Raw genomic sequence first — 119743 nt, 5'->3', positions numbered from 1 at the left:
CTTAATCACATTTTTTTTTTTTTTTTTTTGAGACAGAGTCTCACCATGTCACCCTTGGTAGAGTACTATAGCTTCACAGCTCACAGCAACCTCAAACTCTTGAGCTTAAGCAATTGTCTTGCCTCAGCCTTTCAAGTAGCTGGGACTACAACACCCACCACAAGGCCTGGCTATTTTTTTGTTGCAGTTGTCATTGTTGTTTTAGCTGGCCCTGGGCTGGGTTCAAACCTGTCAGCCTCAGTGTATGTGGCTGGTGCGCTGCCCACTGAGCTACGGGTGCCACCCTTAATCACAAATTTTAATTGAAAATACAACAAATGAAAAAATAGTCCATATTCAAATTTAGAAAGTCTCAAAGTGGTCAGTTCTAAAGTTATTTTTATAAATGTAATATAATACCAATGAAAATTCCTATGAACTTTCTCAAGCTAGATAGATGATCCTAAATTTCTCATGAAAAGTAAACACATCAGATTAACTAGGAAAACACTGAGCAAGAAGGGCTTTGAGGAAGGATTTGCTCTATTAATTAGTAAAAGTACTGCAATGATTGTGTATATGAAAGAAGAAGGAACAGGAAAGGAGAGAAGGAGATAGAAGACAAACTTAGAACTAGATCCTACATCATATAGAAATTTAACATATGATAAAGTCAGTATTCAAAATTACTGGAGCAAAGGTAATCTTACAAATATATGGAGTTAGAACAACTGGATAATTAGTTGCCAAAACTAGAATCAGTTTCTTTCTTCATGCCCCTCACAAGAAAAAAAAAATTGTTCCAAGATCTAAATGTAAAATTGAAATGATACAAATACTCATCCTATAAGAAAAATATGGAATTTGTTTTATAATCTAGGAGTGGGGAATGACCTTTTAACCAAGACTTAAAATCTATATGCAATAGAAAAATAATTTAATACAATTGATGACATAAAGTAAAAAATAAACAACAAAGAGCAGGTACAGTGGTTCATGCCTTTAACCCTACCTACCATTTTGGAGGCAAAGGGGGGAATTGCTAAAGGCCAGGAGTTCAAGACCAACTTGGGCAGCCTAGAAAGACCCCAGTTTATACAAAGTGTTTTTAAAAAAATTAGCCATGTGTGGTAGTGTGTTACCTTTAGTTCTAGCTACCTGTGAAGTTTAGGCAGGAGCATCGCCTTGATTCCAGGAGTTTGAGGTTTCTGTGAGCTATGATGATACCACCGTACTCTAGCCTGAGAACAGAGTGTCTGAAGAAATGTCAAAAGGCAATTAACCAAAGAAAATATTTGCAACATATATTATAGATAAAAGGCTCACAATGAAAGGCTCAAATGATCCTGTGGAAAATGGGAAAACAATTTTGCAGTAATTCATAGGGTGATGAAAATAGTTATTAGGCATATTTTTAATGCTGTACCTCAGAAAAACAAAATAAATACAAATTATTAGGTCATTAAATATAAAACATCTGATTTCGAACCGGAAGTTTAGTTTATTGTATATCAAATAAGAAGCAGTACATTAATCAAAATTTGCACCTCACTATCAACACAGTTTTGCCATTTTATTTGTTTTTTATTTTTTACTTTCTTGAGACAGAGTCTCACTATGTCACCCTCAGTAGAGTGCTGTACCGTCACAGCTCACAGCTACCTCAAACTCTGGGGTTTAAGTGATTGTCTTGCCTCAGTCCCTCCCAAGTAGCTGGGACTACAGGCACCTTCCATAATACCAGCTATTACTTTCTCACTCCCTTAAAACATAGTTTTTTGTTCTGTACTACCTCAATTCACTTTTGAAACCAAGAATTTTGAGACCAGGAGAGGTTTAACAAAATACAAACAGATTAAGTGGAAGATGTAACTGCTATCTAGCCCCTCAAGCATTTCTTCTGTGAGAAGCAGCCCACTTTGTACAAGTATGAATATAAGCAGGACAAATAGAATATATTTGCAGCCTGCCCGATTCCCAGTTTTCTGCTTCTAACCCATAGCCATAGAAGAAGGAACACAGGGAGGGAAATGAACCTTTGAAAAGTAAATGATTTTGCTTCATAATGGATGCAGTCCTTTAGAAGAAAATCCACCTTAATATACAAAATGTTAAAAATTGACTAACAAATGATCCTGTGGAAAATCAGATAGCTACTCCAGTTACTTTTTCCTATAGTTATCTTCCCCTCAGACCAGTGAGTATTCTGTCCTAGCTGCCTTGCCAATAGTCAGCATCCATTAGTACTGTTTCTTGATGTGTATAATGTGTTTTCACATTTCACAATATGCATCCATGTTTTTTCCCAAACATTTGGGGAAAAACATTCTTTAATTTTTTGAATTCAAATTTTTAATTGTTCATAGTTAGGTATTTGTTTTTTGTATTATCATGGAATTTTAGCATTTATGTTTTAACATATTATGGTATAAAAAATTTTATGTAGGCTTGGCACCTGTAGCTCAAGCCGCATACACCACAGCTGGCAGATTTGAATCCAGCCTGGGCCTGCCAACACAACAATGATAACTATAATCAAAAAATAGCTGGGTGTTGTGGTGGGCACCTGTAGTCCCAGCTCCTTGAGAGGCTGAGGCAAGAAAACCACTTAAGCCCAGGAGTTGGAGGTTGCTGTGAGCTGTGATGTCATAGCACTCTACCCAGGGCGACATCTTGAGGCTCTGTCTCAAAAAACAAAGAAAGAAAGAAATTTTATGTAACAAATAATTACAAAACTCAGGAACACATACAAGGTAATTTTATGGCACATATAAAGTGTGCACATGGTACATTTTACTGGTACATATAAACTTTATGTACCAGCAACAAATTTATGATATTTACGCATCATAGAAAGCTAAGAGCTCTTCATCTCTGTCAATATCAGAATTATCATCTTCTTCAATTTCTACATTACCAGTGTCTTCTGAAGATTCCCTTTCCTCATCCCAGTAAATTTCATCATCCTTGGTTTCATCCATAGCATTGTTGATGCCACATTTTTGTAAATAATTTTACAACCACTTCCTTGTTGACAGCCTTCCATGATATTAGGATTCAATCACAACACTAGGCAGTGGATTTTTTTGATACTGCTTGTAGGTGTTAAATCATTACCAGCTGACTGCATCCACAATGTCCACTTTTTCCTCATTAGGGCCTTAAAGAGCTTATTTATTGACACATAAAGAGGTTGAAGTTGGTGGTTAGCTCACCAGGTATCACAGCAAATTGGGTTTTAAAATCCATTGTGATTGCTTTTACACTTTGTGTAATATGGGCTTTCATTGCAAATTTTTTGTAATTTCAACAAAACCAATTACCATATTCCAAGCTATTATTTTGCATGTAGATACCATTATTGTTTTATAGAGTTACACTTTTTATATATAAGGATAAATAAAAGAATTTAAAATATTTATATGCATATAGAATTAGTACTATCCATGTATAATGCACATCCTTATCTTTCCCTCAAAATTTTGGGCAATCACTTGAATAGTGTAAAAGGAAAAAAAAACAACTTTGGGAAGAGAAGTGTTATACGTGGCAAAATGTAGTATTTTCTTTTTCTAAGGCCAATTCATTGTTATATAAGGAACTTCTATTGTTTTGTTTAAATTTTCCTACAGTCCCATTTATCTAATTTATTTATTTATTTATTTATTTTTATTTATTTATTTTTTGGGGGGAGACAGAGTCTCACTATGTTGCCCTCAGTAGAGTGCTATGGCATCACAGCTCACAGCAACCTCAAACTCTTGGGCTCAAGCAATTCTCTTGCCTCAGCCTCACAAGTAGCTGGGACTACAGGTGTCCCCACAATGCCTGGCTATTTTTTTGTTATAATTGTCACTGTTGTCTTTAGCTGGCCCAGGCTGGGTTCAAACCTGCCAGCCCCAGTGTATGTGGCTGGCACTGTAGCCACTGAGCTATGGACACCGAGCCTATCTAATTTATTTTACATATAATTATACATACTTCAGGGTTCATATGATATTTCACTATAAGCATATAATCTGTAATTGTTCAATCATGGTATTTTGGATAAACATTACCTCAGGCATTTATCATTTCTTTGCATTGGAAACATTACAAATCTTTTCGTCTAGCTAGTTTAGAATATACAAAAAATTTTTTTTTAACTGCCATTGCCTACTATGCTATCCATAGTTTATGGAGTTATTTTAATGAACCAGCAAGCCATTTACTGTTATAAGCAATTAACAACACTAAAACTTATTCCTTCTAGCTGTGTGTTTGTACCCATTAAGCAATTCCTCTTCATCCCTCTCTGGTAAACACTATTCCTCCACTACCTTTCCCAGCCTCTGGTAAACATCATTTTACTCACTACCACTATGAGATCAATCATTGTAGCTCAAACAGATGAATGAGAACATGTGATATTTGCCTTTCTGTGCAAAGTTTATTCATTTAACACAATGTTCTGTAGTTCCATCTGGTTGCTGCAAATGGTAGCATGCCATTTTAATATACTTTTCATCACATGCTTTTTGAATTCACTATCTTTGTGAAAGAAAGGTGGCACATTGAAATCACCAACTTCTAATTCCATATATATCTATCTTATAGTATATTATCAAAAACTCTTATGTTGGAATAACTGCATACTCTTATTTCAGTTATGTTTGTATTCATGTCACTTTTGCATGTTTCTCATACCTCATGTTTCACAATTATAGTTCCCAAAATTTTTCACTTTGGCATTTAAAAAAAACTTATACAAAAAATAATTTAGAGTTTATTTGTGAAGGTACTGTTCTCACTGTATATATACACCTAATTTTATAAAACAAAGTCAAGAGAAAACCTAATCAATGCACATTTTGTTTTTGCTTACAAAAATCCATTTTGCTTAGACAAAAGTTCTCATTTCTATCATATAAAAATGTAAAGTAAATATACTCAGTTTTTCTTTTTTTCCTTTTATTAAGTCATATACACATAGATAATGAATACATTTATGCATTTGTGGGGTACAGTGTGTTGATTTTTTATACAATTTGAAGTGCTTACATCAAACTTATAAACATAGCTTTCACTTCTATACTCAGTTTTTCATCTTGTTTGTGTTTTGGTTTTCATTTTTCTCTCTTTCTGTCTGTATCAAAAAGGATTTGCCCTGTTCCTCCATATTCTTAGTTGGACCCTCTATATATATATGGAGATCACTAACAAGACATCTAGTATGTTGAAGGGGATTTATTTTCTCTTCCATTTCTTTAACAGAATTTCTTCCACTTCCTTGTTACAGAGTGAATAGATGAAAGGGTTTAGAACTGGAGTCACCACAGTGTTCAGGACGTGGACAGCTTTGGTCAGATCCAAGGCATCTTTGATGGAGGTACAGGCATGAAGGAAAATTGTGGACCTACAAGATGAGCACCACAATGAGATGAGAGGATCATGTAGAGAAGGCTTTGCTTTGGCCACTGGCAGATGGGATCCTGAGAATGGTGCTGATGACATGATGTAGGAGACCAGGCTGATGAGGCATGAACTCAGGATGACCACAAAAGCTATCACAAAGGCCACGAGCTTTATTGCCTGTATGCTGGTGCAGGCCAGGGTGATCCAGGGTGCAATGACACAGAAGAAGTGGTTGATGGCATGGGGGCCACAGAAGGATAGGCCACTGATGAGGGCTGTTGGCAACGCAATGGCCAGGAAATCACAGACCCAGGAGCCTAAGGCAAGCTGCACTGTGACCAGGCTGCTCCTGATGGTTGCATAGTGTAGAGGATAGCAGAAGGCAAAATAGTGGTCATGAGCCATGGCTGCCAGGAGGAAGTACTCTGTGCAGCCTAATGAGAAAACACGGTACATCTGCAAAAGACACTTATAAATTATATGGTCTGATTTCGCCCCAACAGGATGGCCAGGGCTTTGGGGACTGAAGCTGTGGTATACCAATCTCCAGGAGAGAGAGGTTGCTCAGAAAGAAGTACATGGGGGTATGTAACTGGTGACAGGTACTCACCACCATCAAAAATAGCCATGTTACCACCAACTGTGAGGATGTACATTACCAGAAAAAGCATGAAACAAGAGAGCTAAAGGGCCTGGGACCCAGAAAAGCCCAGCAGGATAAAGTCCTGGGGCAGAATTTTATTGTCTGTGTCCATTGCAGACTGCAGCTAGGAAGCAGAGGTCCCACACTGAGCCCTTGACTCAGTCACACAAACCTATAATGATTAAAAAGACATGGAGTCATAAAAAAAACATCAACAACTGAATGCATATGTTCAGAAATGGCCTAACATTTATTGAGTGGCTATTCTGCGCTTGAAGCTAGGCATAGTTTATGGAGTTATTTTATTTTATTTTTTTTTGTAGAGACAGAGTCTCACCTTATTGCCCTCAGTAGAGTGCCGTGGCATCACACGTCTCACAGCAACCTCCAAATCCTTGGGCTTAGGCGATTCTCTTGACTCAGCCTCCCAAGTAGCTGGGACTACAGGCACCCGCCACAATGCCCGGCTATTTTTTTGTTGCAGTTTGGCCAGGGCTGGGTTGGAACCCGCCACCCTCGGCATATGGTGCCTGCGCCCTACCCGCTGAGCCACAGGCGCCGCCCTTATGGAGTTATTTTAATGAAACAAGACATTTATTATTATTATTATTATTTATATATATATTTTTAGAGATAGAGTCTCACTTTATTGCCCTTGGTAGAGTGCCGTGGCGTCACAGCTCACAGCAACCTCCAACTCCTGGGCTTAGGCAAGTCTCTTGCCTCAGTCTCCTGAGTAGCTGGAACTATAGGAGCCCGCCACAAGGCCCAGCTACAAGACATTTATTATAACCAATCAACAGTTTAGGAAACTAATGTGCAAAGAATTTTTAGTGGTTTTGCAAAGATTCCACTGTTACCCTTAAGCTCCAGAATTCAAATGCAGCCTGTCTGCCTTCATCATCTCATTCTGATCCATGCCCCAGATCAGTCATAGATTACATCTAAACTCACAAAGGATTGACCATTTCATGTTGACTCAATTCACTGTGTCTTAAGTAGACCCTGTGTGGCTCTTGAATGATAGTATGTGATTCTGTCTGTGTTTAGGAATTGGCCTCTCAAACCTAGATTCTAGTCACATTCATGTCTGATGATTACAGCTTCTAAATTGATCTTTTAATTTATAAGATTTTTCTTCAAAAATAATATTCAAAGAGACTTTTAAAAAGATAGTTTCAAAATGATTTTTGTCTTGATCATTTCATATTTACACTTATTAATATGATAATTTCTCTTCACCCAAAATATGCATTTTCTTTTTTTTTTCTTCTTGCAGCTCAGAAGTTTATTAATGAAGGGGGTTGGGTCAGTTGGTGTTTACATGCTTGACCCCTGCAGCCCTGTATCCCAGCTGTAGTGAGGAAGATGGCTGGCTTCTCTGCTGGCCACAGGTGATATCATCCCAGGAACATGCTGAGCCCTCTCTCCTGGGTCCCTGTTGCCATGGCTGGAGTCCAGCACTATGAGATAGTTCCACTTTTGTTTCCTGTGCTTGAGCTAGAGTATCGACATTTTTTAGGATCTTAGCATAGTGTGGGCCAAATATCTGCTGATTATGATGCATCAGCTTGACAAACTTCCGGCCTAGTACTGTCAACTCTCCTTCTATGTGATTAAGGCCTTCAGGGAAGTGTAGCAGAGACTCCTGCATGCCACGAACCAAACAGCATTTGAGAAACAAAAGGAGGCACTGATCAGTGATACTACAAACATGGTTTTCTTTCTTGGTGATGTTCTGGAGTCATCCTATAAGACATACTGTGTTTTCACTGCTTAGGGCAGTAAAGCCCAGGTCCTTGAGGCCACAGTGAATTTCCTGAGACACCTGGTCACTCACATTCAACATAGCTTCTTCAGGCTTGGAGTTAAATTCCTCAGTCACAGCCTTGGTTATGCATTTCAGTTTATACACAAATCCAGGTGAGTTGAATAAAATTGAACCAGAGAAACTTCTAGCCACTAGTAAGACTGAGGCCAATATAGTCAAGTGGCACAAATGGGATCCCATTTCCTGGACCCGGATTCTGTCCATCAGCAGAGTCTCAAGGAATTCTTCATTTTCAGGATCCCAGAGGAGGAGATTCAGGTAGCCCTGGTATAGCACCATTATGCAATTGGGAGGATCTGAATTCTTCGCTGCCCTGTTTGGAGATGAACAGGCCATGCTGGAGAAGCTGGGCATGTCAGGAGAATTCAGACATGGTATAATGAGGTCTGTGGCTGCTTTGGTTAGCCATTTCTTGGTGTAATCAAGGAGATTGGGTCATTTGTCAAGGAGTTCCTGGAATTTAGCTCTTTCATACTGGATGGAATATTCCTGCAAATAGGGTCAAATGTTCTGGATGGTATAGTTTGCCATGTCCATTTTCATTAGGCCCAGAACATGGAAGATGTCCTTCAGTAACTGTACTGGATCTGTTATGCTCTGTAGTTTCTTTACTGCTTCATCTTGAACTGGTGCACATAGCAGGGTCAACCAACTAAGAATGTAGTTAGAGAGACGAGAGACATCTAGGGCTCCATGTTCTGCTTCTTGTTTGAGGAGATCCATGTTCAGAACTTCTTTAATCTCATTTTTTATGCCGATGTGGCATGGTAATAGCAGTGATAGCAAAACCTCCTTAACTTCTGTCGTAAGTTCAAGAGCACAAGTAAATTTGAGAGAATTACTCAAGAATTGTTCTCTTAGATCGTCCCAAAAAACATTGTACAATGTCTCCATGAACCTGTCTTCCAGACTGTTTGGAGATAAAACATTCTCTTCTATGTAGAAATCTTGGTTTACTATGATTTCATGAGCAATGCACATCCTGGAAACTTCATTAATTGTTTCTATTAGACAAGGAGAGTAGTTATTTAAACAGAAGTCTTCCTCTTCCTGGTTCTTCCCTGATGTTTCAGAATTATAGGCTCCACACTTTGCTTCATTGGGATAATTTTGGAGTACAGTTTCCTCACTCTTGGGCATCTTGATGTTATCTCTTTCTCTGTTCTGGACTGGCTGCCCTGCGGCTTAGTCTCCAAAAATATTCATTTTCATACTGAACAATGAACATTAAGGCAATGGCTTCCAGCATCTAGGAAATCCTAATGTTTGTTTGAGAGTACACCGAAAGAAGGCTAACAACAGAAAATCACTTTGAAATTTTTTTTTAATTCTCATATTTTATTTCTAAACACTATTTTTGAGGGCATAGCATATGAATTAGAAGATCAATTGGGAAGCAATTACTGTCAGACATGCAAGTGACTAGAACATTCATTTGGGATATAGATATTTGAACAAAGACATTGAGGCCTTTAGTGGCTTCACTCTAGAAATTTTCTTATGGAAATTCCCTCTCCATCTCACATATCACACTCTTAGACTCTCCAACACCAAGTATCAATTCCCCCGTAAACTTAATATTACTTGCATCAAGTGACAACAAGCACTTGGGTTTACAAAGTAAATGGGTACTTATATTTGGTGTCATTATTTGTGGCAAAGGGAGTTTCTAAGAAGTGCTTCTCAAGCTCTAAAGGGCACATGAATCACCTGAGAGTACTTTCAAAATGCAGATTCTGATTTATTCTCCCAGGGTGAGGTCTGTGATTCTGCATTCTGAGAGCGAAGATCTAGCACCTTTAAATTTTTTAAAATAGAGAATATGAAGGTAAGGAAGATGACATGACTTTCTAATGATTTGCTTGGTTGGATATTTAGGGGTTCAGAGTATACCACCCCAAAATATGCTCCTCTGGCAGAAAGATTATTTTGAACTGAAGGCAACTGGGGAAGAAAATGTAGACACAGAAAAACTCTCTGACCCTACCTCTCTACCAGGAAAGACGGAATGATTCTTAATCAGCCCAGAGAAGGTACCAAAAGAATCTACGTAACAAACTTTGCTAAAGTAACTTTTATCTTCCATTAGTTTACCTACATACAGATATTTGTCTTCCCACAATCTGCCACTCCTGTGAGCTCAAAATCAATTTTTCTTTTTTTTTTTTTTGGTCAAAATATTGCATAAGCCCAAGTTCCAACCATCCCTTGAGTTACTTATCCTTAAGTTTTCCCATGTATATGTGTGATGCCCTTGCTAATAAACTTCTGTTTGTTTTTCTCTTGTTAATCTGTCTTATTATTTTTATTAAGTCATTTGTACATAGATCATGAATACATTTATGCCATTATGGGATTCAATGTGTTGATTATTTGTACAAATTGGAGTGCTTACATCCTACTAATCAAAATAGCCTTCACCTCATTTACCCAATTACAGCATTAAGGCATTTGTGTTCTATACCTGATAGATCCAACTTATACTTGCAATATGCTCCATAGATGTGGTCTCCCTACTAACTCTCCTTCTATTGACCCACCCCCTTCTTTCCTCTCTCTCTTCCCTTCCCTCCTTCATCCTAGGCTATAGTTGTGTTTCATTTTTCATATGCAAGTGTGAGTGATTATAAATTGGTTTCACAGTAGCACTGAGTACATTGGATATTTTTTTTCCATTCCTGAGTTAGTCTGTCTTAGAAGAAAGAGGTTTCTTCCCCCCTCCTCTATGGTAGTAAAGATAACTACATTATGAATTAATTATCCTAGTGAAGAAAAAATTATCTCACTGATAGGTGAAGCAGAACAATAAGAAATACAAAAAGATGCACCTTGGCAATTAATGCTAAATAACGATTTTACAAATTTCTTAAAGTGAATATGTTCTAACATCTGTATCATTCATGGCCAACCAATGGGCATGTCTATACAGAGGAATGGACATGTGAAGAGGCAGCAAGAGCATGGCCATCTGCAGGTCAAGAAGAGGACACAGGAGATTAACCCTGATGACATTTTGATTTCATATCCGTAGTGTCCAGATTGTGAGAAAATAAGTTTCTGTTATTTATGCTGTTCAGTCTGTAGTATTTTGTTATTGCAGGATGAAGAACCTAATACAGAAATGGAGCAAAAATATTAAATGTTTAGTGATGAATTTAGCAAAATATACCCAAGGCTTATATACTGAAACTATAAATATTTGCAAAGGGAATGTTTGAAAGGCTTAACATGGAGAAATATGCCATCTTCATAGCTTAAAATATTCAATATTGTAATGATAACGTTCCATATATTGACCTAGATCCAATTCCAGTCAACATCCCTGCAAGTATTTTTTGAAATCGATGAGCTAACTCAAAAATTTATATGATGATGGTCTGTCAGGCTGAATGTCACATGCCTCTCACAAAAATACCTGAAGCATTTCTTTTCCCCATAAAATGATAAGAGTGAAGATATACTTTAAACATCAACTCCATGATGAACATCAGTGGGAGGTTGCTAATTGATAGAAAGAAGATACAGGCAACATGGGGGGGTGTTGTTCAGGATACACAAAGAGGCAAAACCATGGAGCAAAAGAGTAGAAATTTATGTCTGTCCTAGGATATAAAGAAAATAATACGAGATCAGACTCTGCAAATAAACCTCACCTTATTCCAACTCTTATTCCCTGCTGAATTTCGTTATGATACCACTTCCAAGAGAAGCCTTCACTCTTAACGTGCTCATGAGGGTATCTGAGACTTGAGAGTGTGGCAGGTGTTGGAAATTAAATATATGGGGGAAGAAATTTTCTACTCAGACACCTCTGAGCACTGGTGAGAATCTGAAGGGACATTGTCTTCACTGGAGGTTGGCTTAAATCCAGAGAGAATAAAAGAAAGTATGATGGCTCAAGGACTTAAACAAAATTCATATTCAGACCCCAAAGTCAGAGGACTGTGTATCTTACTTAGTGTCTCTCTCACCTGAAGCTGAAGCGAGAGTGTTAGCTTCAATTTAAAGATTATGTGGATGCAGACTTGAATTTAAGTTGCTACGTGCTTTAGAAGCAAAGAAATACTTAGGATAGTCACATACATACAGTAAATAATTAATGGGTTGATGGAGAATGTATTCTAATGAGATCCAGTGAGATCTCCTCTTTTGTCTCACTGGAGGAAAGGTCAGTGACATCAGGTCACAGATCTGAGATGGGACTTAAGGGTGGAGTCTCCTAGGCTTTAGACTCTAAGAGATAAATTTTGGTACCACTAAAAGTGCAACCTGGGAAAAAACCATGTAGTCTATGAAGATCCATTTGTAACTTCTTGAAAACATTCACCCCCTTCTTGAAGAAAGAATTACTTCAGACATAGGACATCAGTCACACCTCTTGTTTTCTCTAGAAGTTGAAAACTACCAAAAGAAACAAATACTGATGCCTAGAGGACAGAGGTGCTCAAAGGTGCTCAATCAAAATCATCATAAGTTTTAATGGGGGGTGGGGTGGGGCTTGAGAAAGGAACCAGTGAGCATATAGGAAAACACCTGCAGGGTTCACTAGCTCACCTCATGACTTGAAAACAATAGCTTGCTTTCTTAACAAAAGCTGTGAAAAGAAATATGTACCGAATCACTTAGACATTTCGTTTTTACTTTCTTGAAATCCAGATCTCTTTATGAAAACATTCTCATCAATCTTTTTCTATAAATGTTCTTATTGACTCTGCTTGATAAAGGTATTTCAGGAGCTGTAGACTCCAGATGAGCAACAGTCCTCTCCTTTCCCCTCTCCTCTCCTCCTCCTTTTTCTCTTCCTCTGTCCTCTAATCTCTCCTTCTCCCCCTCTTGCCACCCTGACCTTCTCATTCCTACCCACAGTGACAGAATTTGTTTTTAATATACTATAGAAATAATAGAAAAATATATAAACCTGACCCTACCCAACTATCACAGTCTCCTTAGACATCCCTTGATTTTAGGGCTGTTTCATGCATTATAAATATTTCACCAGGCTTAGAAGTCTATTGTGACATACCTTGCATATTTTTATTTAATGTGTAGAACAGCTCTGGACCCAAAAATATATCATATAATGGGACATAACTTTATTGTTATCAATGTTATCTATAAAGCAAAGTACACTGAGTTCTTACCATGCTTTTATTTCATATGTAATTATACAAAATAAAATTAAATACAAGTTAAAAATAAACTTGCAGGGATAGAATTCCAGTATTAAAGTCAAACATTGTTGTGGGAGGAACTAAAGAGGACACTTACTCACTGTCTGATCTATCCTAATCATCCTTAAAGCACACAGGTTGATGAACAGGATCCATGATAGGTGGTTTGCTGGTTTGGAATTAGCTCTCCAGGTATGTAGACACTGCTTCAAGTTTTATTCTCCCCAACAGGTGAAACAGAGGAGCTCTTAAGTCTGAGGTATGTGATCTGTTGCTCATGTTGAGTTATGAGTCAGGCTCCCCATTGTTGCTCTAAAGCTAAAGCTGGTGCTGTCTTTTCTCCAACAAACACACCTGAACACAGCATGAAATTTTCATTCACTTATGACTTTTCAGTTTTAATCACTTGCTAATTTACTCCTCAGAAAATCACCTGTACAGAAGTGGTTGGGTTCTTTGATATTTAAAGACTGGAAAAACTTGTCCATTCTTGTTTATCTTCTTGGTAGGGGTGTGTATGTATAGGGAGAGAAAGAGACAGAGACAGAGAAAGAGAGACAGAGAGTGGCAGAGAGAGAATATTGAAATGAACAGCTATAATCTGTACCAGATGAAAAATTGCTCTTTTTTCCTATCAAATCTACTATCCTTGACAAGGTACCTTGTTCCCACTTTCTTCATTCTCCCAAAATAATATGCTGCTCTACATCTGTCTTCATTCTCCTCTTTCTCTCTTTTCTGTCTTTCCCCCAACTCACCTCTTTCTTCTTTCTCTTAACACTTCATTTCTACCTGTATGTTTTAGTTTATTAAATGGTATCTTTCATGCTTAATATATATAATTGTATGCTCCACTGCTCAGAATAAATATCTCCATATTTACCCAAGGCTTTGCTTGTAAGCATAGGGAAAAATATATTAATATATTTAATTGTCTCTAAATCACATTTGGTCCAGTTTTTTATCCTGCTACTCTATTCAGTTTTCTCCCCTATAATTCAGGAATGCTATTATACCAAAGAGTTAAGATCATTTACTTAGTCACTTTAGGATAATCCTGATGTTTCTCATCTCCTTTTATGTGAACTCTCTCTCTCAGCCTCTGCAAGCACATCTTTTGATTATCTTCTGTCTTATGATTCCTTTGGTATCTTTTTAAAAATCTTACCCTCACTTTTCTTCTCTCATCTAGTACGTGACTAGAGCTCTGTGTATCAGAGAATGGTTTTTGTTGAGCTTCTCCAGGTCAGCCATATGTCATAAAAGTTACACGTGTCTTCACTGCTATGCTGTTGGAAATAGAAGTTATTCTTAGAAAATAACTATGTTATACAAAAATTATGCAAACATCTATCACTACACAGGGAATAATGAGGACCATTTTTTATTCTGGACCTAGTGACTATGACACTCTAGACAAATACACAAAGCACACCTTCTGCAGAGTAGTTTGGAGAGTGTGTGTGTGTATGTGTGCCTGTGCATGTGTAGATTGAGAGGAGCCCTACATGTCCCTGTTGATTCTTTATCATCAGTTTCTCAATTTTTAACCTTCTAAAAGTACATTATATTTTCAGTTGACATTTTCATTCCCAATGGTCCTCTTTTTTAAATGTTATTCCCCTCTGCTTTTAATTAAAAATGAAATAAATTTAGTGCCCATTTCATTAGTTGCTCTTTCCTCTGAATCTGTTCAATTTTATGCTATTAATTCCTCACCCTTATAAACAAATATGGAGTCAGAGTGTTAAAACTTTTAGGGCCTTATTTTTTTAAGTGGTCTTGATAGAGATCTTGTCTAAAGTCTATGGAAATGAAAGCAACTTTCATGTTCCCTGTTAAATATTCTAAATTATTTGATTTTATGTACACATTTTTAACAATAAAATATGACTGTATTCCTGTAAACACACTAATTATTTAGAATTAGGTGGCTTCAAACCATTTTTTCCTATTAGATGAAGATAGAAAGTATTAGCATTTTTTGTTTTGTTGACATGGTCTACTTAAAATAGAAACATAACATTGAATATCGAAAGATTTTAATAAAAATGTTAATGTTTGTTTGCCTATTAAAGCAGTAGGGATGGCATTTGGATTTTTTTGTTTGTTTGTTTTGTTTTTTCTTTTTTGTTGCAGTTTGGCTGGGGCTGGGTTAGAACCCACCACCCTCAGTATATGGGGCCAGTGCCCTACTCGCTGAGCCACAGGTGCCACCCTGGCATTTGGATGTTAATACAAATATTAGTTTTGGTAATAAAAATTATGCCTAGATTGTGAGCAGGAAACTGCACTTGTCAGATCATACACATATATCTCAGTTTCTACCTCTTTGAATTACCATTTAGTAAAAGATAAACTGGAACTTGTCAAAAGTTGAAAAACCACTGTGTTGAAGGGTGCAGAAACCACATAAAGAAATGATGTAAAGACAGCCTATTTTTTCAGGTGGAGAGTAGGAACATCAAAGTAGGGACAGAAGACCCTTTAAAATCTGACTTCCTACCACATGGAGAATGAATAAACACTACTCTTGTTTCAGTTGTACAAACACTGTTGGATCTGGAGTATTCAGATTGTTAAGATGCTAAGCTTAAACTGAATGAGAAACTGTTCACAGGTAGATGAATATAACTAGAATGGTGATCTTGAATTCCCACTGCCTTTTGTTTTCAAAAGAAACTCTGGCATAGTGGGATGGTGTGGAAACACCATGAATGGGAAAATCACCACTGACATAGCAGCGATGGGCTAATGGTGAGGGAATTCTCAGAAATATGAGAACAATGAAAGGTCAGTTGAGAAAGCTTCCAGAGGCAGAAAAAAAATCCTCATAATATTTGTAGGTAGTTCATGACTACATCTCTGTGTATCAGAGAATGGCTTTCACATATGAAAGCTAAGGTTTTTGATATTAGGGTGTTTGCAGAAAAAGTGTCTAACCTTGGGGAAGAAAAGAGCCTCATGGAAAAGTGAAAAAATATCACTGAAGTGGTGCTAAAGTAAAAACAATAGAAGCATCTAAAGACAAGAATGATCTAAGGAGGAAAAATATGGACAAAGATCTCCTCACTCTGGGAAAATTAAGTGATCTCAGATGATAAGCCCCAGGTGTCTTTGACATAAGGGGCCACATTAGTGAGATGCATAGATATCTCTAATGTTAATTACATTATTCCTAAAATAGTGCCTTGGTCATCTGGCTTAGTCTCAAGCTTAGCTCTTCATGACAGATGACACTATGTATTTGAAAATCAATTTGCCAAATTAACTTGAGTAGCCTTCTAACTTTTTGTGCTAGGCTACGTATCGTCACTAAAGGAATAAAAAATAATACTGTCATTTTTGCCAAAGAATTGAAATTTTTATGAATAAATGGGCAAGTAATGTTAATGCCCTTCAATGGGAATGGGATAATCAATTACAGTATCACCTCATAATAATGACTGTTTTAAATACTATAGTATGCAGCAAGCAGAAATTTCATCTATGACTTCTAATTAACACAAAAGTTATATCATCTAGGATAATATTTATATGTAAATATGAATTTATAATTATAATTACATAGATAGTCCTGTGATTCCCAATTAAAATAAAGCTGTTAAAAAATAATTTCAGGTAATTAGGGAGAGATGTAGAGTTCTCTTATTCTTTAACAATAACTGTAAGTCCAGTCATAATGGGATGTTATACCCAGAGCTGTTTTACAGTCCACATAGAAAATAAATATATTGGCATTTTTAAACTTTCTGTCTAGCCCATTATGTTAAACTACATGTCTCAAAAAATGAAGAAACAAATGATAATTTGTAAGTTATCCTAATATAATATTTATTTTTCTTTACTCATAGGTGGCTTATGATTATAAAATATGATGAATCAGACACTAATAATGGGATTCTTGCTAATGAGATTTGCTGAGAATTGGATGCTGTCCAGGATGCATGCTGTTCTCTTCTCTCTCATCTACATAGTGGCCATGTCAGAGAATTTAATCATCATCATCCTCATAATTTTTGACCAACACCTCCATACCCCAATGTACTTTTTCCTCAAGCATTTGTCCTTCTTAGATATGTGTCTCATTTCTGCCACAGTCCCCAAATCCATTCTCAACTCCATCTCCATCACTGATTCCATCTCTTTCCTGGGGTGTGTGTTTCAGCTCTTTGTGGTGGTACTCTTGGCTGGGTCAGAGATTGGCATCCTTACTGCAATGTCCTATGACCGCTATGTTGCTATCTGTTGTCCTCTGCACTATGAAGCTGTCATGAGCAGAGGGTCCTGTGTCCAGTTGATGGCTATGTCCTGGTTCAACGGAGGGGTCTTGGGAATATTGTACTCAGTTGGTACATTCTCTCTGAATTTTTGTGGCTCCAATAATATACATCAGTTCTTCTGTGATGTTCCTGCCCTACTAAAGCTCACTTGTTCTAAAGAGCATGCCACCATTAGTGTCAGTGTGGCCATTGGGGTCTGTTATGCATTTTCTTGTCTAATATGCATTGTAGTCTCCTATGTCTATATTTTCTTCACTGTGTTAAAGATCCCATCTGGTCAGGGCCGATCCAAAGCCTTTTCCACCTGCCTGCCTCACCTCATTGTTGTGAGCATGTTTCTTGTTACAGGTGCCGTTGCTTATTTAAAGCCAGACTCTGATGTGAGCTCTATTCTAGACTTGCTCATATCTGTGTTCTATTCTGTTGTACCCTCAGCCTTGAATCCTATTATCTACTGTCTGAGGAATAAGGACATTAAATCAGCCGTAGGTAAAGTCTTTGTGGGATGTTAGAAGAAGTGGAATGGCAAAAAAATGACTAATGCTGAAGCTGGGGATTAACATCTTCTTTTTTGTTCTGCCACTAACTAGCTGTTTGAAATTATTTTTTTTAAGAAATCAATATATCATATAGTCTTCTAAGTGAAACTCAGATAGTTAGTTTTAATAGAAAGTAAGTCTTTCCCTACATTACTTTGCTTTATGTCTCTCCCTGGTGTAGAAATTATGAACATTTTTGCTATCATGACTTTGATGATTTTTACTTTTTTTCTGAAGCTCCATATACATGAGATTTGTCTGAGATTCTCATTCCTCTAAAAGCTTCCATCTTTTTTGGCATTTTCTTTATTTGTTTAATGCTTTTTTGTCCTGGATTTTGCATGGTATTTCTAAAGTTTTGTTGATTCAGTTTTATTTACAGCTTGATTTTCACCATATGCAGAAATTTGTAATTTTAACTTAATTTGTAGTTTTAAAAAGTGTACTTAATTTTACCACTTTTCACTTATTTAACTAATAAATGCTTATAGCCCATAGATAATAGGAGCACATTTTCTTTGAATAAGCAGATAAGTGACTACTGATATTTGATTTAATTAGCCACTGGTGGGGTCTTTTAAATAAACATTTTAACATGTCAGATTTGATTCTAAAGTGTTCACTTCATGGTAAGGTATGTATGCGTGTGTAATCAATACATATATTCAACATTGAAGCAAAAAATGGGCAGATTGTACATTACATGGTTAAAGGCACTATTTGAGATGGATTGGTTTTTACTGCAGATTTCAGCTCATCACAATCCATCTTAATCTCAAGTCACCCATGTGGTTTATTTGCAAGAGTAAAATCACCAGAATAGAACTTCTCAAACCATTGATGTAATGTATGTTCATTAGCCACATCCTTCCCAAACACTTGTTGATATTTCAAGCTCTCTGTGCTGTATTGATTCTATGATGGAAGTCATATTAAAAAAAAAAACAAAAAAAAAAACAAAGCACAAGTCCGGGATTGGTGACTCATGCCTGTAATCTTAGCACTTTGGGAAGCCAAGGAGGGTATATTACTCAAGGTCAGGAATTCAAGACCAGCCTGAGCAAGAGCGAGACCTGTCCGTACTGAAAAAAACTATCCAGGCATGGTGGCTCATGCCTATAGTGCCAGACATTTGAGAGGCTAAAGCAGGAGAATTCCTTGAACTCAGGAATTTGAGGTTGCTGTGAGCTATGATGCCATAGCACTCTACCGAGGGCGACAGAGTGAAACTATGTCTCAAAATAATAATAATAATAATAATAATAAATAAAAATTAATTAATTAATTAATTAAAAAAAGTACAAAGTTTTGTCTTGTCCATGGTTCACAAAAATTGCTTTAAATATTTGTAATGGTAATCACAAGCCAAAATATGTGTTTGAAAGAATGAGGATGTACTTTCACAAGAAAATTAAAAAAAATAAATGTCTAAGTGAAATATCAGAGATATTGTCAAACTTAGTACTTAAGGAAATAAGGCATATCTTACTTAATAAGCTAATAATTTTTTTTGCCTTCTTTTGACTCTATTATATCTCTGAGAGTCTGTTTGTAGCATTGGTTTCATTTTTGTTGTTTTGTTTTTCTTTTCTTTTATTGTTTTTATTACTGATAAGCCTTTCACTGTAACAATTTTTGTGTTCTTTATTTCTCATATGCCTTCCATTATATGAATATTTCATTGTAACAATTTTTGTGTTCTTTACTTCTCATATGCCTTTCATTGTATGAATGTAACACTGTTTATCTGCTCTCATATTGATGGACACATTTTTGTCTCATATGCAAAGCTGCTGTGGATACTTAGGCTCAAGGCTTTTGTGGAGTTATGCTTTCATTTCATTTCATAAATACATAGAAATACACATGCAGCAATGTTTGAATGTCTTGTTATTCTACATACGTTCCAGAATTGGCTGCTTTGGTGCATGTACTTACCCTAAATAATAGCATATTTATAATGACATCATCATCAGGGTTTCTTTTTCTTTGTTTGTTTGTTTCTTTTCTTTTTTTTTTTTTTTGAGACAGAGTTTCACTATGTCGCCCTCAGTAGAGTGCTATGGTGTCACAGATCACAGCAACCTCAAACTTTTGGGCTTAAGTGATTCTCTTGCCTCAGCCTCCCAAGTAGCTGGGACTATGGGCATGAGCCACCACACGTGGCTATTTTTTTGGTTATAGTTGTTATTGTTTGGCAGGCTCAGGCTGGATTCGAACCAGCCAGCTCCAGTGTATGTGGTTGGCGCCCTAGCCGCTGAGCTACAGGCACTGAGCCCATCAGGGTTTCTCATGATGTGGTCATGGTACATATACAGAGTAGTGTATTAAGTGCAATTCAGTAGTCCAGGTTGAATGACACTGAAGGATTGGTTTGAAGTAATACACAGGAAATATAGCAATTTTATGTGACCACACTCTTCCCATATTTAAATAATTTTGCACTGCTGGCAAACAAAAATTGGTATCCATGGAAAATAGAAGGTATCAAATATTTAATAGATGATATTTTTCTACTTAGTGTTAACAATAGAGCATTTTTAAAGCGGGCTTCTGCTTTAATGTGTTTTAATATTGGTCCCATTCTGCACCATTTCTATATAGTGCTTACATAATCTGATACTCAACATTTAAATTTCATCTTTTCATGTTGGCTTAAAACTCCTGTATTTCAGGGTCTTTCTTTTGTTTGCTTGTTTGTTTCACTGTAATATGGAAAAACATCTCTAATATGCTCTATTCACTGTCTGGTGAAGAGAATCCTGCTTGTCAATCTTGAAATATTTTGTAATTCATTCACTGAGATAGAATATTATTTTGTTTGGTAGAATTTTGAGGGACATTCCCTTTTTCCACATGGCAGATATTATGAGGTGAGAGAGTGAGGGCGGGGGAGTGGGCATGATGTCAAAAAGATCACATTTGTCACAACTCAGCACTCACATGTTGGAGCGAGAAGTACTTTTACTGTTTTATGTATCAAAGCCATATCTATCCTAAAGTTGTTTGCATTTAAGAGGTTGCTTACACATTTAATTGCTTTAAGAGTGGCATATTTTAAAAATACGTTTTATATTCCATGGAATTATCAAATGAGTTTCACTGGAGGATGAAATATTATCTTGTTCTTTTCTTCCAATATATTCTTGGGTTTCTTTATAGTTGTGGTTTTTCTGTCTTTAAGATTAATTGGTTTCTACATGTATCATAAATTATGCATCTTCCTCTATTTTTGTGTTGGTATAATTTTTTTTAAACTTTAGGTAACTTGCATTACACAATAGTTTGGCTTTTGAAAATTTCTAGACATCTAGAAATTAGTATGCAAATAATATCATTATTTTATGAAAAATAATTGAATTTTCTTATTTCTTTGGCAAGTACTATACCAATAATATTGCTATCTAAAGTCATTGTTTATTGTTTTTGCTACTTCTTATTACTATTATTGTTGTTGAGTTTTCTACTGTTACCCTTGGTCCCGGTTAGTGGTTCATTGCATCATGGTACATTGGTCATAATGCAACCAATATAATATCTGATTTGGGAAACTTGTAAAGGGTCTATTTGTGTCCTGATACTCTGACAAGTAGAGTGAAATGTTGATACATTACTAAGAATGTCATCTACCCTGTCAGAGTACATTAAATATTTAACCTGTTTTACTTTTATAAAACAAATGTATTTTATTATATTTTATAAATTATAAAAACATTATTTCATTAATGAAAATAATAATTTAGATAATTAGTAATTATCTTCCATATTAGTAAAATACTGTCATAGTAGAAGTGTTTGTCTTAAACTTGTTTTTTATTATTTTTGAAGAGTTTTTCAAGTGTTGTTTATAAGTTCTCAGTACTTAATGCTTATTTTTGCATAATCACATTTTGAAATTAGAATTGAAGTGGATTTTATTTTTGGACATCATATGAGAAATTTTTATTAAGTAAGAAGTTTAATGTATTAATTATACTTTAAAAATGACTCTTTACCTTGCATGGGTATAGTGCACACTTCATGAATGAAAGACAGTACTATACCTTCAGATTTCCTTTTCTTTTGTTCTTTCTTTCTTTTTTTTGAGACAGAGTCTCATTTCTTGCCCCCCGTAGAGTGCTATGGTATTAGAGCTTACAGCAACCTCAAATTCTTGGACTCAAGTGATTCTCTTGCCTCAGACTCCCAAGTAGCTGGGACTACAGGTGCCTGCCACAACACCTGGCTATTTTTTTAAGAGATGAGGTCTCTCTCTTGCTCAGGCTGGTCTTGAACTTGTGAGTTCAAATGATCTACCTGCCTCAACCAGAGTGCTAGGATTATAGGTGTGAGCCAGTGCACCTGGCCTTACAACTCAGATTTTAACTTCCCAAAACCAAACTGTAATGTGATCACATATAACCCTGTATTAATCTGAATAAAATATGATTACACAAGAGGAAACTGAAAGAGTTTACAACTGTATTCCACACACACAGAGCTGAACTCCTATTTAACAAAAACTCAAGTTTAGAGTAATAAGGCAGATAAGGCAGCAACTGTGTACAAGGTAAAGTTCATGAGAACACAAAGATGAACAAGAAACAGAAAAGAATAATGTAATGGTAACCAATATACCAGGCATATCCAATATTGTTTTTAAAGATAGCACAGTACTTTGAAATTTATTCATCTACTGCATAATTTTATATCAACGAATAAAAGTCTTATGATCAGTTACTTAGACATTGCAAAGATGGCTGATGAGTTTAACATGTCTTGCTGACCACTCTCCTCTGCACACACATACAGATATATCTTTTTTTCCTTTTCTTTTTATTGTTAAATCATAGCTGTGTACATTAGTGCAATCACCTATACCCATTCTAAGATACACCATAGATGTGGCCCCACCCATTACCCTCCCTCCACCAAAACCTCCCCCCTCCCTTCCCCTTCCTTGGCCCTTTCCCCATAGTCTTGTGCTATAGTTGGGTTATATATAGTCTTCATGTGAAAGCTATAATTTAGATTCATAGTAGGGCTGAGTACATTGAATAATTTTCTTCCATTCCTGAGATACTTTGCTAAGAAGAATATGTTCCAGCTCTATCCATGTAAACATAAAAGAGGTAAAGTCTCCATCTTTCTTTAAAGCTGCATAGTATTCCATGGTATACATGTACCACAATTTGCTAGTCCATTCGTGGGTCGATGGTCACTTGGGCTTCTTCCATGACTTAGCAATTATGGATTGGGCCACAATAAATATTCTGGTACAGATGTCTTTGTTATATTGTGACTTTTCGTCTTCTGGGTATAAACCTAGTAAAGAAATTATAGGATGGAATGGCAGGTCTATTTTTAGAGGAGTATTCTAAGTATTCTCCAAACATCCTTCCAGAAGGAACATATTAGTGGGCATTCCCACCAGCAGTGTAGAAGTGTGCCCTTTTCTCTACATCCACGCCAACATTTCTCGTTTTAGGATTATGTTATGTGGGCTACTCTTACTGGGATTAGGTTATATCTCAGAGTAGTTTTGCTTTGCATGTCTCTGATGATTAAGGATGATGAGCTTTTTTTCATGTATTTGTAGATCTTTTGTCGGTCTTCTTTAGAGAAGTTTCTCTTCAAGTCCCTTGCCCACCCTGAGATGGGGTCACGTGTTCTTTTCTTGTTAATATGTTTGAGTTCTCTGTGGATTCTGGTTATTAGACCTTTATCAGAGGTATAACCTGCAAATATTTTCTCCCATTCTGAGGGCTGTCTGCTTGCTTTACTCACTATGTTCTTGGCTGTGCAGAAGCTTTTTAGTTTGATCAGGTCCCAGTAGTGTATTTTTGATACTGCTTCAATTGTCTGGGGAGTCCTCCTCATAAAATATTCACCCAGGCTGATTCCTTCAAGAGTTTTCCCTGCACTTTCTTCAAGTATTTTTATAGTTTCATGGCTTAAGTTTAAATCTTTTATCCAGTGAGAGTCTATCTTAGCTAATGGTGAAAGGTGTGGGTCCAGTTTATATCTTCTACAGGTTGCCAGCCAGTTCACCCAGCACCATTTGTTAAATAGGGAATCTTTTCCCCACTGAATGTTTTTAACTGGCTAATCAAAGATCAACTAATGGTAAATAGCTGGATCCATCTCTTGGTTCTCTATTCTGTTCCAGACATCTTCTTATCTCCTTTTGTGCCAGTACCATGCTGTTTTGATCACTATGGATTTATAGTACAGTCTCAGGTCTGGTAGCGTGATTCCTCCTGCTTTGTTTTTATTGCTCAGTAATGCTTTGGCTATTCGAGGTTTTTTTCTGATTCCATATGAAACAAAGTATTATTATTTCAAGATCTTTAAAGTATGACAATGGACCTTTAATAGGAATTGCATTAAAATTATATATTGAAGGAAGGCGGAGCAAGATGGCAGCCGAGTAACAGCTTCCTTGCATCTGGGCACCGTGAGTCTGGGGATATAGGACTCCAGGAATCTCTGGCTGGTGGGATATGCCTATCATCACCCCTGAGAGGATACAGGGAGTCAGCGAGAGACTTCTGGACCCCAAGAGGAGGACTAAAACTGTGGAAAACTGGCAAGTGGTCGCGTGTGTTCAATCCGTCTAAACCCACCCGCAACTGTAAGTTCAGTAGCAGCGAGACTGCAAACCAGAAAGGCCTTACCTGTGAAATGTTTTGGTGTCTTTGGACTTGGCACTCAGCTGAACTGCCTTGGGGAGAGCCTGAGCGGGAGTGCGGAGAATTTTGGCCTTTGTCTAGGGTCCCAGTCTGAGCCGCTGAGCCAGACGGAGCTAATAGTGTTTGGCTCTGGGTCACAGGCAGCCATTGTGAGCTATCTGCCCTGACAAGCTCTGCCCTCAGGGTCACAGAGCTAGAATTGGGTGGGAGCTGGTAACCCAGTGACCAAGTAGCCTAAGGGCGGGGTCTGAGCCGCCTTGCAGCCCTAACCCTCGGGGGCAGAGGAAGACCAGTTTTGGCACACAGGGTAAGTGGATAGCCACTTCAGCAGTGATTCCAGCGACAAGCACTTCCCTGAGAAAGCTTCTGCTCAGTAAGTGAACAAGTTCAAAGTGCCTTTTAAGTGGGCTGAAGAGAGATTTAGGGTGTCTACCTGCTGGGGTTTGAGAAACTAGCAGCCTCCAGTCGTATCAGAACTGTGATTAACATATCATACCCCAGAAGACCACGTGTTGCCCAGACAATATTCAATAACATATACATACTGCTTTCTTTTTGGTTGTGTTTTTATTTTATTTTATTTTATTTTGGTTTGGTTGTTTTTTTTGTTTATTTTGATGTTGTGGATTGTTGTTTTGTTTTTTAAGTTCAACCTTTTCCATACAGATACTTTTTCTTTCTCAATTTTTCTAGTTTAATTATAATTTCCCATTGCTGCCTATTTCAATAATTAGAACTTCTTTTTTGTTAGCGTTTCTACCGCTATTATTTGGTTTTACAGCCAATTTTATCCCGTAAAGTTTTCTGTTTGCTTGTTTTGGTTTGATTTATAGCATTTTTGTCTTTCCTCTCTACTTTGTGGAGGTGGGGGTACTGTGTGTGATCAGGTTAGCAAAGAGCTGCTGACCTCAAGGGAACCACCCAACTGGGCACCCTCAGAAGGTGTTTTTTTTTTTTAAGGTTGTATCAAAGTTCCCTACTGTACACCTATATTGCTCTGTCTCCCTCTTTCTGTGCCTCTCTTCTTTTTGTCAATATTCCTTTTACCCACCCCCTCTCCTTTCTCTAGTTACTTTTTTTTTTCCTATCACTCGATCCTCCTTTCTTTCACCCCTTTATTGCTCTTCAACCTTCTCACCCTTCTGGTCCTGTAACCCTTAGTCCACAGGCATGAGAACTTAAAGAGCAAGAGGAAGTGAAAGGAAAATTAGGGCAAGGAAACAGATAAAAGAAATCACCCATGAGGAAGAATCAGCAGAAAACTCCAGGCAACATGAAGAACCAGTCCAGAACAACCCCACCAAGGGACCATGAGGTAGCTACTGCAGAGGATTCCACCTATACAGAAATGTTAGGAATGACAGAAAGGGAATTTAGAATACACATGTTGAAAACAATGAAAGAAATGATGGAAACAATGAAGGAAACTGCTAATAAAGTGGAAAATAACCAAAAGGAAATTAAAAAACAGAATCAAATCAGAGATGAACGATATGAAGAATATAAAAAGGATATAGCAGAGCTGAAGGAAATGAAACAGTCAATCAGGGAACTTAAAGATGCAATGGAAAGTATCAGCAACAGGTTAGACCATGCAGAAGAAAGAATTTCAGAGGTAGATGACAAAGTTTTTGAGATAACTCAGATAGTAAAAGAGGCAGAAAAGAAGAGAGAGAAAGCAGAACGTTCACTGTCAGAATTATGGGACTTTATGAAGCGTTCCAACATACGAGTTATAGGAATTCCAGAAGGGGAAGAAGAATGCCCCAGAGGAATGGAAGCCATACTAGAGAATATTATAAAAGAAAATTTCCCAAATATCACCAAAGATTCTGACACACTGCTTTCAGAGGGCTATCGGACTCCAGGTCGCCTCAACTCTAACCGAGCTTCTCCAAGACACATTGTGATGAACCTGTCCAAAGTCAAGAAAAAAGAAAGATTCTGCAAGCTGCCAGGAGTAAGCGCCAGTTGACCTACAGGGGCAAATCCATCAGAGTGACCGCAGATTTCTCTAATGAAACTTTCCAAGCAAGAAGACAATGGTCATCTACCTTTAATCTACTCAAACAGAACAATTTTCAGCCCAGAATTCTGTACCCTGCTAAGCTAAGCTTCAAAATTGACGGAGAAATCAAATCATTTATGGATATAAAAACCTGGAGGAAATTCGCCACAACAAGACCAGCTCTACAGGAAATACTTCAACCTGTTCTGCACACTGACCACCACAATGGATCAGCAGCAAAGTAAGAACTCAGAAATTAAAGGACAGAACCAAACCTCCACACTGATGTAAAAGATAAAACTAAGGAATGGACTCTCACCAAATAAGACGAATAGAATACTACCACACTTATCAATTATCTCAATAAATGTTAATGGCTTCAATTCCCCACTGAAGAGACATAGATTGGTTGACTGGATTAAAAAACACAAGCCATCCATTTGCTGTCTGCAAGAAACACACCTGGCTTCAAAAGACAAATTAAAGCTCCAAGTCCAGGGTTGGAAGACAATTTTTCAGGCAAATGGAATTCAGAAGAAAAGAGGAGTTGCAATCTTATTTTCAGATACATGTGGATTTAAAGCAACTAAAGTCAAAAAAGACAAAGATTGTCACTTTATATTGGTCAAGGGAAAACTACAACAAGAAGACATTTCAATTCTAAATATCTATGCACCCAATTTAAATGCTCCCAGATTCTTGAAACAGACCTTGCACAGTCTGAGCAATATGATATCTGATAATACCATAATAAAAGGGGACCTTAACACTCCTCTTACAGAGCTGGACAGATCCTCTAAACAGAAATTAAACAAGGATATAAGAGATTTAAATGAGACCCTAGAACAACTGTGCTTGATAGACGCATGTAGAACACTCCATCCCAAAGATAACAAATATACATTCTTCTCATCACCCCACAGAACATTCTCCAAAATTGATCATATCCTGGGACACAAAACAAATATCAACAGAATCAAAAGAATTGAGATTTTACCTTGTATATTCTCAGACCATAAGGCACTAAAGGTGGAACTCAACTCTAAGAAAAATGCTAGACCCCACACAGCGTCATGGAAATTAAACAATCTTCTGTTGAATAACAGATGGGTGCAGGAAGAAATAAAACAGGAAATCATTAACTTCCTTGAGCATAACAACAATGAAAACACAAGCTACCAAAACCTGTGGGATACTGCAAAAGCAGTTTTGAGAGGAAAATTCATCGCTTTAGATGCCTACATTCGAAAAACAGAAAGAGAGCGCATGAACAATCTCACAAGAGATCTTATGGAATTGAAAAAGAAGAACAATCTAAGCCTAAACTCAGTAGAATAAAAGAAATATCCAAAATCAAATCAGAGATCAATGAAATTGAAAACAAAAGAATCATTCAGAGAATTAATGAAACAAGGAGTTGGTTTTTTGAAAAAATAAATAAAATAGATAAACCATTGGCCAGACTAACGAGGAATAGAAAAGTAACATCTCTAGTAACCTCTCAGAAATGACAAAGGGAAAATAACAACTGATCCCACACCGATACAGGAGATCATCTCTGAATACTACCAGAAACTCTATGCCCAGAAATTTGACAATGTGAATGAAATGGATCAATATTTGGAATCACACCCTCTCCCTAGACGTACCCAGGAAGAAATAGAGGTCCTGGGCAGATCAATTTCCTGCACTGAGATCAAAGAAACAATAAAAAATCTTCCAACCAAAAAAATGCCCTGGTCCAGATGGCTTCACACCAGAATTCTGTCAAACCTTCAAGGAACAGCTTACACCTGTACTGCGGAAACTATTCCAAAAAATTGAGGAAGAAGGAATCCTCCCCAACACATTCTATGAAGCAAACATTACTCTGATACCAAAACCAGGAAAAGACCCAAAGAAAAAAGAGAATTTCAGACCAATTTCACTCATGAATATAGATGCAAATATTCTCAACAAAATCCTAGCCAGTAGATTACAGCGTATCATCAAAAAAGTCATTCGTCATGATCAAGTAGGCTTCATCCCAGGGATGCAAGGCTGGTTTAACATACTCAAATCCATAAACATTATCCACCATATTAATAGAGGCAAAAATAAAGATCACATGATCCTCTCAATAGATGCAGAAAAAGCAGTTGATAAAAATCCAGCATCCTTTTCTAATTAGAACACTGAAGAGTATAGGTATAGGTGGCACATTTCCAAAGCTGATTGAAGCCATCTATGACAAACCCACAGCTAGTATTCTACTGAATGGAGTAAAACTGAAAGCTTTTCCTCTTAGAACTGGAACTAGACAAGGTTGTCCTCTGTCACCTTTACTATTCAATATAGTGGTGGAAATTCTTGCCAATACAATTGTGTAAGACAAGTAAATAAAGGGAATCCAAATGGGAGCAGAGGAGGTCAAACTCTCCCTCTTTGCTGATGACATGATCTTATACTTAGAGAACCCCAAAGACTCAACCACAAGACTCCTAGAAGTCATCAAAAAATACAGTAATGTTTCAGGATATAAAATCAATGTCCACAAGTCAGTAGCCTTTGTATACACCAATAACAGTCAAGATGAGAAGCTAATTAAGGACACAACTCCCTTCACCATAGTTTCAAAGAAAATGAAATACCTAGGAATATACCTAACAAAGGAGGTGAAAGACTTCTATAAAGAAAATTATGAAATCCTCAGAAAGGAAATAGCAGAGGATGTTAACAAATGGAAGAACATACCATGCTCATGGATGGGAAGAATCAACATTGTTAAAATGTCTATACTTCCCAAAGCAATCTACCTATTCAATGCCATTCCTATAAAAATACCAACATTGTACTTTCAAGATTTGGAAAAAATGATTCTGTGTTTTGTATGGAACTGGAAAAAACCCTGTATATCTAAGGCAGTTCTTAGTAATAAAAATAAAGCTGGGGGCATCAGCATACCAGATTTTAGTCTGTACTACAAAGCCATAGTGCTCAAGACAGCATGGTACTGGCACAAAAACAGAGACATAGACACTTGGAATCAAATTGAAAACCAAAAAATGAAACTCACATCTTACAACCACCTAATCTTCAATAAAGCAAACAAGAATATACCTTGGGGGAAAGATTTCCTATTCAATAAATGGTGTTGTGAGAACTGGATGTCTACATGTAAAAGACTGAAACTGGACCCACACCTTTCCCCACTCACAAAAATTGATTCAAAATGGATAAAGAACTTAAATTTAAGGCATGAAACAATCAAAATCCTCCAAGAAAGCATAGGAAAAACACTGGAAGATATTGGCCTGGGGAAAGACTTCCTGAAGAAGACTGCCATGGCAATTGCAACAACAACAAAAATAAACAAATGGGACTTCATTAAACTGAAAAGCTTCTGTACAGCTAAGGAGACAATCACCAAAGCAAAGAGACAACCTCCACAATGGGAAAGGATATTTGCATATTTTCAATCAGACAAAAGCTTGATTACTAGGATCTATAGAGAACTCAAATTAATCCACATGAAAAAAGCCAACAATCCCATATATCAATGGGCAAGAGACATGAATAGAACCTTCTCTAAATATGACAGACGAATGGCTAACAAACACATGAAAAAATGTTCATCGTCTCTATATATTAGAGAAATGCAAATCAAAACAACCCTGAGATATCATCTAACCCCAGTGAGAATGGCCCAAATCACAAAATCTCAAAACTGCAGATGCTGGCGTGGATGTGGAGAGAAGGGAACACTTTTACACTGCTGGTGGGACTGCAAACTAGTACAACCTTTCTGGAAGGAAGTATGGAGAAACCTCAAAGCACTCAAGCTAGACCTCCCATTTGATCCTGCAATCCCATTACTGGGCATCTACCCAGAAGGAAAAAAGCTTTTTATCCTAAGGACACTTGTACTAGACTGTTTATTGCAACTCAATTTACAATCGCCAAAATGTGGAAACAGCCTAAATGCCCACCAACGCAGGAATGGATTAACAAACTGTGGTACATGTATACCATGGAATACTATTCAGCCATTAAAAGAAATGGAGACTTTACATCCTTCGTATTAACCTGGATGGAAGTGGAAGACATTATTCTTAGTAAAGCATCACAAGAATGGAGAAGCATGAATCCTATGTACTCAATTTTGATATGAGGACAATTAATGATGATTAAGGTTATGGGGGGAAGGAAAAGCAGAAAGAGGGATGGAGGGAGGGGGGTGGGACCTTGGTGTGTGTCACACTTTATAGGGGCAAGACATGATTGCAAGAGGGACTTTGCCTAACAATTGCAATCAATGTAACCTGGCTTATTGTACCCTCAATGAATCCCCAACAATAAAAAAAAAAGAAAGTTATTTTGTTTTAGGAGATTAAAAGTCGATGACAATCCTCTTCTAGCTTGAAAGATTTCAGCAGAGAGATCTGCAGTTATTCTGATGTTCTTCCCCTTGTAGGTAATGGTTTTGTCTGGCAGCTTTCAGAATTTTCTCCTTCTAATTAAATTTAGTGAAATTGATTATGATGTGTCTGGGGGATGTCTTATTTGGGTTGAGTCGTGCTGGATTTCTGAAACTGTCTGCTATCTGAATTTCAGAATCTCTTGGCATGTCTGGAAAGTTCTCCTTCATAATCTCATGGAGAAGAGACTCTTTGCCTTGTGAAGCCACTTCATCGCTTTCGGGGATCCCTATAAGACGAATATTGGTTTTCTTCCAGTTATCTGTGAGCTCCCTGAGAGAGTGGTCTGTTTTTGCTCTCCATTTCTCTTCTTCTTTGAGGGTTTGGGAGCGTGCGAAAGCTTTGTCTTCAATGTCAGAAATCCTTTCTTCTGCTTGCTCCATTCTGTTACTGAGGGATTCTACTGTGTTTCTCAGATCTTTGAGGCATGCAACTTCTTGTCTCAATGTGTCGAACTCTTTGGTCATTTGGTCTTTGAATCCATTGAATTCTTAAGATAATTTTTGGAATTCTAATTAGATCTTATTTGCTATCCAGATCCTGAATTCAATTTCTGACATCTCAGCTATTTGTTTGTGCATGGGGCCTGTTTCATGTGCTGTTTCTGCCCCATTGATCCTTGGGGGAGTTGATCTACTCTGATTATTCATATTGCCAGAGTTTTTCTGTTGATTTCACCTCATGATTGTTTATCACTGTTGCCTCTGGCCATCCTCAGAGTTGGGGAGTTGTCTCTCCAAGATTAGACCCCAGCGAGATCACTCCATTGTTGCTGGATCTTTGCAGGGAGTGACCCTGTGTAGTTCCTGGGGCTGCTCTAGCTAGGGAGTTCTGGTTGTGGAAGCAGCTCCGGTTTGTGACACACCCGGATCCAGCAACAGGGCTGGGGGTGGTGCGCATGTTTCTGGGAGTGCCAGGCGCCCAGTAACTTTGGCACAGAGAGCCCAAGGCTCCAGAAGTCTCTGGCCAGGAGAAGAGCTCTGCACAGAGAAAGGGAGGGCTCCAAAGGGCATGCAGCTACCAGAGTCCCTGTCCAGATGATTGGGCTAGTGTGGAATCTGGGAGTACACTTGAGGGAGGACGCAGGGTTTCATGGCTCCTGCAGTTCCTGGTCAGGGAATGTGGAGGCCCGGTTGGTGTGGGTCACTGGTCAGGGGTCGCTGCACAGCTCTTATGGAGGTCTGGGTGGCACCAAGCCCAGGAGTTTTAGGTTGCTATGAGCTGTGACATCACGGCACTCTACCCAGGGCAACAGCCCAAGGCTCCAGTGTGCCAAAACCGTCTCACTCTGCCCCTAAGGATTAAGGCTGTAAGGCATCTCAGTCCCCGCCTTCAGGCTGCTCAGTCAGTAATTTACTTTGACCCGCCCAATCCTTGCTCTGAGACCCTGAGGGTGGAGCTTGCCAGGGCAGTTCTTTCACAATGGCTTCCTCTGTCCAGCTCAGTGGCTCAGTCTGGGGCCCCAGACAATGCCCAAAGTTCTCCACACTCCTGCTCAAGCTCTCCCCAAGTTAGTTCAACTGAGTGCCAAGTCCAACAACACAGAAACAGTTCACAGATAAGGCCTTTCCGGTTTGCAGTCTCACTGCTGCTTGTACTTACAGTTGCCGGCGTGTTTAGTTTGATGGAACTCACACAACCACTTGCCAGTTTTCCACTATTTTTGTCCTCCTCTTGGGGTCCAGAAGTCCCTTTCTAGCTCCCTGTATCCTCAAAGGGATGATTATAGGCAGATCCCACCGGCCAGAGATGCCTGGAGTCTTGTCTCCCCAGACTCGCTGTTCCCAGTTGCAGGGAAGCTGTTACTTGGCCGCCATCTTTAATCTCTCCCACCCAGATATATCTTAAAATAAAATGGTTTTATGTATATAACCATATTCTAACATCTTGAAGACTAGATAGCATTGAGAATACTTCTGTTAAATTATTAGAGAGACAGGATACCTACTATATCTGGTTTTTATTTTTATCTATCTATCATCTATGTATTTTGAGACAGAGTCTCACTCTGTTGCCCAGGTTAGAGTGTTGTGACATTATAGCTCACTGCAACCTCAAACTCCTGGGCTCAAGCAATCCCAGCCTCCCAAGTAGCTGGGACTACATGCATCTGCCACAATGCCTGGCTAGTTTTTCTATTTTTAGTAGAGATGGGGACTCACTCTTGCTTAGACTGGTCTCAAACTCCTGAGCTGAAGCAACCCACCCACCTCAGCCTCCAAGGGTGCATGAGCCACTGTTCCCAGCCTCTATCTGTTTTTTAATGTGAATTTGAATTGTTGACCAATTCAATCTAACCAAAATATACAAGTCATAGAAATTATAAATAAATTGTTAGATATATTTCTATTTGTAATGACTGTATACTTAGAAAATACAATGAACTAATAAAAACAAAGTATCAAAACTATTATTTCATAAATAGAATTATTTAGTTTTCATAAATGTCATTGCATAGTATTTTAGTTCTTTATTGGTATAAATTTTGACATATATGTCTGAAATTTGTTCAACACAGGATTTGTAAGATTTGTAGAAATTTTAGGTACAATATTTTCAACTTATGACATCTACAATAATTCTGAAACTCTAAGTTATAAACTCAAATTTATGCTAATGATTGTCCTAAGATAGTATGATTTATAAATGTTAGCCACACAATATTAAAGTGACAATGTAGTGAAAAACCAGGAGTAGGCATTTCAGTCAGTGAATGGACACTTAATAAAATCATTGACTCATCATGCGTTTACATGGAAAGTCTCTAATACCTTGTAATATACCAAAGAAACAATTTCCTTTCAGTGGTTTTCCTAAGGACTCCTCCAGATGACCATTCCTTAGGCTATAAATAAAAGAGTTTAACAAGGGAGTAACCACAGTGTATATCACAGTTACTACTTTATCTCTTTCAGCTATATGGAAAGTGGAATCTGGGCATAAATAAATACTGATTATTGTACCAGAAAACAAGAAGACCACAGAGATGAGAGAAACATGTGGAGAATGCTTTATATTTCCCTGTTTTTGATGGAATTCTGATTATTGTACAACCAATAGGTATGTAAGACACCAAAATACATGTTTTCAAATATCTAGGGAGACTGTGGAAGCCCTTGAGCTAACTGATCTCTTTTTTGAAGATACAATACTTTTACTATGCAGAGCTTCTTTAAACATAACTCAATTTTATGATTTGATTGGAACAAATATAACCTCTACAAAAGAAAAATGAAGTACTCATACTTTTATAGGACATAGAATTTAAGTAAAGTGGAACTCCTATTTAACAAAAACTCAAGTTTAGAAATCTTACAGAATATTACAAGGAAATAGTCCCCCAAAAGTATACACAATTTCTATCTGATCTTTTGGTTCAAATCAAATTTGTTCTTTTCAGTTATCAAACTTTGAATGTGGTCCTTTAATATCCACACTTGATAGAGTCAACACATGTAACATTTTTTTATGTAGAATCATGTGTGTAATATATATAGCTAGTAGCAAACTCAGAGTTAAAACTAAATTTTGTATGTGTTACCTTCAAAATTATGTTGAATCATATAAACATGTCATTTGAAAGTTGAGTTTTCCATATTGACTGATTCATTACTGTTTAACACTTTATAGTCTCATAAAGATAAAGAACAGGTTTATCTCATATTAAAAAGAGAACATACATTTAGAAATGTGTGATGTCACATACATCTAAATATTTCTACAACATTATTTACATTTATAGACGTAGAGCTCTTGGAGTAGCTTTTACCTTAACACAGACTTTTAAAAATTTAAATCATAATCTGTAACTATGGTTTTTAGATACTAAAGAGTATCACTACAGCTGAATTTATTTGAATGACGTCTGTGTAATAAACATCTTATTAGAGTCAACTCTGGGAGAGCAGGGGACTAACTACTAATGCTATAAATCCTGAAGGATCCCCAGATACAGATGAAATGGATTCTGTGCAGTCAGACAAGAAGGTTTTTGAAACCTGAAGTAACTTACCTGAATCATTATTACTTTTGAATTTTTTTGGTTGTGCTTTATTGCTGCCACTTCTGATTTATCTCAACCATAAAATGGTTGAATGGATTAACCAGTTTATTTTCCTACAGCAATGATAAATGCTGCACATACAAAGTTGAGGGTAGAACACAATAATATCACTGAAGGATGTAGGACTGAAGGAGGCGAATAAAAAAGCACTTTGAGCATTTACAGGATCTTAAGTGGACTTCAGGTATAATTTTCTAAGTTTCTTATGAGAAAGGAACACTTAGCAGCCATTTATCTCAGGGGTGCGTGCAGCAGAGACATTTTCTCTAGAGAGGAATAGATTTGCGAGTATATCTCTTTCTGTGATAGTCATAGTAAAATATTAATTATGAAATAGTGGTGATATTACTTGATGGTCAGAACTCTACAGAGAATTAATTATTTACCTACAGTAGGCATTAATAAATGCCATCCATGGCTCTGCACCTGTAGCTTAGCGGTTTAGGGCGCCGTCCACATACACCAGGGCTAGCAGGTTCAAATGTGGACTGGGCCTGCCAAACAAGACAACTGCAATAACAGCACCAGCAACAACAAAAAACTGCCGAGTGTTGTGATAGGTGCCTGTAGTCCCAGGTAATTGGGAGGCTGAGGCAAGAGTCTCTCTTAAACCCAAGAGTTTGAGGTTGCTGTGAGCTGGGCGCTGTGGCACTCTACCAAGGGCGACATAGTGAGACTGTCTCAAAAATAAATAAATAGAGAGACAAGATGGCAGAATGAAGCCAGCTTTCAACAGAGGCTACCGTCCAGAAGGAGAATTAAGGGACAGGAATTTAGTAAGTATCCTGGTGGATTTGAGCCACACCATGAGAGACGGTTGAAGAATGCACATCAACACCGCTGAGGCAAGCTGTGATCACAAGGACACGAACAAAAGCAAAACGGCTCAATTCTGGATATTCTGAGGCCACACACCCTGTCTCCCTGGGCAACCACAGCAGGCCACCTGTGAGCAAAGGATTTGCCTGACACTGCTCACAAACCTGGGAAGCTTCTAGCGCAGGGCCGACTCAGAGAGGTAATCGGACACAAACGTCCAGCAGCAAAGACGTTTGAACTCAGAACAGCCCGTCTTCTGTAGGCGATTTTAGCAAAAACAGAGAGAGAACCCCTCAAAGTTGTCTGTTCTGTTAGCAACATCAATCAGGGACGGGGCTAAGCCTGAGTGAACACCTCCCTCCCACCACCTGCATCAAGCACTCAAGGATGTCAGGCCCCATCTCCTCCTGCTAGATAGCGGCAGACTGCAGGGGCCTGGCAGACTTCCTTGCAATTCAGGCAGGTGCAAACCCCTGGAGTATCTGTTCACCACAGGCAACTGGGTTAGACATCTGCAGAGATACCAGTGACTGGGTCCGATGGAGGGACAAAGTGGGGAAGGAGACATCAACCTTCCCAGACTGATCTATTTGCTAGGTGGCTCCTCCTGACTCCATGCAGCACTGGAGTAAGCCATATCAGAGGAGTCACCAGACCCCTGTGATCCAGTTCCCAGAGAACTCTTGAACTCTCCCACCCGAGACAGGTGCCGATTGAGACAACCGATTTGGACCTTTTGAACTGAAATAATAGACTGAGGACTTTTCAGGTGGTGCCCTGGGTATGCGGTTGTAGGAAGGTTTGATTTTTTTTTCCCACTGCTGCCAGAGGTGGGCGGGCAGGGTGACTTAATTGCTGGTTTTTCCACATAGCTGAGACTTCAAGCCAGAGTAAATGTTACAATAGGATCGAACAGAAACCAGCTGAAAACAAGACAGAACCCCTTAGCCCCACCACACAAGACAGGACCCCAGTTTCTCAGGCCACAACACTGTATGGGCCCTCGATAAAGCCCCAGGGGAAAAATCAAAGGGAGTAAAATAACCACGGGGCAGAATCAGCGGAAAAACTCTGGTAACATGAATAACCAGAATAGATCAACCCCCCCCAAGAAAAGATATGGCAGATGTGATTGAAGATCCCATTCATAAACAACTGGCTGAGATGTCAGAAATCAAATTCAGAATTTGGATTGCAGACAAAATCAATAAAATGGAATTAGGAATTCGAGGAGAAATTCAAAAGTTGTCTCAAGAATTTAACGAATTTAAACACAAAACCACCAAAGACACACTGAAGCAAGAATTTACAGCCCTCAAAGATATGAAAAATACAGTAGAATCCCTCAGCAACAGAATGGAGCAAGCAGAGGAAAGGATTTCTGATATTGAAGATAAAGTCTTCGAACGCTCCCAATCTCTCAAAGAGGAAGAGAAATGGAGAGCAAAAACAGGTCACTCACTCAGAGAACTCTTGGATAATTCGAAGAAAAGCAATATTCCAATAATTGGGATTTCAGAGAATGATGAAGTAGCCTCGAAGGGTACAGAGGCCCTTCGGGATGAAATTATGAAAGAAAATTTTCCAGACATGCCTAGAGAATCTGAAATTCAGATAGCAGACAGCTTCAGAACCCCAGCACGATTCAACCCCAATAAGTCATCCTCCAGGCATATCATAATTAGCTTCACTAAAGTTAACATGAAAGAGAAGATTCTCAAAGCAGCCCGGTGAAAGAAAACCATTATGTACAAAGGAAAGAATATTAGAATAACTGTAGATCTCTGTGCTGAAACTTTTCAAGCCAGAAGAGGGTGGTCATCGACTTTTAATCTCCTAAAGCAAAATAACTTTCAAAACAGGATCTTGTACCCAGCTAAACTGAGTTTCATTTATGATGGAGAAAGGAAATACTTCAATGACATTCATATGTTGAAAAAATTTGCCATAAGTAAACAAGCTCTTCAGGATGTTCTCAGACCTATCCTCCACAATGACCAACCCAATCCTATACCACAAAAGTAAACTCACTCAGAAACTTCAGATCAAACTCCAACTTCCACACTGGTGAAAGGATTAAAAATGTCCACTGGGGCAGCACCTGTGGCACAAGGAGTAGGGTGCCAGTCTCATATGCCGGAGGTGGCGGGTTCAAACCCAGCCCTGGCCAAAAGAAAAAAAATATATATATCCACTGGACCTTTGAAAAACTTGATACCCAAAATTCCACCAGACTTATCAATACTCTCCATTAATGTGAATGGCTTAAACTGTCCTCTAAAGAGGCATAGGTTAGCTGACTGGATATAAAAACTCAAGCCAGATATTTGTTGCATACAAGAGTCACATCTCAACTTAAAAGACAAATACAGACTCAGGGTGAAAGGATGGTCATCCATATTTCAGGCAAATGGTAATCAGAAAAAAGCAGGTGTTGCAATTTTATTTGCAGATACAGTAGGCTTTAAACCATCAAAAGTAAGGAAGGACAAGAATGGTCACTGCATATTTGTTAAGGGTAATACTCAATATGATGAGATTTCAATTATTAATATCTATGCACCCAACCAGAATGCACCTCAATTTATAAGAGAAACTCTAACAGACATGAGTAACTTGATTTCCTCCAGCTCCACAATCATCAGAGATTTCAACACTCCTTTGGCAGTATTGGATCGATCCTCCAGCAAGAAGCTGAGCAAACAAATCTTAGATTTAAACCTAACCATCCAACATTTAGATTTAGCAGACATCTACAGAACATTTCATCCCAACAAAACTGAATACACATACTTCTCATCAGCCCACGGAACTTACTCCAAAATTGACCACATTTTAGGTCACAAGTCTAACCTCAGTAAATTTAAAGGAATAGATATTATTCCTTCCATCTTCTTGGACCATCATGGAATAAAACTTGAATTCAATAACAACAGGAATCTGCATACTCATACAAAAACATGGAAGTTAAATAACATTATGCTGAATGATAGCTGGGTCAGAGATGAGATTAAGAAAGAAATCGCCAATGTTTTGGAACAAAACTACAATGAAGACAAAAACAATCAGAACCTCTGGGACACCACAAAGGCAGTAGTAAGTGGTTAATTTATAGCACTGCAAACCTTCCTCAAGAGAACGGAAAGAGAGGAAGTTAACAACTTAATGGGACATCTCAAGCAACTGGAAAAGGAAGAACATTCCAACCCCAAACCCAGTAGAAGAAAAGAAATAACCAAAATAAGAGCAGAATTAAATGAAATTGAAAACAAAAGAATAATACAACAGATCAATAAATCAAAAGGCTGGTTTTTTGAAAAGGTCAACAAAATAGATAAACCTCTGGCCAACCTAATCAGGAAAAAAAGAGTAAAATCTCTAATCTCATCAATCAGAACAACAAAGACGATATAACAACAGACTCGTCAGAAATCCAAAAAATCCTTAATGAATATTACAGGAAAATTTATTCTCAGGAATATGAAAATCTGAAGGAAATAGACCGATACTTGGAAGCACACCATCTTCCAAGACTTAACCAGAATCAAGTGGAAATGTTGAGCAGACCCATATCAAGTTCAGAAATAGCATCAACTATACAAAACCTCCCTAAAAAGAAAAGCCCGGGACCAGATGGTTTCATGTCAAAATTCTACCAAACCTTTAAAGAAGAATTAGTACCTATATTACTCAACCTGTTCCAAAAGGTAGAAAAAGAAGGAAGACTACCCAACACGTATGAAGGAAACATCACCCTCATCCCCAAACCAGGAAAAGACCCAACAAGAAAAGAAAATTATAGACCAATATCACTAATGAAAATAGATGCAAAAATATTCAACAAGATCCTAACAAACAGAATCCAGCAACACATCAAACAAATTATACATCATCACCAAGTTGGGTTTATCCCAGGGTCTCAAGGCTGGTTCAATATACGTAAATCTATGAATGTAATTCAGCACATAAACAAATTAAAAAACAAAGACCATATGATTCTCTGAATTGATGCAGAAAAAGCTTTTGATATTATCCAGCATCTCTTCATGATCAGAACACTCAAGAAAATCGGTCTAGAAGGGACCTTTCTTAAACTGATAGAGGCCATCTACAGCAAACCCACAGCCAATATCATATTGAATGGAGTTAAATTGGAATCATTTCCACTCTGATCAGGAACCAGACAAGGCTGCCCATTGTCTCCACTGCTCTTTAACATTGTAATGGAAGTTTCAGCCACCGCAAATAGGGAAGAAAAGGCGATCAAGGGTATCCATATAGGGTCAGAAAAGATCAAACTTTCGCTTTTCGCAGATGATATGATTGTGTATCTGGAAAACACTAGGGACTCTACTAAAAACTCCTAGAAGTGATCAAGGAATACAGCAGCATCTCAGGCTACAAAATCAACATCCATAAATAGGTAGCCTTTATATACACCAACAACAGTCAAGTTGAAAAAGCAGTTAAGGACTCTATCCCATTCACAGTAGTGCCAAAGAAGATGAAATATTTGGGAATTTACCTAACAAAAGACATGAAAGATCTCTATAAAGAGAACTATGAAACTCTAAGAAAATAAATAGCTGAAAATGTTAACAAATGAAAAAACATACCATGCTCATGGCTGGGAAGAATCAACACTATTAAAATGTCCATACTACCCAAAGCAATATATAATTTCAACGCACTCCCTATTAAACCTCCACTGTCATATTTTAAAGATCTTGAAAAACTATACTTCGTTTTATATGGAATCAGAAAAAACCTCGAATAGCCAAGACATTACTCAGAAATAAAAATAAAACAGGAGTAATCACACTACCAGACCTCAGACTTTACTACAATTTGATAGTCATCAAAACAGCATGGTATTGGCACAAAAACAGAGAAGTAGATATCTGGAACAAGAGATGAATCCAGCTACTTACCATTATTTAATCTTTGACAAGCCAATTAAAAACATTCAGTGGGGAAAAGATTCCCTATTTAACAAATGGTGCTGTGTGAACTTGCTGGCTACCTGCAGAAGACTGAAATTGGACCCACACCTTTCACCATTAACTAAGATAGACTCTCATTGGATTAAAGATTTAAACTGAAGACATGGAACTATAAAAATACTAGAGGAGAGTGCAGGGAAAACCCTTGAAGAAATTGGTCTGGGCGAGTCTTTTATGAGGAGAACCCCCCGGGCAATTGAAGCAGCTTCAAAAATACACTACTGGGACTTGATCAAACTAAAAAGCTTCTGCACAGCCAAGAACACAGTGAGTAAAGCAAGCAAACAGCCCTCAGAATGGGAGAAGATATTTGCAGGGTATATCTCTGACAAAGGTTTAATAACCAGAATCCACAGAGAACTCAAATGCATCGGCAAGAAAAAAACAAGAGATCCCATCACAGGTTGGGCAAGGGACTTGAAGAGAAACTTCTCTGAAGAAGACAGGTGCACGGCCTTCAGACAGATGAAAAAATGCTCATCATCTTTAATCATCAGAGAAATGCAAATCAAAATACTTTGAGATATCATCTAACTCCAGTGAGACTAGCCTATATCACAAAATCTCAAGACTAGAGATGTTGGCGTGGATGTGGCGTGGATGTGGATTCTGCACTGCTGGTGGGAATGCAAATTATTACATTCCTTTTGCAAAGATATATGGAGAACACTCAGAGATCTAAAAATAGATCTGCTATTCAATCCTGTAATTCCTCTGCTGGGCATATACCCCGAAGACCAAAAATCACAACATAACAAAGATATTTGTACCAAAATGTTTATTGCAGCCCAATTCATAATTGCTAAGTCATGGAAAAAGCCCAAGTGCCCATCGATCCACGAATGGATTAATAAATTGTGGTATATGTACACCATGGAATATTATGCAGCCTTAAAGAAAGATGGAGACTTTACCTCTTTCATGTTTACATGGATGGAGCTGGAACATATTCTTCTTAGTAAAGTATCTCAAGAATGGAAGAAAAAGTACCCAATTTTCCCTGCCCTACTATGAAACTAATTTTGGGCTCTCACATGAAAGCTATAACCCAGTTACAACCTAACAATAGGGGGAAGTGGGAAAGGGAGGGGAGGGAGGGGGGCTGGTGCGTAGAGGGAGGGGAATCAGTGGGATCATACCTGTGGTGTATCTTACAGGGGTATTAGCGAAACTTGGTAAATGTAGAATGTAAATGTTTTGGCACAGTAACTGAGATAATGCCAGGAAGGCTATGTTAACCATTATGATGAAAATGTGTCAAATGGTCTATGAAGAGAGTCTGTGATGCCCCATGATCATATCAATGTATACAGTTATGGTTTAATAAAAAACAGTAAATAAATAATAAATACCGTTCCTTGAAATTAAATTGTTTTGTTGTTTTTCTTTTGTCTATTATATTGTGAATGCAACAGAGTATGTTCACCTACTAGGACTTCCCCATAACCTTTACAGAACTTATTGCTTCCATTCTAAACCTATTTACGCCTTCAGATATAAAACTCTGTAATGCAAGTTACACGTGTTGACTATAGTGATATTCCCGAACTAATCCTAGAAAAAGTACTACATATAAAACATACATGTTTAAGATGGAAACTTTACATATTTTATATTTACCTGGATGGAACTCAGGTAACTAGTATATTCTTCTTTGTAAAGTATGAACAGAATGGAAAAGCAAGTACCCAATGTACTCATTGCTAATATGAAACCAATAGGTAATCAACTATATGCCTACATGAGAGAAAAACCCAATTATATTCAAATGAGGAGGATGAAGAGAAGAAGGAAAATGAGGGGGGGTTAGTAAACTCTCACCTGATGTTCACAATGTAAGGGTATACAGCATACCCTCTGGGTGAAGGGCTCACTACAACTTGAACTTTAACTAAGAAATGCAAACAATTTAACCTAATCATTTGTATACTCACATTAATCTGAAATAAAAATAAACAAAAAATAAAATAAAAGTACACATTGTAGCAGATAGTTTTTAAAAATATTATGAATGGTAAACATAGTTCATTATCCAACCTCATATGCAAGGGTTTTCAAGACTTTATGGAAAGGTAGAGAATCTTCCTATTGAAATATAAGGAAATTTTGGGGGGATTAAAATAAAAACATTGCTTTGAAACTATGATAATATAAGGGAAAATTATTGCATTTTGATGAATGGAATTTAACAGTTTGATTCACATGGGCACCTTCCTTAAATGGAGTTAGTGAATATTGATAATTATTAAGCATTACATTAAATTACTTTGCCATTATTTCAATTTTCATCTTCTAAACATCTGTTTAAAGTGGACATAAAACTTTAACTTATTTATAATTTTATATTCTTTCATAGTGTACAAATGTACAATGCTGAGAGTAAAATTCTTATTATTTTACAAGTGACTAATTACTAATAACTCTGTCTAGGATATATCTTAAAACTAATATAATTTTTAAAATTTAATGTTTATATACATATTATATTAATAAAATATTTAGTAGAATTTTTTTAAGAAATCATTATTTTCTTATATTTATACCTATTATTAGTTGTTTAATATAAATATTAACATAAATATAAATATTTTAAGTATTTATGCTTGCACTATACTGGCATTTTTAAAAACTATCTACTACAGGCTCTGTGCCCATAGCTTAGTGGTTAGGGCACCCACCACATACACTGAGGTAGGGGGGTTGAAACCTGGCCCGAGCCTGCTAACAACAATGACAACTGCAACAAAAAAATAGCCAGGCTTTCTGGTAGGCACCTGTAGACCCAGGTACTTGGGAGGCTGAGGCAAGAAAATTGCTTAAGCCCAAAAATTTGACATTGCTGTGATCTGTGATGTCATGGCACTCTACCAGGGGTGACATAATGAGACACTGTCTCAAAGAAAAAAAAAAGAATTGCTACAGTATGTATGTTTTATATTTACTCTCAGCCTTGCCTTATTAGGCATTCTAACATGTAACTATGCCCTTAACATTGCATATACTTCATAAGCTATGCAATGATTTTATTACTAATTATATATGTATATTTTAGAGCAGCTAAAACAAGCTAAAACTGAAAGACAAAATAAATAGTACTTAATAATGGGAAAACATCAGAGTGATGCCACCAAGATGGCAGAATAGAAGTTTCAAATCCTATGTGAAGTTCGGGATACACATGAGAGGTTATAGCATCAAGTAGAGCACATAAATTCGCAATAGATTCACTGAAAAGGGTGAGAAAAGTAGTTTTAGTTTACCTGTTACTACTTCCCCATAATAGTATAATGCAGTACAAAGAGAGATTCAATTAGCACGTGAGTTCTCCAGTGAGAAAAACAGAAATATGTACAACTTACCCAACCTTTCTGAGTGTCACTCCAGAGACTTGTTTTCCTGTGACTCACTTAGACAACTGGGAATTAGAATGGCTAAATAGTCTGGATTAGCTAAAGACATAGCAAAGGGATGAGGACTTTTAAAAAGCAACATACACATTTCAAAAACCAGCATACAACCCCATGTGCAAGGCCTATCTCTCTGTGAACTCGTAGAAGGCCCAACCTTGACAGCTGACCCATCCAGGGACCCTATCAACAAACTAAAAGAATATCTGGCTGGACTGGCTGATAAAGGGCTTTCCCTGCTGACAGTGTTTTATAAGGAATGCAAAAGATTACTGAGGAGTCAATGTACAGACATCAACTCAATGCTACAAAATCAGGGCAAAGTAGGACTTTTCAGTAATCCCCACCCCCACACACACACAAACATGAACTTGAACAACTATCCATGCATAGAATTTCCCAAACTTGGAGAAATGTATAAAAATCTAGGTACAAGAAGGCCCAAGATCTCCAGTGAGATTTAGTTCAAATAGTAGTACTTGAAGATATTTTACTCAGACTGTCAAAAATCAAAGGCAAACAGAAGATGTTGAAAGCAGCAAGACAAAATAAGAAACAAATACATATTCGAGAGGTCAAAATATGCCTAGCAGCAGACTTCTCACTATAAACCTTACTTACTAGGACTACATAGTCAAATTGCTAACTGGGATGGAAAAAGCCTGCCAATCAAGATTACTTTACTCAGCAAATCTGTCTGGAATAAAGAAGAGATAAAGACTTTCCCAGACAAACAAAAGCTGATGGAGTTTATAACCACCAGACCTGTCACAAAAAGAATACAAAAACGAATTATTTAAGCTAAAAGAAAGGGCTGCTAATGAGCAATATGAGAACGTAGAAAAGTGCAAAATTTACTATTGAAAGTAAATACACAGGCTTGGTGTCCATAGTTCAGTGGTTAGGGCGCAGGCCACATACATGGGGGCTGGCAGGTTTGAACCTGGCCTGGGTCTGCTAAACAACAATGAAAACAACAACAACAACAAAATAGCTGGGGGTTGTGGTAGGCACCTGTGGTCCCAGCTACTCAAGAGGCTGAGGCAAGAGACTCACTTAAGCCCAAGAGTTGGAGGTTGCTGTGACCTGTGGCACCATGGCACTTTACGGACAGTGACATAGTGAAACTGTTTCAAAAAAAAAGAAAAAAATTATAGACTCAATTTCAGAATACTCTAATACAATAATAATAGTGCATGAATTTTTAAGTCTTTAGTATGAAGGTTAAAAGATAAAAATATTAAAAATAACAATAGTTTGAAAAAATTTTAATAAAAAGATGTAAATAATGACATCAAAAATTCAGAATGTAGGAGAGAGTGATAGAGAAAATTGTAGATCTATTTTTGTAATCAAAGTTAAGTTGTAATAATCTGAAAATAATCTGTAATAATTATAGCCACAAATAAAAAGCCATACTAGATACATAAAAAATATAAAACACAAGGCATCAAAATATCACTAGCAAAATACACTTAGCCATAAAGAAAGATATCAAGAAAACAAGAAAGAACAAAGATTTTATAAAATAAATAGAAATCAATTAATGGCAATAACAAGTTCTTACATATCAATATTATGTTGAGTGTAAATAGATTAAATTCTTCATTCAAAAAAAATAGAGTGGCTGAATGAACAAGTAATAATACCCAATTATATATATGCTATATGCAAGACTTTACTTGTAAGGTCACATATAGACTCAGTGAAGGGTACAAAAAGATATTCCATGCAAATGTAAATCAAAAGAGTGAAAAAGTAGCTACACTTTTATCAGATAAAAATAGACTTTAAGTCAAAAAGTATAAAAGAAAGCAAAGTTCTTTGTATAATATAAAAGAACCAACACAGCAAGAAGATGTAACAATTATAAGCACTCAACAAATATATGCACTCAATATCAAAGCAACTAAATATGTAAATTAAATATTAATAGATCTGAAGAGATAGCTAGGCAATACAGGGTTAGTATGGGACATCAATATTCCACTTTAACAATCAACAGATCATCCAACAGAAATTCAATAAAAAAAATGAGGCTTAAACTACACCTTCACTAAATGGACTTATCAGACAGACATATACAGACAGTTCATCCAACAGCTCCAAAATATATATTTGTTAATAAAATATAACAATCTTGAACATAAAAAATTAATGTTGTAGATATCATACTGCCTTACTTCAAAATATACTTACAAAGTTATAGCAACCAAAAAAACATGGAACTGACATTAAAAAGACACATAAACCAAGAAAAAAAAGAGGGAGTCAGGAAATAAATTTACACATTTACAGACAACTAATTTTCATCATAGCAGCCAAGAACACATGGTAAGGAAGAGAGCAGTCTTTTCAATGAGTTGTGCTGGGAAAAGTGAATGTTCACATGTAGGAGAATGAAATTAGCCTCATCTCACACAATATACAAAAAATAACTCAAAATAGACTGAAGACTTAAATATAAATCTATGAAACTACTAGAAAAAAACAGGGCAGGGAAAACTGCATGGCATTAGTCTGGGCCAGGCCTGGGCCACCTGCAGTCTCAAGGCCATATGTGGCCATACAGATCCCCAAGCATACCTTCTTCATTGAAATGATTTGTTCTGTAAAATTTGGACTCAGTCAAAAGGCTACACGCAAGGATCTAGACAGCCATATGATGTTTTGGATGTGCCTCCTAGAGCACATACAACAAAAGAAATAGACAAAGGGATTACATCAAACTGAAAAACTTCACAACAAAGGAAAAAGTCAACAGAATAGAAGAAAATATTGTAAACTATACATCTGATGAGAGATTAATTTTCAAAATATATATACCACTTTTTTATTTATTCACCTATTACTGAACACTTTAGCTGTTTTTATGTCTTTATTATGAATAATGCTTCAATGAACATCAAATGCAAATATCTCTTTGACATACTTATTGAATTTATTGTAAAAATACAGTAGTATTAATATATTGGGTACATAATAGTGAGATTTCTGGATTACAAAGTAGTTCTATTTTAATTTTGAAGGAAACTTTTTACTGTTAACTTTTGAGGGGAACACTATTCCTCCTATTGAGTTATTTACATTTCTACCAACAGTGTACAGGATTCTCTTTTTTCCACATGCCCACCAACATTTATTATCTTTTGTCTTTTTAATAACAGCCATTCTAATAGGTAGGGGGTATTGTGATTTTAATTTACATGTCTCTGATAATTGATAATGTTGAGAAATTTTACCTATACTTACTAACCATTTGAATGCCTTCTTTTTTTTTTTTGCAGTTTTTGGCTGGGGCTGGGTTTGAACCCACCACCTCCGTATATGGGGCTGGCGCCCCACTCCTTTGAGCCACAGGCGCGGCACTGAAAACCTTCTTTTAGAAAAAGTCTACTCAGTTGCTTCGTCCATTTTTTAAAAATCAAGTTATTTATTTATTTATATTCTTAATGATGACTTTAATTATAGATTGATTAATTGTTAATATATAAGTTGATATCACATTATTAAATTAGCTATAAATTTATAAATATGTTTGTTAATTTATAAATTAATTTTCTAAAATCATAATTTTATGAGTCCAGGTGTGGTGGCTCACACCTATAATCCTAGCACTCTGGGAGGCCAAGATGGGTGGATTGCTTGAGCTCACAGGTTCAAGACCAGCCTAAGCAAGTATGAGACCCAGTCTCTAAAAAACAGCTGGGCGTTGTGGTGGGTACGTGTAGTCCCAACTACTCAGGAGGCTGAGACAAGAGAATAGCTCAAGCCCAAGAGTTTGAGGCTGCTGTGAGCTATGATGCCATGGAACTCATAAAAATCATAATTTTATATAATTTATAAATAAATTTATTTGTAAATTTGATGAATGTATTAATAAATATAATAAGTAATTTTAACATGAATTGAATAAGTTACCCAATAAAAAGACAGGGAGAGGCCGTATGTATAAGCAAACAGGATTTAATGATATGTTGCCTACAACTGACTCATTTTAGCTCTTAGGACACATATAGACTGAAAGTGATGGAATTAAAACACATATGTCATGAAATTGTAACCATAAGAAAACAGAAATGGTTGTATTTCTAATCAGAAAAAAATAGGCTTTAAAATTTAAAACTTGGAGGAAAGAAGCAAGATGGTCAATCAGAGACACCAACTGCCATAGCATCTCGGTAAGGAGAAGTTTTAGATAAAAGAGAAAAAAAATAAACAAATGGACATAGACAAGGTTTGAGTCAGAGAGGGGGATGCCAGTACTTCAGGAGACTCCATGGGAAGAAAATGTGGAGCTGAACAAGAAGAATGCAAATATCAGCACAGATTAACCTCCAAGATCAGCAAGAAGGTTAGGTGGAACTGTTTCTTCTTCCCTCTCTCATATCTCTGATAGTTGGCAGGTTTCCAAGCTACTGTAGGGATTTTCTTCTCACACAAGCCTGGAGGCTGTTGTTGCCAGTGAACTGGGAGATTCTTGAGGACAGGGCACCAGGCTTCCAGGCCCAAGCCAGATGGGATGGCAGATGCCATACTGCTTCTCTACCCACCTTGTACCTTTGTTTACTCCTAGGGGGCTTCAACTCCTCAGTTTTCAGTTTGCTCAGTCCCACGGAGACATTTCCCAACTTCAGTCCAGACCTCCAGAGACACAAGGGGCCTAGTGGGTCCCAGGTGACATGTATGACTTGAATTTTGTATCTTGCAAAACTATGTTTTTCTATGAAGGAAAAATAAGGACTTTCCTAAGTGCACAAATGCTAAAGAAATATGTTTAGGGACAGACATGCCCTGCAAGGAAGTATTCAGACCTGCATTGTACACTGAGTAGCACAATAGACACATACTAGTGTGAAATCATCTACGTGTTAAAGTTCAGAGCACAGATAGCAAAATAGTTCGAGATATTAAAAAAGAAATTAAAGTTACACTGCATAGGATGAACAGAAATCTACCCCCACTTATCAATTCTTTCAATAAATGCTAATGGCTCGAACTCCCCTTTCAAGAGACATAGGTTAGGCATCTGGGCACCGTGAGTCTGGAGAGATAGGACTCCAGGCATCTCTGGCTGGTGGGATCTGCCTATCATCACTCCTATGAGGATACAGGGAGTCAGCGAGAGACTTCTGGACCCCAAGAGGAGGACTAAAACAGTGGAAAACCGGCAAGTGGTCGCGTGTGTTCAATCTGTCTAAACCCGCCCACAACTGTAAGTTCAGTAGCACTGAGACTGCAAACAAGAAAGGCCTTACCTGTGAACTGTTTTGGTGTCCTTGGACTTGGCACTGAGTTGAACTGCCTTGGGGAGGGCCTGAGCGGGAGTGCGGAGAACTTTCGCCATTGTCTAGGGCTCCAGTCTGAGCCGCTGAGCCAGACGGAGCTAATAGTGTTTGGCAGTGGATCACACAGAACCATTGTCAGTGATCTGCCCCAGCAAGCTCCGCCCTCAGGGTCGCAGAGCTAGAAACAGGTGGGAGCTGGTAACCCAGCAACTAAGTAGCCTAAGGGTGGGGTCTGAGCCGCCTTGCAGCCCTAACCCTCGGGGGCAGAGTGAGACCAGTTTTGGCACACTGGGTAAGTGGATAGCCACTTCAGCAGTGATTCCAGTGAGAAAGCTGGGAAAGCTTCTGCTCAGCAAGTTTACAAGTTCAAAGTGCCTTTAAGTGGGCTGAAGAGAGATTTAGGGTGTCTACCTGCTGGGGGTTGAGAAATCAGCAGCCTCCAGTTGTATCAGAACTGTGATTAACATCTCATACACAAGAAGACCACGTGTTGCCCAGACAATATTCAATAACATATACAAACTGCTTTGTTTTTGGTTGTGTATTTTTTTCTTTTTTTTTTTTTGTTTGGTTGTTTTTTTTGTTTATTTTGACGTTGTGGATGTTCTTTTGTTTTTTAATTTCAACCTTTTCCATACAGATCCCTTTCTTTCTCAATTTTTCTAGTTTAATTATAATTTCCCATTGCTGCCTTTTTTAACTAGAACTTCATTTTTGCTAGTGTTTCTAGCACTATCATTTGGTTTTTCACCCAATTTTATCCCCGCAAAGTTTTATGTTTGCTCGTTTTGGTTTGATTTATAGCATTTTTGACGTTCCTCTCTACTTGGTGGAGATGGGGTACTGTGTGTGATCAGGTTAGCAAAGAGCTGCTGACCTCAAGGGAACAAGCCAGGTGGGCACCCCCAGAAGGTGGTTTTTTTTAAAGGTTGTGTCAAAGTACCCTACTGTACACCTATATTGCTCTGTCTCCCTCTTTCTGTGCCTCTCTTCTTTTTGTAAATATTCCTTATACCCACCCCCTCTCCTTTCTCTTTCTTTTTTTTCTTATCACTCAGTCCTCCTTTCTTTCATCCCTTTTTTGCTCTTCAACCTTCTCACCCTTCTGGTCCTGTAACCCTTAGTCCACAGGCACAAGAACTTAAAGAGCAAGAGGAAGTGAAAGGAAAATTAGGGCAAGGAAACAGATAAAAGAAATCACTCATGAGGAAGAATCAGCAGAAAACTCCAGGCAACATGAAGAACCAGTCTAGAACAACCCCACCAAGGGACCATGAGATAGCTACTGCAGATGATACTACCTGTAAAGAAATGTTAGGAATGATAGAAAGGGAATTTAGAATACACATGTTGAAAACAATGAAAGAAATGATGGAAACAATGAAGGAAATTGCTAATAAAGTGGAAAATAACCAAAAGGAAATCCAAAAACAGAATCAAATAAGAGATGAACGATATGAAGAATATAAAAAGGATATACCAGACCTGAAGGAACTGAAGCAGTCAATTAGGGAACTTAAAGATGCAATGGAAAGTATCAGCAACAGGTTAGACCATGCAGAAGAAAGAATTTCAGAGGTAGAAGTTCTTGAGATAACTCAGACAGTAAAAGAGGCAGAAAAGAAGAGAGAGAAAGCAGAACGTTCACTGTCAGAATTATGGGACTTTATGAAGCGTTCCAACATACGAGTTATAGGAATCCCAGAAGGGGAAGAAGAATGCCCCAGAGGAATGGAAGCCATACTAGAGAATATTATAAAAGAAAATTTCCCAAACATCACCAAGGATTCTGACACACACCTTTCAGAGGGCTATCGGACCCCAGGTCGCCTCAACTCTAACCAAGCTTCTCCAAGACACATTGTGATGAACCTGTCCAAAGTCAAGACAAAAGAAAAGATTCTGCAAGCTGCCAGGAGTAAGCGCCAGTTGACCTACAGGGGCAAATCCATCAGAGTGACCACAGACTTCTCTAATGAAATTTTCCAAGCAAGAAGACAATGGTCATCTACCTTTAATCTACTCAAACAGAACAATTACCAGGCCAGAATTCTGTACCCTGCTAAGCTAAGCTTCAAAACTCATGGAGAAATCAAATCATTTACGGATATACAAACATTGAGGAAATTCGCCACAACAAGACCAGCTCTACAGGAGCTCTACCAGCTCTTCAACCTGTTCTGCACACTGACCACCACAATGGATCAGCAGCAAAGTAAGAACTCAGAAATCAAAGGACAGAACCTAACCTCCACACTGATGCAAAAGATAAAACTAAGGAATGGACTCTCACCAAATAAGACGAATAGAATACTACCACACTTATCAATTATCTCAATAAATGTTAATGGCTTGAATTCCCCACTGAAGAGACATAGATTGGTTGACTGGATTAAAAAACACAAGCCATCCATTTGCTGTCTGCAAGAAACACACCTGGCTTCAAAAGACAAATTAAAGCTCCGAGTCCAGGGTTGGAAGACAATTTTTCAGGCAAATGGAATTCAGAAGAAAAGAGCAGTTGCGATCTTATTTTCAGATACATGTGGATTTAAAGCAACTAAAGTCAAAAAAGACAAAGATGGTCACTTTACATTGGTCAAGGGAAAAATACAACAAGAAGACATTTCAATTCTAAATATCTATGCACCCAATTTAAATGCTCCAAGATTCTTGAAACAGACCTTACTCAGTCTGAGCAATATGATATCTGATAATACCATAATAACAGGGGACCTTAACACTCCTCTTACAGAGCTGGACAGATCCTCTAAACAGAAATTAAACAAGGATATGAGAGTTAAATGAGACCCTAGAACAAATGTGCTTGATAGACGCATATAGAACACTCCATCCCAAAGATAAAGAATATACATTCTTCTCATCACCGCATGGAACATTCTCCAAAATTGATCATATCCTGGGACACAAAACAAATATCAACAGAATCAAAAGAATTGAAATTTTACCTTGTATCTTCTCAGACCATAAGGCACTAAAGGTGGAACTCAACTCTAACAAAAATGCTCGACCCCACCCAAAGGCATGGAAACTAAACAATCTTCTGTTGAATAACAGATGGGTGCAGGAAGAAATAAAACAGGAAATCATTAACTTCCTTGAGCATAACAACAATGAAGACACAAGCTACCAAAACCTGTGGGATACTGCAAAAGCAGTTTTGAGAGGAAAATTCATCGCTTTAGATGCCTACATTCGAAAAACAGAAAGAGAGCACATCAACAATCTCACAAGAGATCTTATGGAATTGGAAAAAGAAGAACAATCTAAGCCTAAACTCAGTCGAAGAAAAGGAATATCCAAAATCAAATCAGAGATCAATGAAATTGAAAACAAAAGAATCATTCAGAAAATTAACGAAACAAGGAGTTGGTTTTTTGAAAAAATAAATAAAATAGATAAAACATTGGCCAGACTAACGAGGAATAGAAAAGTAAAATCTCTAGTAACCTCAATCAGAAATGATGAAGGGGAAATAACAACTGATCCCACAGAGATACAAGAGATCATCTCTGAATACTACCAGAAACTCTATGCCCAGAAATCTGACAATGTGAAAGAAATGGATCAATATTTGGAATCACACCCTCTCCCTAGCCTCAGCCAGGAAGAAATAGAGCTCCTGAACAGACCAATTTCAAGCACTGAGATCAAAGAAACAATAAAAAAGCTTCCAATCAAAAAATGCCCTGGTCCTGATGGCTTCACTCCAGAATTCTATAAAACTTTCAAGGAAGAGCTTTTTCCTGTACTGCAGAAATTATTCCCAAAAATTGAGGAAGAAGGAATCTTCCCCAACACATTCTATGAAGCAAACATCACCGTGATACCAAAACCAGGAAAAGACCCAAACAAAAAGGAGAATTTCAGACCAATCTCACTCATGAACATAGACGCAAAAATTCTCAAAAAAATCCTAGCCAATAGATTACAGCTTATCATCAAAAAAGTCATTCATCATGATCAAGTAGGCTTCATCCCAGGGATGCAAGGCTGGTTTAACATACGCAAGTCTATAAACGTTATCCACCATATTAACAGAGGCAAAAATAAAGATCACATGATCCTCTCAATAGATGCAGAAAAAGCATTTGATAAAATCCAGCATCCTTTTCTAATTAGAACACTGAAGAGTATAGGCATAGGTGGCACATTTCTAAAACTGATTGAAGATATTTATGACAAACCCACAGCCAATATTTTACTGAATGGAGTAAAACTGAAAGCTTTTCCTCTTAGAACTGGAACCAGACAAGGTTGTCCTCTGTCACCTTTACTATTCAATGTAGTGCTGGCAGTTCTAGCCAATACAATTAGGCAAGACAAGGAAATAAAGGGAATCCAAATGGGAGCCAAGGAGGTCAAACTCTCCCTTTTTGCTGACGACATGATCTTATACTTAGAGAACCCCAAAACTCAACCACAAGACTCCTAGAAGTCATCAAAAAATACAGTAATGTTTCAGGATATAAAATCAAAGTCCACAAGTCAGTAGCCTTTGTGTACACCAATAACAGTCAAGATGAGAAGCTAATTAAGGACACAACTCCCTTCACCATAGTCTCAAAGAAAATGAAATACCTAGGAATACACCTAATGAAGGAGGTGAAGGACCTCTATAAAGAAAACTATGAAATCCTCAGAAAGGAAATAGCAGAGGATATTAACAAATGGAAGAACATACCATGCTCATGGATGAGAAGAATCAACATTGTTAAAATGTCTATACTTCCCAAAGCAATCTACCTATTCAATGCCTTTCCTATCAAAATACCAACATCGTACTTTCAAGATTTGGAAAAAATGATTCTGCGTTTTGTATGGAACCGGAAAAAACCCCATATAGCTAAGGCATTTCTCTGTAAGAAAAATAAAGCTGGGGGCATCAGCATACCAGATTTTAGTCTGTACTACAAAGCCATAGTGCTCAAGACAGCATGGTACTGGCACAAAAACAGAGACATAGACACTTGGAATCGAATTGAAAACCAAGAAATGAAACTAACATCTTACAACCACCTAATCTTCGATAAACCAAACAAGAACATACCTTGGGGGAAAGACTCCCTATTCAATAAATGGTGTTGGGAGAACTGGATGTCTACATGTAAAAGACTTAAACTGGACCCACACCTTTGCCCACTCACAAAAATTGATTCAAGATGGATAAAGGACTTAAACTTAAGGCATGAAACAATAAAAATCCTCCAAGAACGCATAGGAAAAACACTGGAAGATATTGGCCTGGGGAAAGACTTCATGAAGAAGACTTCCATGGCAATTGCAACAGCAACAAAAATAAACAAATGGGACTTCATTAAACTGAAAAGCTTCTGTACAGCTAAGGAGACAATAACCAAAGCAAAGACACAACCTACACAATGGGAAAGGATATTTGCATATTTTTAATCAGATAAAAGCTTGATAACTAGGATCTATAGAGAACTCAAATTAATCCACATGAAAAAGGCCAACAATCCCATATATCAATGGGCAAGAGACATGAATAGAACTTTCTCTAAAGATGACAGATGAATGGCTAACAAACACATGAAAAAATGTTCATCATCTCTATATATTAGAGAAACGCAAATCAAAACAACTCTGAGATATCATCTAACCCCAGTGAGAATGGCCCACATCACAAAATCACAAAACTGCAGATGCTGGCGTGGATGTGGAGAGAAGGGAACACTTTTACACTGCTGGTGGGACTGCAAACTAGTACAACCTTTCTGGAAGGAAGTATGGAGAAACCTCAAAGCACTCAAGCTAGACCTCCCATTTGATCCTGCAATCCCATTACTGGGCATCTACCCAGAAGGAAAAAATCCTTTTATCATAAGGACACTTGTACTAGACTGTGTATTGCAGCTGAATTTACAATCGCCAAAATGTGGAAACAGCCTAAATGCCCACCAACCCAGGAATGGATTAACAAGCTGTGGTATATGTATACCATGGAATACTATTCAGCCATTAAAAAATATGGAGACTTTACATCCTTCGTATTAACCTGGATGGAAGTGGAACATATTATTCTTAGTAAAGCATCACAAGAATGGAGAAGCATGAATCCTATGTACTCAATCTTGATATGAGGACAATTAATGACAATTAAGGTTATGGGGGTGGAAGCAGAAAGATGGATGGAGGGATGGGTGTGGGGCCTTAGTGTGTGTCACACTTCATGGGGGCAAGACATGATTGCAAGTGGGACTTTACCTGACAATTGCAATCAGTGTAACTGGCTTATTGTACCCTCAATGAATCCCCAACACTAAAAAAAAAAAAAAAAAAGAGAGAGATAGGCTAGCTGAATGGATAAAAATAAAGCAAAGCATCTGCTATCTTCAGGAAACACATCTAATGTATAAGGATTCATTCAGACTCAAGGTAAAGGGATAGAAAACAATATTCTATGCAAATGTAAATCAAAGGAAAGCTGGTATAGCCATTCTTATGTCAGATAACATAGACTTAAAAGCAACAAAAGTAACTAAAGAAAAAAATTGTTACTACATAATTTTAACGGGAAAGATCCAACAAGAAGACATAATAATTCTAAATATGTATGCACCTAACACAGGTGTACCCAAAGCAAACAGGATTACTTTTAAACAAAGTATAAATAGCGCCATTGGAATAACCAGTTACTTTGGCACCCCATTAACATAACTGAATAGATCTCCCAAGGAGAAAATAAGCAGGACTTAGATGAGACTCTAGAGCAAATGGGTGTAACAGAAATTTATAGAATATTCTGTCTGAAAACTACTGACTATACATTCTTCTCATCAGCACACAGAATATACTCCAAGATTGATCGCATCTTACGTCTCAAATTTTTTTTTCTTTACAAAAGGAAGTGTACCATGTATCTTTTAAGGCCCCATAGAACAAAATTAGAAATCAACTTCAACATAAACACTCAATTCAAAACAAAGTCATGGAAATTAAACAAACTACTGCTGAATGATTATTGGGTCAAAGAGGAAATTAAAATGTAAATCATAAAATTCTTTAGACTAACTCACAAAGTGAACACAAGTTATCAAAATCTGTGGGATTCACCAAAAGCATTCCTAAGAGGACATTTATTATTTCAAATGCCTATAGAAAGATGGCAAATCAACCATCTAATGAGTCATCTCAAGGAATTAAAAAAGGAAGAGCAAACCAATTAAAAACCCATCAGAAGAAAAGAAAGAACTAAGGTTAGAGGAGAACTAACTAAATTGATAACAGAAGAAGAATTATACAGAAGATTAACGCATTAGCAACAAAAGAACAAGGGATCCCATCGCAGGCTGGGCAAGGGACTTGAAGAGAAACTTCTCTGAAGAAGACAGGCGCACGGCCTTCAGACATATGAAAAAATGTTCATCATCTTTACTCATCAGAGAAATGCAAATCAAAACTACTCTGAGATATCATCTAACTCCAGTGAGACTAGCCTACATCACAAAATCCCAAGACCAGAGATGTTGGTGCGGATGTGGAGAAAAGTGAACACTTTTGCACTGCTGGTGGGAATGCAAATTAATATATTCCTTTTGGAAAGATGTTTGGAGAACACTAAGAGATCTAAAAATAGATCTGCTATTAAATCCTGTAATCCCTGTACTGGGCATATACCCAGAAGACCAAAAATCACATCATAACAAAGATATTTGTATCAGAATATTTATTGCAGCCCTATTCATAATTGCTAAGTCATGGAAAAAGCCCAAGTGCCCATCGATCCATGAATGGATTAATAGATTGTGGTATATGTAGACCATGGAATATTATGCAGCCTAAAAGAAAGATGGAGACTTTACCTCTTTCATGTTTACATGGATGGAGCTGGAACATATTCTTCTTAGTAAAGTGTCTCAAGAATGGAAGAAAAAGTACCCAATGTACTCACCCTTATTATTAAACTAATGTAGGACCTTCACATGAAAGCTATAACCAAGTTACAACCTAAGAATTGGGAGAAGGGGGAAAGGGAGTCGAGGGAGGGGGGAGGTTGGTGGGGGGAGGGTGATTGGTGGGATTACACCTGTGGTGCATCTTAGAGGGGTACATGTGAAACTTAGTAAATGTAGAATATAAATGTCTTAACACAATAACTAAGAAAATGCCAGGAAGGCTATGTTATCCAGTGTGATGACAATGTGTCAAACGGTCTGTAAAACCAGTGTATGTTGACCCATGATCACATTAATGTACACAGCTATGCTTTAATAATAAAAAGAAAATAAATACATAAATAAATCAAAACAAATCTGGAGGCATTATGTCACCAGACTTCAGCTTATACTACAAATCTATAGTGACCAAAACAGCATGTACTGTCACAAAAATAGAATTATAGATCCATGGAATAGAATAGAAAATCTAGAGATGGGCCCAACCACATATCATTTAATCTTTGGTAATCCTAACAAGAACATGCATTGTGGAAAAGAATCCCTATTTAACAAATGGTGCTGGGAAAACTGGTTAGCCACATGTAGAAGACTGAAACTGGACCCACACCTCTTGCCACTAACAAAATTGATTCTTTCTGGATAAAATATTTAAATTTAAGACATGAAACTATAAAAATACTAGAAGAGAATGCAGAGGAAATGTTTAAAGATTTTGGCCTGGGAAAATATTTTGAGGAAGAACCCCCCTGACAATTTCAGCAACATCACACTAAATAAATGGGGTTTGATCAAACTGAAAAGCTTCTGCACAGCTAAGGGCACTACAATTAAAGCAAACAGACAGTCTTCAGAATGGGAGAAAATTTTTGCATATTATGGTTCTGACAAAGGTCTGATAACTAGAATCTAGAGGGAACCCAAATTAATCAATAAGAAAAGAGCAAACAACCGTTTTCCTTTGAGATTAAGGGATTTGAACAGAAACTTCTCTGAAGATGACAGACAAATGGCCAAGAAACATGAAAAAATGCTCACCTTCCCTAATTATCAGAGATATGCAAATCAAAACTACCTTGAGATATCATCTGACTCCAGTAAGATTAAACCTACGTCACAAAATCCCAAAACTGCAGATATTGGCATGGATGTGGAGAAAAGGAAACACTTTCACACTGCTGGTGGAATTGCAACTAATACAATCTTTATTGAAAGAAATATGGAGAATCCTCAAAGAACTAAATGTTGACATTCCATTTGATACCACAATTCCATTATTAGGTATCTATCCAGAAGAATAATAATCATTTTACCACAAAGACATTTTCACCAGAATGTTTATTGCAGCCCAATTAATAATAGCCATGTTGTGGGAGCAACCCAAATGTCCATCAACCCATGAACAGATTAACAAATTGTGTCATATGTATACCATAGAATACTATTCTGCCATAAAAAAGATGGAGACTTTACATCTTTCACATTTACTTGTATGGAGTTGTAACACATTCTTCCTTGTAAAGTATCTCAAGAATGGGAAAAATGTATCCAATATACTCAATATTATTATGAAAAGAATATATAAACACTTCCACATTCATACAAATGATAAAACACAAATATAAGTCTAGCAAGCAGGAGATGTGAGGAGAGAGAGGGGAAGGGAAGAGGGAGGGTGATTGACGGAAGGAGGAAGGACATTTGGTGGAATCTCATCTAATGTGCAGATGCAAGGGTACATTTCAAATTAACTAAGTAAATTTTAAATGTCTTGCCACAAAAAATAAGTGAGGTGATGGCTATGTTAATCAGTTTGATATAGGCAATCTACCTTGTATGTCAAATTACCACATTGTACCCTGTAAATGTATATAGTGTATATAGTTATGATTTTAAATATAAATTAATAAAAAATATTTTCAAGCCAGGCACAGTGGCTCACGCCTGTAATTCTAGCACTCTGGAGGCCGAGGCAGGTGGATTGTCTGAGTTCACAAATTTGAGACCAGCCTAAGCCAGAGTGAGACCCCATCTCTACTAAAAATAGAAAAACTGAGGCAAGAGGATTGCTTGAGCCCAAGAGTTTGAGGTTGCTGTGAGCTGTGACACCACAGCACTCTACTAAGGGTGACAGAGTGAGACTCTGTCTCAAAAAAATATTTTTTTTCAAACAAAAAAGAAACCCAGGTTCATGCTACCAAATGACATCTTAGCATGAATTCACTTTTCCAATCTCTGAAGAGGTCTAAGAAGAAATACAGTGCAGTGGTGTGTGGTGGAGACTGCTGTACACATACTCCTACCATTCACTACCATTTCCTTCTTACTACCCACATATTTCTCTTTTTATTCTGTTTTTTTTTCTTTTTTACTTAAATAAAGAAAAAATCTCTGTAAGTAAGGGTTGGAGCAGGATATATTAGAAACAACAATCTTATTTTGATAAGTGAATGGTAGAATCCTAGGTTTTATGTGCTCCAATTTGCTTTACATTTTTGCTGAAATTTATTGTCATCAAGCAGGTGAAATTTTGCAGAATATATTTGAAGGGAACATATATGATTTCCCTTCTTACGTGGTTGCACCATTTTGGTTGTTTATTGAGATCTCTAGAAAAAAAGGTGTTAAATAATTAGGTTTACATCACTATTTTCATTCTGCTACTACATGATTGAAGCTTTACCATGAATCTGTAGCAAACAATTCAGGGATTTAATAAAATACCAATTAATGTAGAGAAGTAGACCGCCTTGGGTAAGAAATAAAGGATGGTGAAAATGAAAGATATAATGTTATGTCATACTAAATAAAATAACCACTGTTAATTTAATATTTGATAGTATGGGGTGATAGGCTGCCCAATTCAGGACTGACCTCTGTGATATCTGAAAGCCTAATACAGATACTCTTCAAACTGTAGCAATATCCTGCTCCTAAATCCATAATTTTAAACAATTTTTTGACCCCTAAAACTTTAGGGAGGGATTGAATTAAACTTCATGACAGATAATCTTTTAACTGTACACATATAAAACAAATATCAATTTCTTTTTTCTTTTTTTTTTTACCAGGTAGGAGTGACTTTTATTTGAAGGCAGAAAACACCCTATTTAGGGGCTCATCTGTAATCTGCAACAGTTTAAAAAAAAGGAAAAAAAAAACCCAAAGGCTTAAGGAGGAGAGTGGGAGGAATAAATATCAATTTCTAATGAGTTAAACTTCAAGTTACAAATTCCTTCCCCAATGTATTTCTTTATTTACTTATTTATTGTCTAACTATATTCTTTATTTGACACTATAAATTAGATAAATATGTTAAAAGAGCAAAACATTCTTGGTAACATTATTGCTTTTTTGTAGAAACATTTTTCTTCCTGAATGGATTTAAATTTTCTTATGTCTAGATATATTTGTTCTTTGTTTGGGAGGGGTGTGTGTGCATATATGTGTGTGTTTTTAATATTCTGAAAGTATGCATTCATTCAAGTAGCTATTTACAGAGGTCCAAAAGAATTTTTATGACAAAGATGATTCAATAGAGTAAAATAATTGGCTGTGTTTAAAGTGAGAGGAAATCAATTTTTTGAGTATTCTTTGAGGACACATTTCTAAAAATGGGAAAGCCTCGGGCGGTGTCTGTGGCTCAAAGGAGTGGGGTGCTGGCCCCATATACCGGAGGTGGTGGATTCAAACCCAGCCCTAGTCAAAAACTGCAAAAAAAAAAAGGGAAAGCCTTTGTTATTCCACTATATTGTGGGTCCAGCATAGAAATTATGTCCCTTTAATTTTAAAATCTGAATTTATGGATGTTAAATTGAGGAAAATTTGTTTTAATCTGCTACTTTTGAGAACTTTATTGCAGGGACTTACATCTCATCACTAAGGCATATTTGAATTGGAGTCAGAAACTATTTCCTTACGAGTTGCGGGCTTTACCATTTAACTCCCCCAAAGTTCATTTTCCTTATTAATAAATAGATTTCATTACTTTTATAAATTTAGTTAGAGAATTAAATGTAATAATCCATATAAAGTGCTTAACACAGTTTCCAGAATAAGAGAGATCTTTAATAATGACTGGTTTCTGTCATTACCGTTATTACGAGCACCTGGGCATACAGTTTTTCTTAATCACTGGACTAGTATTACTTTACAAAACATTTTCTGAAGTGCCCTCTTCATAGCCCTGTTTCTTAGAGTGTAGATGAAAGGATTCAGCATGGGAGTCACCACTGAATACATGACAGCTGACAGGGTGTCACTCTCAGGAGTGTGGGAGGAGGAAGGCCTGAAGTAGACAGCAATGGCTGTGCCATAAAACAACACCACCACTGACAGGTGGCAGCCACAGGTAGAAAAGGCTCTCTGTTTCCCCTCAGTAGATGTGATCTTCAGAATGGTGGAGAAGATAAGTACATAAGAGATGAGGATGCCCACCAGGGGTGTGAGAGCCAGTAGACCTCCTATAGTAAAAATGAGCAGTACATTGAAGGAGACATCAGAGCAAGAGAGCTGCAGGACAGGGTTAAGATCACAGAAGAAATGATGGATGACATTGGAGGCACAGAAGGACAGATGTGTTATTAGGACAGTATGCATGAGGGCATGGAGATAGGTGATAACCCAGAGCCCAGCCACCAGATGGACACAGAGGCGAAGATTCATTATGGTAGTGTAATGTAAAGGGTGGCCAATTGCCACGTACCTATCATATGCCATCACACAGAGAAGGAGGCTGTCCATATTCACAAAAGAACTGAAGAAGAAGAGCTGAGTGAGGCAGCCTGCAAAAGAGATAGTCCTCCTGTTAGTCAAGATGTTCACTACCATCTTGGGGACTGTAGTGGAAGTAAAACAGATGTCCACAAAGGCCAAGTTACTAAGGAAGAAATACATGGGGGAATGGAGGCCAGAGTCAAAGCCAGTGGTCAAGATGATGAGCATATTCCCCAGCATAGTGACTAAGTACATGCAGAGAAAGAGCACAGACAGAGGGTATTGCTGCTCTGCTGAGCTTGTTAGTCCCAGAAGGACAAATTCCCTGATGACTGTTAGATTTCTTTTCTCCATATTTCCATTCAATCTAGAAGAAGAAAATATTAAATTGTGAAAACCAGTAATATCAAGTCTTTCAGTCACAACAGTGTGTGTGTGATTAAATATCATCCAAACTGTTGCTTGCTTAGATTCTTGCCAACCGCATCTTGTGTTTGTGATATTCTTCATGTATATTCACATAGACATGCCAGATGTACCAGTCTCAACTTCATTCAAGAAAGAATAATTTATTTCTCAAAATGCAAATGCAAATTCTGTGAATTATAACCATTTTTAAATTGAACTAATTACTTTCCTTTGTCTACAGTAATTCATGCTGACTTTATATATAAGATTATTATTTTAGCAGTCATGCTATTTACTCTGTACCAGCAGAAATATTTACCTTTAAGGAATAATTTTCCTCCCAATCTTATGTTCATATCCGTGATGGCAGATATCCTCAAGTCATCTTTCTTTTTGTAAAAATAAATTTTGGTAACTGAATCCCAAGCCTGCCTATGTTACTTGGGTGAACTATTGCCTCTTTGGGTCCCACTGGTCATTTGATATATCCTCTGACTAGTGCAGTAAGTCCTCTGAAGCCCATTGTTTGTGAATTAGACTTTCAAGCCCTTCCTCAACAGCACCTCAGGTACTTACTTTCTTTAGACCAGGTAGCAGTATTCTTCCATACCCTCAAACTTTATCATCAAACTTGCTGTTTGTAGTCTTTCACCGTATCTTCCAAATTCTCATCTCTATATTAATCTAATTTATTATGCCTTCTTTTTTATTACAAAGAATATGAAGATATAAAAATTACTTTTGTAAAAATTATCAAGCAAGCAAACATCCAAATATTCATGCAATCCATACTTTACTTCAGCTAACATTTAATGAGCACCTTCTATGATCCAGGTTCTACGCACAACTTACGTAGAACCAAAGATTTTTCTTCTGACTCAAGCTGAATTCATTTTTAACTATGTCTTCCAGAACATTTACTTTGACATCTGAGGCTCTTCCAGTCTTTTTAAACTTATGTTGTGTGAGTTAATGTTGTTTTAAATCTAGCTTGCTGCAATGGCCTTAAATAGTTCAAATAGATATAAAGTAAAAGATATATTGTAGAAATTGGTAGAGAATTGGGATTTTTAGATCAAGTATCTTTATTTTCTCAAAATGTTGCATGAATTATTTAAGACTTTTATTGTATTTATTTGTACATTTGGGATGCTAATGACTAAAATTCTTAAAGTAACTCTTCTATAAAACATGTCATATATATTTATTTGAAGTTTCAAAAGTTTCTTTCAAATTATAACATATAATTGTTCTTTATCTGCTTAGTAGAATTATTTACTCAAACATTTCTAAATGATTATATTCTACCAAATGTGTTATAAATAAGCAAGAAAAGCTTCTACTTTAAAACACAAGAAGGCCACGGGGGTGGCTCACACCTATAATCCTAGCACTCTGGCAGACAGAGGCCAGTGGACTGCCTAAGCTCAGGAGTTCCAGACCAGTTTGAGCAAGAGTGAGAGCCTCTCTCTACTAAAAGTAGCTGAGTGTGTGCCTGTAGTCCCAGCAACTCCTAGGAGGCTGAGGCAAAAAGATTGCTTGAGCCCAAGAGTTTGAGGTTGCTGAGAGCTATGGCACCACAGCACTGTACCCAGGGAGACTGAGACTGCCTCAAAACAAACAAACAAACAAACAAACAACAAAAAAGCCTCACATACATAAAAACATTCAGTGTAGTGTGGGTAGGATGAATGCCTTATAGGTTGCTGTTCAAAATTCTCCATTTTCTTTCTCTAATCATCATTCCTATCACAAAATAACATAATTTAGCACTATCCAATCTACCCCTTCTGGTGCTATACCAAGATAGCTAATAAATGCTGGAGGACACAATGCAGTATATTTATTTCTATCAGAATGTTTTGAATTCTAACTTTATAAAAAAACCTCATTAATGCTATGATATTCATCTTCCAATATTTCCTGTCAACTTTAGTTAATTTCCTTGCATCCTATTTTGCCCAACTTGAGGAATGTCAGAATGAAGTCTGTACTGAGAAGAAACATTAAACACTCTCATAAATACTTGCCTTTGAATGTATTTTTCCCCTGCAGGCATAACCAGTTACACCATTTTTCACAATTCCATTATCACTCTACAATATTCCTTTCATGACAAGCATATCAATTCATCCTTTTCTTGGTCAACTTTTGTAGCTGATGACATGGTAAGGAAGAAAGTTTGATATATTGATGCTTTAGCATAGAGCACATATATGCACATAGTTTGCACATAGTTGGCGCAAAATAGTGCTTATGGAAACAATAAAGGAATGAAAAATTGTAAAGAAATAATTAGATTTTACAATGAATGTATAAATTTTTTGGAGAGTTTTTGTATTCTATGTTCTCCTTTACAGCACATCATGTTGATGGATTTTATTTCTCAACCATGATTTTTAAAAAATCACTCCATCATTAAATGTTTATGACAATATTTTTGATGACAATATTTTATGTGCACAACTCAGGGAATTACATATTAGGTATGTCTTCACTAAAACAAAGAAAAAATGTGTGAATACAAACCTTTTGGTGAGACTTTTTGCCACCTACAATTTTTTTCTCCTTGAATATTCAACCAGAAAATTTTAAGTGGAACTTTGTACTGATTCAGATTCCTAGTCAAGAGTGAAAAAGAGAACAATAATGAGATATAAATAAACCTGTTCCTCTATACATAAAATAATAGTATATTGCAGGTGCATTTACTTTAATGTATTTATTTACTTTTATACTACAAAAGGGACAGGTCTTGAACAAGGACACAGCTTTCTCCCTGGAGCTCAGCACCCAAGAGGCCATATGACATTCCAAATTAATCTAACAAGTTTTCTCTTGTTCATGAATTGGCTTCTCCCTTATTCTGAAAAGAATGCAAACACAAGGTGAAATATTTAAAGTAAAAAAAGTATAAAATGCCATGACTGTTTTAAAATAAGCTCTTCCTTTCTTCTATAGGGCAATATTGCTTGGGGGGAATGAATATCAGCAAAAATGGAAAACTGAAACCAAAGCAAACCAATCTGTTCCATCTTTATAAAATTCCCAGTCTTCATGTCTCCCCTCATGCTAAAGTGAAATTCAGTCATACAAACAACAAACTTTGGAGTAAAACACATTTGGGTTTAAATCTTCATTTGTAAATTAATTGATAGTTGCTTGACCTTGTACATGGCATTTTATTTTTGTATGCTTTAGTGTTCTCACCTATGAAAGACAAATACTACCTATATTATTTAGTTGCTATAAGAACTATAATACTTATATAAAAATTAAAAATTATGTAGAGGTTATCCTGAAGCTTCTAGTCAACCAATGAACTATTGGCTAGTATAAATAAATATGTGAAAACATAAATGTAAACTAAACAAGAATGCTTCTGGAAATGGGCTTTTTTACTGCACACTAGCTAAAGATTATGTTGTATGTGCACATGCAGGTAAAGGTACAGTAATGTAGTTTAAATTATAACTCTGAGCTACTCCTCAGGACTATGGAACTTAGTCTTAAGGCTATACCTAAACCAATCAAAATTAATGCAAAACATATCAAACATAGGCTCGCTTATCTGAAACCAAAAATGCATTTATTCCTCCACACTGAAGCAAACATTTTATTAAATACATAGTTTTTAGTTTAGTTTATGTGGGTAAATATAAGAACAGTCTAGGATTGCAAACATTTAAATCATTTTAATACACACACACATATGTAAGGAATATATTATATACTGTATATGCATAATTTGTGTATGTATACATAATATATACATAATTATGTATACAGAATTGTGTATATATATAAATATACACATATACATATATACACACATCCATATATGCATTTTCTTAATATATGAAGAGGAATACACTTGTCAATAGGTAAATAAATATTCCTCTTCATATGTTAGAAAAATGTATGTATGAATGAAGAGTGTAATCTCCACTCTTCCTCCTTTCAATTGATAGCATAGGGGTGATTTTAGTGATAATTTATGTCTCAGAGTTCATATAATGTGGCTAATTTAACAGCTTTTGGAAAATATTTATAGAACATAAGTATTAATTCTCTCAGAGATCCATGGACACTGAAAACACTTTAGAATTAGAAACTAAAAAATATCAAGACAAGGATCAACTGCATGTGTGATATGCTACAAAGTGGGCTTTCATGCAACATCTCATTCACTACCCAAAAGAGCTTTGAGAAATGAAATTCCTCTTTAACAGCAAAAGGAAATGGCACTTAGAGAATTTAAATATATCAGAATGGGAGAACTAAATGTGGTCTATATTTATTGCAGCACAATTCAAAATCACAAAGACATGGAAACAATCTAAGTGCCCATCAATACATGAATGGATTAATAAAATGTGGTATTTGCATACCATAGAGTACTACTCAGTCTGAAAAGTAGTGGCTATCTAGTATCTTTTGTGACAACCTGGAGGGAACTGGAAAACCATTCTTCTAAGTGAAACATCACAAGAATGGAGAAAATAAACACATATACTCAATACCAAATTGGAACTAATCAGTCAACACTTAAGTGCACACATATGAAAGTTAAGTCTCAATGAAAATCAAGCTTGGGGGAGGAGACAGGAGGGGATGGATAAATAGACACCTATTGGGTACAGTGCACACTGTCTAAGTGAAGGGGCACAGCTATAACTTTGATTCAATTAGTATAACAACAAAGAATGTAAACAAAACACATTTTATTTGTGTTCCTAATATTCTGAAATTTAAAAAAAATATGAGCAAAACGAAAGAAATTTATAAACTTAGAAAAAGAAACTATGGTCTATGTTTAAATGTCTGCCTATTTATACATACTGAAACTTATTTTTAAGAAAGCCCATGTGATACTTGCTTACCTTCAAGGAGACAAAATATCTTCATGTTTCTGCCAAACAAAATTGCATGTACTTTAACTTATGCCTACATAGAAATGGGGTGAATGATAAATTTCATGTTAATAATTTGGAATTGTTAACTGGAATCTAAGTCAAACTCCACTTTGGACTAATTTTATCCAACAGATGTGTGTGTGTGCGTGAATGATGGCATGAATGAGCAAGGTTGGAGCAGACAACATGCAGTAGTGGATTTTGTGATAGGGAATCAGAATTATAAACTGTTCAGTGATGGGAACATGCCTAGGGAACTCCAAATGAGTTTGTGGAGACTTCCAGCCATGACCTATCCCCAGAAATAGCACACATTCACGATATGAAATTCATCCTATAATAACAACTAAATTCAGTAAAGTTGCAGGATCTAAAGTCAATATGCAAAACTGAAGAGCATGTTGATACACAAATAATAACTTAGCTGAAAATGAAATGGGAGGGAGGAGGGGGGAAGGAGGGGGATTAATGGGATTACTCCTGTGGTGCATCTTACAAGGGTATATGTGAATCCTAGTAAATGTGGAATGTAAAGGTCTTAGCAGAATAACTAAGAAAATGCTACAAAAGCTATGTTAACTAATGTGATGAAAATGTGTCAAATGATCTATGAACCAAGTGTATGGTGCCCCACGATCATACTAATGTACACAGCTATGGTTTAATAAAAATAAATAAATAAATAAATAAATAAAAGAAAATAATAGCATTTATGATAGCCTCAAAAAATAATTTAGAATAAATTTAACCAAGTGTGTGAAAGATCTGTATACTGAAAACAATAAAACACTGATGAAAGAAATTGAATAAGAAACAAATAAATGGAAAGATATCTCATGTTCATGGATCAAAAATATTAATATTGTTAAAATGTTGTCATACTTCTGGACAGAGAGTTAGAGATAGGTGAAAAAATAAAAAATCCTCTTTTGCAACCAGAACTCATCGCTAAGTATGACTTTTGATACATATAAGAAGGAATATTATAAAAAAACAAAAAAGAGAAAAAAAAAGAAAAGAAAAAAGGAAAAAGAAAAACAAAGAAAAACAAAAAAATTGGGAATACCCAAAGCAATATACGGATTAAATGCAATCACTATCAAAATCCTAGTGTCACTTTTCACAGCAGACAAAACAGCCCTAAAATCTATATACAACCACAAAGGACCTCAGATGTCCAAACCAATTCTAAAAAATAAAAATATAATTGGCAGCATACCACTCCTGATTGAAAATTACAAAACAGTGTGGTGCCGACATAAAAACAGACACTCACACCAATAGAACAGAATGAAGACCCCCAAAATAAATCCAGACACACATAGTTAACTAATTTTTAATAGTTTTCAAGAACGCATAATGAAGAAAAGATGGTCTTTCAATAAATGATCTGGACTGTGCTTGCTTTGGCAGCACATATACTAAAATTGAAATGATACAGAGAACAGTAGCATGTCCCCTGTGCAAAAATAAAAATAAATAAATACATAAATAAATAAATAAATAAATTATCTGGACAACTGAATTTCCACATGTAAAAGAATAAAATTGGATCCCTATCTTTTTTTTTTTTTTTTTTTTTTTTTTGCTGTTTTTGGCCAGGGCTGGGTTTGAACCCACCACCTCTGGCATACGGGGCCAGTGCCCTACTCCGTTGAGCCACAAGAGCCACCCCCTGGACCCTTATCATATGTCATGTACAAAACCCAAAATGATTAAAATATTTAAATGTAAGACCTGAAACTATAAAACACCTAGAAGAGAATGTAGAGGAAAATCTTCTGGACTTTGCAATGACATTTTTTGATATCACAATGACAGCTCAGGCAATGAAAGCAAGTAAATGATATTACATTAAAATAAAAAGGTTTTGTGCAGCAAATGAAAGAATAAACAAAATGAACTGATAGTCTATGGATTGAAAAATATTTTTAAACCATACATCTGATGAGTTAACATCCACAATTTATGAAGAACTTATAAAACTTAATAGTAGTATACGAATAACCCAATTTTAAAATAGGTAAAGAATCTGAAAAGACATTTCTTCAAAGAAGATGTAAAAAGGACTAACAAGTATATGAAATGGTGCTTAACATCATTCATTAATCATAAAAAAATGCAAATCAAAATCATTATGAGTTACTATCTCACACTTCTTACAAAGGTATTATCAAAAGTCAAAACATAGTATTAGTGACAGCATAAAGTTATTTAACTTCCATGTTTTTGTGTGAGTATGCAGATTTCCTGTTGTTACTGAGTTCAACTTTTATTCCATGGTGATCCGAGAAGATGCAAGGAATAATTTCTATTCCTTTAAATTTACTGAGGATAGACTTGTGACCTAAGATGTGATTGATTTTGGAATATGTTCCGTGGGCTGATGAGAAGTATGTGTATTCAGTTTTGTTTGGGATGACATGTTCTGTAGATGTCTGCTAAATCCAAATGTTGGATGGTTAGTTTTAAATCTAAAGTTTCCTTGCTCAGATTCTTATTGGAGGATCTACCCAACACTGCCAAAGGAGTGTTGAAATCGCCGACTATTATGGAGCTGGAGGAAATCAAGTTGTTCATGTCTGTTAGAGTTACTCTTATAAATTGAGGTGCATTCTGGTTGTGTGCATAAATATTAATAATTGAAATCTCACCATATTAAGTATTACCCTGAACAAATATGAAGTGACCATTCTTATCCTTCCTTACTTTTGTTGGGTTAAAGCCGGTTGTATCTGCAAATAGAATTGCAACACCTGCTTTTTTCTGATTTCCATTTGCCCTAAATATAGACGACCATCCCTTTACCCTGAGTCTATATTTATCTTTTAAGGTAAGATGTGATTCTTGTATGCAGCAAATATCTGGCCTGAGTTTTTGTATCCAGTTAGCCAACCTGTGCCTCTTTAGAGGACAGTTTAAACCATTCACATTAATGGAGAATATTGATAAGCCTGGTAAAATATTGGGTATTGAGTTTTTTGAAAGTCCAGTGGACATTTTTAATCCTTTTACCAGTGTGGAAGTTGGAGTTTGGTAAAAAGTTTTTGAGTGAGTTTACTTTTGTGGTAGAGGATTGTGCTGGTCATTGTGGAGGATAGATCTGAGAATATCCTGAAGAGCTGGTTTGGTTATGGCAAATTTCTTCAACATGTGAATGTCATTAAAGTATCTAATTTCTCCATCATAAATGAAACTTAGTTTAGCTGGATACAGGATCTGGGGTTGAAAGTTATTTTGTTTTAGGAGATTAAAAGTCGATGATCACCCTCTTCTGGCTTGAAAGTTTTCAGCAAAGAGATCTGCAGTCATTCTAATAGTCTTCCCTTTGTAGGTTATGGTTTTCTTACGTCTTGCTGCTTTCAGAATTTTCTCCTTCATATTAACTTTAGTTAAGTGAATTATGATGTGCCTGGGGGATGTCTTATTCAGGTTGAGTCATGCTGGGGTTCTGAAACTGTCTGCTATTTGGATTTCAGAATTTCTTGGCATGTCTGGAAAATTCTCTTTCATAGTTTCATGGAGAAGACCCTCTGGAAAATTCTCTTTCAATGTGGAATGTAAAGGTCTTAGCAAAATAAGAAAATGCTACAAAAGCTATGTTAACTAATGTGATGAAAATGTGTCAAACGATCTATGAACCAAGTGTATGGTGCCCCATGATCATACTAATGTACACAGCTATGGTTTAATAAAAATAAAAAAAAAACAAACATAGTTTCATGGAGAAGAGCCTCTGTGCCTTGCAAAGCCACTTTATTGCTTTCAGGGATTTCTATGAGGTGAATATTAGCCTTCTTCAAATTATTGCAGAGCTCTCTGAGAGAATGATCCATTTTTGCTCTCCATTTCTGTTCCTCTTTGAGAGTTTGGGAGTGTTTAAAAGCTTTGCCTTTAATGTCAGAAATCCTTTCTTCTGCTTGCTCCACTCTGTTACTGAGGGATTCTACTGTATTTTTCAGATCTTTGAGGGCTGCAAATTCTTGCCTCTTGCAAATTCTTTAAGGCTAGGGCTCTTCACTCAGTGTGAAATGTGTCAAAATCTTTGGTGATTTTGTCTTTAAATTTGTTGAATTCTTGAGACAACTTTTGAATTGCTCCTTGAATTTCTACTTCCAACTTTTTCTCCATTCTATTATCTTTTTTGCAATCCAAATTCTGAATTTGATTTTTGACATCTCGGTCATGTGTTTATGAATGGGATCTTTGGTTACGTCTGCCATATCTTTATTGGGTGGGGTTGATCTATTCCAGTTATTCATGTTACCAGAGTTTTTCTGCTGATTCCGCCCCATGATTATTTTACACCATTTGACTAACTGGGTGGATAAAGAAAGGTAGGTTTGTGGCTCCAGGAGTAGTGATTAACCAGCCCTTTGCCCAAAAGCTGGGACTGTTGTCTGTACTTTTTCCCCTAGAGCTTTGCCAAGGACCCATACAGTGCTACAGCCTGAGAAGCTGGGGACCTGCTTGGTGTGGTGGTGCTAAGTGGCTCTATTTTGTTTTCAGCTGGTCTCTGTTGAACCCTAGTGAATCAGTTACTCTGGGTTCAAGTCTCAGCTGTGGAGAAATACCAGCAATTAAGTCACTCCGCCCTGCACAGACAACAATTGGTAAAGGAAAATCTAACCTTCATACAACCACACACCCAAGGTACTACTTGGGTAGTCCTCGGGCAATTAGCCCAGTTTAAATGGTCCAAATCAATTGTCTTAGCACCTGTCTCAGGTGGGAGAGTTTAAAAGGCTTCTGGCAACTGGATCACAGGGGTCTGCTGACAACTCAAATATGACTTGCTTTGGTGCTCTGTTAGGTCAGGAGGACCCACCCAGCAAATAGATTAGTCTGGGAAGTTTGATGACTTCTTCCCCATCTTGCACCTCTGTCACACCCAGTCACTGATAACCCCACAGGGCTGTGACCCAGTTGTCTCCAATAAGCAGATACTCCAGGGGTTTGCACCTGCCTGAATCACAGGGAAATATATGTCTCCTCAGGCAGGCCACTGCTCTCTGCCACTATCTGGCAGGGGGAGGTGAGGCCTCACAACCTCAGGTGCTTAATGGAGGCTGGGGCTCTTCATCTTCACTCAGTTCCAGCCCCACCCCTGATTGATGATACTGACAGAACAGAACAACATTGCATAATTTGTTTCTGTCCCGGCTATATTCTCCTGCAGAAGAGAGGCTGTTAGAGTTCACAGAACCTGCACCTCAGGCCCTGTCTGTGTCACTGTCCAGTCTTGCTGCTGTTTGTATTCCAGTGGCACATGGTTAGCTGTCAGCTCTAGCCTCTGCCTGCCCTCGTTTGTCTGGGCGAATGATACCCTGAGGGTCAGGCGCATCCCAGGCTCAGTAAAATGGTCCTCTGGGTCAGCCCTGCCCTGGGAATCTGCTGGCTCTGTGTGTGCATTTTCTACTCCCCGTGCTCCACCAAGCAAGGTACCACCTTAGGAAAACCTTTTACTCACAGGGCCTGCATTCCCATCCCATATCTTTTGCGCCAGTGGCTGCCACCAGAGTAGATGTCCGGCCTCCTCTGGTTGCCCAGAGAGACAGGGGGTGTGACTCTGGAATATTCTGAGATGAGCTCTATTGTTGCCAAAAACAGCTGCTGCTCTGTGACTCGGGGCACTGCTGCTCCAGTATGGTTCCCTCTCAGCCAACCATCCTCTCCTCACTCTCATGCCACAGAATCAGCACTGACCAGCAGCAGTCTATGCCTTGTCCACACCTCTCAAGAAAATACCCAAGAATCTGGACTCCTGGGGAACAGGCTTCTAGACCTCAGTGAGAGTGGAGGGAAGTGCTGGGAGCTCAGAATTGCAGGTAGAGAATGTATACAGATTTATACAGTCTTATGCCTGGCAGGAGAGTGCCATGGCACCCTAGCAGGGGAAGTAGGTCCAGTTTTTAGAGGGTCTCTACCATGGGATATAATGAGAGGACTTTTGAACTCTGCTCATTGGTTTATGGAGTATTCTGAGCCATTCTTATGGGGGAGGGGACTCCTGTCCACTTGGTGATGGATTTTGTACCTTTTGTTTGTATCCTTGGGGTCGCAGCTTGCCTCAGCACGGTTGCTGTGCATTCTTCAAACTTCTCTCTTGGTGCAGCTCTAATCCACCAGGTTACTTGCTAAATTTCTGTTCTTTAACTCTCCTTTTGGACAGGAGTCTCTAAAGACTAGTAGAGCTCTTTCATTTTGGTATGGTCCCAGCATGTTGTTTGGGTCTGGTAGCCTTTGAGCTGTTCCCTCATGGCTGCATGGGCTCTGTGGTCAGGGGCAGGCGCGAGAGGAGGAGTGAGCTTCCCAGAGCTGCTGGGCTTCCTGAAAGTCCAGCGCCGCTGCTGCTGCCTCCCAGGCTCATAGCTGAAAGCACTCAAGAAAATGTTTTTAAAATATAATTAATTTTATGCTGTTGTGGCTTTTATTAAAAAATCTTAGACTAAAACCACGTTCTGTAGACTTTCTTCTGTTATCTTCCAACTTCTAGATATTTTATGCTTTTATCTTGCATTTAGTTCTATGATTAACTTTCAATTTAGAGTTATAATAATTTTTGTTTAGGGTGTTAAATAATGATTGAGGTTTTTCTTTGTTTCATATGAGTATGTAGTTAAAGGTAATAATTAATTAATGGCAAATTAAAAAGAGTAATCATTAATTATGCTAAGTCTAGACAATTTATTAGAAACATTAAATAAAGTGACAATAATAGTAAAACTGAACACATCTAACTCACTAGATGAGATTTAAATAATTTTCCTAGAAAAATAACTGAGGGGAAAAAGCTAAATATCCAGAAGAAATCGATATATTTAATAGTTGTCATTACAAAAAAAATCCAGGAACGAGAAGAATCCATTTAACTCCAAACCACTACATTCTTTATATTATTATTATTTTTTTTGAGACACAGTCTCACTCTGTCACCCTCAGTAGAGTGCCATGGCATCACAGCTCCCAGCAATCTCAAACCCTTGGGCTCAAGCAGTTCTCTTCTCTTAGCCTCCCAAGTAGCTGGAGCTACAGGTGCCCACCGCAACACCTGGCAATTTTTTGTTGTAGTTATCATTGTTGTTTAGCTGACCCAGGCTGACTTTGAACCCGCCAACCCCAGTGTATGTGGTTGGCACCCTAACCACTGAGACACAGGTGCTAAGCCTAAACCACTAAATTCTTAAATTATATGAAGAACAACTTAAGATAGTACCAAACAATAGTTTGGACAAAATACAAAAATATATCTAATTTTTATAAAAATTTGAAGGATGAGAAGAAAGATTAAATGTTTGAAATTACTAAAGCACATAAGGGGGAAATTATAAATGACAAGAAAAGTCAGAACAAGTCTCTACACAGTAAGGTTGACATTTCTAGTTAATGCTCATAGAAATGATAATGTGAATGGTGTTAAATTGCAATTGTATATAAAAAGTAACTTTAACATCCAGAAGATCTTTAGATGGTGCGTCAAAACCGATTTTGTATAAACTTACTTTTGTTTTTATGCTAAATATCTCTATACATTCTTTATGGAGAAGAAAGGCGTATAAACTAAAATTCTCAAGATAAAGTGATAAAACATTTCCAGAACATATTAAATATTTCTGCACTCAGGGAGAAACTCTACTACCTGAAAATATTCTAATTTGAAAGTGAACTCTGAGAACTTCAGAACAGACTGCTTTTACCAGTATCATGGACAAAATGATAATGTGTGGAGACATACTAACAGTGCTGCATACCCACAAAAAACAAGTACAAAGTTGGAAGAAATAAATTGGCAGGTTTATTTCCCATGGGGAAAAGAATCATGATAATTGGTTGACCATCCAGTTGTCAAAGACAACTTGACTGAAGATAATAAGTCACATGGAGAAAATAAAATTTTGCAAAAGCAGTGATTAGTTTTGAACTTTTAGAAAAGGATGTTCATATCTCATTGATACAAATGTGGAATTTGGCATATGTTTAGAGAATCCTCAGGATTATCACACTACCAATAGAAAGAAATTGTTACATTCTGATGGTTCAAGATTTCAAGGTACAATGCTGTTTTTTGAGGAACTGATCAAACCTCAGTATCACAGACAAAAAAGTATTTCAATCTTAGGATAGGAATCTGGCTCATGCCTGTAATCCTGGCACTCTGATGGCTGGAGCTCAGGAGCTCCAGACCAGCCTGAGCAAAAATGAGATCCCCATCTCTACTAAAATTAAAAAAAAAAAAAAATAGCCAGGCATTGTGGCAAGCATCTGTAGTACCTAATAGCTACTCAGGAGGGTGAGGCCAGAGGATGTCTTGAGGCCAGGAGTTTGAGGTTGCTGTGAGCTGTGATGTCATGACACTCTACTCAGAGAAACATAGTGAGACTATTTCTCAAAAAATAAACAATATTTTCTGATCCAGATCTTCCTCCATAAAAGAAAAACTGTTTTTCCTGGCCCTCTTCACTCTGTACTTCTGAATCTGCAGATTTTAGAAGTCTTAAATTTATAAAATAGTTAAAGCAGTATCTTCAGAGATGCAGTTCAATAGAAATGATGTAAAGATTCCCTTAATGCTCTCTATGTAGCTGATTAAACCCTCCAGTCTGAGCTGGCCAAGCTTATTCTCCACCTTGTCACAGTTGGAGATCCACATTGTGAATAGGTCTCAAGATTACTTTTGCTTCCCCTTCTTTCAGAATGTTTGTAGACCTCCTTAAAGTATGTTTTTTCCTCAATAATTAAAATATATCCCAAACTCTGAACTTTGTTATTGTCAACTTTAAAAACAGACTTGAATCATTCTCATTGTTTTTGTTATTGTTCTTGTTGGTTTTGTTTGTTTGCTTTTTGAGACAGAGTCTTACTCTGGTCACACTGGGTTGAGTACCATAGCATCATAGCTCACAGCAATCTCAAACTCACTCTTGAGATCTAGCAATCCTTTTGCCTCACCCTCCAGAGTAGCTGGGTCTACCAGGATATTTTTAGAAACAGGGATCTTGCTCTTGCTCAGGCTGGTCTGGAACTCCTGAGCTCAAGCAATCCACCTGCCTCTGCCTCCCAGAGTTTTAGGATTATGGGAGTGAGCTACTCTGCCCCACACATGAATTCAACCTTTGAATGAGTCTACTTCTGAAAATATATAACCACAAGAATTATTTATCACATCTTGATAAAATAATTTTGAATTATGTCTACATAAATCAAATTGTTCTCAGTTTATACAATCACTTAGGTGGAAGCTGAATAGAATTTTGTGAACTTGTGGGTTAAATGTTTCTAGATAGAAAATTTCAGTAATCAAAAATGCTTACAAATATTTAGTATATTATGCCTAGTGTAATTTGGAAAAATACCAGTTAACTCCTGACAAATTTCTGGGCCACAAGCCCTCAACAAAATGGAGTAAGCCTGGTTCACTCCCAAGATAGATGGGAAAGTACTCACTGACTTCTTGCTTGACTAACTCCTCTGAGAAACGTACTGGGAGGTACCAACTGTTCCCAGACTGACCTTTGAGAAATACCAGGTGGAGAAATTACTGAAACAAAGATATATGGCTAACTAACTGCAAAATTCTGCTTTTGTACAATGTTTGCTAACCTACCCAGATATACCGGGGTGGCCTGCATGCCAACCAGGATGCAGATGAAGCCTGAAAAACCTGACCCCTGAAGCACTCAGGGCTTCTCTCAGAGGCCCCATGTTGGGACACTGAGGCAGTCACCAGCCAGCTCTTCAATAAAAGGACTTCTCTTTAAATTCGACTTGAGTGGCAGGGTAGTTTTTGAGAGACTCCTGGACATAACATTTTGGAAGAACCAGCGAGATCCTCCAGACCCTAGCACCATCAATCATCAGGTGGCCTCCGGAAAGGGAAAGACCATGACTCCTCTGAGGTGAGGCACCCTGTGAACTTCCAGGGCCCCAGGAGGACCCGGTCTCCTCAGGAGACTGGCTGATGATTATCCCTAAATTGCCTGTGAGTTCGCCTCCTTAGGTAAGCTATTTAAACGTCTGTTTTTGGCTAATTTCTGCAGACTTTGTTGTTTATCATTGTGTAGTAGGGCCTTTAAGGACCTCCAAGGGAAGGTCAAAGGGACAGGAGCTTTGGACAGAAACCCCGGGCTGCTGGGTTATCAGCCTGTCAGAGGCTTTCAGGGGTGTGTGTTGGTAGAACTAACCATCACTAGAAACACCGGGATACTGGTGGGGAGCCACAGCCCTATCAGAGACAGTTGGATGCTACTGCCACTGAGACATTGGTGCTTTGGCCTCAGGCTTCAGAGAAGTTGGGACACAAGGGGCTTTGATTTCTAAACTCGAGAATTGTCCTTGAGGTTGGTCCTGTAAACCTGTAAGACAGGAACCTTGGACTCCCAGGCTATCAGCTTGTCAGAAGCAGGAACCTTGGGTTGCTGAGCAATCAGCCTGTCAAGGGAGTCCCAGAGACATGTGTCAATACCTGTCACTAGAAACACCTGGACACTGGTGGGAGCCTTAGCCTCTGATGCACAATTTAGATTTATATACTTCTGTTTATTTATGTTCTGTGTTGTCTAGTTACTATATTATAGATTGTGCTTCCACTCTTTTCAGCATGGGTTCCTCTTCTTCCAAAGTAGACTGCCCCTCAATCTGTCTGGTTAAACATTTCAAAGACATTTTTTCCACAGAAAAAAGCAATGAATATGGGGTAAAGTTCTCCAAAGGGTGCCTCAGGACCCTTTATAAGACTCAAGTGGCCAGCCTTTAGTGTGGACTGGCCCCCTACAGTTTCCTTTGATCCTTTCTTATGCTGACAGGTTTGGAAAGTAGTCACCTGAAAGCCTGGCCACCCTGATCAGTCTCCTTACATTGATGTATGGACCAAGCTGGTGAATAACCCCCAAGTTTGGGCCTGCACCTGTTCTCTCCATCTAGGAAATACAGTTTTAGTGACAAATACCCCATTCAAAGCACGACCCCATCCTCCCAGCACCGGTGGAAGTGGAGGATCCCATCTTTAACATTCTGCCTTACTGTCCTTGCAGCTCTTCAGTCCCTCCCATGGTCTCTCCCCCACATACGTGGGCAGGATCCTCTTATGGTCCCTGGGAGACCTCCTCCCCTGACTCCTCTACATCCCCACATGCACCTGGCCTCTTCCCACTACGTGAAGCCCCAGGTGGAGGGGGATTTGTTTCCCTTTACCACAAATGATCTTTATGAAAGAGTGCAAATGTAGGTCTGCATGACTGAGGGCAGGGGGAGTGCTGACTCGGAATAGCAGTAATGGAAGAAGCTTCAAATGGCTAAGTGGAAAGCTCAGACTGCCCAGGTTGGAAAATAGGGTAGAAAAAGGTCGAGTTTGAGAGATTAAAGATGGCAACCGAGTAACAGCTTCCCTGCAACTGGGCATGGTAAGTCTGGGGAGATAAGACTCCAGACATCTCTGGCTGGTGGGATCTGCCTAAAATCATCCCTTTGAGGATACAGGGAGTCAGCAAGAGACTTCTGGACCCCAAGAGGAGGACAAAAACAGTGGAAAACTGGCAAGTGGTTGCGTGTGTTCGATCGACCTAATCACGCCAGCAACTGTAAGTACAAGCAGCAGTGAGACTGCAAACCGGAAAGGCCTTACCTGTGAACTGTTTCAGTGTTTTTGGACTTGGCACTCAGTTGAAATGCCTTGGGGAGAGCTTAGGCAGGAGTGTGGAGAACTATGGGCATTTTCTGGGGCCCCAGACAGAGCCACTGAGCTGGGCTGCAGGGAGCCATTGTGTGAGAGAACTGCCCCAGCAAGCTTCACCCTCAGGGTCCCAGAGCAAGGATTGGGTGGGACCTAGTAACCTAGTGACTGAGCAGCCTAAAGGCAGAGACTGAGCTGCCTTACAGCCTTAACCCTTAGGGGCAGAGTGAGACTGTTTTGGCACACTGGAGGCTCAAGCTTTTCCCCTGGGTACACTGCCGTGGTGTAACACCTCATAGCAACCTCAAATTCCTGGGCTTGGTGCTGCCCAGACCTCCATAAGATCTGTGCCACCACTCCATACAAACCAGGCCTCCACATGCCCTGACCAGGAAATGCGGGAGCCGTGCAACCCTGCATCCTTCCTCCTGTGTCCTCCCAGCCTCCACACTGGCCTGCTCATCTGGTCATGGATGCTGGTAGCTGTGTGCCCTCTGGAGGCCTCCCTGCCTCTGCACAGAGCCTTTCCTTTGGCCAGACACTGCTAGAGCCTTGGGCTCACAGTGCCAAACTCACTGGGCGAAAGGCACTCCCAGAATCGTGTGCACTACCTCCCGCCCTGTTGCTGGATCCAGGTGTGTCACACGCTGGAACTGCTTCAACAACCAGAATTCCCTATCTGGAGTAGCCCCAGAGGAACCAGACCGGGTCACTCCCTACAAAGATCAAGCAACAATAGAGTGATCTTGCTGGGATCTAATCTTGGAGAGACACCTCCCCAACTCTGAGGACAGCCAAAGGCAACGGTGAAAAACAAACATGAGGCGAAATCAACAGAAAAACTCTGGCGATATGAATAATCAGAGTAGATCAACTCCCCCAAAGATCAATGGGGCAGACACAGCACAACATCCCATGCACAAACAAATAGCTGAGATGTCAGAAATCGAATTCAGAATCTGGATAGCAAATAAGATTGAATTAGAACTCCAAGCAGTAACACAAAAGATCTCTCAAGAATTCAAAAAATTCAAAGACCAAATGACCAAAGATTTTGACAGATTAAGACAAGAAGTTGCAGCCCTCAAAGATCTGAGAAACACAGTAGAATCCCTCAGTAAAAGAATGGAGCAAGCAGAAGAAAGGATTTCTGACATTGAAGACAAAGTTTTCGAACACTCCCAAACTCTCAAAGAGGATGAGAAATGGAGGGCAAAAACAGATCACTCTATCAGAGAGCTCTGGGATAATTCAAAGAAAAGCAATATATGCCTTATAGGGATCACCGAAAGTGACGAAGTGGCTTCACAAGGCACAGAGTCTCTTCTCCATGAGATTATGAAGGAGAACTTTCCAGACATGCCAAGAGATTCTGAAATTCAGATAGCAGACAGTTTCAGAACTCCAGCATGACTCAACCCAAATAAGACATCCCCCAGACACATCATAATCAATTTCACTAAAGTTAATATGAAGGAGAAAATTCTGAACACAGTCAGATGAAAAAAAACAATTACCTACAACAGGAAGAATATCAGAATAACTGCAGATCTTTCTGCTGAAACCTTTCAATGTAGAAGAGGATGGTCATTGACTTTTAATCTCCTAAACAAAATAACTTTCAACACAGGATCCTATACCCAGCTAAACTGAGTTTCATTTATGATGGAGAAATTAAATACTTCAATTACATTCACATGTTGAAGAAATTTGCCATACTAAACCAGCTCTGCAGGATATACTAAGACTTGTCCTCCATAAAGACCAGTGCTATCCTCCAACACAAATTAAACCCACACAGAAAATTTTGATCAAATTCCAACTTCCTCAGCCGTAAAAGGATTAAAAATGCCCACAAGACTCTCAAAAGACTTATCAATATTGTCAATTAATCTGAATTTTTAAAATTGTCCTCTAAGAGGCATAGGTTGGCTGACTGGATACAAAAACTCAAGCCAGGTATCTGCTGCATACAAGAATCTCATCTTACATTAAAAGACAAATATAGACTCAAGGTGAAAGGACGGTCATCTATACTCCAGGCAAATGAAAAGCAGAAAAAAGCAGGCATTGCAAACCTATACACATATACAATAATCTTTAAACCAAACAAAATAAGAAAGGATAAGGATGGACAGTTTGTATTTATTAAAGGAAATACTCAATATGATGAGATTTCAATTATTAATATTCATGCACACAACCAGAATGCACCTCAATTTATAAGAGAAACTCTAACAGACATGAGCAACTTGATTTCCTCCAGTTCTATAGTAGTTGGAGATTTTAACACCCCTTTAGCAGTGCTGGATAGATCCTCCAAAAAGAAGCTAAGCAAAGAAATCTTAGTTTTAAATTCAACCCTTCAACATCTGGACTTAACAGACATCTACAGAACATTTCATCCTAACAAAACTGAAAACACATTCTTCTCATCAGCCCATGGAACGTACTCCAAACTCGACCACATCCTAGCCACAAATCTAACCTCAGCAAATTTAAAAAAATAGAAATTGTTCCTTGCATCTTCTAAGACCATCATGGAATAAAAGTTGAACTCAATAACAACAGGAACCTACATACCCATACAAAAACATGGAAGCTAAACAACCTTATGCTGAAGGATACATGGGTTATAGATGAGATTAAGAAGGAAATCACCAAATTTTTGGAACAAAACAACAATCAAGACATGAATTACCAGAATCTCTGGGATAATGCAAAGACAGTCCTAAGAGGGAAATTTATAGCACTGCAAACCTTCCTCAAGAACACAGAAAGAGAGGAAGTTAATGACTTAATGGGACATCTAAAGCAACTGGAGAAGGAAGAACAATCCAACCCCAAACCCAGCAGGAGAAAAGAAATAACCAAAATCAGAGCATAACTAAATGAAATTGAAAACAAAAGAATTATACAACAGATCAATAAATCCAAAAGTTGGTTTTTTGAAAAGATCAATAAAATAGATAAACCTTTGGCCAACCTAACCAGGACAAAAGAGTAAAATCTCTAATTTCATCAATCAGAAATGGTAATGATGAAATAACAACAGACCCCTCAGAAATTCAAAAAATCCTTAATGAATAATACGAGAAACTCTACTCTCAGAAATATGAAAATCTCAAAGAAATCAACCAATACCTGAAAGTACGCCACCTACCAAGACTTAGCCAAAACGAAGTGGAAATGTTAAACAGGCCTATATCAAGTTTTGAAATAGCATCAACTATACAAAATCTCCCTAAAAAGAAAAGCCAGGACCAGATGGCTTTACATCAGAATTCTACCAAGCCTTTAAAGAAGAACTATTATCTATACTACTAAACCTCTTACAAAATGTAGAAAAAGAAGGACTATTACCCAACACATTCTACGAAGCAAACACACCTTGATCCCCAAACCAGGGGAAGGCCCAACAAGAAAAGAAAATTATAGACCAATATCACTAATGAATATTGATGCTAAAATACTCAATAAGATCCTAACAAACAGAATCCAACAACACATCAAAAAAATTATGCACCATGACCAAGTTGGATTTATCCCAGAGTCTCAAAGCTGGTTCAATATATGTAAATCTATAAGTAATTCAACACATAAACAAATTAAAAAATAAGGACCATATGATTCTTTTAATTGATGCCGAAAAACCTTTTGATAATATCCAGCATCCCTGCATGATCAGAACACTTAAGAAAATTGGTATAGAAGTTACATTTTTTAAACTAATAGAGGCCATCTACAGCAAACCCACAGCCCATATCGTATTGAATGAAGTTAAATTGAAATTATTTCCACTTAGATCAGGAACCAGGCAAAATTGCCCATTGTCTCCATTGCTCTTTAACATTGTAATGGAAGATTTAGCCATTGCAATTAAGGAAGAAAAGGCGATAAGGGTATCCACATAGGGTCAGAAGAGATCAAACTTTCACTCTTCGCAGATGATATGATCGGATATCTGGAAAACATTAGGGATTCTACTACAAAAGTTTTAGAAGTGATCAAGGAATACAGCAATGTCTCAGGCTACAAAATCAACACCCATAAATCTGTAGCCTTTATATACACCAACAATAACCATGCTGAAAAAACAGTCAAGGACTCTATTTTTTTCACAGTAGTGCCAAAGAAGATGAAATATTTGGGAGTATACCTAACAAAGGGGGTGAAAGATCTCCACAAAGAGTACTATGGAACTTTAAGAAAAGAAATAGCTGAAGATGTTAACAGATGGAAAACATACCATGCTCATGGCTGGGAAGAATCAACATTGTTAAAATGTTCATACTACCCAAAGCTATATATAATTTTAATGTAAATCTTATTAAACTTCCATTGTCATATTTTAAAGATCTTGAAAAAATAATACTTCATTTTATATGGAATAAGAAAAAACCTCCAATAGCCAAAACATTACTCAGCAATAAAAACAAAGCAGGAGGAACCACACTACCAGATCGATAGTGATCAAAACAACATGGTACTGGCACAAAAGCAGAGAAGTAGATGTCTGGAACAGAATAGAGAACCAAGAGATGAATCCAGCTACTTACCATTATTTGATCTTTGACAAGCCAATTAAAAACATTCAGTGGGGAAAAGATTCCCTATTTAACAAATGGTTCTGGGTAAACTGGCTGGTAACCTGTAGAAGATTGAAACTGGACCCACACCTTTCACCATTAACAAAGATAGACTCTCACTGGATTAAAGATTTAAGCTTAAGACATGAAACTATAAAAATTCTAGAGGAGAGTGCAGGAAAAACCCTTGAAGAAATCAGTCTGGGCCAGTATTTTATGAGGAGGACCCCCCGGGCACTTAAAGCAGCTTCAAAAATACACTACTGGGACCTGATCAAACTAAAAAGCTTCTGCACAGCCAAGAACATTGTAAGTAAAACAAGCAGACAGCCCTCAGAATGGGAGAAAATATTTGCAGGTTATACCTCCGATAAAGGTCTAACAACTAGAATCCACAGAGAACTCAAATGTATTAGCAAGAAAGGAACACGTGACCCCATCTCAGGGTGGGCAAGGGACTTGAAGAGAAACTTCTCTAAAGAAGACAGATGCACAATCTACAAACACATGAAAAAAAGCTCATCATCCTTAATCATCAAAGAAATGCAAATCAAAACTACTTTGAGATGTCACCTAACCCCAGTAAGAGTGGCCCACATAACAAAATCTCAAAACCAGAGATGTTGGCCTGGATGTGGAGAAAAGGGCACACTTCTACACTGCTGGTGGGAATACATACTAACACATTCCTGCTGGAAGAATGTTTGGAGAATACTTAGAGACCTAAAAATAGACCTGCCATTTGATCCTATAATTCATTTACTAGGTTTATTCCCAGAAGACCGAAAGTCACAATATAACAAAGATACTTGTACCAGAATGTTTATTGCAGTGCAATTCATAATTGCTAAGTCATGGAAGAAGCCCAAGTGACCATCGACCCACTAATGGACTAGCAAATTGTGGTACATGTATACCATGGAATATTATGCAGCCTTAAAGAAAGATGGAGACTTTACCTCTTTCATGTTTACATGGATGGAGCTGGAACATATTCTTCTTAGCAAAGTATCTCAGGAATGGAAGAAAAAGTATCCAATGTACTCAGCTCTTCTATGAAGCTAAATTGTAGTTTTCACATGAAGGCTTTAACCCAACTATAGCACAAGATTATGGGAAAAGGGCCAAGGAAGGGGAAGGGAGGGGGGAGGTTTTGGTGGAGGAAGGGAAATGGGTGACCCCTCATCTACGGTGCATCTTAGAATGGGTACAGGTGAAACTTACTAAATGCAGAATACAAATGCCTACATACAGTAACTAAGAAAATGCCATGAAGGCATTTTTGAACAGTTTGATGAGAATATTTCAGATTGTATATGAAACCCGCACATTGTACTCCTTGATTGCACTAAAGTACACAGCTAAGATTTAGCAATAAAAAATAAATAAATAAATAATTAACTAAGACATAAATAAATAAATACATATTTCAAAAATAAATAAATCACTTTTACCCTCTTCTGTAAAAAAAAAACAAGAAAATGGTTGAGATTGTATGCATGTGTGTTCTTGGAAACTAACTGAGACAGATAAAAATAAGTGGGCTTTTGCGCCCCCTTCACAAGGCGAAATGATTGTGTGAGTGGCCCCTGTCTGTATCATAGTTTTTATCCCATCTGGAAGATGTCTGTGATTTATCTGAGGGAAAGAAATGGGAAACACGAAGAAACCCACTCCTCTAGAAACTGTGATAAAGAATTTTTGAAAAAAGTGTTTATGGAAACTACTGTAACTATGTCTGCAGAAAAATAGAGAACTTTAAACAGAAATAACCCCAGACATTTGTTATTGAGGCAACTATGGTTTCCTTTGAAATAAAATTAATTTTAAGCCTTTTATTAAAATACAAATGTTTAAAAATTATAAAACTGCTGCCTGTATATTATGTCTAAGATTACCAGATTCAACTGTGAGCTTATCTAGAGAATGTGACCTGCAGGGCACTGCCCACTTGTGCCTAAATTAAATTCAGAAAAATAAACAGGGAGTCTAATGTCTGAGTTCATCTGAGCCTAAAAATGGGAGAGATCTCTGTCCATCCCTGAACAAGAAAATTCTATATCAATATTATATCCCACAAAGTATCCCTCATTTGTAAAATGTAATAATTTGGTTGTTTAAATTGTTTGAGAAACTAAACCTTTGTCAAAAAGATTCGTACCTTTTTAACCTTCTAATTATCAGGCTAGCCAAGTAAATAATTAACTTCATAGTATGCTGTGATTCTGTTTTGTAAAAAAATGGGTTTTTAAGAGTGAGAGAAATTAGACAGAATGAAAACTGGAAGCTCGTAAAAGAAAATTTGTGAAGGGATTTGCATGTAATCCATTTGACTATGTATTGCCTTTAAAATCTTTTAACTAGTGTATGATGCCCCATGATCATCTCAATGTACACAGCTATGATTTAATAAAAAAAAATAAAATCTTTTAACTTCTAATCTTCTTTAAACAAATATTTTAAGCCTTTGATATTTGACAAAACTTTCAAATCAAAACTCTAAATTTGGCCTTTTTAAGAAGACATATTAAAATTGTTTGGTGCATTAAAAATATTTAAGAAACATTGTGAAATGTAAAATGGTGGCTAATTTTACATAATTATGTTTATGTGTATATTCTAAATTATAAAATATTGATATATCTTAGTGTATATTATCAGTAATAATTTTAATTCATCTCAAAAAGTGTTTTTTTGTAACTGACTGAATCCAAATTTTGTCCTTCAAAAGAAATATTAAGAGAGGCTGATAAATTCTCTTGAATTCAAATTTCTGATATCTTTGGAAATTAAATACCTTTGGAGTAAAAGCAAACTTCTAGAAGTTTAATTAAAAAGTTAACATGTCCATGAATATTACTAACCTAACTTTAAACAGAACAGAAATTAGTTACAGGAAACTGGATTGATTTCATATGGCTTTTTGTTTAAAACACTGCTGATTCTCTGTGTTCTGTTTTCCAGAAGTCAAGAAAACTATTTTCTGTCTCTTGAACTGTTTGTAACTTTCAGCAATGTATGTTATAGACAGAATTTGAAACATTTATTTTGTTCTCTCTCCTTGATTTCTCTCAATTTAAAAGCCATTTGTAAGTATTCTTAATTTCTGACAATACAGTTATTTGCATAAGTTCAGTAAGAATCTGTTTTGTTCTATAGAATATAATGAAGACACTAATTATTTTACCAAAGTTTTCACTGGAATAGCATTTCCAGAATGTCTAGACTATTAAGTAATTAAGGTTAACTTATAGGGCTAATAAAAGAGCCCTTTGAAAAAACTGGCCAAATACCCATCAGTAACATTTCCTCATCTGTGGTAAGCAACAAAGGTCACTTTCTGATGAGTCTGGGAATTGAACTGTACTTAGGGACCCCAAGAGAAGAGAAATATACCCAATTTACTTAAATTGTCCAGAACTTTAGATAAGTCCTGTAAGGACTCTTAAAGCTAAGTATTATCTTAAGAAATGTACTAAGTTTATAAATAAGAATACTAATGTTCTCATTGTGCAAACCTTAGCTTTGAAATCCAGAACTTGTAAACGTTTGTAGGTAACTGCTAAATGGTTTCATTCTCTTATACTGAACCCAATTTTGACTTCATCTCTGTCAGCATAAAAGAGACAGAAAGCCACAAACATATGCAAGGTGGCTGAGGTCATGCAGAAGCCAAATGAAAACCCTGAGAATTTCTGTAAACATCCTTTATCTCTAAAGAATCAAAACCCAGTCCCCCTCAAACCAAGATAGAAAGAACTTTACACCATCATCCTGACCACACGCAGGGCAATGAAGATGGAATAAACCCTCAACTGAATTCCTCACAGCTGAATAAAGAGATTCACTGCCCTGTGGAAAGCAAAGGTAACTTTTAAAACAGTCAACATGCCCTGTTCCAGCTACATACTGGGAACTGGTTGGTCCACGCACAGCTGAAGCCTGAGGAAACTCCTCATGGGACTTGTCGTAATTACACTTTGAACTCTGAGAAAGGATATAATCTGTGGACCCATACCATGAGATAGAACAGAGAATGTCTTCTTTATAGCTTTTATAAATACAAAAACACCAGAAGGGAGCTTGCACTCATAATCAGATACAGTAAAAGCAACCCACATTCAAAATAAAATCAATGATTTGATTTATAATCCTAAAACCAGTGAGGAATATTAGGCTTAGACTAAGGTGAAAAAATACCAGTTAACTCCTGGCAAATTTGTGGGCTGCAAGCCTCAACAAAATGCAGTAAGCCTGGTTCACTTCCAAGATAGATGGCAAAGTACTCACTGACTTATTGTTTGACTAACTCCCCTGAGAAATGGACTGGGAGTTACTAACTGTCCTCCCCAGACTGACCTTTGAGACATGCCAGGTGGGGAAAGTACTAAAACAAAGATATATGGCTAACTAACTGCAAAATTCTGCTTCTGTACAATGCTTGCTAACCAACAAAGATGCACCTGGGCAGCCTGCCTGCCAACCAGGAAGGAGATCAAGCCTTAAAAAACCTGACCCCTTGGGAGGCGCCTGTGGCTCAAAGGAGTAGGGCACCAGTCCCATATGCCAGAGGTGGCAGGTTCAAACCCAGCCCTGGCCAAAAAACTGCAAACAAACAAACAAACAAACAAACAAAACCTGACCCCTTAAGCACTTGGGGCTGCTCTCAGAAGCCCCATGTTGGGACACTGAGGCAGTCACTTTTTGGTTCTTCAATAAAAGAACTCCTCTTTAAATTCGACTTGTCTGGCAGTGTAATTTTTGAGAGACTCCTGGGCATAACAAGTAGAAATTTATTAGCATTTGAATTTCTTCACTAGATAACTCTTCCTAATTGCAGTTATATTCACAAAGATTATTCACCATCTGTAATGTAATGGATACTAAGTAAATATTAATTAAGGGAGCAATTTCTGAATATACTTTAGAAATACTTTAGCTTGCAGATTTATCAGGTCTGATGAGGTCCCAAATGAAATGTTTTGCACTCCCTACAATAAGAGTCTTCCAAATCCCAGTTGTGGACATATAATAGTAATATTTTAACATTTCTAGCTAAAATTTTATGAAGATCACTTTTATGCAGCTAGCTCTACATTTTTGTTTTGTTTCTTACATTTTGTTATTTTTTTTGAGGTATTAATTCCACACGACAAAATGTTGAATTAGTCTTAACAAATGAATTGATTTAACCTGTATGAGGTCTGACAATTACATTTGCAAACTCATCCTAGAAAAAGTACTAAATACCTCATTCCTGAATATCACTATAGTCACCTTTGAAGTACTTCCCTTTGGAAACTATGCACTGATGCCAGCACCTAGTCCACCCTTCAAAGAAATTTTGGAACTCTTTTTCTGGAATGGCCATAAGGCTATCATCATACTGCCATTGATGTCCTGAGTGTTACCAAAATGTCTTTTTTTAATATTTCTTTTATCTTCAGGTAAAGAAAAAATAATCAGGGGCCAGATCAGGTGAGTAGGGAGGATATTTCAATATAGTATTTGCTTATTGACTAAAAATTTCTTCAGTGACTGTGCCACGTGAGCTGGTACATCATTGTGATGCAAGAGCTATGAATTGTTGGCTAAGACTTTCAGTTAAAAGTCTCCTAATTGGAGAGGTGGAGCATGATGGTAGACAGGACGGACATGTAGCCCACCTCTCCCAAGCCATCAGGTGAGAGGAAAGGGGGTCTGGACCTTCCCTGTGTGTGGATTATTGGAGTGGACAGACAGCTGGAGTTGCCCAGTGAACTGGGGGATTGCTATATATGAGGGGTAATTTAAAACCATAGACTCTGTTGTAGAGATCCTTCCCTGCTTGGCAGTGCCGGCAAGCAGGCCCCTCCCCTACGCAGGTCAGCAGCTTGTAAATGCTGACAAAACACAATTGACAAATATTTATTCCTGAACTGAGGGAGGCATCCGAAAGGAGAGCCACTCAAAACCACGGGGAACTGGGCAATCTGTTGGACAATTGAAGGGAAGGGATCCTGCCCAGGAAACAGACATTTTGAACTACCCAAAAGGGCAGGCACCTTTCCCCCAGGTGTTGGAGGGGACTGGCGGTTCAGGCTGCCGGCGAACTGGCGAGTACCAATACAAAAGGGAAACTCTGAACCATAAAACTCAGAACAAGTCCCCCGAAAGCTCCAACCATGGGAACCGGCTTGAAGCCGCGAACACAGTTTTAGCTGCTAAAGCCACGAAGCTACTGGAGCCGCGGACCCAGCTTTAGCTGCTAAAGCCGCGAACTTGGCTTCAGCCCTGGGAACCAGCTACAGCAGCTAAAACTATAAACACGCCAGCGACTGTGTGAACTCATCACCACTCCCCCTACAGCCGATAGCAGTCACCAGTTTGCAGGAGAACCTGGGAACAGAGTGGAAAGACTAAAGAAGCGTGGACACCTGCACTGAGTGGGAAGGTTGGTTGCAAGTGCTGTCTGGAAAAGAACAGCCGAGGTTACACAATTCTTAGGCAACAAACTTTTACAGAAATTCCAAACTGGAGATGGGCCATGGAAAGTGGTTATCATGGTAACAGTATAAACTGTAAATCAGGTATAAGCCTCAGAACCACTCACAGCGCCACCTGGTGTCCAGAAAGTATATTGCAGTATGAATATATTCCTATGAAAGTTGATCCCTACAGCAGACATACAAATATATATAGGTATATTTCTACACGCAAGAATATTTTTGTAGTTTGTTTTGTTTTGTTGGGTTTTTTTGGTTTTTGTGTTTTTTGTTTTGTTTTGTTTTGTTTTTGTCTGCTTTTTTCTCACCATTTTCTTGGAGGAGATTTCGATAATTTTTTATTATTACTTTTTATATAGATATATTTTTATTTCTATGTTTTCTAATTTTAATTTCTTCTTTCTTCTCTTTTAACATTTCTATTAACACCACTTTTTTCTCTCTTTTTTTTCCTTTCTTTCAATTATGTTACGATTATCATTATTTTTATTGCAGTTGGTCTTATATTGCTGTTGTCATGGCTGTTGCCTGTATGTCTATGTGTTTCCTTCTGTCTCTGTATCTATGGGACCGTGTGTCTGGTAAACTTTGTATCTGTTTATTTGTTCATTTGGTCTCAATGAGCTTGGTGTTACAACCTGCAACTCTGAGCTCCTAGCACTCCCCTCCACTCTCACTCCGTGATCTGGAGACCTGCCCCCAAGGAGTCCAGATTCTTGGATGAACTCTCAAGAGGTGTAGACAGGACCTGGACTGTAGCTGGCCAGTGCTGACTCTATAGCAAAGGAGCGAGAAGACTATGGTCAGCTAAGAGGGAATTACACTAGAGCGGTGGTGCCCCGAGGTGCAGAGCAACAGCCGTCTTCAGCAATAACAAGGCCCAACCCCAGATATCCCATAGACTCTCCTCCTGTCTTCCTGGGCAACCAGATGAGGCCAAGCATCTTCTCAGATGGCAACCACCATGGAACAGACCTGGGACTGAAACACAGGCCCCGTGAGTAAAGGGTTTGCCTGAGGCGGCACTTACCTGACTAGAAAACACACCCACAGAGCCAGGAAACTCCCATGGTGTGGCTGATCCAGAGGATGGCTTCACTGAGCCTACGACGCACCTGGCTCTCAGGGTATCAACAGCCTATAGACAAAGGAAACCAAGAGGCTACATCCAACAACTGATCATGCTGTGAATACAAACCCACAGGACTAAAGACAGGGCCTGAGGCACAGGTTCTAGGAACTCAAATCAGCCTCTCCTCTGCAGAGGAATCTAGCAGGGTCAGAAACAAACTCCCACAGGGTTGTTCCGTTCACCCAGTAACTTAAACTAAGGGTGGGGCTGGAACTGAGTGAACACTTCCAGCCTCCATCAAGGGCCCAAGGTTGACAGGCCACACTATCACCTGCTGGATAAAGACAGAGAGTAGCGGCCTAGACGAGCAGACACAGACTACCCTTAGACTTAGGCAGGTGCAAACCCCTGGAGTATCTGCTTACTGCAGACAACTGACTGGGTCACAACTCTGTGGGCCTAGCAGAGACTGGATGTGACAGAGCTGCAAGGTGGGGAAGGAGGCATCAATCTTCCAAGACTGATCTAATTACTGGGTGGCTCTTCCTGACTCCACGCAGCACTGGAGGAAGCCATAGTAGAGCAGTCACCAGACCCCTACGATGCAGTTCCCAGGGACCTCTTGAACTCTACCACCCGAGGCAGCTGCTTACTGAGACAATTGATTTGGACCATTTGTACTGAGACACTCACCTGGGGACTATCCAGGTGGTGCCCTGGGTGTGGGGTTGTAGGAAGGTTTGATTTTCCTTTTCCATTTCTTGCCTGTGGTGGTGGGGTGACTTAATGGCTGGTATTTCTCCACAGCTGAGACTTCAACCCAGAGTAACTGTTTCACTAGGGTCAAATAGAAACCAGCTGAAAACAAGACAGATCCACTTAGCCCCTCTACACTAAACAGGGCCCCAGTTTCTAAGGCCACAGCACTGTACGGGTCCTCGACAAAACACCAGGGGAGAAATCAAAGAGAGTAAAACAATCATGGGGTGGAATCAGCAGAAAAACTCTGGTAACATGCATTACCAGAATAGGTCAACCCCCTCAAGGAAAGATACGGCAGATGTAATTGAAGATCCCATTCACAAACAACTGGCTAGATGTCAGAAATCGAATTCAGAATTTGGATGGCAAACAAGATTAACAAAATGGAACTAGGAATTCATGGAGAAATTCAAAAGCTGTCTCAAGAATTTGACGAATTTAAAGACAAAACCACCAAAGACTTAGACACACTGAAGCAAGAATTTGCAGCCCTCAAAGATATGAAAAATACAGTAGAATCCCTTAGCAACAGAATGGACCAAGCAGAAGAAAGGATTTCCGACATCGAAGATAAAGCCTTTGAATGCTCCCAAACTCTCAAAGAGGAAGAGAAATGGAGAGCAAAAATGGATCATTCTCTCAGAGAGCTCTGGGATAACTCGACGAAGGCAAATATCTGACTCATAGGAATTCCTGAAACAGATGAAGTAGCCTCACTGGGCACAGAGGCCATTCTGCATAAAATTATGAAAGAGAATTTTCCAGAAATGCCTAGAGAATATGAAATTCAGATAGCAGATAGCTTCAGAACCCCAGCACGACTCAACCCAATAAGACATCCCCCAGGCATATCATAATTAACTTCACTAAAGTTAATATGAAGGAGAAAATTCTCAAAGCGGTCAAGGGAAAGAAAACTATTACCTTCAAAGGGAAGAACATTAGAATGACTGCAGATCTCCCTGCTGAAATGTTCAAGCCAGAAGTGGGTGGTCATCAAGGTTTAATCTCCTAAAGCAAAATAACTTTCAACCCCGGATCTTGTACCCAGTTAAATTGAGTTTCATTTATGATGGAGAAATTAAATACTTCAATGACATTCATATGCTGAAGAAATTTGCCATAACCAAACCAGCTCTTCAGGATATTCTCAGACCTATCCTCCATAATAACCAACCCAATCCCCGACTACAAAAGTAACTCGCTCAGAAACTTCTGATCAAACTCCAACTTCTACAATGGCAAAAGGATTAAAAATGCCCACTGGACTTTTGAAAAACTCAATACCCCAAAGTTCACCAAACTTATCAATACTCTCCATTAATGTGAATGGCTTAAACTGCCCTCTAAAGAGACATAGTTTAGCTGACTGGATACAAAAACTTAGGCCAGATATTTGTTGCACACAAAAGTCACATCTAAACTTAAAAGACAAATACAGACTCGGGGTGAAAGAATGGTCACCCATATTTCAGGCAAATGGTAACAAGAAAAAAGCAGGAGTTGCAATTTTATTTGTGGATACAGTAGGCTTTAATCCAACAAAAGTAAGGAAGGACAGAAACGGTCACTTCATATTTGTTAAGGGTAAGAATCAGTATGATGAGATTTCAATTATTAATATCTATGCACCCAAACAGAATGTACCTCAATTTATAAGAGAAACTCTAACAGACATGAGCAACTTGATTTCCTCCAGCTCCATAATAGTCGGAGATTTTAACACTCCTTTGGCAGTGATGGATCGATCCTCCAACAAAAAGCTGAGTAAAGAAATTCGAGATTTAAATCTAACCATCCAGCATTTAGATTTAGCAGACATCAACAGAACATTTCATCACAACAAAACTGAGTACACATACTTCTCATCAGCCCATGGAACTTACCCCCAAATCGATCACATCTTAGGTCACAAGTTTAACCTCAGTAAATTTAAAGGAATAGAAATTATTCCATGCATCTTCCCAGACCATCAGGGAATAAAATTTGAGTTGAGTAACAACAGGAATCTGCGCACACATACAAAAACATGGAAGTTAAATAACATCATGCTGAATGATAGCCGGGTCAGAGATGAGATCAAGAAGAAATTGCCAAATTTTTGGAACAAAACAACAGTGAAGACACGAACTATCAGAACCTCTGGGACACCGCAAATGCAGTTCTAAGAGGGAAATTTATTGCACTGAAAGCCTTCGTCAGGAGAGCAGAAAGAGAGGAAGTAAGCAACTTAATGGTACACCTCAAGTGACTGGAAATGGAAGAACACTCCAACCCAAAACCCAGTAGAAGAAAAGAAATAACCAAAATTAGAGCAGAACTAAATGAAATTGAAAACAAAAGAATAATACAACAGATCAATAAATCAAAAAGCTGGTTTTATGAAAAAGTGAACAAAATAGATAAACCTTTGGTCAACCTAATCAGGAAAAAAAGCGTAAAATATCTAATCTCATCAATCAGAAATAACAAAGATGAAATAACAACAGACACCTCAGAAATCCAAAAAATCCTCAATGAATATTACAAGAAACTTTATTCTCAGAAACATGAAAATATGAAGGAAATCGACCGATGCTTGGAAGCACATCACCTTCCAATACTTAACCAAAATCAAGTGGAAATGTTGAACAGACCCATATCAAGTTCGGAAATAACATCAACCATACAAAATCTCTCTAAAAAGAAGAGTCCGGGACGAGATGGTTTTACGTCACAATTCTACCAAACCTTTAAAGAGGAATTAGTACCTATATTACTCAACCTGTTCCAAAAGGTAGAAAAAGAAGGAAGACTACCCAATACATTCTATGAAGCAAACATCACCCTGATCCCAAAACCAGGAAAAGACCCAACAAGAAAATAAAATTACAGACCAATATCTCTAACGAATATAGGATGCAAATATATTCAACTAGATTCTAACAAACAGAATCCTGCAACATATCAAACAAATCATACATCATGACGAAGTCGGTTTTATCCCAGGGTCTCAAGGCTGGTTCAATATACGTAAATCTATAAATGTAATTCAGCACATAAACAAATTAAAAAACAAAGACCATATGATTCTCTCAATTGATGCAGAAAAAGCTTTTGATAACATCCAAAATCCCTTCATGATCAGAACACTTAAGAAAATTTGTGTAGAAGGGACATTTCTTAAACTGATAGAGGCCATCTACAGCAAACCCACAGCCAATATCATATTGAATGGAGTTAAATTGGAATCATTTCCACTTAGATCTGGAACCAGACAAGGCTGCCCATTTTCTCCATTGCTCTTTAACATTGTAATGGAAGTTTTAGCCATCGCAATTAGGGAAGAAAAGGCAATCAAGGGTATCCACATAGGGTGAGAAATGATCAAAGATTCTCTCTTCGCAGATGATGATTGTATATCTGGAAAACACTAGGGACTCTACTACAAAACTCTTAGAAGTGATCAAGGAATACAGCAGCTTCTCAGGTTACAAAATCAACATTCATAAACCGGTAGTCTTTATATATACCAACAACAGTCAAATTTAAAAAACAATTAAGGACTCTATCCCATTCACAGTAGTGCCAAAGAAGATGAAATACTTGGGAGTTTATCTAACCAAGGACATGAAAGATCTATATAAAGAGAACTATTAAACTCTAAGAAAAGACATAGCTGAGAATGTTAACAAATGGAAAAATATACCATGCTCATGGTTGGGAAGAATCAACATTGTTAAAATGTCCATACTACCCAAAGCAATATATAATTTCAATGCAATCCCCATTAAAGCTCCACTGTCATACTTTAAAGATCTTGAAAAAACAATACTTCATTTTATATGGAATCAGATAAAACCTCGAATAGCCAAGGCATTACTCAAAAATAAAAACAAAGCAGGAGGAATCACGCTACCAGACCTCAAACTATACTACAAATCGATAGTGATCAAAACAGCATGGTAATGTGTTGCGTGACCCGAGACGCGAACGAGCAGCAGCTTTGCTGTAGGTGTAAACTCGCTCCTGTAATTATTAAGTCAAGAAACAGACTATACACCGTGGGATGGCATATAGCAAAGTTCTTTATTCCAAGTTGAAGTTTTATACTCTTCCAGTCACGTACACACCTCATCCATTATCTATTAGCTGAATTTTAACTTGAAAGGAAATATTTATCATATCAATGTAACCACTTGTGCAGTAAATCTCTTCCTCTAAACAGTGACTAGTTTTCCGAGCAGGGCACAAAGACGAAAACAGCTATAGGGGAACAGAGTTAATAGAAGAATATCTTCAAGCATTCACTCAGTTTACTCAGTATGAAGTAACGACTGTGACCTTCCTTCAGGGCAGAGCACCTATAGACCTCTGATGATATGTTGTTAACATATGTCAACCCTCTGGCCTGTATCTCTGAGGAAGGGCGGCATGCCCTTGGATCTCAGGCTTCACGGGGTGTACTGCTTCAGAGAAAAGGCCTAAGGAATTTTTACAATTCCAAAAAAACCTAACTCTGTGAGTAACCCAGGGGGGTCCAAGCGTCTTAAGCCTCTGGAAGAAAAGCATGTCATTTTAAACTCACACTGAATTTACTTTGTGTGCTTGATGTAGGATAAATTTATTTCTAAATATTATCCTACATTAATGGCACAAAAACAGAAAAGTAGATGCCTGGAACAGAATAGAGAACCAAGACATGCATCCAGCTAATTACCATTATTTAATCTTTGACAAGCCAATTAAAAACATTCAGTGGGGAAAATATTCCCTATTTAACAAATGGTGCTGGGTGAACTGGCTGGCAACCTGTAGAAAACTGAAAATGGACCCACATCATTCACCATTAACCAAGATAGACTCTCACGGGATTAAATATTTAAACCTAAGACATGAAACTACAAAAATACTAGAAGAGAATGCGGGGAAAACCCTTGAAGAAATTGGGTTGGGAGAGTTTTTTATGAGAAGGACCCCCCCGGGCAATTGAAGCTGCTTCAAAAATACACTATTGGGACTTGATCAAACTAAAAAGCTTCTGCACAGCCAAGAACACAGTAAGTAAACCAAGCAAACAGCCCTCAGAATGGGAGAAGATATTCGCAGGTTATGTCTCCGACAAAGGTTTAATAACCAGAATCCACAGAGAACTCAAATGCATTAGCAAGAATAGAACAAGGGATCCCATCGCAGGCTGGGCAAGGGACTTGAAGAGAAACTTCTCTGAAGAAGATAGGCGCAAGGCCTTCAGACATATGAAAAAATGCTCATCATCTTTAATCATCAGAGGAATGCAAATCAAAACTACTTTGAGATATCATCTAACTCCAGTGAGACTAATCTACATCACAAAATCCCAAGACCAGAGATGTTGGCGTGGATGCGGAGAAAAGGGAACACTTTTGCACTGCTGGTGGGAATTCAAATTAATACATTCCTTTTGGAAATAGATATGGAGAACACATAGAGATCTAAAAATAGATCTGCCATTCAATCCTGTAATCCCTCTACTGGGCATATACCCAGAAGACCAAAAATCACATCATAACAAAGATATTTGTATCAGAATATTTATTGAAGCCCTATTCATAATTGCTAAGTCATGGAAAAAGCCCAAGTGCCCATCGATCCATGAATGGATTAATAAATTGTGGTATATGTACACCATGGAATATTATGCAGCCTTAAAGGAAGATGGAGACTTTACCTCTTTCATGTTTACATGGATGGAGCTGGAACATATTCTTCTTAGTAAAGTGTCTCAAGAATGGAAGAAAAAGTACCCAATGTACTCACCCTTATTATGAAACTAATGTAGGACCTTCACATGAAAGCTATAACCCAGTTACAACCTAAGAATAGGGAGAAGGGGGAAAGGGAGTGGAGGGAGAGGGGAGGTAGTTGGAGGGAGGAGGATTAATGTGATTACACCTGCGGTGCATCTTACAAGGGTATATGTGAATCTTAGTAAATGTGGAATGTAAAGGTTTCAGCAAAAAAAACTAAGAAAATGCCAGGAAAGCTATGTTAACTAGTGTGAGGAAAATGTGTCAAACGGTCTATGAACCAAGTGTATGGTGCCCCATGATCATACTAATGTACACCGCTATGATTTAATAAAAAATAAATGAATAAATAAAAGAAAAACTGAGGCAAGAGGATCACTTTAGCCCAAGTTGGAGGTTGCTGTGAGCTATGATGCAACTGCACTATACCCAGGGTGACAGCTTGAGACTGTCTAAAATAAATAAATAAATAAACTCAAGATTTGTTTAACTCCAAAAAAAAAAGTCTCCTAATTGTTTCTCTTGTGTTATTCAGAATGAACAGTTCAGATCTTTCATCTTTTACTGTTTCTGTACTGATGTTTGTTTGTTCTGCTATGCTTTTCACAGTCAACTGATGATTTTGGTACACAATTTGATGAATTTTTGCAATGTTTTCATCAGTTCAACTTGTTCCTAGCTGCTCTGACTTTTCTTCATCAGTGATGCTTTCTCTCCTTCAGAAAAATGTTTAACCCATTTTGTACACTGCCATCTCCTTCATGGAATTATTCCCATAAACTTGGACTAACATGTCCCTGGTATCATTTCCACTCTTGCCAAGTTTGACAAGAAATTTACAAATGTCTGTTAATTGCTCTAATTCAAGCTCTGATATTCTCTTAATGGGATACAAAACACACCATAATAATGAATGCCACTCAGCAAGACACAGCCACATAGCAACACAAACACAGCTGTGGGGTCATAAAACCCTCCTAAGTTGTTTGTACAGTGCTTCAAACATAAGTATATGGTGACAAGTTCATGAAAGTAATTGTCAGACCTTATATCCTTCTATGCCTAAGTTTCGAGTTTTTTTTTTTATTCATGAATACATGTTAAATTTTATAAAATACTTTTTTTTAGCATCTGTTGAAATAATTTTATGGTTTTTGTCCTTGGTTCTGTTAATGTGGCATATTACATTTATCAAATTGCATGTCTTGAATTATCTTTTCATCCCTGGGATGAATCCCACTTGGATCATGGTAAATAATTTTTTAATGTGTTGCTGAAGTCAATTTGTTAGCATTTTATTAAGGATTTTGCTTCTGTGTTCATTAGAAATATTCGTTTTTGTTTTCTGTTGTGTCTTTGTCTGGTTATGTTATCTGGGTAATGCCCTCATAGAGTGAGTTAGGAAGAGTATACTTCTCTTAATTTTTTTTTGAATACTTTGAGTGAATTTGATATTAGTTTTTTTTTAAAATGTTCTTCTTTAAATGTTAGACCTCAGCAGTGAAGCTGTCTGATCCTGGGCTTTTCTCTGATGGGAGAATTTTTATTCCTACTTCAATCTTGTTATACATCATCAGTCTGTTCAGGCGTTCTATTTATTTAGAGTTCAATTTTTGAAGGTTGTATGTGTCTAAGATTATCTTTTTTTGGTGTTCTTATTTGTTGGTGTATAGTTCATAATCATCTCAAATGATACTTCGTATTTCTTTGATATCAGTTGTAATGTCTCTTTTTGTCGTTTCCTTTTTAAAATTTCAGACAAATATAAAGGGTACACACAATTAAGTTACACCATTTGCATTTGTTAGGTAAGGTCCAAATTGCAGTTGAGCCCTTAACCCAGGAGATGTACCATATCACCCCACATTGTAATTAATAGGTAAGAGTTTCTCACAACCCTTCTCAGCTACCCTCCTCCCTTCTTGAATTTAAATTCATTTCTTTCTCATGTGGGAGTGTAGTTGTTCATCTACTAGTTTCATATTAATGTTGAGTATATTAGATGCTTACTTTTCCATTCTTGTGATACTTTACTTAGGAGGACACTCTCTAAATTCTTCCTAGTAAATACAAAAAAAAAAAAAAGAGTAAGGTTTCCATCTTTCTTATGGCTGAATAGTATTCTATGGCATATGCATACCATCATTTATTTATTCTTTCACAGGTTAATGGGCTCTTGGATTGTTTCCACATCTTTGAAATTGTGAATTGAGCTGCAATAAACATTAATGAAATTGAAAACAAAAGACTTATTCAGAAAATTAATGAAACATGGAGCTGGATTTTTGAAAAAATAAATAAAATAGATAAACCTTTCACCAGACTAACTAGACATAAAAAAGTAAAATCTCTAGTAACCTCTATCAGAAATGATAAAGGGGAAATAACAAATGCCACAGGGATACAAGAGATTATCTCTGAATACTACAGAAACTTTATGCCCAGAAATTTGACAATGTGAAGGATATGGATCAATATTTGGAATCACACTTTCTCCCTAGACTTAGCCCAGATGAAATAGATCTCCTGAACAGACCAATTTCAAACACTGAGTTCAAAGAAACAATAAAACTTCTGAACAAAAAAATGCCCTGGTGCGGATGGCTTCACATCAGAATTCTATCAAACCTTCAAAGAAGAGCTTATTCCTACACTGCAGAAATTATTCCCAAAAATTGAGGAGGAAGGAATCTTCCTCAACACGTTCTATGAAGCAAACATCAGCCTGATACCAAAACCAGGAAAAGACCCAACCAAAAAGGACAATTTCAGACTAATTTCACTAATAAATATAGATGCAAAAATTCTCAATAAAATCCTGTTGGAAGCCACATAAGGCACAGCTCAGCCTTACTTCCTCTTTAAGTAAAAAACAGTTTCGCCTTTTCCCGGTAACTTTACCCGGCAACTAGCCAACCAATTACCTTATGCCCCATCTTACTTACTCTAGCCAATCCCCAGTTAACAACTCCTCTGAACCTCCCAACAAGACACACCCGCCTTCCTCGTAATGCTTATAAGGCACAGGTTTTTTAATAAAGTTTGAGACTTGATCAGAAAACTGTCTTGTCTCCCTTTCTCGCACCCCTTGTTTGTTTTTCTCCTTTAGGTGGTTCCTGCGCCCCCCATTGCCGTCCCGACCACGGGACACCGTGGGGCGATCAGGACCCCCTGGAGGAGAACGCTTGCCTACGGAAGCCCCGGCCGGGCACCCTTCAGAGCTGCAGCAAGGACCCGTGTGCACTCCCCATTCAGATCGTCTCGGTTCACCCGCCGTGAGACGAATAGGAAGATAAGGTAGGCAAACGATAACTTACAAGATTTCAAACATTTCACCCCTTCATCTTGGCTGTTATTATTGGCTCTCCCGGATCTAATTCACTTATCAACACTCACAGCGCCAAAGCAGGGAAGGAGGAGAGGTACCCGTTTCGGCAGTGAGAACTCCAAAACACTTGGACTAGTTTTTCTGCCTAACACTCTCTAACAAACTCTGAGCTTGCTACGTCTTATACAGTCATCCACCTCAAGGGCACACCCAGGGACGCTGCCTCCCAAAGGCTATGCCTGAGGGTGGTAGGCAGCTGTCCTGCCTGAGAGGGTTCGAGCAGGCGGATTATACCTGCCGACCTATGACACGCGAGCAGAGATCATAAGGCACAGAGAGAGTGGTCACAGAGAAACTTAAGTTCCGAGTTGACTGGAGACTTGCATGAACCAAGATCCTGACAGAGCCATCCAGCCAACATAATGGGGAATTCGCTTAGTACACATGAAATGTTCCTTGGCGGACTCAAGGGATCACTCAGAGTGCGAGGAGTAAGGGTTAAAAGAAAGGAACTTAAAGAATTTTTTAATTTTATTCATGAAACCTGCCCCTGGTTCCCTTTAGAGGGAACAATCAGCCAAAACACTGGGAACGAGTAGAAGATGCCTTACAGGACTTTTACCACACCTTTGGTCCTGACAAAGTCCCAGTTACAGCTTTTTCCTACTGGAATTTAATTCATGACATGTTAAAAGTTCATTCACTAGATCCTGACATTCAAGATGTCATCAAGGTAGGAGAAGAAGTCCTTAAAGAGGCTTCTCGCCCTCCTTCCACCTGCCCCTCTGTCACGGTAGAAATTCCTGACAACCCCCCAGTTTCCCCGAAACCCCTGAACAGCCCCGACAACGCTCTTAAAACTCCAAATATTACCAACCCTTTCCCTCAAAAACCTTCATCTCCCAAACTCTACCCATCGCTCATTTCTAATTATCAAATACATCATTTAAACCCTGAGGAAGAAGAATCCCTAAAAAATCAAGCTGTCCATTACCATGATAACCCCTGGGGCCTTACAGCCCCTGTCATCAATAACCCCCCCCATAACCCACACTCTTACAACCACAACACCTCAGTTATTCCAAAACCTCCCTCTATACTCAATAATCTCCCACTTGACCCCATCCGACAAGTGAAAACAACACTCACTCAAGAATTCTCCTCCCTCAAAGAAATATTACAAACCAAGCGTGAGCACCTTCACCTTATTAAAGAAATTCAGGCCCTTGAAACTGAACTTTTTAAACTAAACCCCAACCTCACCGCCAATAATCCATCTCCCTCACCACCACAAAAAATAGGAAGAACAAAAAGGGCCAAAGGCAACCCCCCTGTTCTTACATTTCCAGGCACCCGTAGCCAAAGTTCTAACCCTGCCATAGCAGAATCTGAAGACAAGGAGATTGAGGAAGACCCTTCTAATGAAAATGAAACCTCCCCCGACTCCATAAAACCTGATCCTGATATTTCAGACACGGAGGATTTAGACACTGACCAAAAGAATTTTGTTAAAGGACAAAAATACCGCCGCCTAAACCTTAAACATTTAAAAGACCTAAAAGCGGCAGTAACCAATTATGGCCTCACTGCCCCTTATACACTTACCATCCTTGAGAGTCTTAGTGACCGATGGCTGACACCCAACGATTGGCTCTCCCTGGCATGAGCTACATTATCAGGAGGTGACTATGTCCTTTGGCGGACTGACTTTGTAGAAAATTGTCGAGAAACCGCCCAGTGCAATAGTGAAAGTAAAACTACACACTCTTGGACCCGAGATAAACTACTCGGCCGGAGTCCCTATGAAACTAATGAAATCCAAGCAACATTTCCCCCTGGATTATTAGCCCAAATTCAGAATGCAGGCCTCAAAGCTTGGCGACGACTCCCTCCTAAGGGCTCAGCCACCGTCTCCTTGGCTAAAGTTCGCCAAGGCCCTGATGAACCCTACAGTGACTTTGTCAGCCGCCTCACTGACGCTGCTGAAAGGGGAAGCAGAAACCGAGGGCACCTTCATTAAACATCTTGCTTATGAAAATGCAAATTTAACATACCAGGAAATCCTTAGACCCCATCGTTGTGGCAGTCTGTCCGACTACATAAAATTATGCTCAGGCATTGGCACTTCTCACACGCTTGGTCTAGCCATTGGGGCAGCCTTAAAAGACCTCACCTCAAATAACCAACACAAAACCTGTTATAATTGTAAATAGCCAGGGCACTTCGCCCGTAACTGTCCTATTGAAAAACAATCAGCAGCTACCACCAATTCCCCGCCTAAATGTTCCCAGCCCCGAGCACCTCCCAAAACTCGTTGCCCATGTTGCAAGCGTGGCCTTCACTGGGCTATGAATGCTACTCCAAAACTGATATCGAAGGTAAACTCCTTACCCCTTCGCGGGAAAAACCCAACCAGGGAAACTCCCTGAGGGGCCAGCCCCTGGTCCCAACCCAGGGACTGAACCAAGGGGCCACAAGGTTCATCCCTCAAGCCCAGGAAAACCAACAACAAATTCTCCCCACTCAGATGTCAAATCTCTCCTCCACACCACCCCAGGTAGCGCAGGATTGGACCTCTGTGCCGCCACCGATACAATATTAATTCCTGACCAAGGAATACAGCTCATACCCATAGAGTCATATGGGCCCCTACCTCCTGAGACCTTCGGCCTCGTCTTAGGCAGAGGAAGTATTACACTGGCCGGTCTCCACATCACTCCTGGAATTATTGATAATAATTATGCAGGACAAATAACACTTTTAGCCTCAGCACCATCAGGACCTGTGTCCATCCCCAAAGGCAAAAAAATAGCCCTTCTTATACTGCTCCCCATAAATTCCTCCAATAAAAATAGTTTCTCCTTCCCCAGACTAAATGCTGCTCTCAGATCAGCTGATGCTTATTGGGCACAAGAAATAACCCCTGAAAGACCATTGTTAACTTTACATCTTGATGGCAAAGCCTTTACAGGCCTAGTAAATACAGGGGCTGATGCTACAGTCATCGCTGCCCAAAACTGGCCCTCTAGTTGGCCCTGTGAAGCCTCCATAACTCACCTTAAAGGTATTGGTCAATCCACCAACCCTAAACAAAGTTCCAAAATATTAACATGGAAAGACGAAGAAGGTAATACCGGACAAGTACAACCTTACATTGTTTCAGGGCTGCCCATCAATCTTTGGGGGCGAGACATCTTATCCCAGATGAAAATCATTATGTGCAGTCCCAATGAAATCATCACTCTTCAAATGCTTAAGCAGGGCTTCTTACCAGGGCAAGGATTAGGTAAAAACGGCCAAGGAATAAAACAACCCCTTTCCCTAGTACAAAACAATAACCGCTCGGGTTTAGGGAGTGAACATTTTCCATAATGGCCGTTGACTTTCCTGTACCCCACGCTGATAAAATAAAATGGAAATCCGACGCACCAGTGTGGGTAGATCAACGGCCTCTAAGTAATGAAAAACTTACAGTGGCTACTCAGTTAGTACAGGAACAACTAGCAGCTGGCCACCTAGAACCTACTACTTCCCCCTGGAACACCCCCATATTTACAATAAAAAAGAAAACAGGATCCTGGAGACTTCTCCAAGATCTCAGAGAAATTAATAAAACCATGTATACCATGGGAGCCCTTCAACCAGGTCTCCCCTCCCCAATTGCTATTCCAGCCAATTATTTCAAAATTATTATTGATCTTAAAGATTGTTTCTTCACCATTCCTTTATACCCTCAGGACAGGGAGCGTTTTGCCTTCAGCCTCCCCGTTATCAACTTCAAAGGGCCTATGCCCCACTATCAATGGAAAGTACTCCCACAGGGAATGGCAAACAGTCCCACCCTATGTCAAAAATTTGTCGCCCAAGTCATAGACCCCCTCCAACCACTATGGCCCTCTATGTATATCATTCACTATATGGATGATATTCTTCTAGCAGGACCTTCAGCCTCAAAAGTACTCAAATGCAGCCAAGAACTAACAAATCAACTCAACACCTTAGGACTCCAAATAGCTCCCAATAAAATACAACTCAAAGACCCCTATTATTATCTTGGATTCGAATTAAACTCAAATAAAATTACAACTCAAAAAGTCCAACTAAAAACTTCACACCTTCAAACCCTTAATGACTTCCAAAAATTTCTCAGCGATATTAACTGGTTAAGGCCCTATCTAAAACTTACAACCGAGGAACTTAAGCCCCTTTTTAACACCCTACAGGGTGATTCTAATCCTCTCTCCCCACGCTCCCTCTCCCTTGAAGCAAAGAAAGCCCTTCGCTCCATTGAGAATGCCATTCAACAACAACAAATTACATTCCTTTCCTACAATAAACCTTTCTCTCTTATCATATGCCCTACACCTCACACACCAACCGGAGTTTTATGGCAAGACAATCCCCTTCTTTGGATTCACCTACCCTCCTCTCCCTCCCGGGTACTTACCTCCTACCCTTCATTGGTCACAAAAATCATACGACAAGGGAAAGAAAAAAGCTTACAATACTTCGGAAGAGATTCCAATCAACTTATTCTTCCATATACTAAGGAACAATTAAATTGGCTTATTCAACATGATGACGATTGGACCATTTCCCTCACTTCATTCCAAGGAACAATAGATAACCATTTCCCTCCCCACAAATTACTCCAATTTGCACGATTACATCCCTTCGTTATCCCCAAAATCACCTCAAAAACACCACTTAAACAAGCATTCTTAGTATTTACAGATGGCTCCTCCAATGGCATGGCTGCCTTTACTATCAATGATAAAGAACATTCCGTTAAATCCACTTTCAAATCTGCCCAACTTGTAGAACTTTTTGCAATCCTTCAAGTCTTTACAGAATTACCCAATTCTCCCTTTAATCTTTACACTGATAGTTCTTATCTAGCCTTTTCCATCCCTTTGTTAGAAACTATTCCCTATATCAAACCTACCACTAATGCAGTACCTCTATTCTATCAACTACAAAAGTTAATAAGAACCAAGCAAACTCCCTTTTACTTCGGACACTTAAGAGCACATACAGAACTACCAGGACCCCTTTCCCAGCGCAATGCCATCACTGACAAAAATACCCGACCTATATACTCCATCTTTACAGACCCTACTACCAAAGCCCAACAAACTCATGCTACTCACCATCTTAATGCTCACACCCTCCGACTCCTATTCAAAATTTCCAGAGAACAAGCTCGACAAATTGTCAAGTCCTGTCCCAGATGTGTAACCTCATCACCAGTTCCTCACTTGGGAGTCAATCCCAGGAGTATACTCCCCAATGAAATTTGGCAAATGGATGTTACCCATCTCCCTGAATTTGGCACCCTTAAGTATGTCCATGTCACTATTGACACCTTCAGTGGATTCATCTTCGCCACTCTTCAAAGCGGTGAAGCCACAAAAAATGTCACAGCCCATATTCTCCAATGTCTTACTACCATGAAGAAACCTCAAAAAATCAAAACTGACAATGGCCCCGGATACATTTCCAAAGCCTTTCAATCATTCTGCCATCAATTAGAAATCAAGCACATTACCGGGATCCCTTATAACCCGCAAGGCCAAGGGATCATTGAAAGAGCACATCAAACCTTAAAAACCACAATTAACAAACTTAAAACTACCTCCTTTTATCCCACCAAAGGCTCCCCTCATAACCTCCTTAACCATGCTCTATTTGTCCTAAACTTCTTACAATTAGATTACCATGGAAAGTCTGCAGCTGACAGACTCTGGCACCAAGAAACAAACACCCAATATGCCAAAGTCATGTGGAAAGATCCCTTTACTTTAAAATGGAATGGCCCCGACCCCGTTCTCATTTGGGGTCGAGGACATGCCTGTATATATGACACCAAAGAAGATGGACCTCGCTGGCTCCTAGAATGACTAATCAAACCCATCAACCCCTCCGTAACACTATCAGTTCCAAGGAAAATCCCTGAGAAAACTTTATCTTCCCCTACAGATACGGCCCTGGAACACGACCTTCCTGAAGACAATACTTCTCAATAAACTCCTACCTCCTAAGACAAAATCAATCAAAGCCATGGTTTTCTACCCTACCATAATATTCTTTACCTTATTAAACACTACCCTACGTGGCATGGGGCCCCCAATTACCACAGAACAACTACTCCAAAAATTATATGAGGCACCTTGTGACTGTAAGGGAGGAACAACTACAATAATACCCACCTACCATACTAACCAAGTTGATTGCAGTGGCAAAACCGCCTATTTAACTTTCATGTCACAGATAGGTGGAGGACATAAACAAAACTGGCAGTGTGTTAATGCACCCAAAATAATACTCCCAATTCAAAACGAACCAGGCCCCTGTCCCACGGAGTGCGAAATAACCGATCAAATGCACTCTATGTGCTACATTAGTGTCCAGCAGTGCACCCACACAAACGGAAACACATATCTAACAGTCATTTTACAAAGAACTTATTCTGGCTCCTTTGGAAGTGAGCTTGATTCTACTCATAACCTGGGACACTCCAAATATGCCCAAGCCTCCTGCTTAGGCACTATTGGCAAAAAAGTTTGCTGGCCACTAAAACCACCAATTCACACATCTGATGGCGGTGGGCCATCAGATAGGATAAGAGAAGATGCGGTTCAAAAACAAATTGAAAAAATAATTAGAGAAAAATATACTCCCCTACAATACCACCCCTTAGCTTTACCTAAATCTCGAGACATAGATCTCGACGTCCAAACCTCTGATATTTTAGAAGCCACTTTCAAAGCTTTAAATAATTCCAACCCAACCCTCACTGAAAACTGCTGGCTATGTCTAACTCTTGGCATACCTATGCCCCTGGCCTTACTAACAAACACCTCCACTTCACATCTAAACAACTCACATCTAAACTGTAGTGACAGTCTACCTTTTAGAGTCCAACCTATAGAATTTACACAAACCCCTTGTATATACAAACCTCCCCAGAACAATAATTATGATGTAGACTTAGGAAGCATCACCTTCAAAAACTGCTCCTTCATTTCTAACAACACCTCACACCGGTGCCCCCCTCCCGGACATGTTTTTGTATGTGGAGGAAATTTGGCCTACACGGCCCTACCAGGTAACTGGACAGGCTATTGCATAAGCGCCCAACTACTCCCTGATATCTCTATTATACTAGGAGATCAACCTGTTCCTCTCCCCAGTCTTGATTATATAGCTGGACATCCATGCTCTAAAAGAGCTATTCAACTTATCCCACTAATAGCAGGACTAGGCATCACTACAGCAGTAGCCACAGGAGTTACCGGAACAGGAATATCTATACATTCCTACCACAAACTGTCTCATCAACTAATAGAGGATGTCTCAGCTCTTTCTGAAACAATTCACGATCTTCAAGATCAAATGGACTCCCTAGCAGAGGTAGTCCTACAAAATCGTAGAGGCTTAGATCTCCTCACGGCAGAGCAGGGAGGTATCTGTTTGGCTTTACAGGAAAAATGCTGTTTCTATGCCAACAAGTCAGGCATTGTTCGAGACAAGATAAAAACCCTGCAAGACCAGCTCGAAGAAAAAAGAAAGGAACTTCGTGATAACCCCCTTTGGACAGGACTCAATGGACTTCTCCCTTATCTCCTCCCACTCCTAGGCCCCCTGTTAGGTCTTCCATTAGTCCTTTTCTTTGGCCCCTGGCTATTCAAAAAGGTCACCACCTTCATTAAACAACAAATAGACTCTGCACTAGCAAAACCAATTCAAATTCACTACCATTGCTTAGCTTTATCTGACCGGGAAGCCGACCATTCCTTATCTCATGGCTTCCCCTCATAATGAGGGCAGTGTATAGATCAGAGGTACACTTACCCATTCCTAATAAAAGGAACAAAGGGTATGGGCACCGAGGTGAGTGCACAGCAAGGCATTGCAAGAGAAGGTCCCACAATCCTTCGACCTCCCGATCCCAAGGAGAAGTCAAATGAAGGATCATACCCCCTCTGACTTTTCTCTGAGAGCAAACCTGGCTTGCATAGAGGTTGGTATCAAAAATTTCGCTTACCTCTCCTCTCCAAAAGATACCGCAAATAACAAATGTGGATCTGGGAAATCCACGAGAGGAGCCAGGTCAGTACTCCCTCTCTCGGTTAATGCCCACCTCCTTAAAACAAAAAGGGAGGCGATGTCGGAAGCCATACAAGGCACAGCTCGGCCTTACTTCCTCTTTAAGTAAAAAACAGTTTCACCTTTTCCCGGTAACTTTACCGGGCAACTAGCCAACCAATTACCTTATGCCCCATCTTACTTACTCTAGCCAATCCCCAGTTAACAACTCCTCTGAACCTCCCATCAAGACACACCCGCCTTCCCCGTAAAGCTTATAAGGCACAGTTTTTTTTTTTTTTTTCTGTACCAGAATGTTTATTGCAGCCCAACTCATAATCGCCAAGTCATGGAAGAAGCCCAAGTGCCCATCGACCCACGAATGGACCAGCAAATTGTGGTACATGTACACCATGGAACACCATGCAGCCTTAAAGAAAGATGGAGACTCCACCTCTTTCATGTTTACATGGATGGAGATGGAACATACTCTTCCTAGCAAAGTATCTCAGGAATGGAAGAAAGCATCCAATGTACTTAGCCCTGCTATGAAGCTAAATTATAGCTTTCACATGAAGGCTATAACCCAACTACAGCACAAGACTATGAGGAACGGGTGAAGGAAAGGGAAGGGAGGGGGGGAGTTTAGGATGGAGGGAGGGTAATGGGTGGGGCACACCTATGGTGCATCTTAGAATGGGTACAGGCAAAACTTACTAAAGGCAGAATACAAATGTCTACATATAATAACTAAGAAAATGCCATGAAGGGTATGTTGAACAGTTTGATGAGAATATTTCAGATTGTATATGAAACCTGCACATTGTACCCCTTGATTGCACTAATGTACACAGCTATGATTTAACAATAAAAAAAATAATTTGGATTAAACTAACACAAATACTAAGAAATTAAAAAAAAAAAAGAATATCAAGATTAGAAAATAGACCAAATAAGCATTCTGAGTTTATTCTATTAACTACACCTGAAGCTACTACACATGTCTATGACATTTATAATAGAAAAGGGGAAAAGAACAGATAGAACTAATTTCTATTCTTGCTGAATAGTAGTACTTTGTTGGGTACAGATGGAAGACATTAGTTAGAAGTATTCATTTGAATTGGTAAAAATTTGGCATGTGTTTGTCTGGGTATATATATAGAGAGAGATGGTAATGAAGTGGAAATAATCCATTTTTTTAAAAAATTATAATACACTCACACTAACAAAAAAGATGAATCTTATTACAGGAAGTCTTTGGTCAGAAATATGTCCAATGCAGAAAGATAGATGACACTTAGAAAAACATTTTCCCTTCCTAAGCCTGACATTCTTCGTTAATATTTTAGAAGACTGAATGAGATAATCTTTAAATTTCTATAATTCATGTACACACAACAACTGATAAATCATATTTTAAGTAGATAGTAAACCACACTTTGTCTCTGTGATGGCAGGCTTGGCCATATTATTTGCTTAAAGTAAAAATAATTCATGTATCTCAGGGCTGAAATTTCTATCATGTCTTCTCCCTCTTCCGTAAGAATAGCAAAGTCCCCCAAAGGGATTGTTCCTTCAGCTTCAATCCTGGGATCCTGAAATGAAGATGATATGGAACAGTACAACAGCCAATCAACTGCTGACATTAATCCATCAGGAAATACACTTCTGTTTTTATTACTACAGCATAACCTAGTGAAAGCTAATTAAATAGAAGAATGCGCTAATAATTGAATTTCAGTTGATAGTTAAAACTTTAAAACACAAAAAGTCAAATTTAATAGAAAACTGATAATGTAAAAAGTAACAAAATGGAAATAAGCTAAAACACAACTTTTAAAAATAATAGTATTTATATAACAAGATATTCACTTAAAATGTATGTGTAAGTTGCCTTCTCATTTCTGGCTTGAATCACTGAACAACTACTCTAAGTAAGAATCAACGTCTTTCAAAAATTGTTCTTCATCATTAAGATATTCCAAGATAATAGTTCCGCCATTATATAAGGGACAATCCTCCTTAGCAATCCAGGTTTCCAAAGTTTGATCCAAGGGTAAGGCTTCTCCTGAAGTATTGTGACATAACCTCAATTTCTTAGCTGTTAATTTGTTATTGTCATTTTTGAGATTGGCGAGAGAGGCTGCAGAGTCTATGACCCTTCCAATGCTCCATCCGTAGCAAAAGAACATTGCTTTGCTCTTCTCTTTGCTGCCCTTAGGCAAGAAAACCTGAAAATAAATTCTTTCTGTCTGAGGCAATGACTTATCCCCATCAGCATGCATCTTTAATTTCATCAATGCAACCTTTGCTGCTGTTTGACTATTTTTGGCACCTTTCCGTCGTTTACTTGTTGTCTCTCCTGTCTTGGAATCAATAATATCTTTAACAAGTTTCTGAGTGGCAGAATACGAGGCTTTGGGATTTCCAATTTTTCACACTCATGATCTGACTGATGACGGTGTCTTAGGCAAAAGTTTTTCTCACAATAAGGACATAGAACTGCCACAAGTTCTTTTTCAGCACAATCCTTGAATGAGCATGGGTAAGATTTATGATTATCTGTCTTCAGTTTTTCATTGATTACAGTCACCTCAGGACAACCATGAGACTCCTTGCTTCTGTGTTCAAGGCAAAATATTCCTGAACAACCATCACAAATAAATGGAAGAAAATCTCGCTGCCGACAGTGCTCCATCTGGCAGTGTTGACCGACGTCCAACTCTGCCATGTCTCCAGGCACAGGTTTTTTAATAAAGTTTGAGACTTGATCAGAAAACTGTCTTGTCTCCCTTTCTCCCGCCCCTTGTTTGTTTTTCTCCTTTAGGTGGTTCCTGCATCCCCCGTTGCTGTCCCACGGGTCGGGACAAAATCCTAGCCAATACATTACAGCTTATCATCAAAAAAGTCATACATCATGATCAAGTAGGTTTCATCCCAGGGATGCAAGGCTGGTTTAATATACACAAGTCCATAAACTTTATTCACCATATCAACAGAAGGAAAACCAAAGACTATATGATCCTCTCAGTAGATGCAGAAAAAGCATTCAGAAAATGGCCTTTCTGAATACAATATTCTTCAGTAGCAACTTTTTCCTTTAGTAATTTAAATATGTCATCCCATTACATCCTAGCATTCAGGGTTTTCCATGAGAAGTCTGTTGCCAGATAAATTTGAGCTCCTTTATTTTATTTGTTTCTATTTTTATTGCTGATGTTAGATCTTCTCTTTGTTTTTGACCTTTGGGAGTTTGATTATTATATCCAGACTGGGGATATATCTTGGGAATAGTCTTATTTGGATTGAATCCTTACAGTTATATTTAACCGTCCTGTACCTGGATATTTTTATTTTTCTGTTCCTTTGGACTTTATGACCTGAGCCATTTTCACTGGGGGTAGGTGATATCTCAGTATGGTTTTGATTTGCTTTTCTCTAATAATCAGAGATGATGAGCTTTTTTTCCATGCGTTTGTTGAGCATTAGTCTATCTTCATAAGAAAAGTTTTTGTGTTTTGCCCAACTTTTTAATGGATTGTATAATATTTTCTTGATTTGTTTGAATTTTTTGTAGATTAGGATTCTCACTTTTTTGTCAGATGTGTAGCATGTAAATATCTCCTCCCTCTCTGTAGATTGCCATTTTCCTTTGTTGACTGTGTCCTTAATGTGCAGAACTTTTTAATTTTATTAGGTCCCATTTATTTATTTTCATTGTTGCTGGAATTTTCAGTGAAGTCTTCTTTCTTTAACATTGGTCACTGGTGTTGTATTTTACTTTTTAGTCAGTGTCATGCTTCCTTGAGTTTTTTTGATTCTAGCATTTGAGCACTGGTGTTTTCACATTTGGAGAAATGTGGATTTATTCCAGGGTTTGTAGACTGGCTTTGTCAGAGGTATCCTATCCTCAGTCAGCCTGTTGAGAGATTCTGGGCAGGCCACTTGTCATGGTCCATGGGTGAGGCTGCTGCTGGAGCCCAACACAAAGATCCCAGGTACAATGTGTGTCCACCTGATGATCTGCTTGAGGACTCCAGCACTACAAAATCCTCCTCTAAACTCCTAGAAACCAACTCCAGTTAGGCAGCACTCTCTTTTCACAGACCTGTTCTGAAAGATTTGAAAGTCCTTTATTCATTTTTCTGGGCCTCATAACCCCAATTCTTTCTTATATATCATAATTCTAATGGTAGTAGCTGCTTTCTGCAGTTATACATATTATATCAGAATTTCTTCATGAATCTCTTTTACATTGTTCACAGCCCCCATCAACTTTGTGACTAAATGCCTATATAAAATAGTCCTTTTTGAAATAGCTAATGTAGTTTCTCTTTTTCTGACTAGATTCTGAAGGATGCATATCTCTTTTATTCCAGTTCATTTCCTGCCCACAGTTTTAGAATGAGTTCAAGTCACTCATTTCTATAGAAAATTCATATTCTTCTTTGAAAATCGCACACCCCTATAAATGGGACTTCTCATTTGTAGTATGCCTTTTAATAGTCCATAAGCCCAGACTGATAATAAAAGCAAAAGATAAACAGACAAAAATAGTGTTTATTCCCCAAATATTCCTGTGACTATTTAACTTCACAAACTCACCCATTCCCTCATTTCCATAAATGAAAATATTCTTGAGGAGTAACAAACATTAAAAGAAACTTTACAGTTCCTTTCCTCAATAGCAGACAATATTGTTAGGGAAAAATGAAATATGACAATAGTCCTGATGATGATAATGATGATGAAAACAAGCCCCATGATTGACAAAATCAGTGAAGACAAATGCAGTCACCTATCTTTTGTTTACTATTTAGGTTCATATAAACAGATCTCCCTATAAGAATTAATTGAATTAATCATGACCATAAAAAATTAAAAAAATAATTTGATTGTATGGTTTATTTATTTAGGCAGACTCTACTTGACAAAAAAGCATGATCATTGAATTGGCCTGGCAGTGAAACCACAACAAATATTCACATAACCCTAAATAAATACAACATACCTTATCTTTCAGGAATATCTTTTGAATTATGCAAGTATATGTAACATGTTAATATTATTTTGTGTTACTCTGATAATTTACAAGTGACCCACCTCTCACTGAAAAAGGCTAAAGAAAAAGAAAAATGTTTATTTTATTTTATTTTATTTTTTAATTTCAGGTTAATGTGAGTGTACAAATAACCAGGTTGCAATATTTGAGGTTATTGGGAAGAGTCCCTCCTGTAGTTGTGTCTCACACCTAAAAAGTGTGCCATATACTCCTATATTGGGCCCATTCAGAGAATTTCAAACCTCCTTCTGCCTCTCTCTCTCCTCCTTTGTTCCCCCTTCTCCCAACTTGAATGGAAATGAGTTTTACTCCTCTGTAGGTGTGAATTAGATCATCTACTGGCTTTATATTATTACTGAGTACATTGGATATTTTCATTTCCATTCTTGTGATACTTTACTAAGAAGAATGTGTTTCAACTCCATCCAGGATAATATAACAGATGCATAGTATTCCATGATATACATACACCACAATTTATTAATCCATTCCTGAGTTGATGGATATTTAGGTTGTTTCCACATCTTGGCAATTATAAATTGAGCTGAGATAAACAATCTAGTGCAAATGTCTTTATGATAAAATGGTTTCTTTTCTTCTGGGTAGATGTCTACTAGTGGGATTGCAGAGAGGTCTGATTTGAGTTCTTTGAAGATACTCCATACTTCCAAAGAGTCTGTACTAGCTTGCAGTCCCACCAACAGTATAAAAGTGTTCCCCTCCACATACATGCCAGCATCTGGAACTTTGGGACTTTGTGATCTGGGCTATTCTTACCAGGGCTAGGTTATATTTCAGGGTGGTTTTGGCTTACATTTCTCTGGAGATTAGGGACAATGAGCATTTTTTCATATATTTCTTAGCCATTCATCTGTCTTAGAGAAGATTCTGTTCATGTCTCCTGCCCAGTTATAGGTGGGATTGTTTGCTCTTGTTTTGTTGATTAATTTGAGTTGTCTGTAAATTCTGGTTATCAACCCTTTGTCAGATTCATAATATGCAAATATCTTTTCCCATTCTGAAGGTCCTCTATTAGCTTTATTTATTTTAATTTAATTTTTTTTTAAAGAGAGAGAGAGAAAGAAAGACCTGCCTATTAGCTTTAATTGCAGTGCAGAAGCTTTTCAGTTTAATGTGGTCCCATTTGTTTTTGATGTTGCTATAATTGCCATGGAAGTCTTCTTCATAAAATATTTCCCCAGGCTGAACTCCACAATAGTTTTTACCACACTTTTTTCTAAAATTTTTATCACTTCATGCCATATCCATCTTAAGTCATGTTTTGTAAGTGGTGTAAGGTGTGAGTGTAGTTTCACTATTTTGCATGTGATTATCTAGTTCTCCAAACAATATTTATTGAACACAGATTCTTTTCCCTAGTGTATGCTTTTGCTTGGTTTATCAAAGATCAGATGGCTATAAGAGACTGGCTTCACCTCTTGGTTTTCCAGTCACTTCCAAACGTCTACGCCTCTATTTTTGTGCCAATGCCATGCTGTTTTGATTACTGTGGAGGCTGGTGGATTGATGTCTTGGCTTTGTTTTTGTACTAAAAATTGTCTTGGCTACATAGGGCTTTTTTTCTGGTTCCATACGAAAACAAACAAATAAATAAATAAACAAACAAACTTGTTTTTCCAGTTCTCAAAGTATGTTATTGGTATTTTAATGGGGATTGCATTGAATCTGTAGAGTGCTTTTGGTAGGATAGATGTTTTAGTAATGTTGATTCTTCCCAGCCATGACCATGTATGTTTTTCCATTTGTTAATATCTTCTGCTATTTTTCTTCATAGAGGTCTTTCACCTCTTTTGTTAGGTTTATTCCTAGATATATATTTTTAAGCTACTGTGATGGGAATTGTGTCCTTGATTAGCTTCTCAAGGTGGCTTTTGTTGCATATACAAAGGCTACTGATTTGTGGACATTTAGTTTATATCCTGAGACACTACTATATTTCTTGATCACTTTCAGGAGTTTGTGGTTGAGTCTCTGGAGTTCTCTAAGTATAAGATTATGTCATCAGCAAAGAGCAAGGGTTTGACCTCCTCTGCCTCCACTTGGATGCCCTTTATATCCTACTCTTGTCTGATTGCATTGGCTAGAACTTACAGCACTATGTTGATTGCTAGTGGCAATAAAGGACATCCTTTCCTTTTCTAGTTCTAAATGGGAAGCTTTCAATTTTACTCTATTCAATATGATATTAGGTCTGGATTTTTTATAGATGGCTTTAATCAGTTTAAGAAATGTGCCATTTATCCATATATTCTTAAGTGTTCTTGTTAGAAAAGAATGCTGAATTTTATTGAATGGTTTTTCTGCATCTTTTGAGAGGATTATATGGTCTTTGTTTTTACTTCTGTTGATATGATTAATTACATTTTTGAATTTGCTAAATGTAATTTGGTTTTAGGTTAAACCAGCTTTGCATCCCTGGGATAAAACCTACTTGATCGTGATGTATAATTATTTTTAATGTGTAGCTGTAATCTATTGGCTAAGATTTTATTGAGAATTTTTGCTTATATATTTATTAGTGAAATTGATCTGAAGTTCTCCTTTTTTATTTGGGTCTTTTCCTGGGTTTGGTATCAGAATGATATTGACTTCAAAGAATGTGTTGGCAAAGATTCATTCCTACTCAATTTTGGGGAGTAATTTCTGCAGTATAGGCATAAACTCTTCTTTGAAGTTTTGATAGAATTCTGGTGTGAAGTCATCTGAACTACGGCTTTTTTCTTGGGAGATTTTTATTGTTTCTTCAGTCTTAATGCTTGAAATTTGCCTGTTCAAGAAATCTATTTCTTCTTAGTTAAGTCTAGGGAGGGAGTATGATTCTGGGTATTGATACATTTCTTATATACTTACATACTCAAATTTCTGGACATAGAGTTTCTTGAGGTATTCAGAAATAATCTCTTGTACCTTTGTAGCACTTGTTGTTATTTTCCCTTTATCATTTCTGATTTAGTTTAATAGAGATTTTACTTTTTGGGTTTTTTTTTATTTTTATTAAATCATAGCTGTGTACATTAATGTGATCATGGGGCACCATACATTGGTTTTATAGACTGTTTGACACATTTTCATGACACTGGTCAACATAGCCTTCCTGGCATTTTCTTAGTTATTGTGTTAAGACATTTATGTTTTACATGACTTTTTTGTTTCTAGTTAATCTGATCAGAGGTCTATTGATTTTATTTAATTTTTCTGAAAAACAAATTTTTCATTTCATTGATTTTGTTTGATTTTTTTTGTTTGTTTCCAATTTCATTAATCTCTGATTTAGTTTTGGTTATTTCGTTTCTCCTGCTGGTTTTGGGATTAGATTGATCTTCTTTTCCATTTCCATATGATGGTTCAAGAGTTTGTTGATGCTCTTTCTTTCAGCTTTTCAGATGTAACTATCTAATGTGATGGTTGCTTAAGATGCTTTTGCTGCACATCATAGGTTTGGTTAACTTGTAGCTTCATTGTTGTTATGTTTGAGGACTTTAACAATTTCCTCCTTTATCTCTTCCTAGACCCAACTCTCATTCAGCATAAGGTTCTATAATGCCCATGGCTTAGTGTGGGGATGAAAAATTTTGATTTGTATCCTAGGATATGATCTATTTTGGAGTATGTTCCATGGGCTGATGAGAAGAACATATGTTTCTTAGCTTTGGGATGATGTGTTCTGTATATGTCTATTAAGCCCATTTGTTCTATGGTTGCATTCACATCCCTTGTATCTTTTAGTTTCTGTTTAGATGATCTGTCCAGTTCTACCAGAGGGGTCTTAAAGTCCCCAGCTATTATGGTGTTATAGGATATCATATTGCTTATCCCAATTAATGTCTGTTTCATAAATCTGGAAGCATTTAAGTTAGGTACATAGATGTTTAGATTTGAAATGTTCTCTTGATATATTGTTTCCTTGACCAGTATGAAGTGACCATTGTCTTTCATAATTTTAGTTGGTTTAAATCAACATGTATCTGAAAATGAGATTGCAATCCCTCCTTTCTTTTAATTTCTATTTGCTTGAAGTACTGTTTTCCATCCTTAACCCTCATTCTTGATTTATCCTTCAAGTTTAGGTGCATTTCCTAAAAACAGCATATGGATGACTTGTGCTTTGTAAATCTAATCAGCCAGCCCATGCCTCTTTGGTGGGTAATTCATTTATTGAGATAATTGATAAGTGTGGTGGAGTTCTATTCATTTTATTTTATTTTATTTTACTATTTTTTTTTTTTTTTGTAGAGACAGAGTCTCACTGTACCGCCCTTGGGTAGAGTGCCGTGGGGTCACACGGCTCACAGCAACCTCTAACTCTTGGGCTTACGCAATTCTCTTGCCTCAGCTTTCCGAGCAGCTGGGACTACAGGTGCCCACCACAACGCCTGGCTATTTTTTTGTTGCAGTTTGGCCGGGGCTGGGTTTGAACCCACCACCCTCAGCATATGGGGTCGGCACCCTACTCACTGAGCCACAGGTGCTGCCCTATTCATTTTATTTTTTGAAAGTTATGTAATTTTATCCTTTGCACCATTGTGGAAGCTAAGTTTTGGCCTTTAGCTTCTGAGTGTTTACTTTGCTAGGGGTCCATTGTGATGGTTTAAGTATTTCCTATATAGTTGGTCTTATTGTGACTATTTCCTCAGTCTTTACATATCCTCAAAAGATTTTATTTTTTCCACAAATTTTGAAGCTTAGTTTACCAGGATATAGAATGCTGGGATGAAAATTGTTTTGTTTAAGAAGGTTAAAGGTGGATGACCATTCTTTTCTGGCTTGGAAAGTTTCAGTTAAAAAGTCTGCTTTCACCTAATGCCTCTGTCTCTGCAGGCCAGTTGGCACTTATTCCTGGCTGCTTGCGACTTTTCTCTTTTGTCTTGACTTTGGACAGGTTCCTTACAATGTGTCTTGGAGAAACTATGCTTGAGCTAAGATGACCTGGGGTTTTCTATCTCTCTAAAAGGAGTGTGTCAAATCGTTAGTGAAACTTGAGAAGTTTTCTTTGATGATAATTTCCAGTAGGGCTTCAATTCCTTTGGGATGATCTTCTTTACCTTCAGAGATCCCTATTATTCATATATTTGAACACTTCATGAAGTTCTGTAGTTCTCCATGAGAACCGCTCTGTTTTCTCTCTCTTATTTTCTACTTCTTTAACTACCTAGGTGAACTTGAGAACTTTATCCTCTAGTTCTGAGAGTCTTTCTTCTCCATGTTCTAATGTTCTAATCTTCTGCATCTTTACATTCCCTGATTGTTTTCTTCATTTCCTTAAGCTTTGTCATATCCTTTCTATATTCTTCGTGGCTCTCATCCATCTTTTGTTTCTGTTTTTTCTACTTCTGTGTCCATTCCCTTTATTGTCTTTGTCATCCA

At 37.9% G+C, this 119743-nt stretch overlaps 2 protein-coding genes, 1 non-coding gene and 3 pseudogenes across 4 annotated transcripts; 3 read left to right on the top strand and 3 right to left on the bottom strand.

Moving 5' to 3' along the window:
• Positions 1-5205: 5205 nt before the first annotated feature.
• LOC128572323 (olfactory receptor 6F1-like) lies at positions 5206-6128 on the bottom strand (annotated as a pseudogene).
• An 8115-nt stretch (positions 6129-14243) lies between these two features.
• Positions 14244-62563, bottom strand: LOC128573022 (olfactory receptor 1C1-like). The gene is made up of 2 exons (XM_053573237.1): positions 62199-62563; positions 14244-14307 (listed from the first exon to the last, which is right to left on the bottom strand). Exons 1-2 carry the CDS (start codon positions 62561-62563, stop codon positions 14265-14267), a joined length of 408 nt encoding a protein of 135 aa, XP_053429212.1. The 3' UTR covers positions 14244-14264.
• LOC128573021 (olfactory receptor 14K1) lies at positions 16893-17813 on the top strand. The gene has a single exon (XM_053573236.1). The coding sequence runs from the start codon at positions 16893-16895 to the stop codon at positions 17811-17813; it is 921 nt and encodes a 306-aa protein (XP_053429211.1).
• Positions 62564-68389: 5826 nt separating the features above from the next.
• Positions 68390-68518, top strand: LOC128573231 (small nucleolar RNA SNORA40). The gene has a single exon (XR_008376385.1). It is a non-coding gene; the product is annotated as a small nucleolar RNA SNORA40 (small nucleolar RNA).
• A 412-nt stretch (positions 68519-68930) lies between these two features.
• Positions 68931-69031, top strand: LOC128573198 (uncharacterized; annotated as a pseudogene).
• A 40764-nt stretch (positions 69032-109795) lies between these two features.
• Positions 109796-112027, bottom strand: LOC128572753 (AN1-type zinc finger protein 1-like; annotated as a pseudogene). Its single transcript, XR_008376244.1, has one exon. The product of XR_008376244.1 is annotated as an AN1-type zinc finger protein 1-like (transcript).
• Between the last annotated feature and the right edge of the window lie 7716 nt (positions 112028-119743).

This window comes from Nycticebus coucang, chromosome 20, assembly GCF_027406575.1.
Source record: "Nycticebus coucang isolate mNycCou1 chromosome 20, mNycCou1.pri, whole genome shotgun sequence".
In the NCBI taxonomy this organism is placed as follows: domain Eukaryota; kingdom Metazoa; phylum Chordata; class Mammalia; order Primates; family Lorisidae; genus Nycticebus; species Nycticebus coucang.
The sequence above is the reverse complement of the archived record's forward strand: the minus strand, read 5'-3'. Positions and strand labels throughout refer to the sequence as shown.

Bases quoted from the DNA above. Each gene is read 5' to 3' on its own strand.
- LOC128573022 (XM_053573237.1), bottom strand. From the start codon at position 62,563: ATGGAGAAAAGAAATCTAACAGTCATCAGGGAATTTGTCCTTCTGGGA. The intron at 14,308-62,198 runs GTACGTGGCAAT...TATTTCCAACAG, and splicing joins TGTGTGATGGCATATGATAG to CATAGCAGTGAAGACACGTG.
- LOC128573021 (XM_053573236.1), top strand. From the start codon at position 16,893: ATGATGAATCAGACACTAATAATGGGATTCTTGCTAATGAGATTTGCT.